Raw genomic sequence first — 144179 nt, forward strand, 5'->3', positions numbered from 1 at the left:
AGAAAAGACCCTGGTGCTGTGAAAGATTAAGAGCAGGAGAGGATTGGGGCAACAGAAGATAAGATGTTTAGACAGCATCACTGACTCAATGGATATGAATTTGAGCAGACTCTGGGAGAGAGTGGAGGACAGATAAACCTGGCATGCTGCAGTCCACGGGGTCGCAAAGAGTCAGACATGACTTAGCGACTGAACAATGACAACAACAAGGCTTGCTCTGGATCAGTTGCTCTCAGAAATAGGATTAAATTAAGTCCCTTTGAAATATTGTATGGTTGTTTTTTCTAGGCGTCTACCTAGATGGGATAAGTCTATAAATGTTCTGAAAGACCTAGAAGCTGACAATTATATTAAAACTTTGCACATTATACTAAACATTCCTCATGAATTTGCCTCCAACAGGTCTGCCTACACAACTGAAATGGTAATTTCATTATGGCTGGAGAGGAGTCAATGTATTTTATTTTATAGCATAGGCATTTAGTATATATGTATTGAGAACTAGAACCCAAGTCCATCCCTATGCCCAATCCTATGTTCAATTACAAATTAGAAACAAAGAGCTAAGAGTTTCCATCAGGTCTAATAGTTGTAGATAATAAAGGAAAGATGATTTTACTACTAAAAATTTCTCAAGAATATAGATTGCCCCTTTTTAGCAGGAGAGAGCCATAACTGTCTTTGTCCCTTTTCTCACGGGAATGGACACTGACTGTAGGGAATTTTAATGGGTAAGAAACTTTGTTTTCTGTTATAAGTTAATCACTAAAGGGATGCTGCCTATAAGGTTAAATTATACATAATGGCCCATCTCTGGGAACCCTGCCTCACAGGTAATGAGCATTAAGCTAAAATACCTCTGTTTAGCTCAGAGGAAACACCCTGACCAGGCCCACCTGTGAATGACTGCAGGAAGGAAGAAATTAAAACATCCTCTCAAGAGTCTGATCAGAACTAGGGGGGTGTTTGACTTTACTCCCTACCCTTTTAGTATAAAAGAAACTTGAATTCTAATTTAGGCAACATTGCTTTTTGGGGACATGAGTCCACCATCTTCTTGGTCTGCTGGCTTTCCTTGCCCCAACAACTCATCTCCTGGTTTGCTGGATTGGACTGGGTAACACAGACTCTGGTGACAGATGATGATGGGTCTGGGGCAGGTTCTCTGGTGTAGAGGATTTCCTGCCTTCTTCAAAAGGCCACATATCCTGCCCTTCTTCTGTCATCTGGCTACTTTCAGATGATATGATTCGTCTCCTGCACTGCATAAAGCATCCTTCCTGAGTAATGATTTCCCCCATCAGTGGCTTCTGGGAAATTAAACAGTTTTTCATTCAGAAGAGGTTGGGGGACTCCTGATACAAATCTCAGCAAATACCTTATTCAGAAACAAGATTTTATGTTCTCCAGCAATAACTGTTCATCTGTCTTGTACATTAACAACTACTTCCCATCATTTCATTAGCAACCTTGACACATCTATAATTTACTAAAATCTTTTGGTCAAATGCAGGTAATTAAAGGAGTGAATTGATGTACACAATATTTTGAATTTCAAAATTAAATAGGTATAAATAATCCCTAAACAAACAATGGGGCAAACCCAATGAATGGGTACCATTTTAAGTTTTGGTTATTCTTAAATTTATGCATTCATTCCATTTTTACAATCAGCTTGAACAGTTCTATGGTAAGTCATTTTGAGATTTTAAAAATAGAATTAGGCTAAATTCTTTACAATATTACATCTTCCCATTCATAACTTAAATAATAGAAAGGACCATCATGGTTTTCTTTCATGTTCTTCAATTACATTTTTAGTTCTCCAGTAAGACCTCAGAATATGTTAGGCTTCTTTCCTCAGTAACTTTTTAAAAAATTGCTGCTGTGGATGGTATTCACTTCCATATCGCAGAATTTCCTAATATTGCTATTATATGTTTGTATAAAGTGTGTTAGTCACTCAGTCATGTCTGACTCTTTGCAACCCATGGACTGTACCCCACTAGGCTCCTCTGTCCATGTTTGTATACTGATGTTGTATTTAGTCATCAGAACTGTCTTCATTTGTTCTGACAGCTTATCAGTTGACTGTCTTAAATCTTCTAGGTAGATCATATTTCTTACAAATGAGATTTATTCTTATATCCCTGCATCTGTATCACTACTCTTTCTTGTTTTACTGCACTGGCTAAGATCTCCCAAACCACTGTTGTCTAGAAGTAGTAAAGGATAGCCTTGACTTGGTCTCTGACAACAATGTGTCTAATATTTTACCCTTGAATATGTTTATTTTTAACAAGTTCAGAAATTTCTAGTTTGATAAATTCTTTTTAATAAAAAATAATGTGCTAAACAAGATTTACTGCAGTTTAAAATTACTCCTCTTAAGGACCTTGTAATTAAAGAGAAACATGAAACAAATCAATGTTATTTGTTTTACTTTGCTATCCAGGAAGCTCAGAGCCACACCAAATATAACACCCCTGCTCAACTCAGGCCACAGCCTGCTCAATTGTACTATATTGGCACCATTTCTTCCCAACCCCCACTTATACTAATTGATATCATCCTACATGTTTTTTCCTTTCTTTACTATTTTAAGACATGGATCTGTCAACTACCATAAATCTTTAATAAAAAGAGATGAAGTATAAATGAAAACTTTAAGAGAGATGTGGCTTTAGCTGGATTTAAAATTAAGAATGAGAAATGCAATGTGGACCCAAAAATACTGGTAGGTCTTTGTGTGATTTCCTGGTAACTAATGAATTTGTTATTAAAAGGTGTAACACTGTGGCTAGTAAGTCTCTTGGGTGGCTATGTGAATCAAGTCATAGAAGACACCTGAAGTTTAAAAAGTTAAAATTCTGTGTATCCTTAGGAATCTAATCCAGAGGAAATCCAGTAGTTAAGTAAGGCCTGCTTATACTTACACTGGCCTAGAGCATGGCTCAGAGGTAAAGAATCTGCTTGCCGGAGATTCAAGAGACTCGGGTTTGATCTCTGGGTTGGGAATATCCTCTGGAACAGGAAATGGTAACCCATTCCAGTATCCTTGCCTGGAAAATTCCATAGACAGAGGAGCCTGGCAGGCTACAGTCCATGAAATTGCAAAGAGTCTGACATGACTGAACAACTGAACATGAGCATGATACTAACACTGTTAGGCTTAATTATCTGTCACAAGTAGCCATTAGTAAATATTTTCATTTCATACAATGAAGAGAAACCCAGGAGCTATTATCAACATTTTGAGTAATAGGTGGTTAATAAGTTTGTTGAATGCACACCCAGGTTGTTTCAAATCTCTTTTGGAAGGCATCAAGGAAAAATGATTACAAGACTTCCCTGGTGATTCAGTGCAGAGCCTTAACCACTGTATGCTGTGAGACACAGCCAAAAAAAAAAAAAGTTATAGTTGAATCATCAAGCTAAAAAATAACTATACCTCCCAACACAAGTATAATATATAAGACCCATAATTTGTGATTTTATTATGTGTCAGGCCTTTAACTATAACATAAACATTTCTATAATTTAGATAAAGATCTGAATTCCTCTGTTTTTGAGGCTCAAGAAATGGTTTTCTTTTTTCTTTAATCTAGATAAGTTATCTAGTCTCCATGACTTGACACCATTCCACAACCACCCTTTCACAAAGACAGACAAATCTTTAGTAGAAGTTAAATTTATAAACATTTAAGATAATTTGAGAAATACACAGTAAAAGAGAACCATGTGGTTATGTGGTATGTTTTAACTAAGGAAAAAACCGCATAATTCCTGGTTATATTACTCTTCTGGCTCATCAGAATTCACAGCATATGTGGGATTCTCTCATGTCCAATGAAATCAAGCAAATGTAATAGAAGGTGCTCCAGGCTGACACACTTCTTCATCATACAAATCTTCTGGTAGCTCCTTTTCATCCTCATCAGGGAAATATGTTGGAAATGGTAGATTTTTACAGAAATCCTTATATGCAGGCAGTATAGAATCTTTGATCTGGGGGGTGGGGGAAGCAAAGATCTTATTAATAAGTTATTTAAAGATAGTCTGGTTTACTTATTCATAATCCTAGAATATCTGTTTTCACATTTTGTTTATTTTTTCTGTTTTTAGTTTCTACATTTTCTAATGTGAATAATATAGCTGTTATACACTGAGTTCCTCTTACTTTATATATATGTATATATATATTTATTCCAATAAACTTAACTAATCCAATGACAGAAACATAGACTTCCTCAAGTTAATCTTTGGATAGAGGAGCCTGGTGGGCTACAGTCCATAGGATTGCACAGTCGGACACAACTGAAGTGACTGAGCACAAACCCACACAAATGCTATTAGAACCATCTTACGGAAAAAAACTGAACTGAACCAATTTTTTTGCCAACCCAATGTTATTATTATTCTATATTTTACCATAGAATTTTTTGAGCTCAGATTAAAGAAAATAAAATTTATCTAGTACTTTTGTTAGGCTTAATTCTAACAAATAACCTCAAATTCTAACATATAACCCCAAATAACAAGTTTTATTAAGGAAATTAGCATATATTTAACAAGTAGTGTTCTCTTTGAGTAGCTAAGGATAGAGTAGTATTTAACAAAAAACAATAATAATGCTAGAGTCTCTGAATTAGCTCTATTAACTAATCTTTATATTCTAAAAATATTTTAATTACATTTGTGAATTCATAAACTGAGGAATAACATACATATTGATATGATCTAAAATGTTATATTTTTGGAAAATATTATTGGATTCTTTAAAGCTTCTGACTCATTCCATAACCCCCATTCAGAGATAAATTAAAAAAAATTACATGTTAATTATACACACAGATTAAAATAAGACATTTTGGCAATAAGAAATGAGTAATTTGGTTGATGTTAGTACACAGCTGCTAGGAATAGCAAAGTACAGAAAAACATCTATATTCATATCTCTCATTAAAACTGTTAGAAATTATCAGTCAGCTGCCTAAAAGGAAACACTTGTTTTAACTTTTTTTCCAATTCTCTAATCCTGGGTTCAACTTCTACTTGGAAAAAAAAGATATTCTTACCAATTAAACTGTCTCAGAATTTAGAAAAGAAAACCCAAGCAAATACACAATAAAGAGAACAACAAAACTTTCTGTGGTAATTTACTACAAGATACTGAGTATACTTCCCTTTGCCATACAGTAGGTCCTTGTTGGTTATCTATTTTGATATTTAGTATTCTGCATCTGCTAATTCCAAACTACTAATTTATCCCTCACCTATTCTTTTCCCCTTTGGTAACCACAAGTTTGTGTTCTTTGTTTGTGAGTCTATTTCTGTTTTTGTAAATAAGTTCATTTATATCATTTTTTTTAGATGCCACATATAAATGACATATGATATTTCTCTTTGTTTGACTTAGTATGGTAACCTCTAGGTTCATCCACGTTGCTGCAAATGGCATTTTCTTTTTTTTATAGCTGAGTAATATTCCACTGTGGGCTTCCCAGGTGATGCAGTGGTAAAGAATCCTGTCAATGCAGGAGACACAGACTTCATCCCAGGATTGGGAAGATCCCCTGGAGTAGGAAATGGCAACCCACTCCAGTATTCTTGCCAGGAAAACTCCATGGACAGAGGAGCCTGGTGGATTATAGTCCATGGGGTTGCAAAGAGTTGGACATGACTGAGTTGAGTGCATGCACACACACACAATTTTCCACTGTATAAATGTACCATGGATTCTTTATATCTCTTTTGATGTACATTTAGGTTGTTTCCATGTCTTGGCTACTGTAAATAGTGTTGTGATGAACAATGGCAAGCATGTAACCCTTTGAATTATCATTTTCTCTGGTTATACATCCAGGAGTCAGACTGCTGGGCTATATGGTAACTCAGATTTTTAGTTTAAGGAATTTCCATACTGTTTCCTATAGTAGCTGCACCAATTTACATTCCCACCAACAGTGTAGGAGGGTTCCCTTATCTCCATATCAACTCCAGCGTTTATTACTGATAGACATTTTAATGATGGTCATTCTGACTGGTATGAAGTGACTTCCTCACTGTAGTTTTGATTTGGATTTCCCTACTAATTAGCAGGGTGGTTTTTTTTTTTTTTTTTTCATATGCCTTTTAGCTATCTGTATGTCTTCTTTGGAGAAATGCCTGCTTAGATCTTTTGCCTGTTATTTGATTGGGTTGTTTGTTTTTTTTGAAGTTGAGCTGTATGAGCTGTTTATATATTTTGGAAATTATTCTCTGTTGGTAGCATCATTTGCAAATATTTTCTCCCATTCTCCAGGTTGTTTTTTCACTTTGTTTATGGTTTCCTTTGTTGTGAAAAACTTTTAAATTTCATTAGGTTTAATTTGTTAATTTTTGTATTTACATTACTCTATGAGATGGATCAAAAAAGATATTGCTGTGATTTATGTCAGAGTGTCCTGCCTGTTTTCCTGTGGAAGTTTACAGCATCCCATATTATTTTTAGATTTTTAATCCAATTCATTTCTGTAAATGGTGTTAGAGAATGTTCTAGTCTTGTACATGCAGTTGTCCAATTTTACTGCACTACTTATTGAAAAGACTATCTTTCTCCATTGTATATTATTGACTTTTTTATGTAGGTTAGCTGATCATAGGTTGTGGCTTTATTTTGGGGTTTTCTATTCTATTTCATTGATCTATATGTCTGTCTTTGTGCCAGTACCAAACTGTTTGGATTACTGTAACTTTGCAGTATAAAGTCAGGGAACCTGATTCCTTCAGCTCTGTACTTCTTTCTCAAGATTTAATTTGCCTATTCTGGATTTTGTATTTCCATACAAAATTTAAAATTTCTTTCCTAGTTCTATGAAAAATGTCATTGTAAATTTTGTAGGGAATACATTGAGTCTATAGATTGCCTTGGATAGTATGATCATTTTAATAATGTTGATACCTCCAATCCAAGAACATGGTATATCTTTTCATCTGTTTGTGTCTTCTTCAGTTTTCTTCATCAGCATCTCAGTTTTCTGAGCATAGGTATTTTGCCTCCTTTAGTGGGTTTGTTCCTAAGTAGTTTATTCTTTTTGATGTGATGGTAAATGGGATTATTTTCATGATTTTATCATCTGATTTTTATTGTTAGTGTAAAGAAGTACAATAGACTTGTGTATTAATTTTGCATCCTGCAATTTTACTAAATTCATTGATGAGATCTAGTAGTTTTCTGATAGCATCTTCAGGATTTTCTATGTACAGTCTCATTTCATCTGCAAACAGTGATAATTTTATTACTTCTTTTGCAATCTGGATTCTTTTTCCTCTGATTGCTGTGGCCAGAAATTCCAAAACTATGTTGAATAGAAGTGGCAAGAGTGGGTACTTGTCTTCTGCCTGATCTTGGAGGAAACGCTTTCAGCTTTTTGCTGTTGATTATGATGCTAGCTGTGGGTTTGTCATATATGGCCTTTATTATATTGAGGCAGGTTCCCTCAATGGCTGCTTTCTGGAGAGTTTTACCATAAATGGATGTTGAATTTTATCAAAAGCTTTTTCTGCATGTATTGAGATGACCATATTGTTTTTATTCTTCAACTTGTTAATGTGCTGTATGATATTAATTGATTTGCAGATACTGAAAAATCATTACATCCTTGGGATAAATCCCAATTGATTGTGATGTATGATCCTTTTAATGTATTTTTGGATTCAGCTGGCTAGATTTTTTTTTTTTTTAAATTGGGGAGTTTTGCATCTATGATCATCAGTGATACTGGCCTGTAATTTTCTTTTTTTGTAATTATCTTTGATTTTGGTATCAGGGCAATGGTGAATGTGTGCTAAGTTGCTTCACTCGTGTCTGACTCTCTGTGACCCTATGAACTTGTAGCCTGCCAGGCTCCTTTGTCTATGGAATTCTCCAGTCAAGAATACTGGAGTGGGTTGCCATGCCCTTCTCCAGTGGATCTTCCCAACCCAGGGACTGAACCTGCGTCTCCTATCTCCTGCATTGGCAGGTAGGTTCTTTACTGCTAGCACCACCTGGGAAGCCCAGGGTGATGGTAGCTTCATAGAATGAGTTCAGAAGTGCTTGTTCCTCTGTAATTTTCTGAAACTGCTTCAGAAGGATAGGTGTTAACTCTTCTTTAAATGTTTGATACAATTTTTCTGTGTAGTTATCTGGTCCTGGACTTTTGTCTGTTCAGTTTTAAAATTACTGCTTCAGTTTCAGTACTGATAATTGGTCTGTTCATATTTTCTGTTTCTTCCTTGCTTAGTCTTGGGAGACTGCTTCTTCTTAAGAATTTGTCCATTTCTTCCAGGCTGTCCGTTTTATGGTTATATACTTGCTTGTGGTGGTGGTTTAGTCGCTAAGTAGTGTCCAACTCTTGCGACCCCATGGACGCACACCAGGCTCCCCGTCCATGGGATTCTCCAGGCCAGAATACTTGAGCGGGTTGCCATTTCCTTCTGTAATGCTTGTAGCAGCCTCTTATGATCTTTTGTGTTTCTGTGGTATAGGCTTTAACTTCTGCTTTATCATTTCTGATTTGGGTCCTCTCCTTTTTTTCCCCATAATGAATCTAGATAAAAGTTTATCAACTTTGTTTATCTTTTTAAAGAATCAGCTTTTAGTTTTACTGATCTTTTCTACATTTTTTTTTGTTTTAGTGTCTATTTATTTCTGCTCTGATCTTCATGATTTCTTATTTTCTACTAACTTTGGATTTCAGTTGTTTTTCTTTCTCTAGTTGCTTTAGGTATAAGGCTATGTTGATATTTTTCTTATTTCCTAAGGCAAGTTTGTACTGCTATAGACTTCCTTCTTAGAACTGCTTTTGTTCAATAGGTTTTCAATCATCATGATTTCATTTTCATTTTTCTCTAGGTATTTTTTTAGTTCTTCAGTGATCCATTGGTTGTTTAGTAGCATATTATTTAGCTTTCACATGTTTATGTTTTTGATTTTTTTTCTTGTGGTTGTTTTCTTTTTCATTGTCTGCACCAAACAGCTTGTGGTATATCAGTTTCACGGCTGAAGAATGAATCCACATCCTCAGCAGAGAAAGTGCTGAGTCCTAATCACTGGATCACTAGGGAATTCCCTGGTTGCTTTCTAATCTCATAGCATTGTGGTCAGAAAAGATGCCTGATGCAATTTCAGTTTTCTTAAATTTACCAAGGCTTGCTTTGTGACCCAAAACATGACCAAACCTGAAGAATGGTACATGTGCCCTTGAAACGTATATTTCCATCTGGTCTAATGTGTCATTTAAGGCCTATGTTTCCTTAGTGATTTTTCTGTCTGGATGATCTGTCCATTGATGTAAGTGGGGCATTAAAATTCCCCACTAGTATTACTGTCAATTTCCAATTTTATGTCTATTAATATCTGTCTTACTTGTTGCAGTGCTCCTATGTTGGGTGTGTATATACTCACAATTGTTACATCTTCTTTCCTTGATCATTATGTAATTTCCTTCTTTGTCTCTTTCAACATTTCTTTATTTTTAAAAGTGGTCTGATATGAATATTGCTACTCCAGCTTTCTTTTAATTTCCATTTGCATGGAATGTCTTTTTCCATCCTACTGCTTTCAGTTTGTATGTCTCTAGAACTGAAGTGGGTCTCCTCTAGACAACACATATACAGGTCTAGTTTCTGTATCCATTTAGCCAGTCTATGCCTTCTGATTAGAGCAATTAATCCTCTTCAGTTCAATTCAGTCACTCAGTTGTGTCCAACTCTTTGTGACCCCATGGACTACAGCACGCCAGGCATCCCTGTCCATCACCAACTCCCGGGGCTTACTCAAACTCATGTCCATTGAGTCGGTGATGTCATCCAACCATTTCATCCTCTGTCATCCTCTTCTCCTCCCACCTTCAATCTTTCCCAGCATAAGGATCTCTTCGCATCAGGTGGCCCAAGTATTGGAGTTTCAGCTTCAACATCAGTCTTTCCAATGAATATTCAGGACTGATTTTCTTTAGGATGGACTGGTTAGATCTCCTTGCAGTCCAAGAAACTCTCAAGAGTCTTCTCCAACACCACAGTTCAAAAGCATCAGTTCTTCAGCACTCAATTTTCTTTATGGTCCAGCTCTCACATCCATACATGACCACTGGAAAAACCATTGCTTTGACTAGACAGACCTTTGTTGGCAAAGTAATGTCTCTGCTTTTTAATATGCTCTCTAGGTTGGTCATAGCTTTTCTTCCAAGGAGCAAGTGTCTTTTAATTTCATGGCTGCAGTCACCACATGTAGTGATTTTGAAGCCCCCCAAAATAAAGTCTGTCACTGTTTCCCTTGGTTCCCATCTATTTGCCATGAAGTGATGGGACCAGATGCCATGATCTTAGTTTTCTGAATGTTGAGTTTTAAGCCAACTTTTTCACTCTCCTCTTTCACTTTCATCAAGAGGCTCTTTAGTTCTTCACTTTTTGCTATAAGTGTGGTGTCATCTGAGGTTATTGGTATTTCTCCCAGCAATCCTGATACCAGCTTGTGCTTCATCCAGTCCAGCATTTCTCATGATGTACTCTTGCATTTAAGGTAATTATCAATATATGTTCTTATTGTCATTTTGTTAACTGTTGTGGACTTCTGTAGGTCTCCCTCCACCCCCACCATTTTCTTTTGTTCTCTGTTCTTGTGATTTGATGATTACCTTTAGTGTTGTTTGGGTTCCTTTTACTTTTGTGTATGTGTTAGTCACTTAGTTGTGTCCAACTCTTTTGCAACTCCACGTACTGTAGCCTGCCAGGCTCCTCTGTCCATGGAATTGTCCAGGCAAGAATACTGGAGTGGGTTGCCATTTCCTTCTCCAGGGGATTTTCCTGACCCAGAGATTGAACCCAGGTCTCCTGCATTGCAGGCAGATTCTTACCATCTGAGCTATGGAGAAGTCCTACAGCTCAGATGGTAAAGCTATTTGTGTATATATATATAGATTATATATTTTTGGTTTGTGATTGCTATGAGGTTTTGGTGCATCAGCTATATACATATGATTAAGTTGCTGATTTTGTAATTTCAATTGCATTTTATATACCCCACATTAGTACTCTTCTCCCGTCATGACTACTGTTTTTTTGATATCATATTTTACATCTAATTGTTTTATGTATCCCTTAACTGTATATTGTGGATACAGATGATTTTACTACTTTTGTCTTTTAACCTCCCTACTAATTTGTGTGGATGATTTCCTACCTTTATTGTATGTCTGCTCACTGTTTATCAGTTAGCTTTTCCATTTCATAATTTTGTTGTTTCTAGTTATGGCCTTTCCTTTTCTGCTTAGAGAACTTCCTTTCAGTTCAGTTCAGTTGCTCAGTCGTGTCTGACTCTCTGTGACCCCATGAATTGCAGCAGGCCAGGCCTCCCTGTCCATCACCATCTCCCGGAGTTCACTCAGACTCACGTCCATCGAGTCAGTGATGCCATCCAGCCATCTCATCCTCTGTCGTCCCCTTCTCCTCCTGCCCCCAATCCCTCCCAGTATCAGAATCTTTTCCAATGAGTCAACTCTTTGCATGAGGTGGCTAAAGTACTGGAGTTTCAGCTTTAGCATCATTCCTTCCAAAGAACACCCAGGGCTGATCTCCTTTAGAATGAACTGGTTGGGTCTCCTTGCAGTCCAAGGGACTCTCAAAGTCTTTAGTATCTGCTATAAAGCTGGTTTGGTGATGCTGAAATCTTTATCTTTTGCTTGTCTGTAAAGCTTCTGAGTTCTCCATCAAATCTGAATGAGAGTCTTGCTGGGTATCCTTGTTTGTAGATTTTTTCATCACTTTAAATGTATCATGCCATTCTTTTCTGGCCTGCAGAATTTCTGTTCAAAAATCAGCAGACAGTCTTATGGGAGTTCACTTGTATGTTATAGTTTTTCCCTTGTAGCTGTTAATATTTTCTCTATTTATTGTCAATTTGATTCTTATGTGTACTGGTGTGTCCCTCTTTGGGTTAGTCCTATATGAGACTTTCTTCACTTCCTGGACTTGGGTAATTGTTTCCTTTCCCAGGTTATGGAAACTTTCAGGTATCTGAGGCTACCTCTTCAAATATTTTCTCATGCCCTCTCTTCTATGATCCCTATAATAAGAATGTTAGTGTGCTTGACGTTGGCCCAAAGGTCTCTTCAACTGTCCTCATTATTCATCTCTGTTTGCTTGTTTTCTGACTGTTAAAAACTTCTAACTACTTGCTCTGCATATCCATTCTTTTTCTAAGTTCTTGGATAATCTTTTAATCATTACTTTGAACTCCTTGAATACAATGCCTAAACTTCACTTCATTTAGTTGTTCTTCTGGGGTTTTATCTTTTTCCTCCATCTGAAACATACTCTTCTGTTGCCTCATTCTGTTTAAATTTCTACTTGTATTTCTTTGTGTGTGGTAGGTTAGTTAGGTTTCTCAGTCTTGGAGAAGTGGCCCTCTATATGAGATGTCCTGTGTATCCCAGCAGTATACCCCTAGCTCATCATCAAAGGCTCAGGGATCAGTTGGTCCCAGTGGACGGTCTGATCAGTTTGCAGGCTCAGTTCCATAGGCTGTGTGATTTAGTTTTCTTGTTTCTGGTATCTGTCCCCTGCTGGATGGGGCTGCTCCATAAGCTTGTGCAGGCTTCTTGGAAGGAAAGGGGTTGGTGACTGCTCACTGATGGGTAGAACTGGTTCTTGGCCCTCTGGTGCGTAGGCCTGTGTCAAGAGGTGTGTCAAAGGTGGCTATGGGCTCAGGAAGTCTTTAGGCAGCCTGTCTGTTGATGGATGCAGCTGTGTCTTTGCCCACTTGGTTGCTTGGCCTCCAGGTGTCCTAGCACTGGAGCCTACAGGCTGTTGGGTAGGGCCAGGTCTTTGTACTAATGACCTAAGCAAGACGTCAGCCTCCAATGAGAGTTCATGATGAATACTCCCTAATATATCTGCCACTGGTTTTTACATCCCCAGGTTGAACTACAGCTGCTTGACAACTTCTAGGAAATCCTCCAAGACCACCAGGTAGGTCTGACCCAGGCTCCTATGAAATTACTGCTTTTGCCATGGTTCCAGGTACACATGAGATTTTGCATGTTCCCTTCAAGAGTAAGGTCTCTGCTTCCCCCAGTCCTGTGGAGCTCCTGCTATCAAGCTCTGCTGGCCTTCAAAGCCAAATGCTCTGGGAGCTCCTCTTTCTGATGTTAGGCCTGAGGAAGTTCAGAACTCACTCCTGTGGGAGAACTTCTGTGATATGCTCATTCTCCAGTTTGTGGGTAGCCAGGTGCTAAAGGATTTGATTATATCACAAGTGCACTCTCTACCATCTCATTGTGGTTTCTTCTTTATATCATTGGATGTAGAGTATCTTTTCTGGGGAGGTTCCAGTCTTTTTTTTTAAACTGATGGTTGGTCAGCAGTTAATTGTGATTTTGGTATGCTCATAAGAGGTGAACTCAAGGTCCCTCTACTCCACTATCTTTTGCCAAAGTTGCTGGTACATATTTTTGTGTAGTGAATCTTACCACTGGCTTTATTATTTCCCTGCCTTCAGGACTCTCTCTTTCATTCTTTTATATTTACGTATATTGGCAAACCAGTTCAATTCCTTTTTAGGAAAGCTGGAGGTAGAACATACACACGAAACAGACAAAACTGAAAATAAACTCATTATAAATCAGGATATAGGGACAAGCACACATGCATAGTAAGTATATGACGTTGTAGAAAACAGTTCTTTAGGCTCTCTTAATACATTTAGTGAATTTCAATAACAAAAAGCTTACATTGATTAAACAGATTTTATTATCCCTAAGACACTTACTAACTTTAGAATGCAAAACAAAGAAGTTATTGGCAGCCTAGTACTCTGTATTCTGATGGAGCCAAAAGCTCCTGTGGAGTGAGTGAATTAATGAGGCTGCCCATCCAGCAAGAAGAGCCTAGACCCCCGAGGACAAGAGGCTTATTCACCTGCTATGGAATCATTGGGAAGAATGGACAAAGTGGGGTGAATATTTTCAGAAGATTTACCAAACTTTTGACATTTAAAGCACAAGCTCACAAAACACTCCCCTAAACCCACACTTTATATTTGGGATGGACATTTAAGGTTATAAAAGACAGTTAAAGGATACTATATTTCAAAGACTTTTTTCAAGATGAGTTCTTTTATCAAAATCTGTTTGTTGGAAATATATTCACTAGTGTGTTAACACTTCAAAGTGGCCAGACATTTCTCTGATGGTACAGTTTCTCAAAATATATTTGGATTCCTCTTTTGGAATTGCCTTCAGTGTACTTTCTGAACATCTTCAGTGATAGCAAGCCATCAGTCATTAAGTAGACTGAGTTTTTGGAGGCAATCTTTGTTGAAGTGGATGGAAAATCTAAATAGTAAGTGTTGTTGATTGTAAATTATTTATAACAACCAGATCTGAACCCTGTACATGTGGTATTTCAAGGTAGTTGACCTATTCATCCCTGCTGGTGTCAAGGACAATAGTGAGGTAAACCTGAGCAGTTCTTAGCTGGAAGCTAGCCTAGAACTGTATACAGCGAATGGAGAGAAAAGGAGGATTTGGCAATGTTTAAAATTTCATCTGCTATCCAGTATAATTTATTATGAAAAATGGTCATTTTCCTTTTTTCTCTTTTATTAGGTTGTGATTTAAAATGACATAACAAAATCTGGAGATAGGAATGCATTGAATTCTGAGGCCAAAATGTTAGGAGAAGCAGAGTGACAATCTGCTGGCTTCCAGTACCAGTATGACTTGGGTGACCTGGAGCTTGGAAACACCTAAACCTAAAAACCTGAAAACCAAAACCAAAACAAAACATAAACAAAAACCTGCCCAAATCTTGCAATAATTTATCAAATGCATTTTTTTTCTTAAAAAAAAAAAAAGAGAATTCAATTAAAGAAGTGAAGAGTTCCGGAAAAGTGAAAGTGTTAGTCACTTAGTCGTGCCCAACTCTTTGTGACCGTATGGACTGCAGCCTGCCAGGCTCCTCTCTCCATGGGATTTTCTAGGCAAGAATACTGGAGTGGGTTGCCATGCCCTCCTCCAGGGATCTTTCCAACCCAGGGATCGAACCCAGGGCGCCTGCATTGCAGGTGGATTCTTAATCTGAGCCACCAGGGAAGCCAGAAAGTGAATTTTAATTACTGTGAGACTGAAACAAATTCGGTACCTTATGCTAGTAATGCAACCTACTTGACCTGACTGGAAAAATCTAGGATTTAAGTTTCAGCCTATTTTGATGTTCTTGTTAGAAAATTAATGAAGAACCTATTTCTGGGAACTGCTGATACACTTCTAATACAAGTTCATTTTTCAGAATGGACAATTCAAAATTCAAAAGTGATCTCTCATTTTGTATTATGTTGACTTAAATCCCAGGTTGAATATTTATTTTGTTTTTATTTGATGGGAAAAAAAGTCTCTAAGAGCTTAAGAATTTTTTTCAAGTCTATCTTGTACAACATGTTTTCTTCTCTTCATGTCTGAACACAAAAATACATTTTCAAGGAAAAGACAGAGCAATGCTAGTAATAATAATAAATCTCTCAAAATGTCTACTTCAAACCACCTTTCTTGTTGACTCTCATTTAACTTTCACCTCACATAATTCCAGTTCCCATGTCAAAGTACTCTTTAAAAATGAAAAAGTTTTTGGAAGGACGGAGATATATTGGTATTTTTAATAAGTAGTTTTGCTAATAACCTTTTTGTATTTCTAAAGAGCCTCTTACTAGACCTACCCTTTGTGTAGGCTTATGGTTTTAGAGGCATAACCTATAGGTTATTTTATGCAATTTTCTCACTCAGGTGCTACTACATAAGTAGAAAAATTAGCAAAGAACACGTGGGGAAACAGCTACTTATTTTCAAGTCACATATGGGTGAAAAGAGAACTCATGGCAAACATCCACATCTCTGAACAAGAGAAAATAAAGACCATTACACATACCTTTACTAAGCAATTTCTGTGTCCAGGTACAGAACCATTGACATAGATTATATTGTGCTTTGTGTTTATTCGCCACACCTAAAGTAGAAATAAAATCAAACTTTAAGAGTTGAAAGTATGAGAATACACTTACATTAATACAAACAAAAGCTGAGGCTATAAGTAGCCTGGAGTCATAATCATGTTAGCAACTCAAAATATTGAATGAGAATAAAAAATTCAAATCCTATGGATGACTTGTGTTGTAATACTACAACACATGTCTCATGTTAAGTGGTAGAAAACTCTCATTTTAAGTATAAATGTGACTGAACAATCAAGACTACTAGGATATCTCAATATTCTGCTGGCACCATTAAGAGTAACAAGTGGAAATCCAAGTTTATTTTTAGTTAATATGAGCTTGCAACTAGAAACTGGGAAGCCATCATCTCTCTGGGTCTAATCTTTTTAAAAAGTGTGCTAAGCAGATGGCCTTCAAACAGATATTTACGTGAGGAAAACATTTACACAAGTGAGAATAGTCAAGAAAGTACTGAGAAAGGGTTTGGGGGAAAATCAAGTTTGATCCATACCTCATGGGTAAATGTTAAATACTAGGGAAACTGAAATCTCTCCTGTCACACATATGCATACATGAAAAGAAAATACACACAGTAGATACAAATAGATGTCTGTGTAAAGAGGAGAGTGAAAAAGTTGACTTAAAACTCAACATTCAGAAAACGAAGATCATGGCATCCGGTCCCATCACTTCATGGCAAACAGATGTGGAAACAATAGAAATAGTGAGAGTATTTCCCTGGGCTCCAAAATCACTGTAGATGGTGACTGCAGCCATGAAATTAAAAGATGCTTGCTCCTTGGAAGAAAAGCTATGACCAACCTAGACAGCATATTAAAAAGCAGATTTGTCAACAAAGGTCCATCTAGTCAAAGCTATGGTTTTTCTAGTAGTCATGTGGGTGTGAGAGCTGGACTATAAAGAAAGCTGAGTGCCGAAGAAATGATGCTTTTGAACTGTGGTGTTGAAGAAAACCCCTGAGAGTCCCCTGGACTGCAAGGAGATCAAATCAGACAATCTTACAGGAAATCAGTCCTGAATATTCATTTGAAGGACTGATGCTGAAAGCTGAAACTCCAATATTTTGGCCACCTGATGTGAAGAACTGACTCATTGGAAAAGACCTTGCAGCTGGGAAAGATTGAAGGGGAAGAGAAGGGGATGACAGAGGATGAGATGGTTGGATGGCATCACCAACTTGATAGACATAAGTTTGAGTAAGCTCTGGGATTTGGTGATGGACAGGGAAGCCTGGCATGCTGCAGTTCATGGGGTCACAAAGAGTTGGACATGACTGAGTGACTGAACTGAACTGGCACATATAAAAGTAATAGAAGAGGAAAAATAATCTTAGATTTAATTATATAAAATTTAAAAAACTTCTGCTGTTTAAAATTTATAAATAACATATATCTAGAATAAGAATGAAAGAATATGCACCAAAATGTTACTAATGATTATCTTTGGAGGTGGTTCTTTTGAATGGCTTATTTTCTTCTTTGTACTTTCTATGTGTTTCATACATATACACAGATTAGTTGTTTTAATAAAAATACAATTATATGGCACCTATTATCTACAATTCATTTTCACTTAGATATTACATATATTCTTCAAGTTCAAAGAGAGTGAATTTAACTCCCCCCTTTTAAATATATAATTATTTTACAACAATGGATGTATAGCACAATGCTTTTTGAGTACTTTTTTTCCCTATTTTCATTGTCTCTATTGTCTCCCTCTCTTCTTTTCCTCACCCACATCAACCCACACATTTGACATTTAATAAAAAATAATCTGGTATATAACCATCTACTCTGTGTTCACATGGTGTGGCAACATGTATGTAGGGAGCTTATGTTTATTATAAGAGTATTACACATAATGTTCTGAATATTTATTTTTTCACATAACACCTTGTGGAAATCTTCCAGGTCAAATAATAATTAACTTTTTCTTTTTAATGAGTACATTTTCCAAGGCTTGGATATTAATGAATACATATGATAGCAACTCCAATGCATGCACACACACACGCACACACACACACAGCTCATATAGCCCCAACCCTCAATAACTGTAAAACCACACACTGACACATGTTCAATACATATACTGTTGCATTTGCATTTAGGCATTAATTTATTTCTAAAAAGAGTCACTCCAGAAACTTACTTTTAGTCCAAATGCTGTCCTATCCACATTCCCCAACTGTCCAGGCATTTTAGTTCCAGGCCAGACTCTGGCAACATCCTAAAGAAGAGAACCCAAATTAGCACTTTTCAAGTAGTGCCTCTCAATTTCCAATAGTACCAATCAAACCAAAATGCAAAAAAGAAACAAGTCATAAAAATATTCCACACCCTCCCATTTTGCTAGGCCCCAGTAAAAAACTAAACATGGATTTAGTCACATTTACCCCTAGAAAATTCCCTTTCTAAATTAGATTAGAACAATAAAAAACACAGACTGAGTATATCTTCAGGAGAAAACTTCAGTAACAAGACAGAGCAGCAAACGAGGTGTTAAGAAGGACATACAAACACATCTCACTATCATTTAAAGAAAAAATGTGGACTGCCTGGCCTGTTTTCACGAATCTTCTGTAATAACTGACTTGCATTCCATCTATCCACTGCACCAGGAATGGTCCTATTCTCCCACCCCTGCTTTTGATGTTACTATCTTTCTGCAAAGTGACTGAAGGACAGACTCAGTTATCTCCAAACCGTGAGAAACTTGGCTTCCATTATCAATATATTTATTCATCTGGTCAATCCTACAGTTCACAGAAAATTATCTCAGAATGGCTAATTAACACTACTTAAGTTACTTGAGTTAGTCCACTCCAGTCCTCCACTTTAGTGAAGGTCTGTTACTCATCTGAAATAGGTTCATTTTCTAATTATGTTCCATTTTGGATCCCTCCACCCATGTTTTTATTTTACTTTGAATATATAAAACATTAACATGGTTCCAAAGTAAAAAGTGTAATAAAAAAGAATATCTTCAGTGTCACTCCTGCCACTACTGAGCTCTTCAAGTCTAATCTAACTCATCCTTAGTAGGCAATCAGTCTTATTAGTTTCTGGTTTATCTTTTTCATCCTTCTTTTTGCAAAAATAAGCAGGTAATGTGTGCATTTGTTATATCCTGGAAATCATGTCATTGTTTCACAATGACCTTGCTGTTTGTTTTTCAGCTGCATAGTATTCCACTATACCTAGGAGTTTGGATGAGTTCATCCCAACTCCCAGGTATGGACATTTATGCTTATAAATTACAAATAATGTTACAATGACTAATTTTGTACAAATGCATCTTTATATTTTGGGGAGAATATCTTTCAAGTAAATTCTGAGAAGCAGGATTGCTGTGTCAAAAGCAAAATACATGGGTAGTTTGTTAGATATCACATTTCTGCCCATAAAGAATATACTCTTTTATATTTCCATCAGCAGTGGATGAGAGAACATCCTTGCCAAAAGAGTGGAAAAAATTAAACAGCTCGGCAGCACAATCTGCTAGGTGAGAAATTAACTCGAGTGTTTTTAAACTGTATCTCTCTTATAAGAAGTAGAATACATTATCAAGCTTTAGAATTGACCTTGCATCCTCTGATGCTCCAAAGAGTAACATTCCCCCAGGTTCTTCAGGCTATACCTTAGGGAGAGGTGTTCACTAGGCCTGAATTAGCAGTAGAAAACTCCTTCTCTCCTTCCTATGCCCCTATTGTCTATTTCTCATTTCTTTCTCTACTACTTTCCCCTTTATCGTTATACTGTCCTTGACAACTTTTACCAATGGTCTCTTTTAAGGCAGAAACAAATCTGTTAAGGAACCAGTGAGGCCAGATAGAAGGGCACTCTGATCCCTGATGGGAGGCAGAGATGGGAAAGAAAGTAGGCAGACAATACTGAGAACATTGGCTGTAAGTACATAGGATATAACCAGATAATTCATGTCTGGCTTTGAAAAGTAAAAAAGGCCAGAACCCTTAGAAGTGTTGACTTTACTAAGAGCCATCTGAAATAAGATTCAAATTATGTGACTTGATCCCAAAGACTGACCAAAGCACCATATGCACAAAATCTGAATCTTCACCACTAAAAAGAGGATCACTAACTTATACTTACACCAGTTGAAATAGCTCCAGGCCTCCTGTGGGTTTTTGTTTGACCATGAGTAGCCGGCTGGCCTTTAAATCCCCATCGTTTCATGACACCTTGAAAACCTTTACCAATACTGAGCAAGATAAATTGGTTATAATTTACATAATGAAGAGAGGTAAAATATCCCCAACTGCATACTTTGATAGTATTTTAGAGTTTCAGCAAAGTTCCTCATCTAAATAACTAGAAAAGGCCATATAAGCAAAATTACAAATGAACATGCCTTTATCTTTCTCCTGATTGCACCATTTCCTGGAGTCTCATTCTATATAAAGATCGTAAGACAACAGCAAGTTCAGCAGAAGTTCTATCATACTAATCCTATGTAACAACACAGTAAAAGTGGGACATTTTAGAAGTTCAAGGTACTTGCAAGAGATACAGCAGGCAACCATTAAGATCTTCACCTCCTATAAAGCAACTGTACTCCAATAAAAATTCAAAAAGCAAAACAAACAAAAAACATCCCCTACCTCCCAGTATGCATGCCCCTGTATGATCAATCACCTCCCTTTGAGTCTGAGTAGACCAGCAACTCAACTCTAAGCAATAAACTATGGCAGAAGTGATAAACATCACCTCTGACTCTACATTACAAAGAGACTGGCTTCATCTCTGTGCTCTCAGCTCTGAAAGAAGCCAGGTGCCATAACATAAGCTATCCTATTGAGAATCATGCAGCAAAGACCTCTGTAGCCAAAAACTGTGGGCCTGACGCTCACCAGTAGCCACATTAATGAGCTTGGTAGGCAATTATCCCCAAGTTGAACTTGGAGATGACTGCAGTCTTGAGTGATGCGTCAGCTGCAGCTTTGTGAGAGACCCTGAGCCAGAGGCACAGCTAAGCTATACTAGGAGTCATGATCACAGAAACTGTGAGGTAATAAATACTTATTGTTTCAGGCTATTGTGTTTTAAAATTCTAGGCAGGAATATACAATAGAACATGAAATAAAATATTAATAATGCCCTAAATGCACAGCAAGATGAGAAGTTGGATCTTAGTTTCAAAGTCTGAATCAGAAGCCAATGGAGAAATAAAATCTGACATTAACAATTTCTTAAAAGTCTAATATTTCAGTTTTTAAACAAAACTATTCTATTTTCAAATTCTGCTAACTAGAGAAACATCATGCAATGTAGACAGAAACTGATACTAAGGTTCAAACAGTATTAAACTTTGTCTCTGATTGTCAAATATATGAGGACGATTGGTACGAATAAATGCCTAGAATGAGTTTTAAGACTCTATCATGCATATTTTGTAGATCCTTAAGATAAAAACAATTTCTCTACCTTTCATTAGATATTAATATGTCAACATTTTTTAATGTTATGTTCCCTTAATTTAACAAATCTATCACTAAATAAATAATCGTCCGAGAGTAATGGATTGAAGTAAATAAGCCCACCTGACTAAGATGACTTGTTTTAGACAAATCAAGATGTTATCAACATAAAAACAATATGAATATGTATAGGATATAACAGCTGAATATTATCAAATCGCAGGTCAAAGCTATTTGTATATGAATAATTTAAATGTAGCTTTTTTTCACATTAACCAACTAACACATCACTCATGGTATAGGCTGACCAGCATACCTTGCTTTATTGTGCTCCACAAATGCTGTGGATTTTACAGTTTGAAAGGTTTGTGGCAACCTTGTGTGATCAGATGACGGTTTCTTTTTAAGCCAGAAGTATGTTTAAATTAAGGGACATAAATTGTTTTTTTAGACATAATGCTATTGCACACTTAACAGACTATACTACAGTGTAAACATAAGTTCTACATGCACTAGGAAACGAAAAATGTGTTTGACTTGCTTTACCACAGTGGTCTGGAACTGAACTGTAACATATCTAGGGCGTGCCTGTACATAATTCTTTTTGGCCTCAAGAATTCAAAATAACGCTTATCCTTGATCAAAGAGGTAAAGTAGAAATTTAACGAATTTCAATATTCACTGAAAAGTCACCATAAACTTTGCAAGATTAGCATCTAGGAAGTAAGTAATAAAATATTTCACTGCAGTTTTGCTTCAGAACTGAATTTGCTTTAACACTGAATTTTAGAATGTGTTTGAAAAATAAATGCTTTGCAATTTAAAAATAGAAAAGTACCTAAAAAGTCATTTGAACTTATGATACTGTTCAGCAAATAACACTTTAAAGAAAAAAAGGGAAGGGAGTGGCAATGCCAAATCTAAAGTGAGCATGGTTTCAAAATACTAACAGTGGTCCTTCTTGGTAGAAAGTTTGTTGGTACCTTCTGAGTTCTCAAACTGATTCAGCTCCCGCTTACAGAGAGAGCATGCGAGTGTGCACTGGTAAAAAAAACATTCTGGGTAAATTTCAGAAGATAATTTAGCTCATTTTACCAGCAGATGATTACAAAATCAAAGTGGTATCCTGAAAGTGGTAATTACTGTCAGCTAATTACAGACTGTTTTTCAATCTAGTTCTAGAACACATCATGTTGTTATACTGTGTACAATGGGAGCCTCTTCAATAAGTAACCTTTAAACAAAAGGATAAGATACACATGATGTGACAAATCACTGGCTGAATTGAGACCATAGAGAACAAAAGGCACCTGTTGCTCCGGGGTGGGGGGTGGGGGTGCAGAACAGGTGTCTACTCCTTTGTTTCTCTCAGTTGTCACCCAACTGGAGAACAAAAAAAAAAAGACAAAAGCAGGAAATGAAGGAATATACACTTAGTATACCCACGCACAGTTCCAACATAGGATTTTCACAGGTTGCATAAAATAAAACCTTCATCTCACTAAAAGGGATATGAAATACATAATATGTTTTAATCTCACCCACCCCTTTTTTGCTGCCATTTTTAGTTAATGACAGCAGAATAAATGAAATAAAGGAAAATTCAAATCAGCTAGAACACAATGTTAAGGTCCAAATCTAGTGAAACATATGTGAAAATTAGGAAAACATAAAAAGTGTACTTTATTTACAGCATTCATACTTGCTAAAACAAAATTACAAAAAATCTCAGAGATACAATTTAAATTTAGACTTTATTGTCCTTGTTTCTCAGTGTTTTTCCTCACTGTACTTTAAGTTCATGAAGCATGGGGATTGTGCAGCATCTAAAAGTAGCACCCTATCTTGAGAACTCAGAGTAACCCTGTTACTTTAACTGTGAAAAAATAATTATTTCCTTGATTTGGTCCTATAGTTTCCAAATGATATATATAATGGGCTTTTTAATAAAAGTTTAAGAAGATTGTATTCAGAAAAGGGGAGGAAGGGCATGAAGGTCTGACTGTTAAGAACCTTGCAGAAGATAATGCATAGTTTAGTGTTTCTAACTGTATTCCATAAATCTCCAGAGATTATTACTATGAATTTCATTTCCCTGTCACACTCTGACAAACACCTAAATGTCCACCAGCAGATATAAAGATTTAATACACACCCATCAAATATTTCCCTATTTAGTGGGTAACTGCCTTTGATTGCATGGTTCTGGATACACTTGTATATGAGGATAAAGTAAGGTCTATAGGTGAGGAGTACTTTCAAATCCATCCATTCTGAGTCCTCTGAGGAATTTTGAAGGAATTTCACCAAGTCTTGCCCTGGCCACTGAAGACCCCTGTAAATGTCTGAAGTCAGTTTCTACCCAATGCAGTGTTCTGTCTAACCCTACTCAATCAGAGATGTACAACAGCTCCTGAGCAGACAGGCAAGTCATCGTGGAACGTTTCAGGTACTCTGCATTTCATCACACACAAGGTAAAAGCTAGCATGGAAGATCTGTTTGGCTGTTACTCTCCATGATGAACTCGTGACAGCATGACCTGAACAGGAGGTATTCTGTCTCTGTCGAAAAACTATAAAGCTATAAACTATCAATAGAAACTATAAACTATCAATGTCTGGGAATATTTTTATCAACAACTGACTGCTAAGTGTGCACTGCTTACAGCTTTCTGACATTAAATCTAGATCATTCAATAGTTGTTTAAGTTCCTAAGCTGTGTCCGACTCTTTTGGGACCCTATGGACTGTATCCTGCCAGGCTCCCCTGTCCGTGGGATTCTCCAGGCAAGAATACTGGAGTGGGCTGCCGCTCCTTCTCCAGGGGGTCTTCCTGACACAGGGACTGAACCTGCGTCTCCTGCATTGCAGGCGGATCCTTTACCACCTGAGCCACCAGGGAAGCCCCTCATTCAGTAGGACAAAGAGCCAAATGTGCAGTGATTCTTTTGGGCCCTTTTATAGAAGGGGGCGTTTTCTAGCTGTCCTAACTAAACCCAGACACCATGTTTGCTGTCCTAAGTTCAGTCTGCTCTTCTCAAAACAAAAAACTGAAATAATTCTGTAACATCATGAAGAGACAAAACAGTTTTCTGAGTATTACTTCTTCATTAATATAGAAAACAGTGAATTATGCCATTTGGGAAACTGAGGGATTATTTTTTGGAAACAGATTTATATAACTGAAAGGAACTTAGAAATATGTACAATCTAAAAAAAAATGATACAAATGAACTTATTTAAAAAACAGAAATAGACTCACAGATACAGAACATAAACTTACAGTTACCAAAGGGGAAAAGGGTAGGAGAGGGATAAATTAGGAGTTTGGGATTAGCACATACAAACTACTATATATACAACAGATAATCAACAAAGTCCCACCATATAGTACAGGGAACTATATTTAGTATCCTGTGACAAACCATAAGGAAAAAGAATATGAAAAAGGATGTATATATATAAAACAATCACTCTGCTGTATACCTGAAACTAACATAATATTGTCAATCAACTGTACTTAAAAAAAAAAAACTAAATAAAAAATTAAAAAAAACCCAAAACCCACATTTAAAAAAAAAAGAAGAAACTTAGAAACCATTTAATCCTAAACCTTTATGTTAAAGATAATGAAATGTATCCAGAGAAGTTAAGCCACTTGCCCAAGGTTAAATCCCTAGTAAATGAAAGCATCTAGTTATGCTTTCAACCCAGGTCACACTGCCTCCTGATAAACAGAGTAAAGCAGAAATGAAGTAGCATATCAGAGAAGCATGGAGCTATTTCAAGGGCATCCTCATTACACTGTAAATTCTGGATGTGGCAGGTATTATGTATTCTTAAAATTACCTAGAGTGCTCTGTAAGGTTACTACTTGGCTATAAAAAACAGTTTAAGAGGCAATAACTTGATGTATTAGAAAATACCACAATTGAATTCTAAATAGCTTAATGTAGTTAATTCATTTAAAAACATATTTCCTATTGAGGAAAACATAGATTTTTCCTTTAAAATTTTGAAACCAAAACAAACCAAAAAATTTGAAACAAATGAAAAAACAGTAATAGTGACAGCAGCCAATACTTTCAAGCATTTACTACATCCCAGATCTTGGGCTAAGAGCCTCACGTGCATTATTTCCTTCAATCTTAACATTAGGAGGCTACAAGGCAGGTGGTATGATTAGCATCATGTTAAAGATGAGGCTCTTGAACAAAGTGAAAGAGGTTGAGTGAAAAAGCTGGCTTAAAACTCAACATTCAAAAAACAAAGATCATGGCATTCAGTCCCATCACTTCACGGCAAACACAATGGGGAAAAAATGGAAACAGACACTTTATTTTCTTGGGCTCCAAAATCACTGCGAGCGGTGACTGCAGTCGTGAAATTAAAAGATGCTTGCTGCTTGGAAGGAAAGCTATGAGTAATCTAGACAACTTATGAAAACAGGAGAGTTATCACTTTGCCAATAAAGGTCCATATAGTCAAAGCTATGGTTTTTCCAGTAGTCATGTATGGATGTGAGAGTTGGACCATAAAGAAGGCTGAGCACTGAAGAATTGATGCTTTCTAACTGTGATGCCAGGCTTCAGCAATACATGAACTGTGAACTCCCTGATGTTCAAGCTGGTTTTAGAAAGGCAGAGGAACCAGAGATCAAATTGCCAACATCTGCTAGATCATGGAAATAGCAAGAGAGTTCCAGAAAATCATCTATTTATGCTTTATTGACTATGCCAAAGCCTTTGACTGTGGATCACAATAAACTGTGGAAAATTCTGAAAGAGATGGGAATATCAGACCACCTAACCTGCCTCTTGAGAAATCTGTATGCAGGTCAGGAAGCAACGGTTAGAACTGGACATGGAACAACAGACTGGTTCCAAATAGGAAAAGGAGTACGTCAAGGCTGTATATTGTCACCCTGCTTATTTAACTTCTATGCAGAGTACATCATGAGAAACGCTGGGCTGGAAGAAACACAAATTGGAATCAAGATTGTCGGGAGAAATATCAATAACCTCAGATATGCAGATGACACCACCCTTATGGCAGAAAGTGAAGAGGAGCTAAAAAGCCTCCTGATGAAAGTGAAAGAGGAGAGCAAAAAAGTTGGCTTAAAGCTCAACATTCAGAAAACGAAGATCATGGCATCCGGTCCCATCACTTCATGGGAAATAGAGGGGGAAACAGTAGAAACACTGTCAGAATTTATTTTGGGGGGGCTCCAAAATCATTGCAGATGGTGACTGCAGCCATGAAATTAAAACACACTTACTCCTTGGAAGAAAAGTTATGACCAACTTAGATAGTATATTCAAAGGCAGAGACATTACTTTGCCGACTAAGGTCCGTCTAATCAAGGCTATGGTTTTTCCTGTGGTCATGTGTGGATGTGAGAGTTGGACTGTGAAGAAGGCTGAGCACCGAAGAATAGATGCTTTTGATCTGTGGTGTTGGAGAAGACTCTTGAGAGTCCCTTGAACTGCAAGGAGATCCAACCAGTCCATTCTGAAGGAGATCATCCCTGGGATTTCTTTGGAAGGAATGATGCTAAAGCTGAAACTCCAGTACCTTGGCCACCTCATGCGAAGAGTTGACTCATTGGAAAAGACTCTGATGCTGGGAGGGATTGGGGGCAGGAGGAGAAGGGGACGACAGAGGATGAGATGGCTGGATGGCATCATGGACTCGATGGACGTGAGTCTGAGTGAACTCCGGGAGATGGTGATGGACAGGGAGGCCTGATGTGCTGCGATTCATGGGGTCGCAAAGAGTCAGACACGACTGAGTGACTGAACTGAACTGAACTGAACTGAACTGTGATGTTAGAGAAGACTCTTAAGAGTCCTGTGGGCAGCAAGGAGATCAAACCAGTCTATCCTAAAGGAAATCAACCCCGAATATTCATTGGAAGGACTGATGCTGAAGCTCCAATACTTTGGCCACCTGATGCGAAGAGCCAACTCATTGGAAGGACCGTGATGCTGGGAAAGATTGAAGGCAGGAGAAGGGGGAGACAGGATGAGATGGATGGATGGCATCACTGATTCAATGAACATGAGTTTGAGCAAACTCCAGGAGACAATGAAGGACAGGGAAGCCTGGTGTGCGGCAGTCCGTGGGGTGGCAAAGAGCTGGACATAACTAAGCAACTGAACAACAAAGATGAGGTGACAGAGAGGCTAAGAAAGCTGTATAGGTCACAGTGCTGCTGAGAAGCAGAGCTATGCTTTGACCACGCTCCCTAGACCACCTCACTTTGACTGCTGCAAACATTGTTTTTTCACAGAGACTATTTCCCTCTATAGTTTACTCATTTAGAAAATTTTTCACTAATATGCCTAAAATTTTACTACTTTGAATAACCAGTAAGTAAAGTAACTTATTAAAATGTGCACGGCTGAAGGCAGCATGTATCTTGTTTTCCCTCGAGCTTCTGACCGTGTGGAAGCACCCTTCTCTGAACAGTATGCAGGACTGAGCACACAGCTCAAAAGAGTCTCTGCTTTGTTAAGAACCTACCTAGCTTTTAAATCACCTGACAGCTCTGATGGACAATATTTCTGTACATATTTTGATGTTTTAATGAAAGAACCCAAATTAACTCTTCCCTACTCCTTTCATTTTTACTACCAGTAATAACATTATCAAAGTAAGTACCCTGTCTGTCTCTCCTGGCAGCTGCTTCTCTTTGGGCTTCCCAGGTGGCTCAGTGGTAAAGAATGCAGGAGACACAAGAGATGTGGGTTCGATCCTTGGGTCAGGAAGATCCCCTGGAGAAGGAAATGGCAACCCATTCCAGTATTCTTCCCTGGGAAATCCCATGGACAGATGAACTTGGTGGGCTACAGTCCACTGGGTCACAAAGAGTCGAGCATGACTGAGCATACATACATATTTTTCCTATTGTGAGCCAAAGGGTAATGAGAATTTAAAGGACACTGATAACTTCAAAAAGAGTAAGATTATGACAGAAATTGCTATTTAAGTAATAAGATTATGCCTGAAAATATATGGGTTGTTTTCATTAGCCCAGACTCACAGACAGATTTTTTAGATGATCTTACATACAGAAAGAAAAACATCTTTTAAGTAACTGAATGACCTGTTTTCTGATTCCAGTCTGAGATTTGAGAAAGTACTTCAGGCATGCCACCGTCATGAATTCAAAGTTCGGTAAGACGCCTGGCAGGAAAGTGTCCTACGCCCACCACTACGGGCTCAGCACCATCACCAGTGTCTTCCAAGTTCTTTAAGAGAGACCTAACATTTTTCTCCTAAACAATGAAGAATGTGTATTTACAGTTTTCTTTTTGTTTATCTTACTTTCTTCATTCTTTCCTGAGTTTTCTCCTTTAAAAAAAAAAGAAAAGAAAAACTCAAAAGTTAAAATAAGCACTGCTAGAATTCAACAGAAAACAATGGACTAAACATCTTATGTTAAGGGTAGAATCAACAGTCATACTTTATCTTAGTGACTCTTTCTACATTATCTAGAGATGTTTCCTCCTCAAAATTGAGAGAGAAAGAAAGGGAAAAACGTTGAACCTCCACACCCATCATCTGTTAGAAATTACAGTGGAATATAACTGCCATTGTAGAACAAGAATACAGTCTTTAAAAGGGTCTTAGTACACTAGGCAATACCACTGCCTAGAGGCAGTCGTGGTGGTGTGGGGAATGCATCATTACATATGCTAGACTTTAATTAGAATAAATTACTTAAAACTGATACATTTCAAAGACTGAGACTTATTGTCTATTTATAGAATAATGAAAACTGAAAAATTATTCTGATAGAGAAGTTTTATATATTAGATGTTAAGGATCTTTCCCACATAATATAAATAGAATTTGTATTCTCAGACTCTTTAGATAAAAAACTATTTCTGGTTTAAAAATACAGCACAGGTAAATATTTTGTTTTCAATGTAAGCAGATTTTCCAATGTAATCATTAAAAGAGGAATATTTTATAAATGTAGGGAAGCCTGCTGTGGACTGTGGGCCCCGGGTCAATAAAGGTCCTCAAGATGGCTGGATGGAAACTTGCTCTAAAAGTCACTGATGGGGTAGCTTTCATGGAGATTATCTCCCAAAGGCCACTGCTAATTCCTTGAAATTCTGGAATGAGACCCTCACCTCCAGGTTGGCTAACCTGCCTGAGAAACCACCTGCCATTGACTGGGCTTACAAGGCCAATGTGGCAAAGGCTGGCTTGAAAGATGACTTTGAGAAGGAGTTAATGCCCTGAAGGTTCCTAAGCCAGAGGATAAACACACTGCCCAGGTAGACACTGAAGAAAAAGAAGATGTGAAAAGCTATGCTGAGTTTCTGTCTCTCTCAAAGACCAGAATTGAGGAATATGAGAAAGAGCTGGAGAAGATGAGGAACATAATAACACTTGATCAGATGACCACTGAGGACTTGAATGAAGTTTTCCCAGAAACCATATTAGACAAGAAAAAGCACTCCTACTAGCCTCACAAGCCAATTGAGAATTTATAAACTTCAGTCTGGGAGAAGGCTCTGGCCCCTGAATTATAAACTCTGGACATTAAAGATAATTACATAGTGAAAAGACAATTTAAGGAAGTCTTTAAGAAGAGGCTCCCAGCCATAAAAAGGAACACATTTGAGTCAGTTCTAATGAGGCAGATGAACCTAGAGCCTATTATGCAGAATGAAGTAAGTCAGAAAGAGAAAAATATCATATATTAATGCATATATATGGAATGTAGAAAGATGGTACTGATGAATCTATTTACAGAACAGCAATGGAGATGCAAACATAGGGAACAGACTTGGAGACGCAGTGGGCGAAGGAGAGGGTGGGACAAATGGAGACAACAGTGTGAAAACACATACATTTACCATACGTAAAACAGAGAGCCAGTGGGAATTTGCTGCATGACCCAGGGAACTTGAGCTGGGGCTTTGTGACAACCTACAGGGATGGGACAGAGGTTCAAGAGGGAAGGGACGTATGTGTTATCTATGGCTGATTCACGCTGAGGCATGGCAGAAACCAAAGCAATACTGTAAAGCAATTATCCTCCAATTAAAAATAAATAAAATGTTTTACAAATGTAAAAAGAAAGAGGGTTGCTAGTGTTGGTTACTGGTCACTTAAAAGAAAATGTCTGTAGACAATTTCATTCTTCAAGTAGATAGATTCTATTAACACTATATTTTCTTAAATTAGTATTTTTCCATTTTAAATTTTTCCTAAGTTATTTCTAACATATATTTAATCCAGTAATTAAAACTGAAAGTATATGGTAAAAAATTTGAAATACTCAAAATATAAGTGTAGACTTAACAATTAAATAGAATTATTACAACATGAGAAAAATAAATTTCAATTAGAAACAAGTCTCAAATTGATCTCTAATGGAAAGATGATGAAGCCAGTTACTAAGGAAACCAGTTTTCAGTTTCATGCTAACGAAAATGTGGGTAATACACAGGCTTACTTTTACTGCAATGCTATTTGAAATCAGATTGACTAGATTTGCATACTTTAAAACAGATGTCCATATGTTATCATTTGAGTTCAGTTCATTTCAGTTGCTCAGTTGTGTCCGACCCCATGGACTGCAGCACACCAGGCTTCCCTGTCCATCACCAACCCCTGGAGCTTGCTCAAATACATGTCCACAGAGTTGGTGATACCATGCAACCATCTCATCCTCTGTCATCCCCATCTCCTGCCTTCAATCTTTCCCAATGGGTCAGCTCTTCACATCAGGTGGCCAAAGTATTGGAACTTCAGCTTTAGCATCAGTCTTTCCAATGAATATTCAGGACTGATTTCCTTTAGGACGGACTGGTTGGATCTCCTTGCAGTCCAAGGGACTCTCAAGAATCTTCTCCAACACCACATTTCAAAAGCATCAATTTTTGGTGCTCAGCTTTCTTTATGATCCAACTCTCACATCCATATATGACTACTGGAAAAACCACAGCTTTGACTAGATGGACCTTTGTTGGCAAAGTAATGTCTCTGCTTTTTAATATGTTGTCTAGGTTGGTCATAGCTTTTCTTCCAATGAGCAAGCATCTTTTAATTTCACAGCTGCAGTCACCATCTGCAGTGATTTTGGAGCACAAAAAAATAAAGTCAGCCACTGTTTCCATTGTTTCCTCGTCTAATCACCATGGAGTGATGGGACCGGATGCCATGTTCTTTGTTTTTTGAACGCTGAGTTTTAAGCCAACTTTTTCACTCTCCTCTTTCACTTTTATCAAGAGGCTCTTTAGTTCTTCACTTTCTGCCATGAGGGTGGTGTCATCTGCATATCTGAGGTTATTGATATTTCTCCTGGCAATCTTGATTCCAGCTTGTGCTTCATCCAGCTCAGCATTTCACATGATTTACTCTGCATATAAGTTAAATAAGCAAGGTGACAATATTCAGCCTTGACATATTCCTATCCCAATTTGGAACCAGTCTATTGTTCCATGTCTGGTTCTAACTGTTGCTTCTTGACCTGCATACAGATTTCGCAGGACTAATTGAGTAGAGCTGAGAAAGGCAGGCACTGGGACTCTGTGCTGGGTAAAGGAGCACAGAAAAGCAAGTTCACTGATGAGCTCCTGACTGTTTTTCAGTCCAGTGGTTCTCAGTGTGGTCCCTGGACTAGCAGCATCCACACAACCTGAGAACTCATTGGAAATGCAAATTCTCAGGTACTTCCCCAGACCTAATGAATCTGAAGATTGGTAGTAGATAGAAGATTGTTTAACAAGCCTTCTTGGAGATGCTGAAGTCCACTCAAGTGTGGGAACTGATGCTCCAGGCTATGAACCCTTGTCCCTCATCTGACCTAACTATGTCAGTGCAACACTTTTTCTCCAGTGTGTACATCTATATCATTAATAATGAAGATGATGGAATCCAGAAGTTTCAAAATTTTAAAACAGGGGCTGCAAAAGGAGGACAAAGTACAAAAAAGGAGGACAAAGTTGACTGCCACAACTTGGAGCCTATGTCTAAAAGATAATGGTTCCATTATCAACCAAGAAAAAACATTCTCACTGGCTGTAAAGGACTAAAACTCCAAGCTGGGAGTCCTGTTCAAAAAGTGAGAAGCATCATGGAAAGGAGATAGAAGAATTTAAAGAGGAGAAAGAAAAGCAAGCAGACTCATGTGTCCATGCATGTACACAGGTACACACACATATGGGGAACGTCAACGGCAGTGACAGCTACCACCAAGACTGTGTGTAGCTTAGATGCAAGCCTGCTCAGGAGAGATCCAAAACGTCTCCACATGAGGAGGACAGAGTTCTGTAAATTTGAAAGCACTTACAAGCACCCTGAGGCCCTAATAACACGCCAGCTATGAAAACTATAGTTATCAGCAACATTTAGCAAAAGATCAGTCGGTTTCATTTTGATCTCAGGTAATTCCCCCAAAAAGTACATACACTAGAGTACTGTGCACATATTATACAGTCAAACAGAAGGTGGTACAGCAGCCACACAACAAACGTAGGTCCCCCTTCTCCACAGGTGCGTGTCAACTAATCTAAAGCCTAAGGCTAGTTCCTCTCTCAGTTCTCATCAGCCTTTAGTCCTGAGGCTGAAGTGCACATGGCTATACACACTCTTGTCTTCTAGATATATGCTCTTAAAACACAAAACCAACACACTCTCACAAAAGGCTGAAGTTTTAAAAACAGCCTCTAAGAAGTTAAGGAGTGGGGGGAGGGGAGGGAGGCTCAAGAGGGAAGTAATATATGTATAATTTTGGCTGATTTGCATTGCTGTATGGCAGAAACCAACACAACATGGTAAAGCAATTTTCCTTCAATTAAAAAATTAAAAAAAAAAGAAGTCAAAGAAACCCAACAACAGCATATGAAATAAAAGCATCTACTGAATAAAGACACTAAAAAGGCTAGGCACCAATCCAAGCTAGTCACAAACACTGCCACAAGGCATCTGTTAACAAAGGAAACTGATTTTGTGGGGCTTCCTGAATATCTCATTTACCCTACAAAATATGTAGTGGAAAGCACACATTATTAACTGTAAGTTAACAAATTACCATGAAGTATTTTATTATGTGTAATAATTTAGGAATTTAAAAAGTAAAACCATCTGATTCATAACACATATCTCCCTATCTACCCAAACCAAAGCTTTATAGCTCCAATATTTTGACTTCTTCACAAGGGCACGCAGGACAAACGTTACCATGAGACCAGTAATTTCAGAGGCCCCAGCAAGTAGGAAGGAGTTCACAACAATCAGGAAGGAGGCGGAAGAGGAGGACGGTTCAGAGTCTCTTTTAAGCCTTACTCTCCTCTCCAGGCCAACCCCCCTCCATTTCTAAATAACTAAGCAAAACCTAAGGTCCCTAGGACCTGTGTGCCATGGCCCATATTAGAAAGTAGGCAATAATAATAAGGAAGCGAAGAAGTATCTGACTGCATTTAGGAGACTGACACTAGATTTATCTGGTTTCCGTGGATACAAGCAGCAGCTCTGGCTCAGTCACTGTGATCTAAGGTTATCCCAAAGCACCTCTAGGCTGTTTTTATTTTCAAACGGTTCTCAGTCAGAATATTCCTGGAACATAGGCTGCATACCGTGTCAAATGACAAAAGGAAAACTGAGACACATAAAGCAGTGAAACTGTCTTCAATGTTAATAGAACAAGAAATAAGATTGAATGAGAACTCGGGAATTCCCTGGCAGTCCAGTGGTTAGGACTAGGCGCTTTCACTACCATAGATTGAGGGTTCAGTCCCTACAGGGGAACTTAAGATAGCCAAGCCAAACAAAAGAACGGATGGGAGCTGATATCTGGAGTTAAGCTTAGCCTAGATCATATGGATTATAAGAAATGATACTGAAAAGGGCTTGGTGGCTTTATTCCATAGTGAGATAACATCAACTGATTTTTAAAAATGTTTAACTGGAGGATAACTGCTTTACAATGTTGTGTTGGTTTCTGCCACACAATGTGAATTAGCCGAAGTATACATATACCCACTTCCACTTGAGCCTCCCCTGCCCTTCCCATTCCACTCCTCTAGTTTGTCACAACTGATTTTTAAAAACCTACTTCTACAAGTTCTAAAGTTTCCTGCAAATTATCTAGCCAGTGCTGAACTTAAAGTATGATTCAAAGCCAGCATTTCTGTTAGTGACAATTAAGTGTTCATTTCTACCAAATCTGAACTCTTCTTTACATATGACAAAATATTTTGTCCCTTCTAGTGCCAAGAGATGATGTCATGCTACTGAAGAGGCCTAAGGTGTGATTCTGTTTTCTTCTTCCAGTTTCTGATAGGATTTTAACACAGCTCCAAAAATGCTCTACAGTACAAGATGTTTGTAATTTAACTGCTTCCTGTATCTTTTACCAACATAATATTAGTAATTTAACTGCTTCCTGTATCTTTTACCAACATAATATACGTAGCCTTTTGTCTTCAAATAGATGTGGGCCCAGCCCACAAGGAACTTGAGTAATGTAACCTTTCTCTTAGTCCCATCTCAAGAAGCACATATCTCATTCTAAAATGTAAACTCTTCATGCACAACTAATTCAGTACAATTTAAAAACTGGTACCATCAGTTACATTAAAGATTAGAATAATGAATGAGAATAATGATTACTTATCTTTTATTCACTGACTTTGAAAGACTGCACTTCTTTCACTCACTCTGCTGTTTTTTAATATACAAGGAAAACAAAAGGAAAAAATCTGTTATGTGGACCTACGTTTTGGCTGTGACATCCACATATTGTCCTGGGCGAAAGTGAGCAGCATAAAGAGGAGTGCCTTTATGAAAAGAAAACAAAAAATCAATATGAAATTTGTCAGCTCAGAAACAACTTCATTAAACAAACTAGATAGGAAGCTTTCTAGCTATCAGATTTCAAAATGTCAGGATAGTCTCTTCTGCAATTTTAATGATTAGAAACATTAACAATAAAATAGCTCAATAAATGCATTATAATGGACAGTACAGAGGCTGAAGTATGAGGCACATGGTGCTAGGGTGGTCAGCGGCCCACAGCCACTGATGTGCTTGTGCCTTCACAGGCCACCGTAATACTGGGTGAAACAGGCAACTCCTGTGACAATATTGTTCCTGCTGTAAATACATGAGATCTTTGTTTTTTTCTTGTGAATAACAATATATTAAGATATATTTCCCATTTCTAATAAGAAAAATAAAAATAAGAGAATGACTCAAAAAACATAGGATATCAAGGCTTTTCTTTTTTCCCTATTGGAAATAAGTTATCCAAAAACAGGAATCAACATTAATATCACTCAGTAAGACTTCAAGAAAAAAAAACTGGAACCAGGGTAGTAGACAATATAATCAAAAGCTAATTTGTATTTGTTTTAAAACAAGGAGTAAAGTGCTGCAGGGTTTCAGTAGGGTCCTTTAAGTAGGACCCAAAGTGGATTTATATGGGCAGAGAAAAACCTTGAATTAAGAAAAAATAGAGAGATTGAAAATGATCAAATTTCTACAAGGCTGAATCACCTGAATTGATATTTGGCCATTTTTCATCCACAAAAAAACCCCAAAATATAGCTCAAAATACAGTTTGAGCTATAGCAAAAGTTAACACAGACTTCATGTTTATACCAGTTAACTCCATTTACTTTACCTCAAAGATGAAAAATTTGCTCTTAAAAAAATTCCTTCAATTCTAGCTTTTATCAAAGTTGACTCTATCACCCCAATTAACAAGGCCTACTGAAATTGTATTCTACCTCAAGAAGTTCAGTTCAGGTATTAAAATATCAAATCTTAAAACATCCTTCTACAGTCCACTTCTAGAACTCAAGTTCAAGACATTAGGAAGCTTTTCTACAGTTTAAAGACATCAAAATGCCATTAACTATGTGAACCAATATAATCATATTGCCAAATCTGACTTTTTGATATTCCATGGAGTAGGTAAAATACTTTGGAATTTTAAAGTAAGAATCTTTACATTGAGGTGCCATGGTCAGTCACTTTTCTCTTTCTGGCTATATTTTCTTATTCTATCACAGTGAGAATCTATTCCTCACTTAATAAAATACCAGCCTACACACAGCGAACTTCACATTTTAAAAGTTCACTTACTTATTTGGAGAGGCTTTTCCAAATGTGAAACATTTGGAACATTAAAAACAAAAGCGTTCCTCCTTCTTTCATGGAAAACAAAGAGTTCTCTACAGTTCCTTCCACTTAAAAAAGAAAAACACCTGTTTGTCCCTAGTGATTAAATCAGACATGGTTTTATATTTAAAAATAAATGTTTGGGACTTTGCATTGTGAAATCAGCTTTACTGAAAGGGCTGACATTAAACAAATCCCATATTTGGGTATTTTTACCTCCCTCCTCTCCCCAGTCTCAGATTACCTGGTTTAATAACAGCATTATCTGTTACGTTAAACATTTTAACTTTCTGCTTTGGTGGCAGTCCAAGTTCTTGGTAAAATTCCAATATAGATGTAGATTTCTAGAGGAAAAGCAGCACATATAAACAATACATTAAATATGTGGAATTTAATGAATAGAAAACTTAATAAAAAGGTGGAACTTAATGTACAGAAATCTAAATTAAGTTCCTAACAGCCCAGAAAACAAATCAGAGTGTACTCTGCTTCCCTAATGAACAAAGAGTACCCCATTCCCCTTATTTAAGGGAGGTGAGAGTTTCATCCATCACACTCTTCCCTTCTCCTCCCTGCTTTGAGCTGATAATGTTGCTTCTCACTTCACTGAAAAAATAAAACTGAGAGACCTTCCCCAAGCTTTTTTCACCAAGCTGATCAAACTGCCTGCACCAGCCTTATACACTGTCATCCTCCCACCCCTCTCCAGGTGCCAAGAGGCACAGAGGGAGTTCTCAGAGAACACCAGTGCCAGGGCCTCAGCTTGGAGCCTGTAACTTCACTGGTCTAGGGGGCAGCCAGGCAGCAGTGTGTTTTCAGCATTCCATATGTTTCTGATGTGAATCTGGGGCTGGGAACCACAATGACAGATGAACTGTTGATGCTCTCATTAAAGCCAAATCCTCCACTGTGTACTAATTCTTAAGCCCTCTCACCAGTTCAGTGGCTTTACTTTTGAAATCATCCCCACCACCTCTTGAATCAATAATTTCCCCCTTTCCACTGGAAATTTCCTATCAGCATACAAAGAATCACAATAACTCATATTAAAACAAAAGCTTTTCTTCAGCCACAAACACTCCTCCCTTTCTCAAACCCACTTTCACCAGGGGGTTCTAGCCCCTGTGAAACATACTGGTTAAAATCACCAAACACACTGGTGCTGCTGCTAAGTCGCTTCAATCGTGTCCAACTCTGTGCAACCTCATAGATAGCAGCCCACCAGGCTCCATCCCTGGGATTCTCCAGGCAAGAACACTGGAGTGGGTTGCCATTTCCTTCTCCAATGCATGAAAGTGAAAAGTGAAAGTGAAGTCGCTCAGTTGTGCCCGACTCTTAGCGACCCCATGGACTACAGCCTACCAGGCTCCTCTGTCCATGGGATTTTCCCAGCAAGTGCATGAGCAAAAATGGGCACAGGTAGTTACTCTCTCCCTGGAAGGCCTCCACTTGACTTCTAGCTACTACCCTCTGGTTTTTGCACAAGTTAATGACCCACTTCTCCAATATCCATCCCAAATTCTACTCTGAACTACAGATTCTTCTGCCCTACTGCCAAGTCAACACTTCACTTTGATATCATAGAACAGCTCAAGTTCAACATGTCTTAAATTTGAGCTCAGCATGCCTCCATACTCTATGAGGTCTGCTCGCCTCTTCTTCTGAGTCTCAACAGCAGCTCTGTACTTATGTTTAGACCAAAAATCCTGTGGTCACCTACAACTCTCTTTTGCACATCTCATGTCCATCCAACAGCCACTCCTGTAGCCTCTATTTAAACACACAGGCCACATCAGCCACTTTTCACCCCCATCCCAGCCAGTTGTCTATTGTCTGGATTATTTCAGTAGCCTCCTATTAGTTTTTCAGCTTCCATAATCCTGACTGACTCCCTGGTCTATTTTCCATTCACAGGCTGGCACGATCCTTCTAAACTCAAGCTACATCAAACTCCACAAAGGTGGGCATCTTATGCAGAATCAAGTCCTAAGTCCTCACCATGGTTTACAAGGTTCTAACACCACCTACTCTCCCAACTTTCCCTGCCTCAGGGACAATGTGCTTCTTACCAGTCTAAGAACTCACCTAACAACAACCTCAGGTCCTCCACACCTACTGGCCCTCTGCCTAGAAGGCCATTCTGCCAGATTTGTTTTCCCTTTCCCTCTTCAAAGTCTTAAACTGCCTATCCTATTTACAGCTGTGGAAAATGTCGGCCTCACTATTTTAAAAAAGGGCAAGAAGGAAACATTTTCTATGCAATCTTCTCCCCCAGCAGGTTATGGATTTTATATGAATTCTATATGTTATGCAAATTTAACATGTCTGTTCTTTTTAAGTTTGTACCACTTCTATCCACTGTAGACGGGAGATCTACTTTACTTAAATTTAGGAGTATGCTTTTGTTTAGGAAAATTTCAAACATATGCATGAATGCTGACATTCTGAGTCAATAATTATCAAAATTTGGCCCATTTGTTTCTATTTCCGACATACCATACTGTGTAAGTTTAAGGTGTACAGAATAATGATTTGACTTACATACATCACAGAATGATTATAAGTTTAGTGAACATTCATTATCTCATGTTGATAAAAAATTAAAGGAAAACAACTTTTTTCTTTTTGATGAAAACCCTTAGAAGATTAGCTTTCACATGTAATGCATAGTAGTGTTAATTATAATTTATCATATTGTACATTTTAACCCTAGTATTTATTTACCTTATAACTGAAAGCTTGTACCTTTTGACTGACTTCATCCAATTCCCCTTCCCCCTATCATCTGCCTCTGGTAGGCACAAATCTGAAAACTTTTTCTATGAATTTGTTTAAGTATAATTGACCTATAACACTGTTAGTTCCTGGTATAAAACCAAGTGATACAATATTCCTATACATTACATAAGATACAATATGATAAGCCTAGTTACCATCTGTCACATACAAAGATATTACATAATTACTGACTGTCTTCCCCAAACTGTACATTTCATACCCATGACTCATTTATTTTGCAACTGGAAGTCTGTACCTCTTAACCTCCCTCACTTATGTCTCTCCTCATGCCTCTGCCAGATTTTGGTATGATATGCTCCCCCATTTTATTCAGATCTCCACCCAAATATCAACCTACCTTTCCTAATTATTCTACCTAAAATAGATAGCACCATTTTCTGTCTCTTGCAATGCCCTGAGTTCACTTTATTAATCTTCAAAGCACTTCCTTCCATCTGTCATAATATAATATTTTTTGAGTTGTTTATTTTCTGTATAAGAGCTTCTGACTCATACTCAACTGCACCAAAATATTCGCTTCCAGAGAGCAGACACTTTAATGGCACTTTAATGGCTGTTCCATCCCCAGCTCCTGGTAGGTCCTGCTGTCTGCTCTTCCCTTCACTCTCACTTTTTTGTGTGTGCTATTGTGAATATTCTTGAATAGAAGATTTTATGGACAACTTATTTCCTTAACATACTGTCCTAGTATCTTTTTAAATTAATACTCTTGACCTAGATTGCTGTAAGACTTACCCAAAAAGTTGTACCACTTTACATTTCCTGATGTGAAGAGCCTCTTTCGTGAGAATATAATCAACCGTATTTCTCTTCCTGCTGTTCCCTCTCCCTCAGCTTCCTCTCTGATCCTACACAAAGCACTTGCAGGGCCCTGATGAGCCACAGTACTCTATATATGCTTACCTGTGCCTGCCTATCCCAGTCTCTTGGTCCATAATCTCCTCCCACTATATACCACTTTCTGTTAAATACATGCCCAGTCTCAGCTCCAGTGATAAGCTGCTCTTATCTAAAGAACATATATTTGAATATCCAGCAAACTTAAGGTACTTGCTAATTTCAGTTGGAAATATGAACTGTGCCCCTTTATAATTTACTGAGTAGGCTGCCCTTAGGTGACATGAAATTGGGTGGCACTGGCCTGAGGGTAGAGAACTTTAGTTTTGGATCAGTCCACATGCCACCCACTTTCCCCACCTGAGAATCTCCCTGGAGTCCCACAGTGAGACCATGTAACAAATACTGGGAAGTCATGCTCTGGATGTCCACAGAAGACTGTTTTCTACCTCAAAGGCCCCTCAGAGGCTGTCCTTTCTTCCAAGAGTGATAATATACATTCATCCCTGTCACTCTCTATGGTTTCACTTCCCATATGCTGACATCTAAGACTGATATTCAACATCACCAAGGACCCTGCTTTTCATCTTTCACTTCAGTTCAGTTCAGTCGCTCAGTCATGTCCGACTCTTTGCGATCCCATGAATCGCAGCACGCCAGGCCTCCCTGTCCATCACTATCTCCCGGAGTTCACTCAGACTCACGTCCATCAAGTCAGTCATGCCATCTAGCCATCTCATCCTGTCATCCCCTTCTCCTCTTGCCCCCAGTCCCTCCCAGCATCAAAGTCTTTTCCAATGAGTCAACTCTTCGCATGAGGTGGCCAAAGTACTGGAGTTTCAGCTTTAGCATCATTCCTTCCAAAGAAATCCCAGAGTCGATCTCCTTCAGAATGGACTGGTTGGATCTCCTTGCAGTCCAAGGGACTCTCAAGAGTCTTCTCCAACACCACAGTTCAAAAGCATCAATTCTTCGGCGCTCAGCTGTCTTCGCAGTCCAACTCTCACATCCATACATGACCGCAGGAAAAACCACAGCCTTGACTAGACAGACCTTAGTCAGCAAAGTAATGTCTCTGCTTTTGAATATGCTATCTAGATTGGCCATAACTTTTCTTCCAAGGAGTAAGTGTCTTTTAATTTCATGGCTACTTTTCATCTTTAATCATACTCAATTCTTTTAGGAAAGCAAACACAGAAGTTTTCATTTAAAAATATAGTTTCTTTAAAGGGAAATAAAAGGAATCCAGATAGGAAAGGAACAATAAAACTATCACTGTTTGCAGATAACATGATAGTATATATGGAAAAATTTTTTACTTTTAGGAAAAAAGGAATTCAGAAAAGTGGCAGCAAATAAAATTAATATACAGAAATCTGTTATTTTTCTACATATTAACAATGAACAGAGAGAAAAAATTAAGAAAAAAAAATTCCATATGCAATTGTACCCAAAAAACCCCAAAAAGCTAGGAATAAATCTATATTGGACAACTAAAAGACACTGATGAAAGAAACTGAAGATGACACAAAGAAATGGAAAGATACATTGTGCTAATGGACTGAAAGAATACCGTGAAGATAATCATACTACCCCAGGAGTGGTGGTGTGCTGCGCGGAGAGCAGCCAAGAAGCTATCGCCACGTCCAAGGTCAGGAGGGGCAGCTGGGAGGAGACACCCCACATCCAAGGTAAGGTGCAATGGTGGCACTTTGCTGGGGCAGCCATGAAGAGATACCCCACGTCCAAGGGAAGAGAAACCCCAGTAAGACAGTAAGGAATCAGAGGAAAGACAGACTGAAATCACAATCACAAAAACTAGCCAATCTGATCACATGGACCACAGCCTTGTCTAACTCAATGAAACTAAGCCATGCTGTGTAGGGCCACCCAAGATGATGGGTAATGGTGGAGAGTTCTGACAAAATGTGGTCCACTGGAGAAGGGAATGGCAAACCACTTCAGTATTCTTGCCTTGAGAACTCCATGAGCAGTATGAAAAGGCAAAAAGATAGGACACTGAAAGATGAACTCCCCAGGTTGGTAGGTGCCCAATATGCTACTGGAGATCAGTGGAGATGGAACTCCAGAAAGAATGAAGGGATGGAGCCAAAGCAAAAACAACCAGTTGTGGATGTGACTGGTGATAGAAGCAAGGTCCGATGCTGTAAAGAGCACTATTGCATAGGAACCTGGAATGTTAGGTCCATGAATTAAGGCAAATTGGAAGTGGTCAAACAGGAGATGGCAAGAGTGAACGTTGACATTCTAGGAATCAGCGAACTAAGATGGACTGGAATGGGTGAATTTAACTCAGATGACCATTATATCTACTACTATGGGCAGGAATCCCTTAGAAAAAATGGAGTAGCCATCATAGTCAACAAAAGAGTCTGATGTGCAGTACTTGGATGCAATCTCAAAAACGACAGAATTATCACTGTTCATTTCCAAGGCAAATCATTCATTATCATGGTAATCCAAGTCTATGCCCCAACCAGTAATGCTGAAGAAGCTGAAGCTGAATGGTTCTATGAAGATCTAAAAGACCTTTTAGAACTAACACCCTAAAAAGAGTCCTTTTCATTATAGGAGACTGGAATGCAAAAGTAGGAAGTCAAGAAACACCTGAAGTAACAGGCAAATTTGGCCTTAAATACAGAATGAAGCAGGGCAAAGGCTAATAGAGTTTTGCCAAGAAAATGCACTGGTCATAGCAAACACTCTCTTCCAACAACATAAGAGAAGATTCTACACATGGACATCACCAGATGGCCAACACCGAAATCAGATTGATTATATTCTTTGCAGCCAAAGATGGAGAAGCTCTATACAGTCAGCAAAAACAAGATTGGGAGCTAATTGTGGCTCAGATCATAAACCCCTTATTGCCAAATTCAGACTTAAATTGAAGGAAGTGGGGAAAAGCACTAGACCATTCAGGTATGACCTCAATCAAATCCCATATGAGTATACAGCGGAAGTGAGAAATAGATTTAAGGGACTAGATCTGATAGACAGAGTGCGTGATGAATTATGGACGGAGGTTCATGACATTGTACAGGAGACAGGAAGCAAGACCATCTCCAAGAAAAAGAACTGAAAAAAAGCAAAATGGCAGTCTAAGGAGGCCTTACAAATAGCTGTGAAAAGAAGGGAAGCCAAAAGCAAAGGAGAAAAAGAAACATATAAGCAACTAAATGCAGAGTTCCAAAGAATAGCAAGAAGAGATAAGAAAGCCTTCTTTAGCGATCAGTGCAAAGAAATAGAGGAAAACAACAGAATGGGAAAGACTAGAGATCTCTTGAAGAAAATTAGAGATACCAAGGGAACATTTCATGCAAAAATGGGCTCGATAAAGGACAGAAATGGTATGGACCTGACAGAAGCAGAAGATATTAAGAAGAGGTGGCAAGAATTCACAGAAACTGTACAAAAAAGATCTTCACGACCCAGATAATCATGATGGTGTGATCACTCATCTAGAGCCAGATAACCTGGAATGTGAAGTCAAGTGGGCCTTAGAAAACATCACTACAAACAAAGGTAGTGGAGGTGATGGAATTCCAGTTGAGCCATTTCAAATCCTAAAAGATGATGTTGTGAAAGTGCCGCACTCAATATGCCAGCAAATTTGACAACTCAGCATTGGCCACAGGACTGAAAAAGGTCAGTTTTCATTCTAATCCCAAAGAAAGGCAATGCCCAAGAATGCTCAAACTACTGCACAACTGCACTCACCTCACATGCTAGCAAAGTAATGCTCAAAATTCTCCAAGCCAGGCTTCAGGAATAGGTGAACCGTGAACTTCCAGATGTTCAAGCTGGTTTTAGAAAAGGCAGAGGAACCAGAGATCAAATTGCCAACATCTGCTGGATCATGAAAAAGCAAGAGAATTCCAGAAAAACATCTATTTCTGCTTTATTGACTATGCCAAAGCTTTTGACTGGATCACAATAAACTGTGGAAAAATCTGAAAGAGATGGGAACACCAGATAACATGACTCGCCTCTTGAGAAATCTGCATGGAGGTCAGGAAGAAATAGAACTGGACATGGAACAACAGACTGGTTCCAAATAGAAAAAGGAGTACATCAAGACTGTATATTCCCATCATGCTTATCTAACTTATATGCAGAGTACATCATGAGAAACGCTGGTTGGATAAAGCACAAGCTGGAATAAACATTGCTGGGCGAAATATCAATAACGTCAGATATGCAGATGATGCTACCCTTATGGTAGAAAGTGAAGAACTAAAGAGCTTCTTGATGAAAGTGAAAGAGGAGAGCGAAAAAGTTGGCTTAAAGCTCAACATTCAGAAAATGAAGATCATGGCATCTGGTCCCATCATTTCATGGCAAATAGATGGCGAAACAGTGGTTGACTTCGGGCTCCAAAATCACTGCAGATGGTGACTGCAGCCATGAAATTAAAAGACACTTACTCCTTGGAAGGAAAGTTATGATCAACTTAGAGAGCATGTGAAAGTGCAGACATTACTTTGCCAACAAATGTCTGTTTCATCAAGGTTATGGTTTTTCCAGTAGTCATGTATGGATGTGAGTTGGACTGTGAAGAAAGCTGAGCACCAAAGAATTGATGCTTCTAACTGCAGTATTGCAGAAGACTCTTGCGATTCCCTTGGACTGCAAGGAGATCCAACCAGTCCATTCTAAAGGAGATCAGTCCTGGGTGTTCACTGGAAAGACTGTTGTTGAAGCTGAAACTCCAATACTTTGGCCACCTGATGTGAAGAACTGACTCATCTGAAAATCCCCTGATGCTGGGGAAGATTGAGGGTGGGAGGAGAAGGGGATGACAGAGGATGAGATGGTTGGATGGCATCACTGACTCAATGGACATGAGTTTGGGTAAACTCCAGGAGTTGGTGATGGAAAGGAGGCCTGGTGTGCTGCAGTCCATGGGGTCACAAAGAGTCTGACACAACCGAGCGACTGAACTGAAGTGAACCTGATGCAATGGAAATATTCAATGTAATCTCAATCAAAATACCTATGGCTTTGTTCACAGACCCAAGAGAGAAATTCTAAAATTTATATGGAAATACAAAAGACCCAGAATAGACAAAACAATTTTTATAAAGAACAACAAAGCTGGAGGTATCATGCTCCCTGATTTTAAACTCTATACAAAGCTATGGTAAACAAAACAATGAAGTACTGGCAAAAACAGACACATAGATCAACAGAACAGGATAGAGACCCCAGAAATAAACCCATAGTTAAATGGTCAATTGATGCTTTTGAACTGTGGTGTTGGAAAAGACTCTTGAGAGTCCCTTGGACTGCAAGGAGATCCAACCAGTCCATTCTGAAGGAGATCGACCCTGGGATTTCTTTGGAAGGAATGATGCTAAAGCTGAAACTCCAGTACTTTGGCCACCTCATGCGAAGAGTTGACTCATTGGAAAAGACTTTGATGCTGGGAGGGACTGGGGGCAAGAGGAGAAGGGGATGACAGGATGAGATGGCTAGATGGCATGACTGACTTGATGGACGTGAGTCTGAGTGAACTCCGGGAGATAGTGATGGACAGGGAGGCCTGGCGTGCTGCGATTCATGGGATCGCAAAGAGTCGGACACGACTGAGCGACTGAACTGAACTGAATCTATGACAAAAGCAGAAAGAAAATATAAAGCGGAAAAGACAGCCTCTTCAACAAATGGTTTGGGAAAAATGGACAGCTACATGCAAAAGAATCAAACTGGATCACTTCCTCATATCATATCCAAAAATAAACTCAAAATGAATTAAAGACTTAAACGTAAGAGCTGAAACCAGAAAACTACAGAAAAAGCATAGATAGCATGATCTTTAACATAGATCTTAGCAAAGCTATTTTGGATCTGTCTCCTCAGGCAAGGGAAACAAAAGCAAAAATAATACATGGGACTACATCAAACTAAAAAGTTTTTGTACAGTGAAGAAAAATATTAATAAGACAAAAAGACCACCCTCTGAATGGGAGAAGATATTTGTAAAAGATAAATCTGATAAGGGGTCAACATTCAAAATTTCAAAGAATTTATACAACTCAATAGCAAAAGAAACCCAACAACCTGATTTACAAATGAACAGTAGACACGAACAGTCATTTTTTCAAAGACATACAGATGACCAAAAGACACATGAAAAAAGATGTACACATTACTCATCAGTTCAGTTCAGTTCAGTTGCTCAGTCATGTCCGACTCTTCGTGACCCCATGAATCGAAGCACACCAGGCCTTCCTGTCCGTCACTAACTCACAGAGTTTACCCAAATTCATGTCCATCGAGTTGGTGATGCCATCCAGCCATCTCATCCTCTGTCGTCCCCTTCTCCTCCTACCTTCAATCTTTCCCAGCATCAGGGTCTTTTCCAATGAGTCAACTCTTCGCATGAGGTGGCCAAAGTATTGGAGTTTCAGCTTCAGCATCAGTCCTTCCAATGAACACCCAGGACTGATCTCCTTTAGAACGGACTGGTTGGATCTCCTTGCAATCCAAGGGACTCTCAAGAATCTTCTCCAACATCACAGTCCAAAAGTATCAATTCTTCGGTGCTCAGCTTTCTTCACGGTCCAACTCTCATATCCATACACAACCACTGGAAAAACCATAACCTTGACTAGACGGACCTTTGTTGGCAAGTAATGTCTCTGCTTTTTAATATACTGTCTAGGTTGATCATAACTTTCCTTCCACGGAGTAAGCGTCTTTTAATTTCATGGCTGCAGTCACCATCTGCAGTGATTTTGGAGCCCCCCAAAATAAAGTCAGCCACTGTTTCACTGTTTCCCCATCTATTTCCCATGAAGTGATGGGACCAGATGCCATGATCTTAGTTTTCTGAATGTTGAGCTTTAAGCCAACTTTTCCACTCTCCTCTTCAGGGAAATGCAAATAAAACTACAAGAAGATATTGTCTCCCCCTGTCAGAATGGCTAGTATCAAAAAGACAAAAAACAACAAGTTCTGTAGAGGATGTGGAGAAAAGGGAACTGTCACGCACTGTTGACGGGAACATAAACTGGTGCAGCCGCTATGGAAAACAACATGGAGGTTCCCCCAAAATTAAAAATAGAAACACCATATGATTTAAGTTACTCTATTTCTGGGTATTCTTCTAAAGAAAACAAAAACACTCATAGGAAAAGATATATGCACATCTATTTTCACCACAGCATTATTTACAATAGCTAAGATATGAAAGCAACCTAAGTGTCTGTCAACAGATGAATGGATAAGGAAGATGTGTATTTATGTACACATGCACACATGTACACACACACACACACACATATACAAAATGGAATATTACTCAGCCATGAAAAAAAAATCTTGCCACTTGCAACAACATGGATGGGTCTAGAGGATATTATGCAAAGTGAAGAAAGTCAGATGGAGACAGACAAACACCATATGATTTCACTTATATGCAGAATCTAAAAAACAAATGAATGGAAGGTAACAAAACAGAAACAGACTCATAGATACAGAGAACAAACAGGTGGTTGCCAGATGGGAGGGGCTGGGGGGATGAATGAAATAGTGAGGGCAGTTAAGAGGTAAACTTCCAGTTACAAAATAAATGAGTCTTGAGGATGAAATGTATAGCACGGAGAATATAGTCAACAATATTGTAATAAGTTTGAATGGCAGTGGATGGTAACTATACTGATCATGGGAATCATTTTGTAATGATTGAAATACTGAATCACTATGTTGCACATCTGTAACTAACAGTGTTTTAGATCAATTTAACTTCAATAAAACATCTAAAAATGTGGATACTTAAAATTATTTCCCTGATGTATCAGATTCAAATTTATTGAATTTTAGACCAGAATTTCAATTTTATATATGACCTTCACATATTCTACTTGGCAATTTAAAAAACATATTTTATTTATATCAGTTTTTAAGTATTCCAGGAGGCTTATGAGAAAAATCTTGTACATTTTTTAGTAATATAAAATGGAAAAGATAAACATCTTGACTAAATAACTCTAGACTGAGACATAAGGAGGACAAAGGTAATACATACTTCCTGATTATCTTCCAATTTCACTAAAGTTGAATAATTTTTTCTTTTAAATAAAAATATCATAAAACTAATCAGGCATCTGTCCTGAGAAAAACCAAATGTTCAAGCTGAGCTGAAGTCAACAGTAGTGTTACAGAGGGTTTTTTTTTCTAACTTCCAAATAAATGATTTCAAAAGGCAATTTAAAAGACTGACAGCAGTGTCACACTTGGATAATCCCATCTACAAGGTTGCATTTTTTTTTCCCCTCTTCAAAGTTCTCTTCAATTATCCTTCTCACAATGAAAATGCTTCTCTGCTCCAAATATGAATTGATTTAATCAACTTGTAAGGCCACTTAAACTTCCTTATTCAAAAATATTATGTACCACATCAGTTTTTATTTATAATATGGTACACAAACAGCAAAAGCCAAGTAGTCTAATTTCTCAGAGGCATAAATTCTTTACAGATTAAGAAAAATAACATTTCAGCCTTAGTATAAATAAAACTGATTCAATCAACTCATTGTAAAATGCTACATTATTTAATATTCATAGATCTCTCTCTCTCTGACTCTCTAAAATCAACCTACTTGCAGTTTCACTGAGGGTTACAATGTGCAAATGAAAGTTTGAAGTTTGTATACATTGAATTTCAAAAATCTTTCTTTCTGAACCAAAATGCTTTACTTCTAAAGAATTCTAGAACTTCATTTTCATATCCTATTCTGACAAAAGGTCATTCAAAGACAAACTTGTTTCTTAATATTGCAATACATGACCTCTGGACCTAGAAAATTAATATCTTGAAGAATAAATGAGCCTCTGAAGCACTTCCTATACCACAGTAGTGAATAGTTTTAAAAATTCATGTCATTTATGGGGTTAAAATTCACCACAGTATAAGAATCAGCATCCAAATCAGCATCCTGCTGTGCTATACATTCACTGGTGAGAGAAAATTTAAGGTATGAAGACCAGTCTCAAGTACAAAAGTAGAAATAAAAGTACTAACATTTCTCTATTAGTTTAGCTATTAAGATTTTATCAACAAGACTGTCTTCATCATTAAGGAAAATAAATAAATTGAGCTAGCAATTAGGAGGGGAACTTTTGTTTTTTGTTAAAAACTAAAGTATTTGAGAATCAGTGTGAAACTTCTAGAACTGGGAGGGAATTCAGAGACCATCAAGTCCAATTGCTTGTTTTGGTGGGTAAGAAAATGGATGTTCTGAAAGGTGAAGTGAAGGAGCTAATGGCAGTCACAGAAACAGAACTCAGCTCTTCTGATGCCATGCCCACTCATTCTCACAGTCTTGAGGAGGTAATGTTCACAAATCTGCTACAGGAGAATGGATTACCCCAACATGACACCTGATTTACAAATATGCAGGCTACAGAGCCAGAAATTTACAAAATTGGTAATGAAATAAAGATGACAGTGCTAGTCCTAACAAAAACACAGAAATATAATCAATTAGAAAACAGTGGTATCTAGCAAACCAAAGAATTGTTCATATGATTCACAGGAGGTCTGGCAAATGTTTACACTTAAAAATTCAAACATTTGACATTTAAAAAAAAAAGTTTCCAAAAATATCACATGTACTTTTAACTACCTTATCTGAACCCCATAATTATTAGTCAATAAACTGTCAAGAGTAGCAGATATTACTATGAAGTCTTAATGAAAAATAAGCTAAACATACCACCATAATATGCAAAAATAAGTCTTGTAATACTTATGGGACAGGCCTATTAAACCATAGGACTTCAACCATTACCAATTTACTTATCAGTATATCCCATGTGGTGCTAGTGGTAAAGAATCCGCCTGCCAATGCAAGAGACATAAGAGATTCTATCCCTGGGTCTGGGAGATTTCCTGGAGGAGTCATGACAACCCACTCCCAGTATTCTTGCTTGAGAATCCCCATGGACAGAGGATCCTGAGGGGCTGTAGTCCATGGGGTCACAAAGAGTCAAACACGACTGAAGTGACTTAGCACACATACCCCACTACCTATAGGACAGTTCCACCTGCCTTTTCTGTAAACTCTTTACATCTTTCCTCCAAAGCAATTCGTTCCTTGTCTCTGTCCCAGGTCACAGCATCAGCACTGACCTGCTGGGGCCTGTCCCACCAGCTCATCCTCACCTGGTCTTTTATAATGCTTGCCTCTCCCAAGCCCAAAGCAACTGCTCCAGTGCAAAAGACTTTTATCAACTCTCCCAGAGGGCTCACCCCTTAAATGTCCTCCCAGCATGGGGGATTTTCTAATTTTGTTAATCATAACAATATGACTACAGTTCAGTTCAGTCGCTCAGTCATGTCCCACCCTTTGCAACCCCATGGACTGCAGCACACCAGGCCTCCCTGTTCGTCACCAACTCCTACTCAAACTCATGTCCATTGAGTTGGTGATGCCATCCAATCATCTCATCCTCTGTCATCCCCTTCTCCTCCCGCCTTCAATCTTTCCCAGCATGAGGGTCTTTTCAAATGAGTCAGTTCTTCACATCAGGTGGCTAAAGTATTGGAGTTTCAGCTTCAGCATCAGTCCTTCCAATGAATATTCAGGACTGATTTCCTTTAGGATGGACTGGTTGGATCTCCTTGCAGTCCAAGGGACTCTCGACAGTCTTCTCCAATACCACAGTTCAAAAGTATCAATTCTTCAGCACTCAGCTCTCTTTATAGTTCAACTCTCACATCCATACATGACTACTGGGAAAACCATAGCTTTGACTAATCTGACTACTGCCCTGGTTAAAGTAGTGAGTAGTAATGGCTCAGACAGTAAAGAATCTGCCTGCAATGAAAGAAACTCAGGTTCTGTCCCTGAGTTGGGAAGATCCCCTGGAAAAGGGAATTGCCACCCACGCCAGTATTCTTGCCTGAAGAATTACATGGATAGAGGAGCCTGGCAGGCTATAGTCCATGAAATTACAGAGTCAACAAGCTTGAGCAACTAACACTTTCTTTCACTTTCTGGTTAAAGAATTCAGAAAGTCTAAACTCAATCCTGACAGCCCTACCTTTCACACCTTTATCACACTCTCCCACCAGCCCCACCACACATTAAGATCCAGACACACTGCCCTTCTCCCAGGCAGCAATCCTCCTCCACAGGTCTGCTTCTGTAAAGCCCACTCCCCCTGGCATACCTTTAACACCCGCCCTTCTTCTAGTCTCCTCCCTGTGAAACCTCCTAAGATTTCCACAAGCAGAACTGGCCAGTGTGCTTGCTGCATTTATAGTTCCGTATTGAGATGGCTGATTTATTAGTTCACCTTCCCTGTATGTTTCCAAAGGGTGGATATCAAGAGACAATTAAGAAAGTAAGGCTTTTGGAGTCTGACTGTCTACCTCTTATCAGTGGGTGTCCCTGAGGGAGTTACTTATCCTTCTTAGAGTCTGAAAAAGTTCATTGGTTAATAAATGTAAAAGACTTATGCCTATATACTCAGCATGTAACATCTGCTGAAAAGTTAATTATGGGGCTTCCCTGGTAGCTCAGTGGTAAAGAATCCTCCTGCCAATGCAGGAGACAAGGGTTTGATCTCTGATCCAGGAAGATCCCACATGCCAAGGAGCAACTAAACCCATGGGCCACAGCTATTGAGCCTGCAATCCAGAGCCCGGGAGCCACAACTACTAAAGACCGAGCGCCCCAGGGCCCATGCTCTGCAACAAGAGAAACCACTGCAATGAGAAGCCTGCGCACTGCAACTAGAGAAAAGCCTGCACAGCTGCGAAGACTGAGCACAGCCAGAAATAAATAAATGAAGTAATTTTAAAAAAAGAAAGAAAATTAAAACTTTTAAATAAAAAATTAACTATGACAAGGAAATAAAAGGTAAATGATAAACACCTGCTAGTTTTGACAGCTGCATAGCACAGGTTATCTCCTAATTTCCATTCATGTTCACTTCATAAACAATTTATAATAAAAATATTAATCTAGAGACAAGCAATGTTTTAGTAAACGTAAAGACATTTCAGCAGCCATTAGTGAAAATTATCACCATTTCTTAAAAGGTATTCTCTGCTTTTAGTTATCCAAAAAAACTCCAAAATAATAATTGTGCAGATGTTTCCACATTTAAACTATAAACTCAGCATTCTATTTATTTCTGGCTGTGCTCGGTCTTCGCAGCTGTGCAGGCTTTTCTCTAGTTGCAGTGCGCAGGCTTCTCATTGCAGTGGTTTTTCTTGTTGCAGAGCATGGGCCCTGGGGCGCTCGGTCTTTAGTAGTTGTGGCTCCCGGGCTCTGGATTGCAGGCTCAATAGCTGTGGCCCATGGGTTTAGTTGCTCCTTGGCATGTGGGATCTTCCTGGATCAGGGAATTGTTGTTGCTCAGTCACTCAGTCGTGTCTGACTCTTTTGTGATCCCACGGATTGCAGCACACCAAGTTTCCCTGTCTTCACCATCTCGCAAAGCTTGCTCAAACTCATGTCCACTGAATTGGTGATGCCATCCAACCATCATATCCCGTTGTCCCTTTCCCCTCCTGTCTTCAATCTTTCCCAGCACCAGAGTCTTTTCCAATGAGTCAGCTCTTTGCATCAGGTGGCCAAATACTGTTACTTCATCTTTAGTATCGGTCCTTCCAATGAGTACTCAGGGTTGATTTCCCTTAAGATTAGTCTTCCCTGGTGGCTCAGATGGTAAAGCGTCTGCCTGCAATGCGGGAGACCTGGGTTCGATCCCTGGGTTGGGAAGATCTCCTGGAGAAGGAAATGGCAATCCACTCCAGTACTCTTGCCTGGAAAATCCCACGGACGGAGGAGCCTGGGAGGCTACAGTCCATGGGGTCGCAAAGAGTAGGACACGACTGAGCGACTTCACTTCACTTCCCTTCCCTTCCCTTAAGATTGACTGGTTTGATCTTCTTGCTGTCCAAGGGACTTTCAGGAGTCTTCTCCAGACCACAGTTTGAAGGCATCAATTCTCTGGTGCTGTCTTCTTTACGGTCCAGCTCTCACAACCACATGTGACCACTGGAAAGATTAAAGCTTTGATATACTAATCTTTGTCAGCACAGTAATGTTTTGGCTTTTCAGCACATTGCTTAGATTTGTCATAGTTTTCCTGCCAAGAAGCAAACATCTGATTTCATGGCTGCAGTCACCATCCACAGTGATTTTAGAGCCCAAGAAGAGGAAATCTGCCACTACTTCCACTTTTTCCCCTTCTATTTACCATGAAGTAATGGGGCTGATGCCAAGATCTTAGTGTTTTTTTCCTAATATTTAGTTTAAGCCTGCTCTTTCATTCTCCTCCTTCACCCTCATCAAGAGGCTCTTTAGTTCCTCTTCACCTTCTGCCATTAGAGTGGTATCATCTGCATATCTGAGTTTGTTGATGTTTCTCCTGCCTATCTTGATTCCAGCTTGTAACTCATCCAGCTTGGCATTTCTCATGGTGTGCTCAATGTATAAGTTAAATAAACAGGGTGACAGCAGACAGCACCGTGATACTCCTTTCTCAATCCTGAGCCAATCAGTTATTCCATACAGGATTCTAACTGCTGCTCCTGATCTGCATACAGATTTCTCAGGAGACAGGTAAGATGATCTAGTATTCCTATCTCTTTAAGAGCTTTCCACAGTTTATTATGATCCACACAGTCAAAGGCTTTAGCGAAGTTAATGAAACAGAGTAGATGTTTTTCGGGGATTCCCTTGCTTTCTCTATGATTAAGCAAACGTTGGCAATTTGATTTCTGGTTCCCTTGTCTTTTCTAAACCCAGCCTGGACGTCTGGAAGTTGTTGGTTTGCATAATGCTAAAGCCTAGCAAGCAAGATTTTAAGCATGACCATACTAGCATGGGAGATGAGTGAAATTGTCGGATGGTTAGAATATTCTTTAGTACTAAACATGTTAAGTATGAAACATGCTTTAGTCCCATCTCTTCTTGGGAACTGGGGTAAGGACTGACCTTTCCCAGTCCTGTGGCCACTGCTAGGTCTTCCAGATTTGCTGACATATTCAGGGCAACACTTTGATGGCATCATCTTTTAGGGTTTTGAATAGTTCTATTGGAATTCCATTGCATCCACCAGCTTTATTCACAGCAGTGCTTCCTAAGGCCCACTTGACTTCACACTCCAGAATGCCTAGCTCTGGGTAACATGAATTAGTTATTCAGTTCATTAAGATCTTTTTTGTACACTCCTTCTGTGTGTTCTTTCCATCTCTTCTTGATCTCTTCAGTATCTACTAGATCTCTACCACTTCTGTCCTTCATTGTGCCCATCTTTGCGTGAAATGTTCCCTTGGTATTTCCAATTTTCCAGAAGAGATCTCTAGGCTTTCTCCTTCTGTTGTTTTCCTCTATTTTTATAGACTGTTCATTAAAGAAGGCCTTCTTGTCTCTCCTTGGCTTCTCTGTCTATGGAATTCTCCAGGCAAGAATACTGGAGTGGGTTGCCATTCCCTTCTCCAGGGGATCTTCCCAACCCAGGGACTGAATCCAGGTCTCCCACATCACAGGCAGATTCTTTACCTTCAGGGAAGCCCCTCTATCAGACTGTCTTCCCTCAAATCCATAGTTTACCTCCAGGACAAGTTTATGACTATGTGATAGCCTCAAAACTTAATTCAGAATTTCAAATAAATCAGATCTAAAGCTAATGAAATGCAGTATTCTAGGAATGAAAATGCATCCTTACATGGAAACGTGACACAGTTTTTCCTCCTACAGTCAGGGCTGCCATTTTTCCATTATGATTTTCCTTTGGAGTATATTTTAGGACATGACAGTCTTGTACCTAAAAAACAAAAAACACACACACAAAAATCAATGTGCTGGAATACCTGTTAATTTTACATACCAACCACACTGAGTCCCTAGGACAGTTAGGAATTCTCTTAAGTTTCTGATCTCATCATCCCTCTAAAACCAATCACAATCTAAAAAACCCATTAACCACAATACATAATATGCATAAAACACAAATATACAACAAAATGGAGTATTTACAAAGAAAATATGCATATAACCACTACCCATATCAAAAATCCCCCAAACCTCTGTGTCTCTTCCTAATCCCCACCTCACACCCATTCCTCCCTATCCTTTTTACCCCTTGAGCAGTGGTTCTCAAAGTGTGGTCCCTAGACAAGCTGTATCAGCATCACTTGGGAACTGTGTGAAAATGCAGCCCCTGCCAGAACCTACTAAAACAGAACCTATGTTTTCTGAACCCCCTATGTGATCCTGAGGTACAGAAAAGTTTGGCAAGCACTGCCCTTCAAATAAATCCCTCTTGACACTGTGGTAATCATTTATTTAACTTTTCATTATAATTACTACCTTTGAAAGCACTGCTTAATCCTGTAGTTAGTGCTATCTGTTGAAACTTCATGTAAGTGGAGTCAGACCACAGACTCCTCCAGATTTTCCTGCTTTTGCTCAAGATTCTATTGCTAAGGTTCACCCACACTGCTTTCTGCAGCTCCATTCTGTGCATTTTCACTGCCACCCAGCTCTTTATCATGTAAATATACCATGATTTCTTTATGCATTCTACCATGATGGAAACATGAGTTATTTCTAGTTTTGGAGTATTAAGAGTAATGCTGCTATAACTGATCTGCTTGAGTTTTCTAGTAACACTCAGGAGTGAAACTGGAAGACCACAGGTTCACCTACCTCAACTTTCCCTAATGCTAAACTATTTCCTGAAGTAGTTGTTCCAATTTACAATCCCAGCCGTCATTCCTGAAAGTTCCCAAAGTTCTGTAGACTTCTAGGAATTATTGATATAATTCTTTCCTTGATCATTCAGAGTCAGGAAAAACTTACTAAGGGCTTGCAGGCCACCTGTGCCTGACAGTACTGGAAGCACTTCCATGTATGGGTTCTCACTTTAATCTCCATTGCTTGCCTAATCACTTGTCCAAGGCTTAACTCCAAAGATGAAGTGAGCTGTTCAAAGTGATCTGGAGAATGATGGTCTCAACGTACCAGTGATTTTTATAATAATGATAAAGACAGCAACAGCTAATGCTGGACATTGAACATTGTTTTAAATTTTAAGTGCCTGACATTTATCATCTTGTGCAAGCCTCACAGTAACCCTTTGAGGGAGGTCACAGTGATTTCTCCTGAAGAATAAAAGCCTATCTTTTACAGATGAGGCAGTGCTTCAAAGAACACAGCTAGGAAATGGTATAACTCAGATATGAGATATCCAGGTTCCAGGGCCTACATTCTTAACCATTAACCTTATTTCAGACAACAAAATGCTGCTTCTGCAGGTAAGTGTTACACTCTGAGTTAGTAAAGAGATCAAAATTATAACTTGGAGTTGAAAGAACCGCATAAATGAAAATAAGATGGGACTGAGACTTTTTTCTGACTGAGTTAAACTAGTAGATCTGTAAGAAGTTAGGTTACAATTTTTTTTTTTTTTAATTTATTGCTCCAGTTATCCCAACACCAGTATCAAGAAAGCCACCATGCAGGCATGAGTAAGAACATTCACTGACATCCTCAGAAATAAACCTCTTTCACAGAATTTATGCTCCATTCTACCTCTTCTTCACATTTCAGGATACAAATATTGTCTATTGCACAACAGGTTTGCACAAATAGATCTCAGCACACACAACAGATTTGCTATTATTTTTTATTTCTTTCTTACCTGAAGTAATGTGACCACATGCTTCTTACCATCTTTGGTCCATAAAGGCATCATGCCTAGCTTCAGTGCAATAAGGCCCACTCTAGAGGAACCTGGCAATTAAAGACAAATCAGTATTCACACAGTTTTTTCCAACATTTGTCAACTTGATACTACAGGATTTCCTAAATTTTGGTTTCATATAAGGAGTAGGCAGATAACAAACATGCTGATATACCCATAGAGTAAAATACAACTGTTCCTTTCAGATATAAGTGCCTTCAACCATGCCTGACATAGTATTACTCAATAAATCTCTGTAAAATAAAAAATATAAGAGAACTATATAAAATAAAGAAAACAGTTAAAGTGATATATTCTAGTATTTAGAATAGTGGTAATTAATAGAGGGCATGATGTATCTACCTTTATGCCTTGCTTTCTTAGTATCAATTCATATCCAACCTCATTAATCAGGAAATATCTACTACTTAAATTCTAAGAAGTTAGCTGGGGTTACAGAGATGACATAAGTGGTTATGTGGCTAAAAAATGTTAGCATCTACCATGACACTCAGTTTGTTGTATAAACTGATGAAGTTGCTCCACTAAGATGTCTAGTCATTAAACAATTTGACAGCCACAATAACCCCCAATCAAAGACAACAGCCTCAACAGGAAAGGTCTTATGCTTTTTGGTCTGGCCATAGATGGATGCAGCACTCTGGTACTAAGAGCTGATTCTGGGGTTATGCTTGGTAGGTACTGAGTGCTAGAACACCTCAAATGCAAATCTTTGAGTGATACATTTTAGTTCACCGCACTCTTCCAGCTTTTCTTTTCTATTTTATTATCTGAAGAAAATTTAAAAAAAAATTTGCAGAATGATTCTCTTTTCACCTACTATGCAGTTTCTTGAGTAAGTTTTGATGATCATCAGAAATTCACTAACAGTAGACTAGGATGCTGGAAATATACTTGCAAACCAAACCACAATGAAACAGACAGTTATGTCATGAAAAACAGAGATGACAAATTTATCCAGAAGTCATTATGACTTTAAATGTGCCAGTCAGACAGAAATCAGGCAATGAGAACACAACATATACAAAATAACCACCTGGTTCCCAAGGATGTATAGGCCACGGCTCATCTTTCAGAGGACAGAGTTTACTTGCTAACTGGGCTTTATTTTCATCAGAGACCAGTTGCTTAACAAAGGAAACATTCTCTTCAGAAAGATGTTCATCCCACCAAGTACCACTCTTGCCATGGAGACTTCTAACCAAAACCCAGATGTCTGTTCTGCAAAAATAAAATTAGAGAACAAAGCACAACTCAAAAGGTTCCCCATTTATTGTACAGGAGGTTACATCAGCTGGAAAGTATAGTCAGGGCCTTAGGGAAAGGTGTGCATCCTGTTCCAGTTTTTTTCACTGACATTCCTCATGAAAACGGGGCTCATATTTTAACCGTTAATAAATATCCTGGAGGAAAAGTTCTCCCTTTCTCCTCTGGGATAAACAGATTTCCAATAGTGTAGTCCTTTGTAGACAAGAGAAGTCACAGGCCCATTTGAACATGTACCATAACAGTTTACATGCAGTAGAGGTGACAGAATGTGGGCTTACTGATATTTTTCTGATAAACTCACCTCTTATCTGTAATGACATGGCCTAGGCTCATAATGGTGAAAAAATGGAGTGTGCAAATTCTAAAAATCCATAAAAGACCTGACCTGTACTAGCTGAACACACAAGAAAGACTTTAGGGGACAGAGGTCAGGAAACAGGTGTGTAATTCTTGAGAGGAGGGTCAGAAAGAAGTAAAGCTTTCTGAGGTCTATCTCTTTTGTAGACAGGAAGATATAGCCAGGCTAGAGTCTCAATTCTGCAGTTATTAGTTAAGTGACCTTGGGCAAATCGCTTGTCTCTAAGACTCTTTTATCTGTAAAACTGAATAATGATAGGACGGAATAATGGTGGTATCTGTAAAACGGATGATAACAGCTCTCATGAGGCTACATGAGCCAAGGCGCCTAATGTTTCTAACAGAACATTTATTATAAACACTCACTAATTGGAAGATAATATTATTGCTGTTGGTACTTCTTGCTGCCAGTCGCTGGCTCATCAGCATTGAAAATAAAAAACCTATCCCTTCAACCCTTCAAAGGGCACGTCCTTTGAGTAGTGATTCTTAACTCTTCAGGCCTGGACGGAGCTCCCTCCTACCCTGGGCCGGGCCAAGCCACAGCCCGTGGCCGCGAGTGCAAGCATCACCCCCCACGCTCGTCTCTCCGCAGCACCCACCTGTTTCCCGAGCCCAGGGCAGTGCCCAGGCCACCTGTGCCGCGGTCCAGCACCCGGGCGCCGGTCCAAGCCAGCAGCCTCCAACTGGGCATGGTGAGGCCGGGAGAGCGCAACCCCTTCACCCTCGGGCGCCCTGCCGCTCGGCTCGGCTTTCAGGGCGCCGCAGCGACCGTGTCCCAGTCCTGTGAACCGTCCGAAGCTGTCCCGCAGCCTCCCACACTGCCTTCCCGGACGAAAAAGAACTGCCAGAGCCATTTCCGGTCCGCTCGCAAAGCGCGCCGGTGCCGGGATCGGCTCCAAGAACTAGAGTTCCGCCTCCGGAATAGTCCTAACTTGGCTCTGAGTTAGGGTGGGGTGGGTAGGATCTGGCTCTCTATGGGGTGGAAAAAAAGAACTAGACTCTTGGAATTTAAACTTAAGAGAATGAGGCAAACTAGGGACAGGCTTCTTAAGGAAGCGAAGTCACTTCTAAGTAGTGCCCGTTGTGGGGCAGCTCATTGTACTAAGCAGCTCTTCATATTCTTATATTGGGTTATGTTCAAAACAAGAAGGTCGTTACTTTTATATTACAAATGAAGAAATACAGACAGTGCTGGTCCAAAACAGATGGAAGAATTGGTACTAAAACAGGACTGACATGTAGACTCTGGCCAAGTTGATGTGGTGTGACTTCCGGGGTGGATCATAAAAGGTATTGCTAGTGTGTCTTGGGCTCTTGGACGGCTCTGTATGAGGAAAGCCAGCAGTCTTGTCCTGCAGGACTTGTCCCTGTGGAGGGGCCCATGTGAGGAGGAACCATCTTTCCAACTAGGAATTAACCACTTAGGAATGGATTCCTCTGGTTCCAGGCAACATTTCAAATGACTGCAATCATGAAAGACTGAGCCTAAACCACCCAGCTAAGAAACTCATGAGTTCCTGACCAGGAGAAACTCCTGGAGAGAGTAAATGATTACTAAATTATTTTGTACAATCATTTATTCCTAATATACTTTAGGTACAAATAAACCTTTGTCCTGGGTTCCAGAGTCAGCCTAATCACCATGTGTGATTTTGGGTATTCATTCTATTACTTTGTTTCCTTCTTTGCCAGATGAGTGCGTGTAGAAATTCAGAAATAAAAAGACTTAAGCTATTTTAAGACCTTCTTTTATCTGAGATATGGCTATGCTCATTTAAAAAGTCCAGGCCATGGTCAATTCCTGATAACTACTTGGACTGTTCTATAAAGATAAAATTAGAAAACAAAGAATGTTCTCAAAATCTTTGTTTGCTCATGCTAGCCTGGCTTCCCAGTTATTTGAGAATAGCCCTTTACTGAATAAGCATGTCTTGAGATATGCTGTATGAAAGAAGCTGGGAATAAAAAGACTTGACTACAACTGCAAATGGCTAGCATTTCTTGAGCATATAATATGGGATGAGTATTGTGGAAGCCCTGGAAGTCTCAGTCAGAGACTACCAGGAGCACACTTGAATTCATAAATTTAAGTTTCATTAGCTTCCTGCAGCAAGAGAGAGCATACACCTACAAATGAGTCATAATATTTGGACTTACACTGGGTGGCATGAAGGAAACAGACTTCTTTTGAAATGGATACTATTCAGCAAAAGTTCAGCATTTGGGCATCACAGTAATTTTGTTGGAAGTAAGAAGGACAATGTGAAACTAGGGATAATGATGGTGAGGGAGCAGATCTGTTTTGAGGATAAGATTTTTTGAGGAAAGAACTGTTTTGTAACTGGAGTGTGGCCTTGGGTGTGGTCTGTTAGAATTATTGTGTTGACATTCCATTATAAATTAAATACTGAAATCTGATTCCTAACAGAATTCATGTTCACTCTTTGGTGTATTTCCTCATTTGATCTTTATAATAACCCCATAGGATAATACTATAATTATCTCCATTTTACAGTTTAGAAAATAAATACAGAGAGACTACATGACTTAAGTTCTTTTGACTAGTTAGGGCCAAGATTTAAATCTCAGCAGAGCCATTCTGTTTCTTTGATTCTCTAAGACAAGTATGTTATTACCCTTGCATTGGAATTCCTATATCGCTGAGAGGAAAATTGGTAAGTGATCATATCACACATGGCAGTCTGTGAGGTCTGAGGAGGCAGCCAGTCAGTTTAACCTTTGCCCCTAGTGCCAGAACTCTCCTAGTCCATGATGGCAACCTTCAGCGAAGGTTGTCCTTAGCAGACACCATCATTAAACCAAATCAAAACAAAACATGCTCTGTCTGCTGTCAGGTATTTCCTGATTGACAGCTGGGATTGGGAAGTATTGTCTTAATTTCATCACTACAGTGTGCTGCTAATTGACAAGAACCAATCCAGTTCTTGAGGGACCTAGCCAGGGCTTCTCTAGGGCACTGATCTCCAGCTTCCCAGCATTTCTGACGTCATCCTTCAGACAGTACCATGGCCTTGGGACCCTGATACCATTTTGCCTCTCTGGGACTTCAGTTTCTCACTGGAAAAAAGATAACCCTGTTATCTTCTTTTAGTGTTTTGTTGTTGTTGTTCAGTCACTAAGCCATGTCTGACTCCTCATGACCTAATGCCAGCCTCCTCTGTCCTCCACTATCTCCCAGAGTTTGCTTCATGTCTATTGAGTTGGTGGTGCTATCTAACAATCTTATCCTCTGCCACCCCTTCTCCTGTTGCCTTCGATCTTCCCAGGCATCAGGCTCTTTTCCAATGAGTCAGCTCTACCATTAGGTGGCCAAAGTATTGGAGCTTCAGCTTCAGCATCAGTCCTTCAGTCGATATACAGGGTTGCTTTCCTTTAGGATTAACTGGTTTAATACCCTTGCATTCCAAGGGACTCTCAAGAGTCTTCTCCAGCACCACAATTCAGAAGCATCAGTTCTTCAGTGCTTATTCTTCTTTATGGTCCAACTCTCACATCTGTACATGACTACTGGAAAAACCATAGCTTTGACTATCCCAACCTTTGTCAGCAAAGTGATGTCTCTGCTTTTTAATACACTGTTTAGGTTTGTTAAGCTTTCTTTCCAAGGAATAAGAATCTTTTAATTTCATGGCTACAGTCACTGTCTACAGTTATTTTGGAGCCCAAGAAAAGAAAATCTGTCACTGCTTCCACTTTTTCCCCTTCTATTTGCCGTGAAGTGATGGGACCATGTGCCATAAACTTAGTTTTTAAAAATTTGAGTTTTAAACCAGCTTTTTCACTCTCCTCTTTCACCCTCAAGAGGCTGTTTAGTTCCTCTTCCCTTTCTGTATTAGAGTGGTACCATCTGTGTATCTGAGGTTGTTGATGTTTTTCCTGGCAATCTTAATTCCAGCTTGTGATTCATCCAGCCCAGCATTTCACATAGAAGTGAGATAATCAGGGTGACAATATTCATCCTTGTCATATATCTTTCCCAATTTTGAACCAGTCTGTTGTTCCACATCCAGTTCTAACCATTGTTTCCTGACCTGCATACAGTTTTCTCAGGAGACAAGTAAGGGATCTGGTACTCCCATCTCTTTAAGAATTTTCCACAGTTTGTTGTGATCATAGTCAGTGAAGTAGGTGTTTTTCTGAAATTCCCTTGCTTTCTCTGTGATCTAAACGGATTTTGGCAATTTGACCCCTGGTTCCTCTACTGCTTCGAAACTCAGCTTGTACATCTGGAAGTTCTTGATTCATGTAATGCTGAAGGCTAGCTTGAAGGATTTTGAGCATAACTTGCTAGCATGTGAATTCAGTGCAATTGTGCGATAGTTTGAACATTCTTTGGCATTACCCTTCTTTGAGGTTGGAATGAAAACTGACTTTTTCCAGTCCTGTGGCCACTGCTGAGTTTTCCAAATTTGCTGGCATATTGAGTGAAGCACTTCCACAGCATGATTTTTCAGGATTTTATTTATTTATTTATTTTTATGTTTTAAAATTAATTTATTTTATTTCTTAATATAAATTTATTTATTTTAACTGGAGTCTAATTACTTTACAATATTGTATTGGTTTTGCCATACATCAACATGAATCCACCATGGGTGTACACGTGTTCCCCATCTGAACCCCCTCCCACCTCCCTCTCCATACCATCCCTCTGGGTCATCCCAGTGCACCAGCCCTGAGCATTGAATCTGGACTGGCAATTCATTTCATATATGATATTATACATGTTTCAATGCTATTCTCCCAAACCATCACACCCTCACCCTCTCCCACAGAGTCCAAAAGTCTGTTCTATACATCTATGTCTCTTTTGCTGTCTCACATACAGGGTTATCATTACCATCTTTCTAAATTCCATGTATATGTGTTAGTGTACTGTATTGGTGTTTTTCTTTCTGGCTTACTTTACTCTGTATAATAGGCTCCAGTTTCATCCACCTCATTAGAACTGATTCAAATGTGTTCTTTTCAATGGCTGAGTAATATTCCATTGTGCAAATGTACTATAGCTTTCTTATCCATTCATCTGCTGGTGGACATCTAGGTTGCTTCCATGTCCTGGCTATTATAAACAGTGCTGCGATGAACATTGGGGTACACGTGTCTCTTTCAATTCTAGTTTGTTCAGTGTGTACACCCAGCAGTGGGATTGCTGGGTCATGTGGCAGTTCTATTTCCAGTTTTTCAAGGACTCTCCACACTGTTCTCCATAGTGGCTATACTAGTTTGCATCCTCATTAACAGTGCAGGAGGGTTCCCTTTTCTCCACACCCTCTCCAGCATTTATTGTTTGTAGACTTTTGGATAGCAGCCATTCTGACTGTTGTGAAATGATACCTCATTGTGGTTTTGATTTGCATTTCTCTGGTAATGAGTGATGTTGAGCATCTTTTCATGTGTTTGTTAGCCATCTGTATGTCTTCTTTGGAGAAATGTCTGTTTAGGTCTTTGGCCCACTTTTTGATTGGGTCGTTTATTTTTCTGGAATTGAGCTGCAGGAGTTGCTTGTATATTTTTGAGATTAGTTGTTTGTCAGTTTCTTCATTTGCCATTGTTTTCTCCCATTCTGAAGGCTGTCTTTTCACCTTGCTGATAGTTTCCTTTGTTGTGCAGAAGCTTTAATTTTAATTAGGTCCCATTTATTTACTTTTGCTTTTATTTCCAATATTCTGGGAGGTGGATCATAAAGGATCCTGCTGTGATTTATGTCAGAGAGTGTTTTGCCTATGTTCTCCTCTAAGAGTTTTATAGTTTCTGGTCTTACGTTTAGATCTTTAATCCATTTTGAGTTTATTTTTGTGTGTGGTGTTAGAAAGTGTTCTAGTTTCATTCTTTTACAAGTGGTTGACCAGTTTTCCCTGGAGAAGGCAATGGCACCCCACTCCAGTACTCTTGCCTGGAGAATCCTATGGATGGAAGAGCCTGGTAGGCTGCAGTCCATGGGGTCATAAAGAGTCGGGCATGACTGAGCAACTTCACTTTCACTTTTCATTTTCATGCATTGGAGAAGGAAATGGCAACCCACTCCAGCGTTCTTGCCTGGAGAATCCCAGGGATGGTGGAGCCTGGTGGGCTGCTGTCTATGGGGTCACACAGAATCAGACATGACTGAAGTGACTTAGCAGAAGCAGACCAGTTTTCCCAGCACCACTTGTTAAAGAGATTGTCTTTGTTCCATTGTATATTCTTGCCTCCTTTGTCAAAGATAAGGTGTCCATAGGTGCATGGATTTATCTGTGGGCTTTCTATTTTGTTCCATTGATCTATATTTCTGTCTTTGTGCCAGTACCATATTGTCTTGATGACTGTGGCTTTGTAGTAGAGCCTGAAGTCAGGCAGGTTGATTCCTCCAGTTCCATTCTTCTTTCTCAAGACTGCTTTGGCTATTCGAGGTTTTTTGTATTTCCATACAAATGGTGAAATTATTTGTTCTAGCTCTGAAAAATACTGTTGGTAGCTTGACAGGGATGACATTGAATCTATAGATTGCTTTGGGTAGTATACTCATTTTCACTATATTGATTCTTCCAATCCATGAACACTGTATATTTCTCCATTAGTGTCCTCTTTGATTTCTTTCACCAGTGTTTTATAGTCTTTCAGGATTTTAAATAGCTCAGCTAGGATTCTGTTACTTCCACTGGCTTTGAGTACAATAATGATTCCTAAGGTTCACTTAACTTCACACTCCAGGATGTCTGGCTCTAGGTAAATGAGCACACCATCATGGTTATCCAGATTATAAAGACTTTTTTGGTATTCTGTGTATTCTTGCCACTTCTTCTTAATCTCTTCTTCTGGTTTAGGTCTTTACTATTTCTGTCCTTTATCATGCCCATCTTTGTAGGAAATGTTGAAGAGATCTCTAGTCTTTCCCATTCTATTGTTTTCCTCTATTTCTTTGCATTGTTCATTGAAAAAGGCCTTCTCATCTCTCCTTACTATTCTCTGGAACTCTGAATTCAGTTCAGTTATGTCTTTCCCTTTCTCTAAATCATCACAAAGTTTTTGGCACAGAACAATTACTCTTATTTTTTGCATGCTTTCTGTTGGTCAAGAATTGAGAAAGGGCATAGTGAGGACAACTTGTTTTTGCTTCACTATGTTTGGGAGCTCTGCTGAGATGATGGAAGACTGGGTGATGTCAGCTATTGTACTGAAGTATTTTGAAGGTTTCTTCACCTCATGTCTGGTGTTTGATGCTACCTGTCAGTCAGGACGTCTACTAGGCTGTTCTCTGGAACCTCTGTAGGTGGTCCTGTCACGTGGTTGCTTGGGGTTCCTCATAACTTGAGCATTGGATCCCAAGAGCAAGCATCCAAAGAATACCAGATGTAAGCTGTGTTACCTTTTATGACCTAACCTTAGAAATCATGTTACTACTTCACTTCAGACACATACTGGTCCAGATTTGAAGAATATAGATCCATGCCTCAATGTGAGCATTGAGTCGCATTGTTGAAGAGCACAAGAGATGGAGGACGTGGTTACTGCCATCTTTAGAAAGCACTGTTGCTCACAAACACTATGTGCATACACATGAAAGGATAGAATGGCATCTAGGCAACTGCAGGGATTGATCAATTGCTGGTCAATTGTTGGCTGACCAGTTCCATGATAGGTGTTCTCTGTGAAAAAGCTTCAGATTATGTCTGGCTACACATAATCTGGTTGGAGAGAGAATAAGATTCATTCAAGATTTTCTCCTGCTTCCTAGTGCAACTTCTTGGTAAGTATCTAGTGTTTCCTCTATTTGGGGAGAAGGCAATGGCACCCCACTCCAGTACTCTTGCCTGGAAAATCCCATGGAAGGAGGAGTCTGGTAGGCTGCAGTCCATGGGGTCGCAAAGAGTCGGACACAACTGAGCGACTTCACTTTCACTTTTCACTGTCATGCATTGGAGAAGGAAATGGCAACCCACTCCAGTGTTCTTGCCTGGAGAATCCCAGGGACGGGGGAGCCTGCTGGGCTGCCATCTATGGGGTCGCACAGAGTTGGACACGACTGAAGCAACTTAGCAGCAGCAGCAGGAGCAGCCTCTATTTGGAGAGACAAAGGCAAGGCTTGAGGGACTATGAGCATTCAGGAAGACTTGAATATGACTCAACATGAACAGCACATTCTGGGACACAAGAGGAGACTGACCATCAAACAGGTTGAGCTACTAACCCTTGAATGCCCACAGCCAGGCCTGTGCCTCCTAGTGGCAAGGACTGTGCTGCAGAGGTGGGTCCAGGAGAAGTGACTGGCTGCAGGGGTAGGAGGACACTGCCAAGCTGCTCAGGGGTCAGACAGTGACAGCATTTCCTACCTCTGTGGTATTTAGACTCCATCCAGGCCTAGCAGGATTGTCATGGCAACTTGCCTGTGTGCACCACTGAGCTGAGACAGGATTCTCTTAGTAACTGAGAAGCCCAGGAGATGATGCTTAAAATAATCTTTTATGCCCAGGCAGAAATGCCTTTGCAGTTTTGTTAACCATGAAGCATCATGGGGCATGACTTTCACTCCCACTTTATTTCAAAATGGAACAAAATGCCTTTTTAAAGCAGGAATTTCCACTAAGAGCCAGATGCTGTCTTTGTTCTGCAAAACATACATCTTGCTGAAACCAATGAGCATCACACCCTAGTTTCTGAGAGGAGCTGCTGGTCACTATTATATAAATTACCTTCAAATAGGCCAGGCCATCTCTGATATCTCTGGTCTCATCTCCGCTCTTTTCTATTTCCTATTGCAGTCCCAGGTAGTCTCTCAGTAGGGCAAATAGTTAGCTTGGCAACAGTTTAACACTTTGGCTGTTTAGTCTGACAGTTTCTTGCATCTGATGCCCTCCTGCTCACACCACTTCTCCAATTTTTCCTCATCTCCAAGGCCTGCCTCCCCACAGAAGACTCCCTTATCATCACTAGCCCTGCTTGTTAATTCTTCTTTCTAAGTATTTTATCTCTTACATTCTTATACAATATTGTTCTCTTTTATTATAAGTAGTGAGGAGCCTTAAGTTTACAAGCCATTACAAATTCTTTCAAGGCAGGGTAATATATTTCCTCAGTTCTCCCAGAAATCTTACATTTATAATAAGAGCTCCAGGGAAGTTCCCTGGCAGTTCAGTTATCAAGACTCCATACTTTCACTGCCAAGGGTGAAGGTTCCATTCCTGATTGCTGAACTAAGATCCTGCAAGCCATGTGGCACCACACCATACCATAAAAAAAGAAAAATATATATATAAGAACTCTAGAAACACTTGAAAATTTTAGTGATGATGGTGGCACAACTTTGTGAATATACTAAAAACCACTGAGGTATACACTTTTAAATGGAGGATTTGAGAAATCTATATGCAGGTCAGGAAGCAACAGTTAGAACTGGACATGGAACAACAGACTGGTTCCAAATAAGAAAAGGAGTATGTCAAGGCTGTATATTGTCACCCTGCTTATTTAACTTATATGCAGAGTACATCATGAGAAACACTGGACCGGAAGAAACACAAGCTGGAATCAAGATTGCCAAGAGAAATATCAATAACCTCAGATATGCAGATGACACCACCCTTATGGCAGAAAGTGAAGAGGAACTAAAGAGTTTCTTGATACAAGTGAAAGAGGAGAGTGAAACAGTTGGCTTAAAGCTCAACATTCAGAAAACGAAGATCATGGCATCTGGTCCCATCACTTCATGGGAAATAGATGGGGAAACAGTGGAAACAGTGTCAGACGTTATTTTTCTGGGCTCCAAAATCACTGCAGATGGTGACTGCAGCCATGAAATTAAAAGACGGTTATTCCTTGGAAGAAAAGTTATGACCAACCTAGATAGCATATTCAAAAGCAGAGACATTACTTTGCTGACTAAGGTCTGCATAGTCAAGGCTATGGTTTTTCCTGTGGTCATGTATGGATGTGAGAGTTGGACTGTGAAGAACGCTGAGCGCTGAAGAATTGACGCGTTTGAACTGTGGTGTTGGAGAAGACTCTTGAGAGTCCCTTGGACTGCAAGGAGATCCAACCAGTCCATTCTGAAGGAGATCATTCCTGGGATTTCTTTGGAAGGAATGATGCTAAAGGTGAAACTCCAGTACTTTGGCCACCTCATGCAAAGAGCTGACTCATTGGAAAAGACTCTGATGCTGGGAGGGATTGGGGGCAGGAGGAGAAGGGGACGACCGAGGATGAGATGGCTGGATGGCATCACGGATTCGATGGATGTGGGTCTGAGTGAACTCCAGGAGTTGGTGATGGACAGGGAGGCCTGGCGTGCTGCGATTCATGGGGTCGCAAATAGTCGGACACGACTGAGGGACTGAACTGAACTGAACTGAACTGAAATGAACTGAACTGAGAGATGCTGTTGTTGCACACGTTGTAGGAAACATGGAAGATGAAGGCCTGAATATCTAGAGGGATTGGATATTATGCAGTATTTCCCTCCCAAGGGCCAGCTATTAACTGGTTGTCCCTCCAAAAGGTTGTAAAGGCAAAGTTGTGAGCCCCGAAGGGGCTCAGGAAAAAAGCATGAAACAGGAACAAAGGTGACCGGGCACAACATTTGAAAGAAGGAGATAGCCCAAGGGTATAACATAAACTGATTACAATCAAATGGGTCCAAAATGACAGACAAGTCAAATTTAAGTAAACTTTGCTTCTCAATCTGCAAACTAAAATGACACACCCAGAAGTACCATGATAGTTCCAGTTTCAGTTTCAGTTTAGTCACTCAGTCATGTCTGACTCTTTGTGACCCCATGAATCGTAGCACACCAGGCCTCCCTCTCCATCACCAACTCCTGGAGTTCACTCAGACCCACATCCATCTAATCCGTGATGCCATCCAGCCATCTCATCCTCGGTCGTCCCCTTCTCCTCCTGCCCCCAATCCCTCCCAGCATCAGATTCTTTTCCAATGAGTCAACTCTTCGCATGAGGTGGCCAAAGTACTGGAGTTTTAGCTTTGCATCATTCCTTCCAAAGAAATCCCAGGAATGATCTCCTTCAGAATGGACTGGTTGGATCTCCTTGCACTCCAAGGGACTCTCAAGAGCCTTCTCCAACACCACAGTTCAAAAGCATCAATTCTTCGGTGCTCAGCCTTCTTCACAGTCCAACTCTCACATCCATACATGACCACAGGAAGAACCATAGCCTTGACTAGACGGACCTTAGTCGGCAAGGTAATGTCTCTGCTTTTGAATATACTATCTAGGTTGCTCATAATTTTTCTTCCAAGGAGAAGCGTCTTTTAATTTCATGGCTGCAGTCACCATCTGCAGTGATTTTGGAGACCCCCAAAATAAAGTCTGACACTGTTTCCACTGTTTCCCCATCTATCTCCCACGAAGTGATGGGACTGGATGCCATGATCTTCGTTTTCTGAATGTTGAGCTTTCAGCCAACTTTTTCACTCTCCTCTTTCACATTCATCAAGAAACTTTTTAGTTCCTCTTCACTTTATGCCATATGGGTGGTGTCATCTTCATATCTGAGGTTATTGATATTTCTCCCAGCAATCTTGATTCCAGCTTGTGTTTCTTCCAGTCCAGCGTTTCTCATGATGTACTCTGCATAGAAGTTAAATAAGCAGGGTGACAATATACAGCCTTGACGTACTCCTTTTCCTATTTGGAACCAGTCTGTTGTTCCATGTCCAGTTCTAACTGTTGCTGCCTGACCCGCATATAGATTTCTCAAGAGGCAAGTCAGGTGGTCTGATATTCCCATCTCTTTCAGAATTTCCCACAGTTTATTGTGATCCACAGTCAAAGGCTTTGGCATAGTCAATAAAGCAGAAATAGATTTTTTCTGGAACTCTCTTGCTTTTTCCATGATCCAGCATATGTTGGCAATTTGATCTCTGGTTCTTCTGCCTTTTCTAAAACCAGCTTGAACATCTGGAAGTTCACAGTTCATGTATTGCTGAAGCCTGCCTTGAAGAATTTTGAGCATTACTTTGCTAGCGTGTGAGATGAGTGCAATTGTGCAGTAGTTTGAGCATTCTTTGGCATTGCCTTTCTTTGGCATTGGAATGAAAACTGACCTTTTCCAGTCCTGTGGCCACTGCTGAGTTGTCCAAATTTGCTGGCATATTGAGTACAGCACTTTCACAGCAACATCTTTCAGGATTTGAAATAGCTCTACTGGAATTCCATCACCTCCACTAGCTTTGTTCGTAGTGATACTTTCTAAGGCCCACTTGACTTCACATTCCAGGATGTCTGGCTCTAGATGAGTTATCACACCATCGTGATTATCTGGGTTGTGAAGATCTTTTTTGTATAGTTCTTCTGTGTATTCTTGGCACCTCTTCTTAACATCTTTGGCTTCTGTTAGGTCCATACCATTTCTGTCCTTTATTGAGCCCATCTTTGCATGAAATGTTCCCTTGGCATCTCTAATTTTGTTGAAGAGATCTCTAGTCTTTCCCATTCTGTTGTTTTCCTCTATTTCTTTGCATTGATCGCTGAAGAAGGCTTTCTTATCTCTTCTTGCTATTCTTTGGAACTCTGCATTCAGATGCTTATATCTTTCCTTTTCTCCTTTGCTTTTCACCTCTCTTCTTTTCACAGCTATTATTAAGGCCTTCACAGACAGCCATTTTGCTTTTTTTGCATTTCTTTTCCATGGGGATGGTCTTGATCCTTGTCTCCTGTACAATGTCATGAATCTCATTCCATAAAAAGGCACTATCAAAAGACCAAGGAGTGGGTGGTTCCTCAATTGTTGGAACGATCCTCCCACTCATTAGCATATGAAATCACCCAGCTCAGGAAAACACCACATTTCATGGCCTTGGGATACACCCTCTCTAATGGCATATACTCTGTGGACTGTGCTTCTCTCTGAATCTGAACAAATCTACCTCTTAGCTATTACTGTGTCTCTCATTGAATTATTTGCAGTGAGACATCAAAAACCTGAACTTCATTAGGTCTGAAACCAGGCACTGTGGGTTTAGGCCGTGCTCAAGTTCCAGTTGAATACGACTAAGTGACTAAGCATAGCAGAGTCCCTGCCACGTAGATTTGAGTGCCAATCTTAGGTAAACAATTTCAAATGCAACTTTCAGAAATGGGAAAATTATAAGCTGCCCAATACTTTGTAAGCAGTGGACTAGATGGAGAGAGGAGCTGAAGGATGAGAGGAAAAAGCAGTGGGAAAAACATGTTGAGGAATCCCCTTCATAACTTGGAAAATCTGCTTAATGCCTGACCTGTGCCCACAATATTTATTGGCCTGATCCTTGGCACAAGGAGGTTAAGGACAGAAGAACCCTCACCCACTTGGGCAACAGCTACTAGGTCATAGCAGATAGTGGAGCCTTCAGGACAAACTGGGGAGTAGCCCCTGCCAGAGTCCTTCAGTTGCACTCACTGCTGCTCACCTGTTCACAGGGTGTTCAAGGAAACGAGAAACAAGAGATTGTAAAGGAATTAAGATTTAGTTAGCCATATGTTCTTCCAGCCATAGGAGCAAGGACCGCCTACCTTAACCGGAGGTCTTCTGAAATCTGAGACTGAGTTGCATGAGCCCTCTGCTGAGTTTGTGTTTGCTGTCCCCATTTCCAGCATGCTGGGCTTCTTGTCACTTCCACTGCACTGCGTTTTCTTTGAATTCAGCTTCCACTGCATCAGCTTTTACCGACTTGGGCTTCTGCTGTGCTTGGCCTCCGCCTTACAGGGGCCAAGCCAAGGTTGTTTCAGTCAGGTGAAATCTGAGAAATGGCACCAGATATGTTGGGGGAGTGTGTAATTTTCTTGGTTCTGTCTTACCGCAATAAAAATTTGAAACGGTGGACCAGTGTTATAGCTCTGTTACAGCTCAGTTTTATTTGGCAAGCAAAGGAAAATACATCCTTGAGGCATGAGGGTGGGCCAATCCAAAAGAAGAGAGAGGCTCAGTTTTGGCTCCTCTTTTTATATGTTTTTTATCCTCTCCCTGAACCTGCCCTGTGTAATTTGGGCCAGCTAGCATGGCTGTTTTTTTTCACCTGAGGTTCTCACTCTGGTCCTCAGACCTTCCTTTGTTCCACTTTTTGTGTGCTTCTCCATTCTTTGTCTTTTATCCACCGCCATTTTGGACTCCTTTTTTCCTATTCTAACTACCCAACAAAAGAGACTTAAACTGAACATGATGTTAATTTTTGGACTGTGGCTATATTTGATGATATTTTTAATCACTTCCAATTCATTTGATTTGTATTCAACTCTAAATGAATTAGTTTCAATTATGAAATTATTTTCTCAGACTAATTCAGTCCCTGTGGGTGTACATATTTTTCATATCCTGCACTCCAGTCCACTTGAGTTTGACTTTGGTGGTTTTCTGTAATGCGAGGATTGCAGTCTCAGTGGGTCCCAGTTGCCAAAGATTTACCTGTGGATTGTTAATGTATGCAGAAAGTCCTCTTTAGCATTTTATGTCACTTAGAAAAATCATTCAGTATGCAAGAGGGAAGAAAACATTTTTCTTTTGAATTATGCCATGCCTTTTAATCACCCGTGAAAGAAATTTCTTTCTTAGAAATCTCATCTGGCCATCAGGATGGAGTGATAATGGGGGAAGTCCTGTCTGTTCATATTAGAGGGAACTCAGCCAACCTTCAGCTCTGCTTTCAGTTTTACAAAGTGAAAGCTAATGAATACATGTGCATATGTGTATATAGATGTATAAAAGAAAAAAGCACTCCATATACTGTAAGAAAACAATGTATGCTTGAATCTGTTTTATTTTCCTTTTAGAAATTTTTGGGCAAGACTAGAGAAATTATTCATGCCGTCCGAACTTGAAGCTGTGTTTACAGTCCGGGGAAATGTTTTACATTTCATCAACATGACTGCAACTTTAGGGCCCTTTTGTGTTCTCAGGAATCACAGAAACAGTCAGGAATGAAATGGCAGACTGGTATTCCTTTGTGAATCCACTCTGGGCTTTTAAAATTAGAAATCACTATACTGCTGCTGCTGCTGCTGCTTCTAAGTCGCTTCAGTCGTGTCTGACTCTGTGCAGTCCTATAGATGGCAGCCCACCAGGCTCCCCCGTCCCTGGGATTCTCCAGGCAAGAACACTGGAGTGGGTATCTATAAGTTTTACCAAATTGGAACCACGTTTGAAATCTCAGTGTTCTTGGGTAAACTTCAGAATTATATTATCTGCCCTCAAGACCCCAAAAGGTCAAGGTCCCAAGCAGTTACAAATCCCAATATTTATTCCTGACGTTCTGCTTACATGTAGGGCTTCCCAGGTGGTACTAGTGGTAAAGAATCTGCCTGCCAATGCAGGAGACTCAAGAAATGTGGGTTCAATCTCTGTGTTGGGAGGAGACCCAGGAGTAGGAAATAGCAACCCACTTCAGTATTCTTGCCTGGAAAATTTCAGGCACAGAAGAGACTGGCGAACTACAGTCCATGGGGCCAAAGAGAATCGGACAAGACTAAGCGATTAAGCGGTAGTTTACTTGTAAGTAGCAGAAGCACATCACAATGTGAAGAAGGCTTAGATGCATTTTGACTATGAAGAAGAAAGAAGAATGGGATTGTGGGAATGAATGCGTGCTATTATTAGCAAATGTGAAATTCTTGTAAATATTTTATGTTGTTTCTTTTTCTCGTCAGAGTTATTAGATGAATGATACATCATGTAACCCATGAGTTCTTAGAGCAAACAGTGCATTCACGTTTAAAATGTATCTCCATCATATTAAAAATGTTCTTTGTTCAGTTCAAACATTTAGGAAAGCTTTGCTGAGTGCTGTTCTCTTCTTGGCTATATTTTGGAAAACTAAGCATGGAATCAGTGTCCATGGTGGTGATGGTGGTGGTTATTACACCAAAATCTGATTTGTGCTTGGCAGCTGCATTTCTCAAAAGACTGTGGGGAGGTCTGTCACTGACCAGAGGGGCACCTCCTCTTACTGGTTTAGCCCTGCACACTCTGATATTGTATCTGTGCTGACATTAGGACCCAAAGGCTCTGCTCTCTGGGAGAAACTCGGGTCCTAGTTGGAAAGAGTTCTGACAGAGGTATGCCCAGACGAAAAGGGAACTGGTATGAAGAATACTTAGCCACGACTTGGTTTGGGAGGGCTTCTGAGAGGAGTTGTCACCTGAGCTGAGAACTCAAAGATAAGCAGAAGCCAGCTGAGTGAAGAGAAGGGTGGGGGAAGCTTCAACAAATGGAGTGTGAAGACGTGGTTAGGTGGCAGCGGGATGGCTGAGGTAGGTGGGGAAAGTGGGCAAAGATCAGATGAAAATGTCAGGTACGTGTTATGTTCAAAATCACTTTAAAGTGAGCTATTCTATTCTGAAGTTGGTGGGGAGCCACTGGAGGTTTTAAACAGGGTGGTGAGAGGCTTAGATTACAATCATCACTCTGGAAGGGTATGGAGGACAGATCTGAGGGAGACAATGTAAATAAGAAAAAGCAGTTAGGAAGTTCTTTTATATTCCAGACAAGAGATGATGAAAACTTAAACTAAGTCAGGGCAGTGACTATGAAAAGAAGGATAAAAATGATGTTGACAATTATAATAGCAAGTGTTACAATGTGTTATATACTTGCCATAGGCCAGGTGTCATGGGTGCTGTGCTGTGCAACCCAGACCTCCCCTTTAGGGTTGAAGGACTTGACTCCAAACCACCCTTCATCTTGAGGAAGCTCACGTCACTGGCTGGTGATGTGAGTAAGGGAGTATAAAGACCTGGCTGTCTTGCCCCAACTCAAGGTAACTTGGAAGGACTATCCCAGCTTCAAATCCACCTTTTGCAACCCAACATTTCCTCTGCCCAGGGTCACTTCCTTCTCTTTCCTTCCACAGGTCTTACTTCCAAGAATTTTCTCTTAAGAGCTCTTAATAACCTACCTGCACACTAATATCTGTCTTTGAGTTCACTTCTTGGGAAACATGCAATAGGATTCTAAGTGCTTACACACATCACCTCACACCCTACGAAAAGCTGTCAAGGTAGAAATTATTCTCCCCATTCCACAGATAGGAAAGTTGAGGCTCAGAGATACCAACCAACTCTCCAGTAGTATGGAACAAAGGACTGTATCCAAATTGGGGAAGGAGTACGTCAAGGGTGTATATTGTCACCCTACTATTTAACTTATATGCAGAGTATATCATGAGAAATACTGGGCTGGATGATGCACAAGCTGGAATCAAGATTTCTAGGAGAAATATTAAAATAACTTCAAATACCCAGATGACACCACCCTTATGGCAGACAAGGAAGAGGAACTAAAGAGCCTCTTGATGAGGGTGAAAGAGGATAATGAAAAAGCTGGCTTAAAACTCAACATTCAGAAAATGAAGATCATGGCATACAGTCCCATCAATTCATGGCAAATAGATGGCAAAACAATGGAAACAGTGACAGACTTTATTTTCTTGTGCTCCAAAATCACCGTGGATGGTGACTGCAGCCATGAAATTAAAAGACACTTGCTCCTTGGAAGAAAAGCTATGGCAAACCTAGACAGTATATTAAAAAGCAGAGAGATTACTTTGTAGACAAAGGTCCATATAATCAAAGCTATGATTCTTCCAGTAGTTATGTACAGTTGGACCATAAAAAGGCTGAGTGCCAAAGAATTGATGCTTTTGAACTGTGGTGTTGGAGAAGACTCTTGAGAGTCCCTTGGACTGCAAGGAAATAAAACCAGTCAGTTCTAAAGGAAATCAACCCTGATATTCATAGGAAGGACTGATGCTAAAGATGAAGCTTCAATATTTTGGCCACCTGATACAAAGATTGCATCACAAGCACAGCAGCTGCGACGGCACAGAAGCACTGCTGAGAGGAGCCACCCCATGTCCAAGGTCAGGGGTGGTGGCCAAGAGGGGCTACCCCACATCCAAGGTAGGGAGCAGTGGCTGCAATTTGCTGGAGCAGCCATGAAGAGATACCCTACGTACAAGGTAAGAGAAACCCAAGTAAGACAGTAGGCACTGAGAGAGGGCATCAGAGGGCAGACAGACTGAAACCACAATCACAGACAACTAGCCAATCTGATCATATGGACCACAGCCTTGTCTAACTCAATGAAACTAAGCCATGCCGTGTAGGGCCGCACAAGATGGTGGGTAATGGTGGAGAGTTCTGACAAAATGTGGTCCACTGGAGAAGGGAATGGCAAACCACTTCAGTATTCTTGCCTTGAGAACTCCATGAGTAGCATGAAAAGGCAAAAAGATAGGACACTGAAAGATGAACTCTCCAGCTCGGTAGGTGCCCACTATGCTACTGGAGTTCAGTGGAGAAACAAATCCAGAAAGAATGAAGGGATAGAGCCAAAGCAAAAACAACAACTAGTTGTGGATATGACTGGTGATAGAAGTGAGGTCTGATGCTATAAGAACAGTATTGCATAGGAACCTGGAATGTTAGGTCCGTGAATCAAGGCAAATTGAAAGTGGTCAAACAGGAGATGGCAAGAGTGAACGTCGACATTCTAGGAATCAGCTAACTAAGATGGACTGGAATGGGTGAATTTAACTCAGATGACCATTATATTTACTACTATGGGCAAGAATCCCTTAGAAGAAATGAAGTAGCCATAATAGTTAACAAAAGAGTCTGAAATGCAGCCACTTCAGTTCAGTCGCTCACACGTGTCCAACTCTTTGTGACCCCATGAATCGCAGCACGCCAGGCCTCCCTGTCCATCACCAACTCCCGGAGTTTACTCAAACTCATGTCCATCGAGTCAGTGATGCCATCCAGCCATCTCATCCTCTGTCATCCCCTCCTCCTCCTGCCCCCAATCCCTCCCAGCATCAAAGTCTTTTCCAATGAGTCAACTCTTTGCATGAGGTGGCCAAAGTACTGGAGTTTCAGCTTTAGCATCATTCCTTCCAAAGAAATTCCAGGGCTGATCTCCTTCAGAATGGACTGGTTGGATCTCCTTGCACTCCAAGGGACTCTCAAGAGTCTTCTCCAACACCACAGTTCAAAAGCATCAATTGTTCGGTGCTCAGCTGTCTTCGCAGTCCAACTCTCACATCCATACATGACCACAGGAAAAACCATAGCCTTGACTAGACGGACCTTAGTTGGCAAAGTAATGTCTCTGCTTTTGAATATGCTATCTAGGTTGGTCATAGCTTTTCTTCCAAGGAATAAGCATCTTTTAATTTCATGGCTGCAGTCACCATCTGCAGTGATTTTGGAGCCCCCCCAAATAAAGTCTGACACTGTTTCCACTGTTCCCCCATCTATTTCCCATGAAGTGATGGGACCGGATGCCAGTACTAGGATGCAACCTCAAAAACGACAGAATGATCTCTGTTCGTTTCCAAGGCAATACATTCAATATCACGGTAATCCAAGTCCATGCCCTGACCACTAACGCTGAAGAAGCTGAAGTTGAACAGTTCTATGAAGACCTACAGATGTACTTTTCATTATAGGGGACTGGAATGCAAAAATAGTAAGTGAAGAAACACCTGGAGTAACAAGCAAATTTGGCCTTGGAGTACAGAATGAAGCAGGGCAAAGGTTAATAGAGTTCTGCCAAGAGATGCACTGGTCATAGCAGACATCCTCTTCCAACAACACAAGAGAAGACTCTACACATGGACATCACCAGATGGTCGACTCTGAAATCAGATTCATTACATTCAGTTCAGTTCAGTTCAGTCACTCAGTCGTGTCTGACTTTGTGCGACCCCATCAATTGCAGTGCACCAGGCCTCCTTGCCCATCACCAACTCCGGGAGTTTACCCAAACTCATGTCCCTTGGTTGGTGATGCCATCCAGCCATCTCATCCTCTGTCGTCCCCTTCTCCTGCCCCCAAACCCTCCCAGAACAGGGTCTTTTCCAATGAGTCAACACTTTGCATGAGGTGGCCAAAGTATTGGAGTTTCAGCTTCGGCATCAGCCCTTCCAAGGAACACCCAGGACTGATCTCCTTTAGAATGGACTGGTTAGATCTCCTTGCAGTCCATGGGACTCTCAAGAGTCTTTTCCAACACCACAGTCCAAAAGCATCAATTCTTCAACGTTCAGCTTTCTTCACAGTCCAACTCTCACATACACACATGACCACTGGAAAAACCATAGCCTTGACTAGACGGACCTTTGTTGGCAAAGTAATGTCTCTGCTTTTTAATATGCTATCTAGGTTGGTCATAACTTTCCTTCCAAGGAGTAAGTGTCTTTTAATTTCATGACTGCAATCACCATCTGCAGTGATTTTGGAGCCCCCCCAAATAAAGTCTTATTCACAACCAAAGCTGGAGAAGCTGTATACAGTGAGCAAATACAAGACCGGGAGCTGACTGTGGCTCAGATCATGAACTCCTTATTTCCAAATACAGACCAAAATTGAAGAAAGTGGAGAAAACCACTAGACCATTCAGGTATGACCTAAATCAAATCTCTTATGAGTCTACAGTGGAAGTGAGAAATAGATTTAAGGGACTAGATCTAATAGATAGAGTGCATGATGAACTATGGATGGAGGTTCCTGACACTGTACAGGAGACAGGAATCAAGACCATCTCCAAGAAAAAGAAATGCAAAAAAGCAAAGTGGCTGTCTGGGGAGGCCTTACAAATAGCTGTGAAAAGAAGAAAGTGAAAGCAAAGGAGAAAAGGAAAGATATACCCATTTGAATGTAGAGTACCAAAGAATAGCAAGGAGAGATAAGAAAGCCTTCCTCAGTGATCAATGCAAAGATATAGAGGAAAACAACAGAATGGGAAAGACTAGAGATCTCTTCAAGAAAATTAGAGATACCAAGGTAACATCTCATGCAAAGATGGGCTCAATAAAGGATAGAAATGGTATGGACCTGACAGAAGCAGAAGATATTAGGAAGAAGTGGCAAGAATACACAGAACTGTACAAAAAAGGTCTTCACAACCCAGATGATCATGATGGTGTGATCACTCATCTAGAGCCAGATAACCTGGAGTGTGAAGTCAAGTGGCCCTTGGAAGCATCACTATGAAGAAAGCTAGTGGAGGTGATGGAATTCCAATTGAACTATATCAAACCCTGAAAGATGATGCTGTGAATGTGCTGCACTCAATATGCCAGCAAATTTGGACGACTCAGCAGTGGCCACAGGACTGGAAAAGGTCAGTTCATTCCAATCCCAAAGAAAGGCAATGTGAAAGAATGCTCAAACTACGGTGCAATTGCACTCATCTCACATGCTAGTAAAGTAATGCTCAAAATTCTCCAAGCCAGGCTTCAGCAATATGTGAACTGTGCAATTCCAGATGTTCAAGCTGGTTTCAGAAAAGGCAGAGGAACCAGAGATCAACTTGCCAACGTCCGCTGGATCATCAGAAAAGCAAGAGAGTTCCTGAAAAACATCTATTTCTGCCTTATTGACTGTGCCAAAGCCTTTGACTGTGTGGATCACAATAAACTGGGAAATTCTGAAAGAGATGGGAATACCAGACCACCTGACCTGCCTCTTGAGAAACCTATATGCAGGTCAGGCAGCAACAGTTAGAACTGGACATGGAACAACAGACTGGTTCCAAATAGGAAAAGGAGTACGTCAAGGCTGTATAGTGTCACCCTGCTTATTTAACTTCTATGCAGAGTACATCATGAGAAACGCTGGGCTGGATGAAGCACAAGTTGGAATCAAGATTGCCGGGAGAAATATCAATAATCTCAGATATGCAGATGACACCACCCTTATGGCAGAATGTGAAGAAAAACTAAACAGCCTCTTGATGAGAGTGAAAGAGGAAAGTGAAAAAGTTGGCTTAAAGCTCAACATTCAGAAAACTAAGACCATAGCATCCAGTCCCATAACTTCATGGCAAATAGATGGGGAAACAGTGGAAAAGTGGCTGACTTTATTTTTTGGGCTCCAAAATCACTGCAAATGGTGATTGCAGTCATGAAATTAAAAGACGCTTACTCCTTGGAAGAAAAGTTATGACCAACCTAGACAGCATATTCAAAAGCAGAGACATTACTTTGCCAACAAAGATCTGTCATCAAGGCTATGATTTTTCCAGTGGTCTTGTATGGATGTGAGAGTTGGACTAGAAAGAAATCTGAGTGCTGAAGAATTGATGCTTTTGAACTGTGGTGTTGGAGAACACTCTTGAGAGTCCCTTGCACTGCAAGGAGATCTATCCAGTCCATCCTAAAGGAGATCAGTCCTGGGTGTTCATTGGTAGGACTGATGTTGAAGATGAAACTCCAATACTTTGGCCACCTGATGTGAAGAGCTGACTCATTGGAAAAGACCCAGATTCTGTGAAAGATTGAGGGCAGAAGGAGAAGGAGATGACAGAGGGTGAGATGGCTGGATAGCATCACCAACTGGATGGAAATGGGTTTGGGTGGACCCCAGGAGTTGGTGATGGACAGGGAGGCCTGGTGTGCCACAGTTCATGGAGTCACAAAGAATCAAACATGACTGAGCGACTGACTGAACTGAACTTAACTGATGCAAAGGGCCAACTCATTGGAAATGACCCTGATGCTTGGAAAGATTGAAGGCAGGAGGAGAAAGAGACAACAGAGGATGAGATGGTTGGATAGCATCACTGACTCAATGGATATGAATTTGAACAAGTTTGGGGAGATGGTAAAGGAGAGGGAAGCCTGGTGTGCTGCAGTCCATGGGGTCACAAAGAGTTGGACACTACTGAGCATTAGCTGTAGAAAAGATTGGATTTGGATCCAGGTTGTTCTGAATGGAAAACAGTAGGTATTTCCATAGACCATGGTCAGTAGGAGAGCACAGGCATTTAGAAAGTTGTTTACTCACTAAGTCATGTCATTCTCTTCATAACCCCATGGATTGCAGGATGCCAGGGTCTTTGTCCTCCGCTATCTCACAGAGTTTGCTTAAATTCACGTCTATTGAGTTGGTGATGTTGTCTAACCATCTCATCCTTTGCCGCCCCTTTTCCTTTTGCCTTCAATCTTTCTCAGTGTCAGGTCTTTTCCAATGAGTTGGTTCTTGCATTGCAGTGTTAGAGCTTCAGTTTCGGCATCAGTCCTTCCAATGAATATATGGGGTTGATTTCCTATAAGATTAACTTGTTTGATCTTGCAGTCCAAAGGACCTCAAGAATCTTCTCCAGCACCATAACTCAAAAGCATCAATTCTTTGGCACTCAGCCTTCAAATGGTCCAACTCTCACATTCGTACCCAACCCCTGGAAAAGCCGTAGCTTTGACAATGTGATGTCGCTGCTCTTTAATACGTTGTTTAGGTTTGTTACAAATTTTCTTCTAAGGAGCAAGCAATTTTGTTTTTCATTGATGGTGTTACAGTCCACAGTGATGTTGGAGTCGAGAAAAGAAAATCTGTCACTGCTTCCACTTTTCCATCCTTCTATTTGCTGTAAAGTGATCAGACCGAATGCCATGATCTTTTTGTTTGTTTGTTTGTTTGTTTAATGTTAAGTTTCGAGAGAGCGCTTTCACTCTCCTCTTTAACCCTCATCAAGAGGCTCTTTAGTTTTTCTTCAGTTTCTACCTTTAGAGTAGTATTATATGCATATCTGAGGTTGTTGATAGTTCTCCTTGCAGTCTTAATTCCAGCTGGTGATTCATTCAGACTGGCATTTCACATGATGTACTCTGAATATACCAGAACAAGGCTAGTGGAGGTGATGGAATTCCAGCTGAGCTATTTCAAATCCTAAAATATAATGCTGTTTAAGTGCCACACTCAATATACCAGCAACTTTGGCCACAGGAATGGAAAAGTCATTCTAATTCTAAAGGAGGGCAAAGCCAAAGAAAGTTCAACTACCGTGCAATTGCACTCATTTCACATGTTAGCAAAGCAATGCTCAAAATCCTTCAAGCTAGGCTTCAACAGTATGTGAACTGAGAGCTTTCAGATGTTACAAGCTGGATTTAGAAAAGGTAGGGGAACCGGAGATCAAATTGCCAACATCCATTGGATCATAGAAAAAGCAAGAAAAATTTTATTTCTGCTTCATTGATTCAGTTCAGTTCAGTCACTCAGTTGTGTCCAACTATTTGCAACCCCATGAATGGCTGCACACCAGGCTTCCCTGTCCATCACCAACTCATGGAGCTTGCACAAACTTATGTCCATCGAGTTGGTGATGCCATCCAACCACCTCATCCTCTGTTATCCCCTTCTCCTCCTGCCCTCAATCTTTCCCAGGATCAGGGTCTTTTCCAATGAGTCAGCTCTTCACATCAGGTGGCCAAAGTATTGGAGTTTCATCTTCAACATCAGTCCTACCAATGAACACCCAGGACTGATCTCCTTTAGGATGGACTGGTGGGATCTCTTTGCAGTGCAAGGGACTCTCAAGAGTGTTCTCCAACACCATAGTTCAAAAGCATTGATTCTTTGGTGCTCACTTTCTTTCTAGTCCAACTCTCACATCCATACATGACCACTGGAAAAACCATAGCCTTGATGACAGATCTTTGTTGGCAAAGTAATGTCTCTGCTTTTGAATATGCTGTCTAGGTTGGTCATAACTTTTCTTCCAAGGAGTAAGCGTCTTTTAATTTCATGGCTGCAGTCACCATCTGCAGTGATTTTGCAGCCCAGAAAAATGAAGTCAGCCACTGTTTCCACTGTTTCCCCATCTATTTGCCATGAAGTTATGGGACCGGATGCCATGATCTTTGTTTTCTGAATGTTGAGCTTTAAGCCAACTTTTTCACTTTCCTCTTTCACTTTCATCAAGAGGCTCTTTAGTTCTTATTCATTTTCTGCCATAAGGGTGGTATCATCTGCATATCTGAGATTATTGATATTTCTCCCAGCAATCTTGATTCCAACTTGTGCTTCATCCAGCCCAGCGTTCCTCATGATGTAATTTGCATATAAATTAAATAAGCAGGGTGACAATATACAGCCTTGATGTACTCCTTTTCCTATTTGGAACCATGTCTAGTTCTAACTGTTGCTGCCTGACCTGCATACAGGTTTCTCAAGAGGCATATCTTTCTTTTTCTCCTTTGCCTTTAGGTTCTCTTCTTTTCTCATCTATTTAAAGTCTTCTCACACAACCATTTTGCCTTTTTGCATTTCTTTTTCTTGAGGATAGTCTTGATCACTACCTGTTGTACAACATCATGTACGTTCATCCATATTTCTTCAGGCACTCTGTCTATCTGATCTCATCCCTTGTATCTATTTGTCACTTCCACAGTATAATCATAAGGGATTTGATATAGGTCATACCTGAATGGTCTAGTGGTTTCCCCTACTTTCTTCAATTTAAGTCTGAATTTAGCAAAAGACGTTCATGATCTGAACCACAGTCAGTAAAGCATTTGACACTGTGGATCACAACAAACTGTGAAAAATCCCTAAAGAGATGGGAATACTAGATCACCTTACCTGCCTCTTGAAAAACCTGTATGCATGTCAAGAGTCAATGGTTAGTATCAGACATGGAACAATTGACTGATTCAAAATTGGGAAAGGAGTACATCAGGATTTGTATTGTTATGCTGCTTATTCAACTTATATACAGAGTACATCATGCCAGGCTAGATGAAGGTCAAGCTTCAGCATAAGGGAAATTAACCCTGAATGTTCATTGGAAGGACTCATGGTGAAACTCCAATATTTTGGCCACATCATGTGAAGATCTGAGTCATTGGAAAAGACCCTGATGCTGGGAAAGATTGAAGGCAGGAGGAGAAAAGGGATGACAGCAGGTGGGATGGTTGGATGGCATCAATGATTCAGTGGACATGAGTTTGATCAATTTTGCGAGAGAGTGAAGGACAGGGAAGCCTGGTGTGCTGCAGTCCATGGAGTCACAAAGAGTCGGACATGACTGAGCAACTGAACAAGAATAAGACACTCTGAATATATGTGATATAAGCAAGGTGGCAATATACAGCCTTGTCGTACTCCTTTCCTACTTTTGAAACAGTTACCTGTTCCATGTCTGGTTCTAACTGTTGCTTCTTGACCTGCATATAGGTTTCTCAGGAGACAAGTATGGTGATCTGGTATTCTCATCTCTTTAGGAATATTCCAGTTTGTTTTGATCCACACAGTCAAAGGGTTTATTGTAGTCAATGAGGCAGAAGTAGGTGTTTTTCTGGAATTTCTTTGTTTTCTTTATGATCCAATGAACATTAACAATTTGATCTCTGGTTCCTCTCCCTCTTCGACACCCAGCTTGTACATCTGGAAGTTCCCTGGTTCACATGTTGCTGAAGCCTAGAAGGATTTTGAGCATAACCTTTCTAGCATGTTGTATGGTAGTTTGAACATTCTTTAGTATTACCCTTCTTTGGGACTGGGATGAAAACTGGCCTTTTCCAGTCCTGTGGCCACTGTTGAGTTTTCCAAATTTGCTGGCATATTGAGTGCAGCACTTTCACAGCATCATCTTTTAGGTCTGTAAATAGCTCAGCTGGAATCCCATCATCTCCATTAGCTTTGTTCCTAGTAGTGCTTCCTAAGACTTACTTGACATCACATTCCAGGATGTCTGGCTCTAGGTAAGTGACCACACCATCGTGGTTATCCAAGCCATTAAGACCTGTTTTGTATAATTCTGTGTATTCTTGCCACCTCTTCTTAACCTCTTCTGCTTCCATTAGGTCTTTACTATATCTGTCCTTTATTGTGCCCATCTTTGTATGAAAAGTAGAATTTTATTTTCAGAACTGATTTGAAGGTCTGTCTCATGCTGAGGGCAGGGAGGAGGAGGATCATGAGAATGGTTGGTCAGCCTCATGTTTCCTCTCACATGTGTCCCCACCTGTCTCCTTCCACTACTCTTCTCCTTTTAATATTTAAGAGGATCTTCATGAGAAAGTCCTTAAATCTGTATGTCTTCATGTTAAATCATGTACGGTATGTCTAGCAGGATCCAAAGCCCTAGAATCAGCAGTTCTGGGTTGGGAGCTCCTCTGGACTCAGAGATCATGTATTTCCTCTGCTTCCTTTACTCTTAACTGCTCCCTTCTGTATACCCATCCCCACCCCAAAACAGTACAGATTGGTATTTAACAAGTGATGGAAAGCCTGAAGCAAGATGTTTAAATGGACTCAGAGAAAGCTCTCCTGGGCAGCAATGTGGAATCAGTGATATTTTTACCATCACTCCTTGTCCTGGTCTGGATTCTCTTTCTTTTTCCTGGGAGCCTTTTCAGTTCTTGAACACTTGATGTTTCCTTATAGAATCATCTGGCAATATCCTGTGTTCTCTCTGGGATAAGCAGAATGGCCCCCTGAAGATGCCCAGGCCTTACTCTTTAGAAGCTTTAAACATGTTATATTCATGACATCAGGGACTTTGCAGATGTTATTAAGCTTATAGATTTTCAGATAGTGAATCCTGGATTATCTGGTGGTTCAATGTGATCACATGAACCTTGAAGGCAGAGAACTTTCTTTTGATGGAGTCAGAGGGATGCTGCAGAAGAAGTGAGGGAGTGGTAATGTTTTAGAGGAGTTTAGCACACCAACGCAATGCTGGAGGGGCCATGTGGGAACGGATAAGGATCCGAGGCCTCTAGGAGTAAAGACCACTCCCCACCCACCCCAAGCTCCCAGCTGACAGCTAGTGAGGAAATGAGACTTTAACCTGAATGAGCCAGGAAGCATAATTTTTCTCTGGGCATTCAGTGACGAATGCAGTCCTGCTGACATCTTGATTTCAGCCTTATGAGGCTGAGAGAACCCAGCTAATTTTGCCTGGACTATTTTTTTTCTTTTTTTAGTTTTTATTTTATATGAGAATATAACTGATTAACAATGTTGTTTCATATGGACAGCAAAGGGACTCAGCCATACATAGACATGTATTCATTCTCCTTCAAACTCCCTTCCCATCCAGACTGCCATATAATATTGAACAGTTTCCTGGCTACACTGTATAGCCAAGTCCTGTTGGTTCTGTTGGTTATCCATTTAAAATATAACAGTGTACACATGTCCATCCCCGACTCTCTAACTGTCCCTTTCCCTATCATTCCCCCTGGCAACCATATAGTTATTCTCTAAGTCTGTGAATCTGTTTCTATTTTGTAAATAAGTTCACTTTTTAGATTCTGCATATAACGGATGTCCTATTTTTCCCTCTCTGAGTTACTTTACTCAGTAAGGCAATCTCTAGGTCCATCCGTGTAGCTGCAAATGACATGATTTCTTTCTCTCTAATGGCTGAGTAGTAGTATTCTAGTGTGCATATGTACCACATCTTTATTCATTCCTCTAGAGCAAGCACTTCTTAAACTGTGATTCCTGAAGGTCCCTTAGACTCTCTCAGAAAGTCTGTGAAGGGAAGATGATTTTCACAGTAACACTAAGATGATATTTGCCTTTTTCATGTTGTTGATATTTGCACCAAAAGTGTAAAAGCATTGATGGGGGAAACCACTGGTGTCTTGGCTCATGTCAAGGTAGCATCACTTTACCGGTGGTCATTCTAGTTTCTCCAGCACAACCTTGAAGGAAAGAACATGCAGTTTCACTTAAGGATGATCTTAAGGAGCAGACAAATTCTTAATGTTATTAAATGGACATAAGTTTGAGCAAACTCCAAGAGACAGTGAAGGATAGGAAAGCCTGGCATGCTGCAGTCAATGGGGGTGCAGAGTCAGACATGACTGAGCTATTGAACAAAACAAAACAAATTAAATCTTGACCTTTAAATCCATGTCTTCTCCATATGCTGGATGATAAAAGCATCAGAAAGCCCCTCTGCCTCAAAGAAAGGTATGTGTGCCTTTTCTCTCATGAAACATCATTTTTATTTAACAAAAGACTGATACAGAAATGAGGGTTACTCAGACATGGGTATTCAGGAGATATTTTCTTGAAAATGAATGAAGTGAGCCTGCCACTTCAAGAAAAACAACTGACAGTATTTTTTTCCAATGACAGTATTTGAGCTTTCAAGCAAAGAATAGAATTTTGGAAAATCTGTATCTGCTGCTGGAATTTGACTGATACTCAATACTCAGACTGTCTGGTGAGATCAACTGTGATATTACAGAGTAGAAGAATGTGATTTTTTTTAGACTGTAAAATAACGTGTGGAAGTATTTGCAGCATGTGAATAACAGTAGGTCATTATTTTCCAAATGATCAATGTTACCGAATCATGCATGAGTAAAGGAACCATGGAAAATGCCAGAAGTGTTTATTGATATGCTTCCATATTCCAAATTGCAACTAACCTTTAAGAAACTTGTTGAGTTTTGTTGTGGTAAAAAGAAGAATTAGCACAATTATCGTAAAAATATTACCTCTGTTACCAACTAAAAAACCATATGAGGCTAGATTTGCTTCATTGTACGTTAGTCAAGACCTCATTTCACAACAGGTTGAATGCAGAGACAGAAATAAGAATCCAGCAGTCTTTTGTTAAGCAAGAGACACGATGCATCTTGTCTCACTGACCATTTTTTGGTTTTGAAAATACAGATTTTTCTAAACATATTTTATGTTAATATATAATGGTTTCATTATTGATATAAATGAATTAATAAATTAATTATAATTTTTGTTTCAACTTCAAATAGTGCAAATATTAATAGTAAACCACAGAAATAAAATCTTTTTGGAGTCCTCAGAAATTTTAGAGTGGATGGTATCTACTGAGGCTTGTTGGAGGGCAGGCCACACATAGGTGCAACTCAGTAGTTCCAAATTTGCTCTCCAGAGCCAATGTAAAACCAGAGTAGTTTTCATTTGACTTTAGCCCTTTTACTATGTAAGACAATTGTTGAATTTTGAGTGAGCTTTCTCTATTTAAAAATTGGCAGTTTTTATGTGAAATATCACATTTTTCAGTTGTCTTGAAAAACTGAATGGCCTGGCTTTACTGGGTCCACGTCCTGCCTGGCCCCTGCAGCTGGGTGGAGTAGCCTTCCTCTGTATGCATGCCTTCCAGTGTTCCTCCACTTTTGCCACATCCCATTCTTTACATTCCTCCCTTTAAACCTGCTCCTTCTCAGTTTTCCACATGGTTTCTCAGCTCCTGGAAACATCTGTGTTTTAAATATCTCATTTACATGGTCTCCTCAGTGTCAAGAAGCTGGGAAGACCTGGGTGTGTCTCGAGACTCTTCCACTGCTCCTTGGGGGATGTTATATATCACAAGATGCCAAGGGCCCATGAAAAGAAGATAAGATCACCAGATGAGACAGGGATTTTTGAAATGGAGGCAAAAATTATATTTTAAGACTCATTTTCTCAGACATTGTAATAATCTGCTGCTGAATATGGCAAGTAGATGGGTAAGGTGTCAGGAGAGTAGCTGAAATAGGGGTTAAAAAATGAGTTTGTGCTCAAGAGCCAGAGTGTTTGTGTTCAAATCTTGGTTATAAACTTTTTGATAGTTGTGTGACCTAGGATGAGTTATCCAAACTCTGTGGGTTTTAGTTTCAATAAATAAATAAATGAATAAATGAAAAGTGAGACTCATATTATCTATCTCATTGGGTTGTTGGAAGAATTAAATGAGGCAGTATGTGACAAGCACTTAGAATAGTGGCTGGCACAAAAGAGGCCTTCAGTGATTGTTAGCTGTTATTTTTACTTTTCTTTTGAGCTGGGCTCGAGCCTGGCTATGAAAAGGGAAGTCAGCTGCCTTAGGTTCTGCCAGAAAACCTGGACTCTGTCCTTACCACCCTATCTCCCAGATGCCAGCCATCCTGACATGAATGCAGTGGATTCCAACAGATATCTGAGAATGACCTGGTGCCTCATTTTGATTGACAGGCACAGTTACTCAATTCATACCTGTTAAATCTACAGTGGATTTGGCAGAAGTACCTAAATAGACATTTCTCCAAAGAAGACATACAGATGGCCAACAGATACGTGAAAAGACATTCAGCACCACTAATTATTAGAGAAATGCAAATCAGAATTACAATGAGCTATCACTTCAACCATTCAGAATGGACATCAGCAAAATAATCCACAAACAGTAAGTGCTGGAGAGGGTAAGCACTCCTGCACTGTTGGTGGGAATGTAAATTCGTGCAGCCACTACGGAGAACAGTATGGAGGTTCCTCAAAAAACTAAAAATAGAGCTACCATTTATCATTTGCATTGTGCTTAGTTGCTCAGTCATGTCTGACTGTGTGCAACCCATTGGATTGTAGCCCTTCAGGGTCCTCTGTTCATGAAATTCTCCAGGCAAGAATACTGGAGTTGTCACTTCCTTCTCCAGGGGATCTTCCTGACCCAGAGACTGAACCTGCGTCTCCTGTGTCTCCTGCATTGCAAGCATATTCTTTACCTGCTGAATATGATTCAGCAATCCAATCCCTGGGCATGTATCCAGAGAAACCATAAATCAAAAAGATACATACACCACAATTTCATTGCAAGACTATTTATAATAGCCAAGTCATGGAAATAACCTACCTGTCCATCAACAGTTGAATGGATAAAGAAGAGGTGGCACATACATATGCAATGAAATAATGCCATTTGCAGCAACATGGATGAACCTAGAGACTATCTTACTAAGTGAAGTAAGCCAGACAAAGAGAACTATCATTTAACCACATATAAACCACATAAAGAAAACCACATATAAATACTGCTTATATGTGGAATCTAAAAAATGATACAAATGAACTTATTTACAAGACAGATAAACAGACTCACAGACATGGAAAGCAAACTTATGATTACCAAAGGAGAAACGGTGGAATGGAGAGATAAATTAGGAGTTTGGGACTAGAACACGCACACTCCTATATAAAAAATAGATGATGAGCAAGGACCTACTCTATAGCACAGAGGAACTATACTCAATATCTTGTAATACTCTATAATGGGAAAGAATCTAAAAAGCTTACTTTGCTGTATACCTGAAGCTAACAGAATATTGTCAATCAACTATACTTCAATAAAATTTAAAAAAAAACCTATAGTGGATTTGATGTTACTCATGAGGCATATTAATGAGTCCATTCATTTGTTCTTTCATGCATTTACCCAGTTGATTAGTATTCTATTTATTCTTTAAGCATCAGTCTAATGAATAGTTTTTTATTCATTAAATATATTGCTTACTATGTTCCTGGCACATAGACATGGAAGCTCATGTCCTTGTTTTGGGTTAGAAACAACCATCAGGTATTTCTGGTGAACAGGGTCTAAGTATTTTAATTCCCTGTCTGTTATAAACAAAGATACACATGTTTCTATGGGACTGTTGAAAGATTTATTCCTAACCTGAGACCAAGTAACCTACATGAAATGAATCACTGTTCAAAAATGGCCTTAAAAAGAGAAACAAGACTATAACTCTTGGAAAAAATTCTGTAAGTACCCAATTTGTTCATAATCAATATTAATGATTTTTTTTCAGTCATATATTTACCATCATTCCCAAATATGCTTTTGGCCAACATATATTTGTAAGGTTAAGATCTATATTTATAATACTGGAAATTATACAAGGCACTTGATTTGCACATGAAATACTTCCCCCCTTACCAAACAACAAACAGATCTATTGTGCCTTGTCATTTACCTTCTTGTATCTCTGAATAAAAGTAGGCTCCACCTAGGGCATTTTATACTTGCAAAAAGCTTGCCCATTTCTCTGTAAGAAGATTATACAAGTGAAACATTCATTCTTTAGGTTCAAAAGTGGAGAGTTTATATATAAAAAAAACACCTCTACCCAAAACAGTCCCAAGCCTTTGTTTTGATGAATTTGCTCTCAGGAGTGATAAGAAGCACAAAGAAGCCCAAGCTAAGCGTAAAGATCAGTCTGGTGGGCCACCTTTCTGAGGAGCAACACCACATGGCCATTTTCTGTGGACAAGTCTCCACTGTCATGGGTCTACTGAAGACTCTTTGAGGTCACACCTAAGGATTGACATAAACATGGGGCCTGAATTGGCATCGCCTGGGATTCTGTGATAGCTGCTTAGATCTTGGGCTCACACAGACCGATTGCATTAGTCTCAATTTTAACAAGATCCTCTGGTGAACTGTATACACAAAGAAGTCTAAGAAGTGCTGGACTCGGTGCCCCAGCCCCATTTTAAGAAGATCACCTCTAGCTGGATAAACCTCTTCTTCAGGGGAGACACCATTCCCAGCAGGGAGGAGTTATAGATGACAACTGCAAAAAACAGTATTTTTTTTTTTTATTTTAAACATGCAAAATACAGTCCATGCATCTGCCATTTTAAAAAGTCTCTCATCCTGTAGCAGATAAAACCAAATATGTTTTGGCTATCAACATTCAAGAAATGTTTCAAAATGCTTTACAGTGTAAAGATAATAAGAAATTTAGCAAAATTTCAACAAACCTGTATAAAAAACAGATACAGATAACTTTTTATTTCAAGGCAACATGCTGTAATGTAAAGAGTAAGTTATAATTATCTGTGTTTCTTTGTAAAAAGTCTTTAACAATACAAGGGATTAATGGATCCAGGCCTCAGGGCTACACATGCAAAAAAAATTGTCAGTTAGTTAAAAATCACCAAACGTGCTATTTTTAAATGTGTATTTGTGTGTCTTTTTAAGTACAGGAGTAATAGAAGTATTAAATATTAGCAGGAATAGTATCTGAGAACTCAGTAAAAGTGTGTACAGTTCATGGAGCCAGTGTCCGGGAAGATTCATACATTTCTGATGAACATTTTGGCTTAATCCCTTTGCCATTGTAATAGTCCACGACTTGATTTGGGACTTCAGCCAACACGCTTTTTGCCAGGGCAGCTGGAGATGCCTGCAGGAAAGAAGAAATCAGCATGACTCTGGCACCTGGTTGAACTAATCTGACCCAAATCAGCCTAAACACTTGAAACCCGCTCTGAACAGCAGGTTTCATTCACTTATTCATTTATTCATCATTCATTCTATACTTGTCAGCATCTACTCCAAGCAAGAGTTATCAGATCGTTGGAAAGTGAGCTTTTAATTTCATGGTAGGATGGTAGGAAGAACTGCCTTGCAGTTTTGTGTTTGAATTACATTCAAATCCAGACACCTATTTATGTTCCAGGCACTCTGGGAGTGTTGACAGTGTCTGTGATTCTTGCCATTAGGGAAGTTACAGTCATGTGAAAGGCTTCCTTGGTGGCTTGCTGCTGCTGCTAAGTCGAGGCAGTCGTGTCCAACTCTTCGTGACCCCACGGACTGTAGCCCACCAGGCTCCTCCATCCATGGGATTCTCCAGGCAAGAGTACTAGAGTGGGTTGCCATTGCCTTCTCTCTCTTTGGTGGCTTAGATGTTAAAGAATCTGATAGCAATGTAGGAGATGCAGGTTTGATCCCTGGGTTCGGGAAGATCCTCTGGAGGAGGAAATAGCAACCCACTCCAGTATTCTTGCTTGGAGAATTCCATAGACAGAGGAGTCTGGTAGGTTACAGTCCAGGGGGTAACAAAGAGTCAGACACAACTGAGCGACTAACACACACACACATACACACACACACACACACACAGTCATGTGAGGGGAGCCTGGTGGGGCCGAAATGAACCCTCCCATGAGGCAGAACATGATCCATACCACAGAGCAGCAGATCACATCACAAGTGAACTTATTAGAAACTAAGATCCTTAAACCCATCCCAGAGCTAATGAATCAGAATCTGTGTTTTAAGTCAATGCCTAGGTGACTCCTATGCATGTGGAAATTTGAGAAGTACTGTCCTAGGGAGTCACAAACACTTGTGTGACCAGAGCACAGAAAATCAAGAGCGTAAGTCATCTAGGAGATCACAGCAGGCTTCCAAGAAGAGATAGCGTTTACATTGGGTATGTTTTGAAACAGGGAGAAGGAAAGGACTGGCGTTTGATCGTTCTAGGGATAGTGAGTCATCTGATGGGGCTCTGAAGGAAGTGTGTATTAGGGATGCAGGATTGGTTGTGCATTTAGCTGGAAAATGAACTTGTGGCTGAGCAATGGAATGTACTAGCTAGTTTATATAGCCTTTCTTCTATCAGCATTATAGACTCTAAGCCTTGGGGCAGAGGAAGGTGGAGGCTGACATTTTGCATGGACTCTGGATTCTAGCAGAGCTGGGCTTGACCTTAGACCCTGGCACTCACTATTAACTGCCCAGCCCCTGGGCAAGTAAGATTGCCTGAATCTCATTGTTAGCAGTTACTGCAGAGGTTGAGAACTTGAGGCAGAGTGTGATGCTTGAGGTCCCTCAGGAAAAATCCTGAAGGAAAGAGGGATGGCCTGAACGCCAGGTGACGAGGTTTCTAGCTCTTGCCTTCCTTGTCACTCAGCCATTCAACTTTGCTGAGCCCTGATGTTTTGAGACAGGAAAGGAAAGAATAGGAATTCATTCTATCTCAAATATTCTGGGTGGTTAAAAATGCAAGAGAGCTTAAAAATTTCAAAAACAATCCGAAAATATCGTGCTTCTAAAGTGACTGCTCACATTTTGAAGATGTCAGTATGTTGGCCATTGGCATCCATTAATACTCTTTTATTTTATAAATAACTGCTCAAGTGTGTTAGATCATGGCCAACTTGTACACTGGGGAAAACACAAGAGTCATTTTCTCCCTTTTCTCTCTGGTTGTTGCTCACACAAATGTTAGAAATATAAAGACTTGATTTCCCAGTCTTCCTGGCATGTAGGGATGCCATGTGACCCAATTTAATTATTTGAGACCCAAGTGAAGTTTCCTGGGGGCTGTTTCTTGGAAAGCTCTTCAACAGACATCATCAGTTCTATATCTCTTTCCTCTTCCTTTTTACCTTGAACTAGAATGTAATTTCTAGAGCTTTGGCAACCATTTTATCATTATGAGGGAATAGCAAAAAGAATCTCTATGTGGTACTGACACTATTGAATCACTGAAAAAACTAGCCAGTAGCCACTAGCCCCTAACATTTAGCTACATGAGAAAAGAAAAGTATATTTGTACTTACATAATCAATTTTGGCACAGTTTCAATTTTGCTATACTAGATATGTTTGATTATTCTTCATGTGGGGACTATTCCTCTGTATCATAGAATGCTTACAAGCCTCTCTGGCCTCTACCTACTGGATGTAAGTAGCCATCAAAAATGTTTCTAGCCATTGCCAATTTTTTCTGGGAAGAAAAATCATCCTTGGTTAAGAATAGCTCATGTGATCCACTGTGATATTGGTTTGCTGTTATGTTAAGACAAAAATATTCCTGACCAGTGTGTCAAATAGAACTTGCTTGGGTGATAAAAGTATTCTGTATCTATGCTGTCCAATGTAGTAGTCACCAGACACATGGTGTCTCTGAGCCCCTGTAATATGGCTAGTCTGACTGAAAAACCAACTTTTTAATTTTAATGAATTTAAATTTAAATAACCGCATGTGGCCCTTTGCTACTGTGTTGGATGGCACAGCTCCCAGTGATTCTCCTGCCATTTGCACACCTGTACTGGTGGTTCTGGTGAGCAAAGACTGCTTGGAGGTCCTTAGGTTGGGAAAAGGAAAAAAATATGAAAGTAGCTGGCAACAATAGTAATAACAGCTGCATTTATTAACCACCTACATTCTCCAGGCACTGTGCTGAGCTTTATATAGGCCCTTCCTCTAATCTTCCAAAGTGTGTGTCCTTTACCCCATTTTACAAATGAAAGTCTGTGACACAGAGAGGTTAAGTAAATTGCCTTGAGTCACACAGCCCACAGCCTCTGCCTGTCTGAAGGTCTGAGTTACTTTGCAGAGCAGAAAACGGGAGGCAATTCACAGGTTCCTGGCTGTATGAAATGATATCAGCACCTCATCTTGTGCTTTATTTATGGTTTATTGAATTCAGAGTAGATTAGTTTGGATAATGAAATGGTTCTCAGAATCTAATTTGAAATTCAGGAAGATAAGGCGGGTGTTGAGCTCCTGTTGCTCTGCTCTGTGGTCCACAGGAAGCTTGAACCCTGGGACAGAGGGACAGGCAGCCCACCCCCTTCCTGGCCCCATTAGGCACTTCCTTATTACAGGTGTCCCTTGTCCCCTCCCGCCACCCCACCAAGGTCTGCCTTCTTCATGTCACAACTCTGGCCACGTCTCTGAAGTTTTGTAGTGATGGGGTAGCCCTCCTCAACCACCCACAGATCACTTAGGTGGACACCTGTGTTCCAACTGGGCAATTCTCCAGTAAATTCCTGGAGGAGGTTGGGCCCATGGCTCCTCATCTCACTGTGGTACCAGTGCAAGCACGCAGCCAGCAGTCTGTAAGTATGTGAGGGAGAGCAGGGGCTAGAGCGAAGGCTGCAGCCCTACATGGCAAAGAGGCATATGTGTGTATGTATGTTTGCAGCGGGTAGGGAGAGGGTGGTTTGGGGAAACTCTTGAACCCCTCATCACTCAGGCAATATGGGTGGTGGTCACTCCTGGGGTACTTGTGTCAGCTGACAAGATGGGGCAGGACATTACAGTCTGGAAGAACACCCTCTCCCACCTTGGGCATCACCCTATAAACTAGCTTCATTGATGGACGCAACTGTAGGGGCTTCAGCTCCAGCACACCCCAACTTGACAAAGATGCCCCTCCTTGCTGTCCTGGGTAGACACCTTGGGGGCTTGAAACCTCCCCTTGGGCAAGTTGAAGATAGGCTACAGTAGCAGAGGTACTCTTCCCTCAGGCTTACTGCCCACACTTGTGGCAGCTTTCACAAGGGGCATAGAATGAAAGAACACAGGGGACTATATAATACAGCAGGGCTCTTTAGGGCCACCACCAACCCAGAGGGAAACTTCGTGTAATTCAGAGAAAAAAATTTCTTTTTTAACTCGTTGGTCATAAATCAGTTTTGAGTCTACCTTGGCAAATTGATTCCAGCATTTTCCCCTACTGATCACAATCAACTATTTAATATTATCCTTTAAACTAACTTTGTCATCTTGCTGGTTCTTTCATTACTGAACTAAATAAATCTTTGATGATGCTTACTATATATTTATAGAGGATTTAGGATTCTATCATTTTGTAAACGTACTTTGCCAAGGCAAACACAGGCCTCTGCCAGGGCACATGGCCCGACAAGGAGAACTGAGGTTGCATTTCAGCTCCTCTTTCTACTTCAGCCAGGCAGGAAACTACAGCTCCTCTTTTCTACTTCTCTTGAGCAGGAAACAATCTGTCCAACTGTATATATGCCAGCCTTGGGTACACTGAAGACGCTAAATTATGTAGATGAGGCCAAGTTCCAACGAAAGGTTGGCTACATAGTTAGCATGACTCCTCATCCATAACTCAGGGCATACTTCTTTCTCCAATGAGTCAAGCTTTCATGTCCTAACTGGGAGGTGGCCTGGCCCAGGCAGGTATGGCTGGCATTGCTTCACTACCAGCACTGGTGGAAAAATGGGGGGTTTCTGCTTTCCCAACGTAAGCCCCCCAAATATGCGTACGTGTTTGAAGTTCCTGAAGGGTACGAACTGGACGATGTCACGGAGGACAGGCTCTCCCTTGGGTGATCTCAGAATCCCATCATCACCGTCCAGCATCTGCATGTCGCTGAAGTCTGCGTTGCCTACTCCCACGATGATGACTGACATGGGGAGGTGGGAGGCATGGACGATGGCCTCCCGTGTGTCGGCCATGTCTGTGATGACCCCGTCAGTCAGGATCAGCAGGATGAAGTATTGCTGCCATAGGTCGGACATCAGGAGACAATGGGGACAGAGAGGTGGGGGAGACAAGGACAAAGCCAGTTACACACTCAGGTGGCTCCAGTGCACACTGACCACAGCAAAAGTGATGACAAACTTTTCCTGAACGCCTGAGTTTACAGCCCTAAACACCAAAGACTTAGGATGAATGGAACTTAAAGGCCGGCTCAGTAATTGCAAGTAATCCAAATAATCCAAATCCAAATAACCACCTTAGTGATGTTTATAAAGCACAGGGTATAGACAGAATAGTAGAGGAGACAGGGGCTGGTTTCAAAGCCTCGTTCTCTGAAATGGTGGGAATTTTCCCCTGAATCCTCTGGGTCTCACCCTTTTCATCTCTCACGTGAGACGTGGAGCTGGATCATTCATAGCGTCCTCTTCAGCTTGGAGATTTGCAAATCTAAAGTGGAGCTGCCTAATTTAGCCACCAGCTCCATGTGACTACTGAGGCCTTGAAATGCCGTGAAAGCAATGGAGAAACAGAATTTTAAATTTTATCTCATTCATTCAAATAAATTTAAATTTAACTTAAAAAGTGGATACCTGATTGATTTACTGGAAATCTTTTAAGTATATTTGCACAACTATAAATATGTGAATCTAGGAGACATATGTATACCTATGGCTGATTCTTGTTGATGTTTGACAGAAAACAACAAAATTCTGTAAAGCAATTATCCTTCAATTAAAAAATAAATTTAAAAATATGTGAATCTACTTTCTCAATTATCAATTTATTGAATCTATATAAGGATCAAGTATTTTTGATGATATTTAGCATCCAAATTGAGATGATATAAGGATAAAGTACACACTAGATTTTGAAGACTTAGTACAAACAATAACTTAAAATACTTTATTAATAATTTTTATATGGAGTACCTCTTAAGATGATGGTTTTAGTTATGCTGGGTTAAATAAAATGTTATTAAAATGAATTTTCCTATTTCTCTTCAGCTTTAAACTGTGACTACTGGAGAATTAAAAATTTCTGCACACCTCCCACTCTATTTCTAGAGGATGAACATGAACATGAAGTCAGTCAGTCGTGTCTGACTCTTTGCGACCCCGTGGACTGTAGCCTACCTGGCTCCTCAGTCCATGGAATTTTCCAGGCAAGAATACTGGAGTGGGTTGCCATGTCATGCTCCAGGGGATCTTCCCAACCCAGGGATCAAACCCAGGTCTCCCACACTATAGGCAGACGCTTTACCGTCTGAGCCACCAGGGAAGCCCCAAACAAGAATACTGAAGTGGGTTGCCATTCCCTTCTCCAGGGGACTTTCCCGACCCAGGGATTGAACTTGGATCTCCCGCACTGTAGGCAGACACTTTACCATCTGAGCCACCAGGAAAGTCAGAGGATGACACTGCACTAAAGCCCTAGGAGAGGTGAGGATTGTGGGCTCTCCTTTAGATCGTGTGCTCTGGACTGGTGAGTGGCCTGCAGGTGGCTGCCCTTCTCCAAGGATGGGGGCAGAAGGCTCTTCCTACTCTAAATTATGGCTGAACAGGCTTGTGGGAGTCTCATCTGAGACGGAGACTGGACAGGAGGCTCCATACTCATCAGCACAAGGAGGGCTAGGGAAGGGCTATGGGGTCTGAAGAGGGAAAGTTCAGGGAGGACCTCACTGTCCTTAGTTATTAGAGGCATCATGACAGCATCTTGGATGAGAAGGGATTTGGGAATGAGGTTACTGAGATGCTGCTCACACCAAACTCTAAAGAACTTTTAATGTAAACTTTGCAATATGCTCATCTACAGGGAATAAATGTGGGATGGTGAAACCACTCCAAGTTGCCACATTCAAAGGAGAAAGGCTAGATAGAAAATCACATGTTGAACACATCTGGTTTTGAGAATCATACTTAAAAGGTTGCATATAGGGCTGGTAGTGCCAAAGAGTTCTCATTTTTCTCTGTGAGTCTGAAAAAAATATTTTTAAACAAAACAACCCAGTCAAAATACAATTGGAGAGAAGAGAAATTCATACTATGATGAAGACAGACACGTGTCCTTAATGCTTTTCATACAGTTTAATATAGAGGCAAATTCTGTTCCATGTCTGCTAATTACCCACCCCTAGTTCTAACTGAACAATTTTAAAACTCATTTGAATTATCAATTTTCATCCATACCTATGCTTTTGGAGTCTGATACATTCACAGAGAAAGTGGCCTGGGAGTTTGGAGGAAGGTTTTAATCAGAGAAAGTGATGGAGGAGCTATGGAGGTGCAGGGAGAAGAAGCCAAAGGAGGCAACTTGGTGGCTTAGGGATGGATGGATGTGATGCAGGAAATACCAGAGTTCTAAATGACTCTTTGCAGGGTGTGCCTTGGAGGCTATAACAGGTACCAAATCTGGTTGGAGCCTCCTCCTGATTCCTGAGCAGGTGGCCTTGTGAGTGAATCACACTTCTGCACCTCCACCATTCACTCCTCACCCTCCCCTAACTCCTGTCTGGTCTGATCTTCATGATTTAGGGCATGGATCTCCCCTACCTGTCCCCTATAATACCTCCAGGAGCAAACAACCTGACAATCACACCACCATATCAAGGAATTTATAGCTGTCATTGTCTAGATAGGGTATTGGGAAAGTATTTTCTGTAAAGGGGCTATGATAAATACTTTAGGCTATGTGGGCCATAATGATGTCTGCAGCAATGACCTAACTGCCTGTTAGAATGAAAATAGCCATAGATATTAACAGGAATGTGCATGGCTGTGTTCCAATAAAACTTTATTGAGGGACACAAGTTTGAATGTCACATTACTTTTGTGTGCCATGAAATATGATTCTCCTTTTGATTTTTTTTCAACCATTTAAAACTGTAGAAGCCATTCTTAGCTAACTGAAAAACAGGTTGCAGAATGTTGCTGGCTTTCATTTAGAGCAGGGATTCGTTTTTTCTTTCCAGTAATTTTTATTCATTCTTTTTTTAAGATATACATTTATTTAATTGGAGGTTAATTACTTTACAATATTGTAGTGGTTTTGCCATACATCAACATGAATCCACCACAGGTATACACGTGTTCCCCATCCTCAACCCTCCTCCCTTCTCCCTCCCCCTACCATCCCTCTGGGTCGTCTCAGTGCACCAGCCCCAAGCATCCAGTATCATGCATCAAACCTGGACTGGCGATTTGTTTCATATATGATATTATACATGTTTTAATGCCATTCTCCCAAATCATCCCACCCTCTCCCTCTCCCACAGAGGCCAAAAGACTGTGGAAACTGGAGCCTATTCATTCTTTACTTCTCTCTCATTTGCCTTGATTTCATTTTTTTAAATTTATTTTTTTAATTGAAGGATAATTGCTTTACAGATTTTTGTTTGTTTGTTTGTTTCTGCCAAACATCAGGATGAAGCAACCATAGGTATACATATGTAACAACCTAGAGAGGTGGGATGGTGAGGGAGATGGGAGGGAGGTAGAGCAGGGATTCTTAGCCTGGGCTTGCAGACTGTTGAATTAATAATTTCAGGCCATCTGCACAGTTGGGGTAAATTAAAGTTCTGTTTTCACTTACCTTTAACTAAAAATGTATCATTTTTCAATTCGGAGTATAATCAACAAATAAAATTGGTTTTTAAATGTACTTGTACTGAGTCACCAATAGAAATCACAGAATATGTTCCTGTTATAAAAGAGTGTATCATTTACATTCAACATTACTTAGAAATAACAGAATTATTAGGCCAGGCACTAATTCTCACAATTTAAATTTATTGCTATGTTTATGATGCTTCTGTGTCACATTTAAAAATATTTAGCTAACTGCATTTCAACGTAATTGGTTTACTTTATAACATATGTTTTATTCTGTGCATTTAAAGGCCCTTCTGAGGAGGGGGTTCATGGGCTTTACCAGCTGCTAATGGTGTTCATGGATCAAAAAGGGTTAAGAAGTTCTGGTCTGAAGAGACTGTCAAGATTCTAGACCTGATCCTTCCAGGTTTAATCTAGCTAAAGGTAATAGGCTGCAGACTGCTGGATCGAAACCCTGATGGAAATTTCCGATAAAGCTGGCAGAAACACTTGCTTCCAAAGTCAGGCTAGGAAAATGCTCATGGGTGAAACATTATAGTCTGAATGTACTTGAGGTCCTGTTTAAATAATGAGGGAATTTTTTCTTTCTAGAAGAGTTTCATAAAACTGGGGAAAAAATCCTATAGCCACAGACTTCCTGACACCACTTGCCTACAAAGTTCAAGGTTAGGACACTTAACAATCAGTGATAACAAGAGGGCCCTGGACCACCAACAGAAACTCTGGGGGAAAGCATCAGTGTTCCTGGCATACAAGAATGAGATATGGATTAAATCCTTTCAGTACTGTTTTCTGATCTGTCCTTTCAGAGCAGACCCACCTGACCCTGGAGGAGTAAGTGATGCCCAAAACCTCATTCTGGTTTCTATTAATCCAGAATGCACACCTATGTCAGATTCTCTTTACTCCTGTGAGTGTTGGTAACCTAGAGAGGCTGAGATAACTCAGTTCTCAAACTGGGCTCCATGGAGCCCTAGGGATGCCTTGGATCCTCTTAAGGATAAAGCAGCTTAAGTGTGGGCCCCACCCCTTAGCCCAGATTCAGTCAGAACAGTCTGTTTTCTTAAAATCTATATGTTTGGTTTCTAAGCAAGATACTATTCGAGGAATTTGAGGTTTTGGTAATTTAAAAGGGGTTAAAATAAATGAAATACTGATCTTGTCCAACCCTATCTCTAAACCTTGCATCTGTGAGGATTCAGAATTTCTCCAAGGCCTCTTGAGTTTGGTAAGATGGAGCTGCTATTGACTTTGACAAATGTGGTCTTCAGAGTGGTGTCAGGAGCAAAGTTTGGATGATATGGGTAGAGGCACCAGTGGAAAGAGAGATGGAGATGGTGAGTATGGGCAGTTCTTTCAGTGAATTTTGCTCAAAAAGAGTAAAATAAGGGACAGTAGCTAAAGGGTAGAGTGGTGTCAAGGGAGAGCTTTGAACTTAAGCAAGAGAAATTACAACATGTTTTATTTGCTAATAGGAATGAGTCTTCAGTAGAAAGAGAAATAGATGATAAGGAAAAAAAGGGAATGCAAGTATGAGGTCACTGTTCCTGGATAGTTGGGAGGTGTGTGCTGCAGTGCACAGAGCAGACACCACTGTGAGATGGGAATATGTCCAGCCCATCGTAACATGAGGGATGCTGAGAACACAGGCAGAGAGCATGGGGGAAAGATGGGCTCACATAAGAAGGTGAGGCAGCAGTATATCATGCTCTTTATGCAAATCTAGTGTTGTGGAATCCAGGATAAAATCATAAAGAAAATTTCAGACATCATTAATATTCTGCTGAATCTGAAAAACATTTCAGTTCAGTTGCTCAGTTGTGTCCGACTCTTTGCGACCCCATGAACCGCAGCACGCCAGGCCTCCCTGTCCATCACCAAATCCCAGGGTCCACCCAAACCCATGTCCATCGAGTTGGTGATGCTATCCTCTGCTGTCCCCCTTTCCTCCTGTCCTCAATCTTTCCCAGCATCAGGGTCATTTCAAATGAGTCAGCTCTCTGCATCAGGTGGCCAAAGTACTGGAGTTTCAGCTTCAACATCAGTCCCACAAATGAACACCCAGGACTGATCTCCTTTAGGATGGACTGGTTGTATCTCTTTGCAGTGCAAGGGACTCTCAAGAGTCTTCTCCAACACCACAGTTCAAAAGCATCAATTCTTCGGCAGTCAGCATTCTTTCTAGTCCAACTCTCACATCCATACATGACGACAGAAAAAACCATAGCCTTGACTAGACAGAACTTTGTTGGCAAAGTAATGTCTCTTTTTTTTAATATGCTATCTAGGTTGGTCATAACTTTCCTTTCAAGGAGTAAGCGTCTTTTAATTTCATGGCTTCAGTCACCATCTGCAGTGACTTTGGAGTTCAGAAAAATAAAGTCTGACACTCTTTCCATTGTTTCCCCAACTATTTGCCATGAAGTGATGGGACCGGATGCCATGATCTTAGTTTTCTGAATGCTGAGCTTTAAGCCAACTTTTTCACTCTCCTCTTTCACTTTCATCAAGAAGCTCTTTAGTTCTTCTTCACTTTCTGCCATAAGGGTGGTGTCATCTGCATATCTGATATTTCTCCCAGCAATCTTGATTCCAGCTTGTGCTTCTTCCAGCCCAGCGTTTCTCATGATATACTCTGCATATAAGTTAAATAAGCAGGGTGACAATATACAGCCTTGATGTACTCCTTTTCCTATTTGGAACCAGTCTGTTGTTCCATGTCCAGTTCTAACTGTTGCTTCCTGATCTGCATACAGGTTTCTCAAGAGGCACATAATGATGGTATTGAAAAATGATACATAGAAAAATTATCATATTATGGTAATATATGTAACTCTAATGTAATTGGGTGGCACTTCCCAGGTGGTGCTAGTGTTAAAGAACCCACCTGCCTGTGCAGGAGATGTAAGAGACATAAATTTGATCCCTGGGTTGGGAAGATCCCTTGGAGAAGGGCATGGCAACCCATTCCAATATTCTTGCCTGGAGAATCCCATGGACACACAGAGTCTGGCAGGGTATAGTTCATGAGGTCACAAAGAGTCAGACACAACTGAAGTGACTTAGCATGCACACCACATAGTAGGAAAAAAACCAAACTCTGGCCTTTCAGCTTTGGTTTGCATTTTTCTTAAGAAAACCACCAATAGGACCTCAAACAAATCTTCCCCAAGATGTTGTGTATTACTTCACTTGACTACTAGGTAGAAGAATAACCCATCATTTTATTTCACTTCCATCTGTAGTCTGGATACCCTGGAAGTTAAGCTTAGTTTTTTCTTTTTTTTTTCCTTCCCAGGAACTGAAGGTAAGTTGAGCATTGTGACATGGACTTACACTCCAGAGAGTATAGAGGCTTCCCTTGTTCAGTGCCTCCTGTGTTCAGGTAATGTTGAAGACATTTGAGTTGTGTCATCCCTAAACCTCATGTTAATCCAGCAGAGATGGGCATGATTATCCCCATTTTTCAGATGAGGAGACTGAGGACTGGGGAGGGAATGTTAAATCATTTATTCAAACTTATGCAGGTAAAATGCAAATTCATTGTCAGAATGGGGCGGGTGCTATGGCCAGTATCCAGAGGAGGAAGGGTAGGTACGCACTAGCAGGCAGACCACCCCTCTCCTTACCGACGCCTCCTTGGTGTTGGTCTCCTCTGATGCTGACTTGGCCACCTTCTGGATGATGGGAGCGATGTTGGTGGGGCCGTAGAGCTGGAGTTTGGGAAGGCAGCTCTGATAGGCTTCCACAACTCCTTGAATCCCTGAGGTAAAATTGGCAAAGATCAATAGCTAAATAGTCTTCTAAATATATTTAAGAATACACATATATACACACAAAGCATTAACTTCCCTCAAAGAGTCCTTATCAATAGCACATTTATGTTCTTAAGATAAAAAAGAAAACATCACATCTGGGCTGGTGTTTCTGCCTCCATTCCACTAAAATCATTCTCTGTATGCATTTTAGTTATTTTTTGAAATTGGCTTGGGAAGAATTTATTAATGAATGATTATGTTTCCTACAGAATACAAACAAGCCCTTTTATGACAAAGAGAATACTCTAGACCCAGTTAAAAAAATAGCAGTTACAAACCTATGTATTCCCAAAACTTTTGTACACTTTCAAATATAAGGGATTCATGCTGGGGATATTTTGCAACCCTACAGCTTAAAACTCAGAGAGAAATCTTTTAGCCAGAACTCATCCTCTTAAAAGGTTCACGTTAAAAGTGATCATTTTTACAGGTGAAGAAACTGAGGCTCAGAGAGGCTTGTTGCAGACTCAGGATTCACACAAGTGTGTGCTCAAGGCTTTAACACTTCTCTAGTTTTTGCCCCACCATGTTGACTAGTACACCAGTCCCAGGCCAACCTATGTGAATAATGTGTACATACAGTCTCTCCAGAGGCTAAAGTCTTTGTGGGCAGGAATTGTACCTTCCTCTCTCATAAGCTCAAGGCATGTCAGGCACATAGTAGCTGCTCCCCAAACGTGTGATGGATGAGGAAAATGACTGCTACTGTTGTCTGTTGGGGACTATAATACAGACAAATGATGCTCATCACCATGGGCACCCCTCATTTAAGGGGGCTTCCATCCAGACATCGTGACAGGTGGGCTTTGTGGAGCTTCTCCCAGCCTGAGTCTTGACTGCACACTGAAGGTTCTAATCATGATCCCACAGTGATACAGTCCCATTACCAGTGATTTTTGTTCAAAGGGTCCTCTCCATGCCTGTGCTTGTGTTCCCGCTCTCGTCCCTGTTTCATCTCATCCTCCTAAAGCCCTCTCTACCCTAAAACAGCACACTGGTCCTTCAGGCCAGAGAGACTCACAAAGTCCCTCCTGTGATTGTTTTCTGTCCATATCTTTCTAACCAGCTTTCGGGCCTCTTGGATGTAGCTGTATTCTGTTTTACCTTCATACAGATGCATGTAACAAAATGTGTATGAAAATGACTGAAAGTGTTCCATTCTCTTTAGTCTGCCATTCTAAAGACAGATACCAAATCAATATACATAGCCTGGTTTTGAAGTTAAGTGATACTGAATAGAAGTTCTTTATCTTTTTTGGCCCTTGAGTTTTTGCTTAAGATAAGCAAGTTTGAATTCTCTTTCAAAGGTACCAGGCAGATACATTCTAAGATGTGAAACAGATTAACATGGGATATGTCCTTCACTCTGCTTTGATGAAAAATCACTCTTACAGTTGAAGAGTAGGGATGGTTCCAGATGAAGGAAGCCTAAATTTTAATAAACTTGGCCTGAAGGATGGTGAAAGGGAATAAGAGCTGAGTGGAGATCTGGTCTTAGAGGTTATTCTGTGCAGACCTGGGGATACTGATGTCATGTTCTTGGACAGTTAGTGCCAGATTTGTGAAAGAAACTGTAGAAAGCTCGACATCCCCCACAGGATCTGAATTAACTCTGTTCTGGGTTCCTCCTTGACAGGAAGGAGGAGAGACACGAACATTTCCACCAGCCCACTGTAAAAATGTCTTACCATTTTCATAGCAACAGATGTGCTTGGCTCTATTTATCATTTAGAAACTAGGAAAAATGACTCTAGGATACAATTTATCATCATAGTCATCATCATTATTTTGTGGAATGTGTTGGAGAATCTCCAGTTGGAAATAACAGAATAAGGATCAAAGTCTTTGAGGAGCTCTTTCTGGCACAAAACCATGGAAACGACTCCATTATCAATATGGTAAGATTGTCATTTGATGTCCGTACTCCCCCCCTCTTCTTATTACTACACAGGAAGTTGTGAAAAATAAATACTTGACAACTTGGAAAGCAGAAAGGGGGTTACCTCATCACTCCCCATCAGATGACCCTTCCCTCAAGGTTTTTTTTTTTTTTTTGGCCAGAGGAATCCAGAATTGGGATTTATATTCTTGCTCTAAGCTCAAGACCTCTTCTGCATTCTGTCTTTTCCAGCTCTTCTACCTCTGCTCTCTTGTTATTTGGGTTCAGGGAGCCTAATTCTCTGCTGTGGACAATCATCACTGACATACTGCATCAGGAGAGAGAAACTAAGATGGGAAAAAGGGGAAGGGAAGGGCTGTGGGACACTGGCTCCCTTTCACATCGTGATTTACCTGCACATTCCGGGTTGTCTTCATTAAAGTTGATGGCGAAGTCATGAGAGACCTGGACACCAATTAAAATTTACAAAAGGAAGACAGGAGAATGACAACATTAATCCAGTCAGGAGGCACTGGGGTTAGAGTCTGCAAACAGACGCTCATTACATTCATTTTGTGTCAAGCAGCAGGAACCATTTTAAGCCTCTACAGAATCTCTCTGAGATGGAGGGTGGATTCTAAGCTCCCTGTGGAGTTGAGGTCACAGGGAGATTTTCTAGAATCAGATAAATGCTGGCAGGGGAGGGAGAATAAGGTATATGAAAAAAAATACAAGGAAAGATTTCAGAAAAATGTTAACTCCAAATAGCTTCAAGAGAGAAGTGGCCTCAGAACAGAGGCTAGATTTGGCTGAGCTCTATTTGGACCAAGTGATTAAAAAATGATAACTCAATAACCCAAGCTGTCTGCTCGAGATGGCTATGCTTACAAAGGCTCCAGCTAAGCTGTTGACATTTACGACTCATTCTAACATAATATATAGAACTGCTGGGCAGGAGGATTTTCACATACATAAAGGTAAAAATAGACTCTAGCTTTTGGAAAAGTAATAAAGTAACGTAATTTGGAAACTTCCAATACAGATTCCTCTACCTGGTGGGACCTATGTACAATACGAGGTTAAATAATATGTGGCTTATTTTTCCTGGCATCCAGATATTTTTATTGGGTCACATAGAATTTCAAAGGCTGAGGTTTCCATTTCAAAGGCTATTTCCCAAAGCACTGACTCTCTGGGGCCTAGAAAATAAGTCATTGTGGTAAAAATCCCTTTTTTCCCAGTGGGGGTCAGAGCTGATACTGTTGGTGCCTTACCCACATTTCCTTGCCCTTGGCTCTTCAAGGCAACTCAGTCAACTGTCAGTTATCTTACCTGGTTTATTTACCTTAAATTTTCCTTGGGCTTCCAGAGCTGGCGTGGCTTACCCAAGTGACAGGCAAAAAGTGTTGGGGAATTAATGTCCCCTGAGAGTAATGTCCCTGGAGAGTAGCTCTTCATCATGGGCTGACAGGAGGCTGTGAATCAGTATCCGAGCCCTCTAATCCCTTGGGGTCTGTGTGTACTCTGCCCTGTCTCCCAGGATCTGGCTTTGGCTGTCCATGCTGGTAATGACTTGTTAGAAAACCCTATGATGACTTCTTCCCATTTCCCCTCTGTCTACTGAGGCTTTCTCTACTTCTCAAATAAACTGCTTGGTTCCTAATCCTTGCTGCAAGGTCCCTGGAGAGTACAAACTAAGACAGAGGTGATTGTGACTCAGTTTCAATGCAAACTGAGATTTTATCCTGAAGAAATAAGTCATGGTAACCTTATAAATTCTCCGGGGGCACTGAGTTGCTGAGACCATCAGGGCCTGTCTGGAGCAGAGGGGAGATGAGGCATGGAGATGAGGCATGGAAAAGGGGTATCTGAATGGCTTTGGGGGAATGGAGTGAGGATGCATAAGGGATGCCTGGTAGGGTAGCAGGAAGAAGTTAGCTGTCAGGCAGAGTGGATCAGGATGGGGATAAGAACTTTAGCTAACAGCTAGAAGAAGTTGCTTTAGGAGGGGGACCAGGCAGATGTCTGGGATGAGGACAGGAAGGCCTGGAGCCAGGTAAGCCACACACCTCTATCCTCAGCCCCACTGGGCCAAGGCTACCTAGAGGGATTGGGGAGTATGCTTACACATCTCAGGGCAGCTGAACTGGTGGTTATCCAGGTTCAATTCCAGGCTAGAGGCTTAGCAGTTCGGTGAGGAAGGTGGACACCCACCTGCCCACATCCTGGAACTGATACCCCATCTGAAGGGGACTGCATCTCCTGAGCTCTGGTTAATTCTTTTATGTATGATCTTTTAATTTTAGTATTGCCAGGTCTTTCAGTTTTTCCAGAGAAGCCAGAAATCTGACATTTTCATGAAATTGTCTAATTCTTAAAAAAAAAAGTCTCAGAATATATTTGTGGACTGAGTAACACCTATAAGCCAACAGTTGACAACACTTGATCTATATTCTTCCCCTACCATGTGCTCCATTTCCAACAAATGCTTCCAGAATTCTATAGCATGGCCAGCAGGGAGAACAGTGTGGGCCATAGGCAAACAAGAAGGAGGACAGGTCATGGAGACAGGCTACTCCATCACTGCTCACTCCAGCAGGAAAAAGAAGGTGGACTCCTTTTTTCATGAAAGGCCTTCAGTCTGACTGCTGTGGGGTGGAAGCAAAAGTTGGCGTCTGCCTCCTGATGTGCAGCTCAGATTAGGTCAGTAAAAGAGACACTGATGACTGGGCAGCATTGCTTGCATTTATTTGGGACCACAGAGGCCTCCTGAGGAACAGGGGTCCCTGCTCCTCCCCAAGATTCTCCCACCCGGACCATCTGGTATACCATGGGAGAGTGCCTCAGCCCCACTGCAGCACAAATCTCTCCATATACAGTCTTGCCCTTCTTTGTGTCATGGGAAATCGGCATCAAGGTCAAATAGGATTCCAGTGTTTTTACAGCAGCCTTTCAGCTCCAAATTCTCTGAACCCAAGTAGCTATTTCCTCAGGATTTCTCTGCATCTCCCACACAAGACTGGCGCTTAGCAACTTGGGATGAGGGAGTCTGTAGACTTCACTGTCATGGATTTTCACTGTCAGAATGGTCAATAGGGTCTTTCTCCAGGAAAGATCTGAATAGATGGGCTCTGAGCCACTGAAGATCAATTTCAAGGTGTTTCCACAGTCTCTGACTTGTCTAAATGAAGCTAAACAATGGAAGTTTTCATTTGGAATTAACTCTGAGACAGCCCATCGAGAATCCCAGGAGAATGGGTGACATCTATACACCAGCTGGAGGAGCTAACCTCACTGGTTGTGAAGATCACTTCTGACTATGGGCCTTTACATGATTATATTAAAGGTTGAAAGTGTGGGACTTCTGTGAGGGAAACCCACGCCATCCTTTGTTTATAGTAAAACACCCACTCACCGTGTACTCTGGGGGTATCCTGGCACCGAACCCAAAGGCTGGGAACATTTTGTCACTGAAATTAAAAAAGAAGTTGCTGTATTTTTTCATCTAATGAGAAAGAAAAACATAAACCTGCATTGCCTCCCTAGAACAGGTCATTATGCCAAATGCTAACTCATGCTTTTTGATTACCTGTGGTAACAGGGGACAGAAATAGAGTGGAAAACTGAAATAAAGAAATAATCCCCAAAGCTCATCACTTTACTGCTTTCCTATACTATAGGTGAGAAGTGAGTAGGAGAAGAGTGAACATTGATTGGCACTACAACACCAGATATGATGCTAGGCCATGTCTATACTTGGTTAATTTTCATACAACATTTGAAGGTCCACCTATTTTTTATTCCTGTTTTACTGATGAATAAACTGAGCCTCAAAAAGTCTAAGAAAGTGAACTAAGGTGTTTACCAGCAAGCACTGTTTAATTCCAAAGCCTATGAATTTTCTATTATACCATCAAATCTTAGTGATTACGTACAGTATTAAATGTGGTTTCCTCTTGTGCTTTCTGTAACTGGGAACCTGATCAGACCACAAACAAGATACTTCTTAAGTGAATTTTGTGCTGTCAGGGGATTGTTACAGTGGAGCTCAGGAATATTGCTCTTTGAAGAGGGCACGTCCTTCTCAGGACACCTACTTTGTATTTGCTTTCCCATTAAAGACTCAACTGAGATTTGTTCTTGGAACAATTCCTCCATTTCTCAATTCTTACAGAGTCAGTCAAGGAGAAGAGGAAATTCAGATAAGGGCTCACTGTCCCTGGAATGTCTCTGAAAGCAAAAGGGGAGCCCCAGGCTGAGAAGTCAAAGGATCAAAGCCAGACTGTCACCCATCACCATCTACTGATTTAGATAGAGGTCACTGGTAGCCAAAGACGGCTTTGATAGACCTTCACCAAAATACATCCAATTTGACCAAATTTGGGGCAGGGGTTGGGAGATTCAGGGAAATCAGAATTCTTTGAAATCAGAGGCTAAATTTGTCAGAAAAATGACTTATTCCCCCTTTCCCTCTCTGTTATGTAGATATGGACTTTGCATATATCTAGCATGTATTAGCATATTAATGATGATAAACAGAAAATCATAAAAGCTTATAAAGGATTAGACACAGGTCTGAAATACTTCTGGGCCTTGGAAATATTGAAATGCTTTGTCTCAGAGATTCCTTCTTAGCTAGGATAAGGGTGAGGAATGTGAGGGAGTTTTTAGAGGTACTTTCTAGTTAAGTCTGGAAGAAAGCTGTTCTGGGTGGAGGATGGGTCCACCTTCTTCCAATTCAGATGGCTCAGAAGTCAAAGCAGAGAAAATTAGGAAGCTCCACACCTTTTATTTTCTTTGATGAGTTTAAGAGAGGTGAGATCTAGTGTTCTGTTTCTAATCAGCAAACCAGTGTTTCAGATTTTATACCTTCAAGCCACCCTTGGGGATTTGAAGTTTACTGACCATGAGGCACTGTTACACAATTGAGTTTCAACAGCAGGAAGGTAGGGAAAATGTCTCACCTACAGGGGGAATAATTAATGAGTCATGAGGGTGTCAATTCTCTGAAGTTAACCACCACACAGGCTCTAATAAGCATACTAAAGAAAAAAAAATCAAGCCTAAGAACAATAGATTTAAGTATTCACTTTCCTTGATTAAAAATAAAACTAAACAGAGAAAGGGAAGGCAAGTTGAGTGCACAAGCAAGTGAAAGCTTACCAACACATCAGAGAACTTAAAATGAGACCTACCAGCACTTATAAAGGGGCCATTTAGAAACTACTGAGATGACTGATGGAATCTCCCAACCTGGAAAATTCAAGGCAGATTGAATTTTCTGAAGGCAGTATTTCTTACTATTGGAATAAAATAGTATAAAATATGATCAAAGAGCCCAGGGTTTTCAGTGGCAATGAGCTTGCTGTCTTGAACTTAGGGAAAGACCTTGGTCAGATGATCTTCCAATGGGAGATGCATTTTTGTCTTCCCAGGTAAGGAAGAAGGGGCTACAGCAAGAGAACAATTAAAGGAAAGACTGTGTGCATAAGGAAATGGAGATGAACTCAGTAAAATCGCATTTTAGAACAGCTACACATTAAATAAAGACTGTTCTCTAAAGCGGTGGTCTTAAAGTTGGGGTATGTGGAGGTACGAAGCCCTTCTATAGATGTAAGAGCATGGCTTCTTTGCTTTTAAAGGAAATCAATATTCAGCTCCTTTACCTCCCCATGTATTCTTTGCTGAAACTGATTTGGGAACGTCTGTGATTGAAGTACCTGCTTCTCATTCACACCTCCCGTCTCCCAGTTACCCTCTGCTCACCCACGCAGAATCTCAGCCACCGTGTGCACTGCTCCCCTTTGTAGAAGCTCCAAGCAGAATACAAAGGGACATTTCCTGATGAGAATGACTGCTAGCAAACAAATCCTTTCATGAGTCAGGTAGTTGCCAGTTTTTGCTTAAAAAAACTGTTGGAAGGGCTGATGTCAGATGGTAGACCATTAAAAACCATCTTTTGATGATAGATATGTAGTTTTTTAGATAAAACTTTGAATTGAAAGAACTGCATAACACTGCTAGGCAAACTCTTTCCATTACCATGGACTTATAAAAACAAGCTTTCTTAGTATTTACATTGATAAAACAAAAAATTGAGTTAGAACTGATGCTGGACTTTTCCATTCTGGTCAGAGGGGGCAGTTACCCACAGATATGTAAACTAACTGGGGAGTATCTGTTTCATTAAGATTAAAAAAAATTTATAGGCAATAATCATTACTGAAATTTCCCAAATATTTATGATCAGTTAGGCAACAATAATGATTATAATAAAAACTAAACCAGAAGATATTTTTAAATGCTTCAAATCTTTTCATTATAGTAAATTTTAGAAATTGGAAATTTAAAAATTTATATTCATATTTTAATTAAAGTTATAATATAGTGATCAATTAAGGAATTTCAAAGCAAATTTTAAAGATACATTGGGATGAAATTCTATGAGAGAAGGGAATGAAAATATGACTTCATGAAAAATAAGAAACAGAATTCTCAACTCAAACTGATGAACTTGTTCACACAGTTTTTAAATGGATGATGGTGGGTATCAAGTGGCGTTTAGTTCTGCTGGATGCATTCAGTAGAGTTATGTAGCAGTTTTATTTTTAAATGTCCATATTTACATGACATTAGAATTTTCATTCTTTGTCACTATTTAAACTTATGATGGGAAATGTTAGATTCCAGTATAATAGGGTATCAAGGTTATATGTTTAAACATTCTTTTTAGGGGTATGTGAGCCAAAAATTTTACATGTCATTGGTCCAAAATGATTTTTAGTTCTGACACTATAGTTCTTTTCCCTTTTGTGTCAGTTGATGTTTTAAATATAAGTAAAGAGTATAAGCCTCTATCACTTCAGTTCAGTTCAGTCACTCAGTCGTGTCCGACTCTTTGCGACCCCATGAATCGCAGCACACCAGGCCTCCCTGTCCATCACCAACTCCCGGAGTTCACTCAGACTCACGTCCATCGAGTCCGTGATGCCATCCAGCCATCTCATCCTCTGTTGTCCACTTCTCCTCCTGCCTCCTGCCTCCAATCCCTCCCAGCATCAGGGTCTTTTCTAATGAGTCAACTCTTCACATGAGGTGGCCAAAGTACTGGAGTTTCAGCTTTAGCATCATTCTCTCCAAAGAAATCCCAATGCTGATCTCCTTAGAAAGCCTCTATTATTTATTAAGAATGTACAAAAGGCAGAACTTCTATATCTAATTCTTACAACTACTCTGCAGGGGAAGTTAGCTGAATCTTTCATTTGCTGTCAAGGAAACAAGGCCCAAGGAGTTTAACCTCAGGATGTGCACCAGACTAATTAAATCTGGGGACCGGGCCCAGGCACCAGTCTGTTTTTAAGGCTTCCCTAGTGGTTCCAAAGTGGAGCCAAGAGAACAATGGATTGGTGTCTGCAGAGTGAAAAAGACAGCACTGTAATGTGACTTCTGACTTCTAACCCAATCTTCTGCATTCCAGCCTGTTTCAGTTCTAACTGTACCTCGCAGCGCCCTACCCAGCACTCTTCGAAAGAGACGCTCGTCAGAGACTCACATCTCTGCTGAGCCCTAGGAGTGGATGCCACCCTGGCCTTGAGCAGCCTAAAGAGACCACGTTGTTTGTAGGAGCTGGGGCAGGGCTACAACCGACTGGGAACAGATGAGCTCGTTTGGGAGGCACACACTTGGGGAGCTGGAGGAGACAGAAGGCAGGGGTCTCCCTCTCAGAAACACAGAGAAAACAGGCTAGCAGACTGCCTGCCAGGCTTAGGACCTGAGCCTCCCCTCAAGGCCACCCAGAGAGCTCTGAGCTTCACGCATCTCTCAAGCTGTTCAGCTTCATGGATCAGCTCATCAAGACCCGTGAGCAGTGAATGTACAAGGCAGGAAGAAAACTCTTGGCTGTCAGAGGCTGAGAGGAATTTCAAGGTTCCTGGGGATTAAATGCCTCTGCGTTGTTGCAGGTGGGCAAATGGAGCCTTCTGTCAGTTTTTACTCAACTGTTTCTTTTTGAGCAGCAACTTCACTGACTTTGATGCAAGAATAAATTAATTCCAAAGCCCCTACTTGCAATGTCCTGCCTGTCTGTCTATTGTCTTTCCACCCACACAGAGAAGTGAGGGAAACTTGTCAGTTTTCATGAAGTGATTAGTGTGCCGATTTCAATGCTGAGGTGCTTTCTTCACATGAAAAATAAAAATGCTCCACTGAGTTGAAGAAATCTGATTTTCTTGGCCAGTTGGGACCAACAACTTTGGTATTTTCCTTTAAAAATTTTTTTAAAAATTAATTTATTTGAATTGGAGGACAATTACAACATTTTGATGTTTTTTGCCACATATAACATGAATCAGTTTTTTAAAAGAATCATCTGAGATGATTCTTTATGTAACCTGAAGGTGATCTCTCTTACTTTTATCTGTACTTTTGAGGAAATACAAAAATCCTCCCTAGGCTTTGTCTGGCTCATATTATAAAGGGATAATATCTCCAAAAGATGTGTGGGTCCCTCTGACTGTCTTATCTGCATTTTGAGTTTGAGGTAATCAGGAAACAGAAGTTCTGTAGCCTGTCCAATAAATCTGCTGCAGAAACACAGCAAGGGCTCTGGGTGTTGGCATCTTAATTTCTGGCCAAGCCATCAATTTGCTCTCCGGAATTCATTACTAGGCTGCCTTGTGCCTGCAGAGTCAGTCAAGGCCAACTTTACTGACTCAACTAAGTGTCTATTGTGTTGTATTAAGTGCCTTTACCTACTTTATTTTATGAGCATTTCAATATTTAAAAGTTGTTAAGAATCCTGAAGAAGTTCTCATTCTTCTTCTCTTAAATGGACACATTATGACACAAGGTAACATTGTGTGTGTGTTGAGGGGTAGCAGAGAGAGAGAAAGAAAGGAGGGAATTACTGTGGTGGTATCTTGGGGGATATTTGGAGGAGTTTCTAACAGTGGGAATTGCAATCTGTCTGGTTTTTTCCTCTCGGTAGAAATCTCCATTATGACTTGAGCCTCTCTACGAATCCTTCCTGAATTGGGGCCTGAAGAAATCAAGAGCTGAGATTAAAGTTGCCTTCACAGACAATATTTCAAGGTTAGGTACAAGTATCAGTTCAACAAGGTAATTTAAAATGCTATTACTGCTCTCTGTTCCAAACATGGAGGGGAAGTGTTGGCAAGGGCAAGGGGAAGTGTTTAGCACTATCTGATTTGACTGCGTCTGTTCGTTCATCCCCAACTAGCATCATATACATCTGAGTTATTGGTGATGACCATCCAAATCCAGAGACTCACCAGTGGGAAGGACACTCATGCACCTTCTGGTCACTAGGTTGTGTCACTCCCTAAGTGCCTGAGTTTTTAATATAGTTATCACCAATTATGAGACTAGAAAGAACAGAAATCAGGCTATTTCATGAAATCTCTCTGAAATTGGAGGACAGAGTCACTTTATTTTCCTGGTCAATTACTTACTGCTTGGGCTTCCCTGGTGGCTCAGCTGGTAAAGAATCTGCCTGTAATGCGGGAGACCTGGGTTCAGTTCCTGGGTTGGGAAGATCCCCTGGAAAAGGGAAAGGCTACCCACTGCAGTATTCTGGCCTGGAGAATTCCATGGACTGTATAGTCCATAGGGTTGCAAATAGTCAGACATGACTGAGCAACTTTCACGTCACTTAGTTACTGCTTATTACTAACTAGTCCTGTTTTACAGTCACATCAGGCTGTCAAATGAGATTTGCCCACAATATATTTACACTGGTTCTATTTCAAAGAACCTTCTTAATCAAACATGTGAACAATTTCACCTCAATCTAGAAATACTGGAAAGGCAACATAAATTCTGTTCAATGTAGTTTATGTAAATCACTTCTTACAAGGAATTCTCTTGGTGGGCAAGGTCAGTGTTTGCCGAGAAGTAAAAATAGATATAATACTGATCTGATCTCAAAATTGTGTTTTCTACACAGACTTACAAACACATGTAAACACTGTCAGGGGCACACACACACACCCTCTGCTTAAGTTACCAATAGCTCTTGAGATCAGTGAAATCCCATGATTATGAGCTTATGCTGTGGAAGGAGCTGGCTCTGGGTTTAAATCCTGCCCTTGTCTGTAGGTCAGGGCACACACCACTTCACCTCCCTGCACAGTTTTCCTCTTCTGTTAAACAACACCCATGACAGAAGGGTTAGTATGAGGATCAGAAAGAATAGCACCCAATAAACCGGTGCTTCTCAAATCTCAAATTGCATACAGATCATCTGGGAATCATGTTACAGTGCAGATGCTGATTTAGATGTTCAAGTGGAGCTTGATGTTCTGCGACATTATGCTGCTAGTCAATGCACCCGACTGTGCAAGTTTCTGTATGTAGTAAGGCACATAATGAAACTTCACAAAAGAGAACCAAAATCTCTGTCCAGTGGTCCTGCCAGCCAAGTAAGAGAAGAAAGGATTTTTTGGTGGCCAATGTGAGCTTGGCATGAATTCAGTTCCTCTCGAGGTGAAGAGGATAACACATTTAGAGCTAGGCTTTATTTTGTCCCTTCATGAGGCTCAGCATAACTTCATTTCCATTATTCTGCCCAGGATCAGCCAGGGGCCACAAGAACCCCCAGAGATGGGAAGTCTCATACCTGTCATAGTCTTGGCAAATCTCTCCCACTGCCACCAAGGCCTTCAGGTACTCATTGGGCTGGTAGGGGTGGATGTAGTGCAGGGAACAGCTGTTCCTGGGGTCCCCGTTTGAGGCCGTGAAATCTATAGCTACCTGGAAGAGAAGATAGCAGAGTGGGTGGATTTAAAGTGAACATATTTCATTTAACCTTGACAGTGATGCAGCCTGAGGGAGGGGGAAAGTGGTATGTTACACATCCTGCTGACAAGCAGAGTTAGAGAAGAAATTCATTAGCTTTAAAAACTAGTTGTTCAAATGTTGGAGAAGATGTGGCGAAAAGGGCACCCTCATATACTCTTGGTGGGAATGTAAATTGGTGAGGCCACTATGGAAAACAGTATGGAGGTTCTTATGGAGGTTCCTCAGAACACTAAAAATAGAGTTACCATATGATCTAGCAATCCCACTCCTGAGCATATATCCAGACAAAACTATTTCAAAACGATACATGTACCCTCCATGTTCATAACAGTTGTATTCACAATAGCCAAGACAGGGAAACAACCTAACTCCATCCACAGATAAAAGGATAAAGAAGATGTGGTGCACATATACAGTGGAATACTAAGGGCCATAAAAAGAATGAAATAATGCATCGGCAGCAACATGGATGCAACTAGAGATGATCACACTAAGCAAAAAGTAAGTCAGAAAGAGAAAGACAAATATATCACTTACAGGTGGAATCTAAACTATGACACAGATGAGCTTATGTGCAAACAGAAACATACTCAGAGACACGGAGAGCAGACTTGTGGTTACCAAGGGGGAGGGGGTGTGGGGGAAGGACGGAGTGGGAGTTTGGGGCGAGCAGCTGTAAACTAAAGGTAGTCAACCCTGAATGTTCCCTGGAAGGACTGATGCTGAAGCTCCAATACTGATGTGAAGAGCTGACTCATTGGAAAAGACACTGATGATGGGAAAGATTGAGGGCAGGAGAAGGGGGCTACAGAGAATGAGACGGTTGGATGGCATCACTGACTCAAAAGACATGAGTTTGAGGAACCTCCAGGAGATAGTGAAGTGTTGGGGGCCAGTGTGAGGAACTCCGCCCATGGCAAAGGTCATGAGGAAAGAGGCTTGGCATACGCAAAGGCGTGATCAAGCCTCAGGAAACCCCCTGTTCCCGAGCATCTACCCCAAAACCAGAGTCTGTTTTATGCTCTCGCCTACACCTCTGACTTTACGGGGGGCTCTCCCCCATAACCATTTTTCTTGGAGAAGGAGTAAACGTGCAGCTCCAAGGCAATAAAAATTCCTGGGTGTGACAAGAGTGTTTCAGCTTACAAACTCCTCTGAAGGTCATCTAGCCCGCCTGTATAGGTTCTTCCGGCCACATGTGATTGTTTACAGCCTCCAAATCTGAGAGGCACGAGATGTTTTAGACTTACTAAAGGCAAATTCTTTTGGGGAGTTAGAAATTACCAGTATAGTGAGTTGGTTAGGAATTATATTGGTGAAGGGTTTTTCATTTGTTGTGTCAATGATTGCTGCTAATTCCCTGCTCTGGGTGGGACAAGGATGTCTCAGGTCAAACCTCTCTGCTGACAGACTAGCTTGTGTGACAGGATTATCCATACTCCTGCCACTACCCACATGATTGTTTACTACGTGTTAACCTTAAACAGCACAGAGAGTTTTGGAGTATTTTGAGAATCTTAATTAGCATAGGGCTTTTCTCATTGTTGAGTCAATGATTGCCGCCAGGCCTCCATATCCTTAGGCACCTGGGAACATATTAATCAATGTATTTGGAATATAGAAAAGGAAATACAGTAGTTTTTGATGTTAGCAATACTAGACTTTTTGAGTTAATGAATTTTCTCTTTTGTAATAGATCACTGTGCTTTGTTATGAATCACTGTGTCTTTGTTATGTAAAAATGTAACTTTATCGCTATCTTAAGACTAAATAAATCTTAAGTGGAGCATTGGTGAAAGGATTTTCATTTGTCAGGCTGATGTTTGCTGCTAAATCTCCATATTCCCTGTCCTTATAATGAATATAACTAACAATATAGGAGAAATAAGTATTAACCTTTAAGCATATAGGAGAAATAAGTATTAACCTTTAAGATTAATCCTGTTAACCTTGGGTTAAATAAATTCCTTTCTTGATTGTAACTCACTACACCCTTACCCTATAGGAATGCAACTTTATCTGGAGGGTGGTGCCTGGTTTAAGAAAAAACACCCTTGGAAGAAATAAGGTTTTTGGTTATCAGAAAGAAAGGACCATAGAATGTCAGCAGGTCTTACTCATGGCCAGAAGATGATGTAATATCCCTAAGATCCCCGCGTGACTCTGTATTCATCCCTATGTGTAACAAAAGGTATATAAGCAAACCCCAAAATAAAGAAATCGGATCAGTTTCCGGAAAGACTGATTCCACCATGTCGCTTCTTTCTCCCGTTTCTCTGGCTGAATTCAGCCTCTTTTCTCCACTAATTCTCCTACTACACTATCCGTTTCTAATCTCTCTCTATATTTGTAATTAAATATGTATTTTTCCAAAGATGCCAACGCCGTCCCCCCCCCCCTTCAAATCACCCTGGATCCACCAGGGCTGGACCCCGGCAGTGAAGGACAGGGAAGTCTGGTGGGCTAGAGTCCGTGGGGTCGTAAAGAGTCGGACACAACTTGATGACTCAATAACAACAAGCTGTAAACTATTATATATAGACTGGATAAGCAGCAAGGTCCTACTGTATATTGCAGATGACTGTATTCAGTATCCTATGATAAACTGTAATGGAAAATAATATTTTAAAAAGAATGTATCTATATGTATAACTGAATTACTTTACTGTAGAGCAGAAATTAAAACAACATTGTAAATAAAATATACTTCAATAAAAACATTAAAATAAAATAATTTTTAAAAAGAAAAATAGTGGGATAATGGGTGACTGAGGATGATTGGGGGTGACCTAAAAGGACCAGTGAAATCCAATATCTTCTGAGAAAGATTTCATCCTGAAGGTGAAAGCCAAGCCAGTGAAAAAAGAGAGGAAGATAACATGAACTGTGGTGAAAAGTTAGTTGAGGGTGGCGAGTCTACATGCATTTTGCAATTAAAAAGCATTTTAGGTCACACCTATGGGGCACCAACCAGACAAAGGTCCAGATACATTCAGACAATCCCTGGAAAACTTCTCCAAGGAAGATACTCGAAAGGTACCCAAGAGGCAGTGTTTGGAGAAATCAAGCATCTCAGGCCCCCTGGATTTGCTAAGTTTCAACACACACCCACCACTCTTGACTTCTGTCCTGACAAGACACACTTAGGAGATCATGGCACCTCACAGGTGTACATAGTGTTTAAAAAGTAAACATAATGCTGGGAAGGCTAGAAGAAAAGCATCTTTTTCTCTCCTTCTGTGGAAAGCACTTTAGAACTGTAGAAAATTCTAGAGACTGCAAGGATGTTGCAGAGATAAACTTGATTCTCAGGTAGCACTAGTGGTAAAGAAGCCACCTGCCAGTGTAGGAGACATAAGAGATGTGGGTTCAATCCCTGGGTCAGGAAGATCCCCTGGAGAAGGAAATGGCAGCTCACTCCAGTATTCTTGCCTGGAATATCCCAAGGACAGAGGAGCCTGATGGGCTATAGTCCATAGGGTCACAGAGCCAGACATGACTGAAGCGACTTAACACACACACACAAACTTGATTCTGCTCTGATTTATCAGTGACATTGCAAATATTGCAAATCACTGACATTCCAATCTATCTGTGTTTTTTAATACTGCAGTTGTCCCATGTGTGTTGATTACCTGATTGTCAAGGGTGTCTTGTGATGACAAAAACATTCTGGTATCTTGATGTAAAACCAAAGAATGAAATCAGATAAATCAGATAATATAAAGAATAGAGGGGAAAGCCTCCATAAAGAAAAATGGCAACTCAAGAAACATTACTGAACATCTCTTAAGCACAGGTGAGATCCTCCAAGCATGTAGGCACCAAAAGGCAGCATCTGAGCCCAGATGTATTACCTGGATGAGTCCCTGTGGTGTGGGAAGAAGTGTATGTAACATCTAGATAAGCATTAAAAATTTTGGCAACAACTATATTAAATTTTGAAAAAAATCGTAGGGCTGAGATTAGGGTAAGACAAGAGAGGTGACTAGGCATAAACTCAGGAAGGCACTCATCTGAGCTGATCCTACACTTGCCCAATCCGAGTGATGTATCCTTAAATTTTGCACCCTAGGTGCCTTCCTCTCTTTCTTCACTCTGGTCCCAGTGCTCTACATCTTTTCATTTCTATCAACTCTTCATCCTTAGGCTTGGAATAATTCCCTCATGCTTAACAAACTAGGGAGAGGCAGAGACGGTGGTGAGAAGAGGATTGTGATGGAATATATTAAGCATGGAACAGAAATAGGATATTCGTTGACTGACTGTGAGGTTAGATGCCAGTTAGGGAAGGGAGTGGCCAGATCTCCTTGGGGATGGAGGAGATGATGAAGTGGGGTAACTTGAAGTTCAAGGTTAGTAGGCAGTATTGAGTTGCCTGTTCCTGGTGGTGCTGTAGAGAAAAACATGCCCAATGGAAATTGCTTTTTATTTTTCTGCAGGCCTCTGGGGTTTGCACTCTTTTGTGGGGGTGGCCCCCTTATTTACGACAACCACAAAGGCTATTCAAGCTCAGGAGATGCTGATGAAACTTTAGGGAAGGGTATTAAACGTAAAATTATGTGATGAAAAAAGGAAGTAAAATAATGATCCCTATCACGTACTGCTTTCTATAGTTCCCTCTGCTCATAAAAATATTTTATCATTTGTTGTTGTAGTTGTTCAGTCACTCAGTTGTGTCCAATTCATGGACTCCAGTATGGCAGGCTTCCCTGTCCTTTACCAACTCCTGGAGCTTGCTCAGACTCATGTCCCTTGAGTCAGTGACGCCATCCAACCATCTTATCCTCTGTTGTCCCCTTCTCTTCCTGCCTTCAATCTTTCCCAGCATCAGGGTCTTTTCTAATGAGTCAGCTCTTCACATCAGGTGGCCAAAATATTGGAGTTTCAGCTTCAGCATCAGTCCTCCCAATGAATATTTAGGGTTGATTTCCTTTAGGATTGACTGGTTTGATCTCCTTGCAGTCCAAGGGACTCTCAAGAGTTTTCTCCAGCATCACAGTTCAAAAGCATCAATCCTTCGGCACTCAGCTTTCTTTATAGTCCAACTCTCACATCCATACATGACTACTGGATAAACCATAGATTTGACTAGACAGACCTTTGTTGGCAAAGTAATGTCTCTGCTTTTTAACATGCTGTCTAGGTTGGTCATAGCTTTTCTTCCAAGGGGCAAGCATCTTTTAATTTCATGGCTGTAGTCAACACCTGCAGTGATTTTGAAGTCCAAGAAAATAAAGTCTGTCACTGTTTCCATTTTTTCCCCCATCTATTTGCCATGAAGTGATGGGGCCGGATGCCATGATCTTAGTTTTTTGAATGTTGAGTTTTAAGCCAGTTTTTTCACTCTCCTCTTTCACTTTCATCAAGAGGCTCTTTAGTTCCTCTTCACTTTCTGCCATAATGGTGATGTTATCTGCATATCTGAGGCTATTCATATTTCTCCCAGCAATCTTGATTCCAGCTTGTGCTTCATCCAGCCCAGCATTTCGCATGATGTACTCTGCATATAAGTTAAATAAGCAGGGTGACAATATACAGCCCTGATGTACTCCTTTCCCAATTTGGAACCAGTCTGTTGTTCCATATCTGGTTCTAACAGTTGCTTCTTGACCTGCATACAGGTTCCTCAGGAGGCAGGTAAGGTGGCCTGGTATTCCTGTCTCCCAAAGAATTTTCCACAGTTTGTTGTGATCCACACAATCAGAGGTTTTAGTGTAGTCAATGAAGCGGAAGTAGATATTTTCCCGGAATTCTCCTGATTTTTCAATGATCCAGTGGATGTTGGCAATTTGATCTCTGGTTCCTCTGCCTTTTCTAAACCCAGTTTGAACATCTGGAAGTTCTCGGTTCACATACTCTTGAAGCCTAGCTTGGAGAATTTTGAGCATTACTTTACTAGCGTGTGGGATGAGTACAATTGTACAGTAGTAGGATTCTTTGGCATTGGCTTCTTTGGGATTGGAATGAAAACTGACCTTTTCCAGTCCTGTGGCCACTGCTGAGTTTTCCAAATTTGCTGGCATAATGAGTGCAGCACTTTCACAGCATGATCTTTTAGGGTTTGAAATAGCTCAGCTGGAATTCCATCACCTCCACTAGCTTTGTTTGTAGTGATGCTTCCTAAGGCCCACTTGACTTCACACTTCCTCCAAGATGTCTAGCTCTAGATGAGTGATCACACCATCGTGGTTATCTGGGTCATTAAGATCTTTTTGTATAGTTCTCAGCTACCTCGTCTCACTTTATCATTTGACTTGACAGTAAACAGAGAGTCTCAGGTACAAGGCAGCTCAAAGATCCCCCCCCCACCCCTCCTCCTCCCCCCAGCAACTGATGGTTCCTAAAGTCTCCCTGATGGGGCTGGAGATAAGAATTTTGTCTTCAGGAGGTGGTCTTCTATCACGAATTCTCTGTGCTCTTTAAGTTAGCATGAGTGCAAGAGAACAGAGAGAAAGGCTAGGTTTATTTTAAAAAGCAACAGGGAGGCTGTGAAAGATGGGACTAAGTTGAGAAATAAAAGCATGAAAATGACTGAAAAATGCTAGTTTGTGGAGGAGGCTCTTGATTCCTGGCTTCCTGAATGTGGCAGGCTTGCAGAGCTACTGTTTTCCTCTTCTGCTATGAAGCATTTAGGAAAGCCTGCGGTTCTGGTGTGCACTCTCATCTTCCCAGTGGTCAGCCCCGGAGCAGGCCTCCTTTGTTTCCCCTTCTGCCCAGGAGGCCTCGCTGTTCATTAAGCAGAGCCATGGAGCAGTTTTGCAAAATCTTGTAAAGTATGAGAGCAAAGTGCTTACTTTCTCTACGCTGCCAAGTCCCCAGTGTGAGGAACTGCTTCCAAAAAAGGCTCGACGCTAACGATGTTATCCTTCCTTGGATATTTTTAACTTCTTACCTGAACTGAGCCCATGCCTCAGATCCCTTCCCTGCCTCTGACAATTGGGCCATTTAAGACCCACCTGGATGTTTTTTGGGGAAAGCTGCTGTGAATCCATCTCTGGTTAGTTGTCTGATCTCTCTGAAATCTTTGTGATATCATCTGCTATAGGGCAGCTGTTCATTTTTCTTTTTAAGTCTGTATACAGTTTGGGCCTATACAACGAGCCTTATAGGTGGTGATACTGTTCAGGCTGGACCATTTCTTAAATAACACATATAATTCTTGTGCTTTTCTGCCTCCTCAAAACTGCATAGCAGGAAAGAAATAGGAACCAAGACAAGATGAGAAAGAACCTGTCTGGTTCACTTCCTGGAACATGCAAAACATTCTCCTCTTCAACCCAGGACTCAGTCTCATGTCTCAGAGGTCTACACAAGAGCCCATCACTATTTAGTCTGACATTTAAAATCAGGATTTAAAACTAAACCGAGGCATAGTGTGGGCACAGGATGTTCTAAGTGTATTAAGGTCAGAAAAGATGACATGAGAGGACCTTTAATAGGTGATCTCTTCTTAGGCTTGAAGGCTAATCTTCAAGCTTAGCCACATTTAGCTTGTTATATCATATTATTAAAAATAGATAATAAAATCAGAGATAATGAAAAGTGATACTTGCCCTTTTAAAGATTTTTTTTTTGATGTGGGCCATTTATAAAGCCTTTATTGAATTTTTAACAATATTGTTTCTGTTTTATGCTTTGGTTCCCTGGCCACAAAGCATGTGGCATCTAAGCTCCCTGACCAGGGATTGAACCCCCACCCTGCGCATTGGAAGGCAAAGTCCCAACCACTGGACCACCAGGGAAGTCCCAGCAATACCCCTTTTAATAAAAAAAAAATTACAAATAATAAAAAGGGTCATCTGAATATAATAAAAGGAAAATGACCACTCAGGATTCTACTAGTTCAGTAAGTCATATTTTTCCTTTTTAGTTTTACATATATATAAATACAAAATATTTTAAAATTTTATATGTAAAATATATATATAATACATAAAGACATTTAACATAGTTGTAATCACAGGGAAGCTTTGTTTTATATTCTTTTTTTGTCCACTTAATGACATTAACATATCCTCATGTGATTACAAGTCATTATAATTATCACTTAAAATGGCTTTATCATAGTCCACTTAAATGAGCTACAATGATTTATATAGCCATTACCTTATTGTTGGACGTTTGTGTTGCTTACAACCTGATTCCGTGAAAATCCATTTTACAATGAACATTTTTTGCATCTGGAAAGGCAATAACTTTCGACAGAAACATTTAATTCTTTTACCATTGTCTTTCCAGATATCTTATGGAGTCTGGCCTCATCTATGCTGTCTATAGCTATTGATTTTGTAGGTGAAATTCTAGTACCTGGTTTTCTTTTGGCTGCTGCACCATGTGCCAAATGTATGGAACCCAATCTCTCTCCCTCAATGTCTGCTAACCTCTGCCCAGCTCTCCCAAGACCGTGACATGACTGTTGCTCCAGAGCCCTTATGACTCAAGAATTCACACGAGGAACAAAGGCTGGCCTCACGGGTGCCCAAGGGCATCCTGTAGTTGTGTGTGGGATGGAGTGTGTGCACTTTCCAGTGAGTGGATATAGATCTTGTGTCAGATTTCAAGCGGTCCATGGGACCGAAAAAGAGGAAGAATCACTGATGGGGGCTCTTTTTAGCATCCTTTATCTGCTTCCCTCCTTGGGATCTTTTCTGCTTATTTTATTACTTAAAATTCCCCTCTTCTCATCCTCAGGTTGGCACCTACTTTCCACGTCTTGTCTTTCCTTCACTGTCGGCTGTCTTGATCGAGTAGATATATACCCACTGCGTTCACGTCCTCACTGTTACATCCCAAAACCTGGGCCTACGGTCTCATTCTGCTGAAGCTGCTCTTCTGAAGATGACTTGTGCTTACTCATCACATGGCTCAGTCACTGGTTTTCATTCTTCACCTTATCTTTTCTTTAGCATATGAGATTATTGTCCTTGATCCTGTAAGACTTTCTCCTGATCATCTGAGTTACTGCCTCCTCTGGGACCTTTTTCTCTGACGCATCTTATCTTACTGTTGGCTCCTCTTTCCCCTGTTGCTGAATGCAGATTTTCCATAGCATTCTATTACCAGGCTCCCTATCTTTCTGTCTTCTTCTCTTTAGCTATCTCCTCCAGACCTATATATGTGCAGCTTCCACCTCTCTCCTGAAACCAAGGGCCATATTTATAAATGCCATCTCACTGGGATACCTGAAAACACCCCCACCACATCTTTGGGGAAGTTCATTCTGCTGTCTGGTGGCTAATCTTGATTTCCATATTTCTATGAATGGGGTCAACATGCTTTGTCTTCAGGCACAAAACATTTGAGTCATCCTGGACTCACTTCCTCTGTTCTGTTCATCTCCATACCAGGAAGCCCTGTTCTCATTTCTCATCCCTCTGCAAAGTTCCCTTCATTTTTCCAGATGGCTTCAATGAAATGACTGGACAGATAACAAATACTTATAGGCCAAATTAAGTAAGGCAGGTCAATTGTTAATAATAGTTTGCATTACAGCTTATCATTTACATTAGCTGGCAATGCTTGAGTAACAAGAAATTATTGACTTAATTTTACAATGAGGTGGTTGTTATGCTTTCTTTAACAGAAACCTCAAAATAGAACACCTATCACCTTCTCCTGCATCCCTGGCCTGGAGCCCTCCACGAGGAAGGATTTTGTTTTAGGCACTGCTTTTTTCGGGGGCTCCAAAATCACTGCAGATGGTGACTGCAGCCATGAAATTAAAAGACACTTGCTCCTTGGAAGAAAAGTTATGACCAACCTGGATAGCATATTCAAGAGCAGAGACATTACTTTGCCGACTAAGGTCCGTCTAGCCAAGGCTATGGTTTTTCCAGTAGTCATGTATGAATGTGAGAGTTGGACTGTGATGAAGCCTGAGCGCCGAAGAATTGATGCTTTTGAACTGTGGTGTTGGAGAAGACTCTTGAGAGTCCCTTGGACTGCAAGGACATCCAACCAGTCCATTCTAAAGGAGATCAGCCCTGGGATTTCTTTGGAAGGAATGATGCTAAAGCTGAAGCTCCAGTACTTTGGCCACCTCATGCGAAGAGTTGACTCATTGGAAAAGACTCTGATGCTGGGAGGGATTGGGGGCAGGAGGAGAAGGGGATGACAGAGGATGAGATGGCTGGATGGCATCACTGACTCGATGGACATGAATCTGAGTGAACTCCAGGAGTTGGTGATGGACAGGGAGGCCTGGCATGCTGCGATTCATGGGGTCACAAAGAGTCGGACATGACTGAGCTACCGAACTGAACTGAACTATGGTCTGGCCCCTTCTCCTTGGGATTTATCTGCACCTGCTCTCCCTCTTCAGAGGTCTTGCTCCTCACTCTCTGCAGACTTCCTGCAGGTCCCTCTGTGGATGTTGGAGGGCTGAGAAGTGGGGGCTGAGGAAGTGGTGGTGATAACCACTGACGTGGTCCCTCCAAGTTGGGGAGGGTCAGCAAAAGTGAGAAGGATGGGACATCTGGTGATCCAGTGGTTAGGATTCTGCCTGCCAAATCAGGGGACACAGGTTTGATCCCTGCTCCAGGAAGATTCCACATGCAGCTAAGCCCATGCTCTAGAGCCTGCTAGCCACAACTACTGAAGCCACCGCAATGAGAAACCTGTGCACTGCAATGAAGAGTAGCCTCCACTTGCTGCAACTAGAGAAAGCCCACACGTAGCAACAAAGACCCCGTGCAGCCAAAATAAATAAAGTTAAAACATAAAAAGTTAATTGGCAAGTGACTAGTTTTAAAAAATGGGTTTCTTGTTACTCAAGTAATTTCTTATTACTTAAGCAGTTTTTAAAAAAGTGAGGAGGAGGGGAGAGCAACGCCAGAAGAATAATCTCCTTGGGCCAGGGGGGCCACATGACCTCCCCTCTCCTCTGTGAGCCAGGGTGTAGAGCTGGAAACCCTCTGGGCTCAAACTTCCAGTTTTCACTGAGGTGGATTCTTTGCAGCCCAAGGGCAAAGCAAGCCCCTGAAGGTTGAGTAAAGAGTTGTCCAAAAGCATGGGATCTATAGAACCTAAAACAGATCCAAATCGATAGAGCTTTCACTTGAAAATCTATGAATAGTTTCCTGAAACCAGCCCTTTGCCTAAGATCAAGGGACATTGTCTCCTCTGTGACATTGCTGGCTCCTCCACCTCCAAGTGCGCAGGACAGACAGAGGTCGGGGTGTTTGCCCACAATGCACGTGCTTACTACTTTCTAAACATGCCAGTGTGTATATGGGGGTGGGGAGCTCTATGGGTGTGCCTTTAGAGAACCTTAGACTTTAAAGAAATGACCGTAATCTATAATTAACTCCCATAAGTATTCAGTGGCAAATGAACAATGGCCTGCGTTTAGGCAGGACATGGGTAGGTTATAGCAAAAGCCCAGCCTCTATCTAGGGAGAGGCCTTATCTCATCCCCTTGGGGAACCCCCCTCTAATCCTTTGGGTTCCACTACCTTATGTCTTAGGAACACATTGGTCCAGTCGACTCTCTTGGGCTCAAACCATTTTCTTTGCCTTCCTCACATGATTGAGCCCATCTAGGAAGCTAAATAGGGCTGAGTTTCACAAGTACACTTCTGTAAGATGGGGCACAGATGCTTCACAACTTGTTTACATCCATATGACTTTCCCACAGTTTTAATAGATCTATTTCTTATCATCTGGGTATTCTCTTTTTGCAGCTCATGTCTGCTGGAAACTAGGAGGATTTTGAGTATGAAGCCACTGAGAGCAAGTTTTTCCAGGGCAGGTGGACTTACAATTTTGGTCCACCCAGACACTTAAAAAAGACCCAGTCCACCACCAAATACATTATTAGGAGTGTACAAATCCCATGGGCTCACAGATTCCATGTAGGAGAAGATCCTTAGTCCACTCATTAATTCTGTTTCTCGACATTGACAGGCTGGTTCTCCAGTCTTTTGGAACTCACTTTTTCATTGCCCGATGAGTCATCTAGATGGCTTACTCTTAGCACTGACCATTGGGCTCGACACATAAGCTTGTGTTCTGTCCAAATGAACACAGCCAAGATGTCAGCCATGGTTCAGTGGGCCGTTTTAGCACGGTTCACTTCTTCCCCAACCCTTTTCACCCAGTGGTGGAATCTGGCAACCCACCCACTGCCTCCTGCCTCCTGCAGTTACTGAAAGAATGGAAAGCATAATAGACTGGTTCCCCAAACCCTCTGAGGTTGAATGGCATGCATTTCCTGATAGGATGCTGAAAAAATAGTCATGGGGAAAACAGAAGTGTGACCTCATTGTAAAGAGATGTTCAGTTCAGTTCAGTTCAGTTCAGTCACTCAGTCGTGTCCTACTCCTTGCGACCCCATGAATCACAGCACACCAGGCCTCCCTGTCCATCACCAACTCCCGGAGTTCACTCAAACTTGTGTCCATCGAGTCAGTGATGCCGTCCAGCCATCTCATCCTCTGTCGTCCCCTTCTCCTCCTTCCCCCAATCCCTCCCAGCATCAGGGTCTTTTCCAGTGAGTCAGCTCTTCACATGAGGTGGCCAAAGTATTGGAGTTTCACCTTTAGCATCATTCCTTCCAAAGAAAACCCAGGGCTGATCTCCTTTAGAATGGACTGGTTGGATCTTCTTGCAGTCCAAGGGACTCTCAAGAGTCTTCTCCAACATCACAGTTCAAAAGCATCAATTCTTTGGCACTCAGCTTTGTTCACAGTCCAACTTTCACATCCATACATGACCACTGGAAAAACCATAGCCTTGACCAGACGGAACTTTGTTGGCAAAGAAATGTGTCTGCTTTTTAATATGCTATCTAGGTTGGTCAGAGATGTTACTGTATGATATTTCAGCAGTGAAACCCGAGCAAAGCCAACCCAGGGTCTTAACAGACTGTGGGTCCTCGTGCCCCACACCCAGCACTGCCCTCCAACCTTGCTCCCTGAGTAGAAACAAACAAACAACTCACTGTAAACTGGATTTGGCAGCCACCCATGATGTAGTCCAAGAAAGAATGCATCTTGTGGATCTGCACGGGAGGAGAGGAAGCTGTATTAAAACAGTGTGATCCGAGTACTTACACATTAAAGGCCTAAACATAGGGTTTGCCGACCTAGAGGGGAGAGCAGATAAAGGCCTGCGGGAAAAAGATGAGTCAGCTGATTATCTTTCATGAGAAGAGAGAAAGAAAACAGATGGTCCTGTGAGGGCTGCAACCATCCCTCCTCTTTCTCACTCTTTTTGGGTTTACATATGATTTTAATCAGCCTCTGCCTCTGGGGTGAGATTGGTACTGTGTTTTCATGGGTCACCACTGGTTTGAAATACATGAAGTCTCACACTTAGCTTCAGTCTCGCTGCGCGTGTCTAAGTCCCAGTTCTGGTAAAGTTCCTAACACCACAGTGAAAAAGACGAGCAGCTTCAAGGTCACAATTATCCAAGAAGCTCTCCATTGTAAGCTGCCAGCTAGTGAGATTCCTCCCTTGCCATGAAGAACAAGGATTAATATTTACTGAGTGCTGCTGCAATTCATGGGGTCGCAAAGAGTTGGACACGACTGAGCGACTGAACTGAACTGAACTGTATGCCAAGCTCTTAACATACATGATCTCATTTAATTCTTAGAATGAGCCTGTGAAGGTGATGCTATGATTATTATTGTGTCCATTTTACCCACGAGGAAACTGAGGCTAAGATCATCTACCTAGATGGTGGAGGTGGGACCCAAATGCATCCTTTTGACCTCTAGGCTGGAAATCAACAGGCTTCCTGCTTCCTGCCCCACCCCTAGTTTCTGTGTTCTCACACTCTTTACTGATTTCTAGTCTTCATTTCTGCTTCATTATGATTCTGCTGCTTGAGTCTTGGTGACATTCATCTATGCAGTTATTTGACAAGGATTTATTGAGCCTCCACCATGCCCTGGATGCTAAGGATACAGGGAAAAAAGAAACAGGCATGGTACCTGCAGTTATAGAGCTCACAATCTGGATCATTTTACTGGTACAACCACCAGCTGATTTTTGACCCTCGCTTCTCATATTCCATCTGAGGCTCAGGGCAGCTTCCCAAAGACTGACCCACAAAACCCTGTGGCAGCATTTCCAGGCACCACCTCCAGGTGGCACACATCTATCAGCAGACTTGTCTCAGGGCTGATGTTTACTGGGCCCTCAGAATAGTGCCTGCTCCCGGCTTCCTTATGGGGATGCTTTGCCTGATAGTTGAGATGCTGTGTTGTACTTAGTCACTCAGTCGTGTCTGACTCTTTGCAACCCCATGGACTGTAGCCCGCCAGGCTCCTCTGTCCACGGGGATTCTCCAGGGAAGAACACTGGAGTGGGTTGCCATGCCCTCCTCCAGGGGAGATCTCCCCCAGTGCAGACAGGCAGGTCCTTTACTGTCTGAGCCACCATGGAAGCCCAAGAATGCTGGAGTGGGTGGACCTACTACTGTATCCCTATCAGTACCACGTCCTCTGAGTGCCAGACTCTTAGATCGAAACAGTTATATGCACAGTCACCTTACAGAGATGGATGGTTGAACCGACTCATCTGGATCATCTTTTCTCCTGCTTCTATGGGCACAGGACTGTTCTGAATGCACCAGGATTTGGTCTGTATAGGGAGGTAGGTAAGACGACCAGAGACAACTGCCTTTGAACAAAGAGTTTATTATTCACAGCTCCCCAAAGGACTGAACGCGTGTCCTGCCACACAAGGGGGCCACATGGGGGTAGCATTGGATTAGGCAGGAGGCAGGAGGCATGCAGGGAAAGCACAGACAAAAGTCACTATGGTGGTTTTTGTGGGGAGGAATAAGTGAGGCAAGGTAAGCAGTTAAGCAGGTTTAGGACTGAATAATGAGTGATTCTGGAGGCTCTGGGCAATAGGGATGGTCTCTAATTGTCTGAAGCTGGCTCGATACAGGGCAGGGGGAATATTGGCTTGGTGCGAGCTTGGTGAGAGCTCAGGAAAGGGGGTGGCTAGGGATACAGGCTCTGAATTGCTCTGTCTGCATGTCAAAGATCGGCTCATAGGCACGCTGATTGCTATCTTGAGGAATTAGCTAAACCTAAGAGAGGCAGTTCCTCCCAGTATGCAAGGCCCCAAGATATCGAAGCATCATAAAATACAGCAAACATTATCAAAACGGTGACCCCAGATGGCCAATCGTAAGCATTGTTATCATCTAGTTCCAGTAATTAGTTCACGAGATAGGCCTGTGACCTAAGCCAGACCCATCAGTCTTCAGCCTGACTCTTCCGTTAGGTGAGAATGGGCTCCTACAGCCTGTGGAAGCCGGGAATGCCAACTCTGAGAAAAGGAACCTGAGATATTTAGAGAGAAACTGGATGGCATGGAAGTCTCACATCATGGAGTCAGACAGACAGAGATTCAAATCTCAGCTCTTACCATGTGTGTGAGACAATGAACTAGTTATCATCACATCTGAAAGTAGAAATCGCAGAGTTGCGGTAAGAATAACAGAACGTATTACAGTTATTTTTACCATAGTAAGTACTCAGCCAGTGGCAAAATTATTCCCAGAGGAGATTTTCTGCAGAGTTAGAGCCCCTCTGGGAGAAAGTTTTAGGTGCTTTACTCATCCTCCGTGTCTTGTTTTCATGGCGTCTCTTCAGCATGGAGAGGTGCCACAGACAGAACACTGACTGGCAAGTACTAGGGATTATCACTTGGTGTCATAAGCACAGAGTAGGTGCTTTAGAAAGTGTCAGCAGGAAGGAAAGTGTCTTCCAGAGACAGAGGTGGCACGCAGAATATACACAAGAAAGATAAATCTTTAAGTTTGAGTGTGCCTGTGGTTACAGAAGAGGAAATGGAGAATGAAAGTTTTAGTGAAACAAAGTTCACAGAACAAAAAAGCCTGGTGTAGAGTACTTAATATTGAGATCTCTGACAAGAAAAGATTTATATTGGTGTGTATTGAACAGGAAGACTGCCAGTATTAAAACTAGTTCTGGGAAGCTGTAGATGTTTCTTTGAAATGGCAATACTTTAATGTAGTTATGGAATAAAAGTACAAAAACGTAAGAGTAAAAATTTCCTCTAAAACTTAATATTAGTGTTTTCTTTCATGAAATATGCATAAATGAAGATTAAAAATTGAATTTAGAATGTAATAGAAATAATCCTGTTATTGGCAGATTATTGCTATTTTCCATAACTTTTTGTGGTATTACATTGTCTTGGTACAGTTCTGATAATATAAACTATTCTATTTAAAATCTTTTTTATTAAAAAGTTAGTGCTTATTACATGTAAGTTGCGGCTTCCATTTAGCTGAGCTGGTAAAGAATCTGCCTGTAATGCAGGAGACCCTGATTTGATTCCTGGGTCAGGAAGATTCCCTGAAGAAGGGATAGACTACCCACTCCAGTATTCTTGGGCTTTCCTGGTGGCTCAGCTGGTGAAGAATTCGCCTGCAATGCAGGAGACCTGGGTTCAATTCCTGGGTTGGGAAGATCCTCTGAAGAAGGGAACGGCTACCCACTCCAGTATTCTGGCCTGGAGAATTCCATGGACTATAGAGTCCACGGGGTCGCAAAGAACTGGACTCAACTGAACGACATTCACTCACTCACTCAGGAGCTTTAGAAATGTAGGGTGCCCCCATCTGGGGACCTCCCTCTGGTGCTGTCCTTCTTATTTTAAAAAAGATCATATCTTCTTGACATTCTTTCTGTGCAGACCACCTGGGCCTTCCTTCCAGACAGCCTCAGTTTCATACTCCTGGAAGACAGGGGCTATGTTTATACCTTGCACTGATTCAAAATCACAATGCCCGAGTTCTTATAATTCTTCTTCTTGGCTTTGTACTTGGGGTTGATACACTCCCACTGCACCTGCAATAAAAAAGATTACACTATGATTGCCAGCTCAGAAAGAAGTGGAGTCATTCATGGGGAGGCCCCTGGGCACCATTGCAGGTGGTCCTGAGGGCTGACACCTGGTCTCTAGCTGATCCCCTTGCATCTGGAGGAAAAGGAAGGAGAAGTGGTGAGAGGAAGACTGTGACATCACCTGCCTGGTTTGAATCCCAGCTCCTCACTTTCCAGCTGTGTGACCTTTGACAAATGACTCAATTCCCTCATGCCTTGCATATTGCCTCTATAAAATGGAGCCCATAATTATAGCTATCTCATAGGGTTACCATGAGGATTGAATGAGTAACCCCTATAGTACATTTAGAACAGTACCTGACAGTTATAAATGCTTGCTATGAATGGGGTCAAATCAAAAAGCAGAGAGAAGGAGAGATCTTGGGCACATAGCTGAGTAATCCAAATGCTGAGTGTTAGTGTCTGGGAATTGACTGAAGGGCAGGAAAACTGAGGAACATTGAATACTGGTTATAGGAAGATGATGGGGATAATGAGTTTGCTTAACTTCACAGAGGACTAAAATGATGGATTGATACACATCACAATGGTGGCACTTTCTTCAGAGGGGCTTCTGTGAGGGATAGAGTCAGAAATGAGGAGGCAGATGGGAGTAGATGCATGAAGAGAGCTCAACCTTTCTATAAATTAAAAAAAAAAAAAAAGACTTCATGGGACAAAGCTAACTGCCTTTTGACCACTGACAAAGTCAAACATCCAAGAGTCACCTAATTGCTCCTGCCCACTGTCCTAGAGGAGTCATCCTTAGATTTCCACTCAGAAGACAAAATTTCACCCCCTGACAACTGAAAATGTCTGAAAACAAAGACATTTCTGAGGCAGATGTTAGTGGATAGGCTGATACAGCACTGTCCACAACGACCCATTCTTCCCAGTGCACAATGACTCTGAACTTCGTCAGGTGACTTGCTTTGACTGATGGGACATTAACAAAAGTGATATGAGCAGAAGTTTCACAAGTGCCTGTGCACTGGGACTTGCCCTGCTCTTGTGATTGGATGTTTTCACCACCATGTGAAATTAGCCTAGGCTGGTGTCCTAGAGGATAAAAGAGCACATTGAGAAACATCTCAGCTACTCCAGCTGCAGAGGCACAAATGAAGGAGTGAGTCCCCTTGGCATTGTTTGGAGCAGAGAGGAGTTTCGCAGAGGAGCTCATCCCAGATTGCTGACCTCTTGTCCTGTCTGTAGCTGTGGCTTCCTGAAAAATCTCCCTGCCTCACTCTTTTGTCTCTCTACAACTGATTCTCTATACAGTAGCCAGAGTAATCTTGAAAAAAATTAATGTCATTATCCAATCTTATCATTCTCCAGCCTAGACTTCTCATAGCATTGCCCAATAAAACTTTCTGCAATAATGAGAAGATTCCACATCTGTACCAACCAATGTGAAAGACACTAGCTACATGAGCACTTGATATGTGTGTGTATGTGTGTATGTAAGTGAGAGAGAGAGAGAGAATTGAAATTTAACTGAATTTAACTTAAAACTTATTAAAACTGAAATAGGTGTATATGGGTAGTGGCTACGAAATTGGAGAGTCTTCAGTGTGCTCTCAACACATTTATAGGAAAATACAAACTCTTCTCTCCAAGCTCTCAGAACCTTCTTTTCCTGGCCTCTGCCTCTGTCCTTGATCAGGCATGTCCATGCATGGCTCCCGCACCCTCTCTGCTACAGATAAACTAGTCTCTTTACAGATCCTTAAACACACCAAACTCTTTTCTGACTCAGTAATTTGCAAAGTTCCCTCTACCTGAAATGCTGTTTCTTTGCTTTTTACATGGTTGACATTTCATTTTTAAGGGCCCTCATGTTAAATTTCTTTTTTTTTTTCAGGTGATCTCTTTTATGTCACACCTTTATAACTAAAATGGCTCAGTTTTTTAATAGCATTTGTCACAATGTATAATTACAGTTTTTGTTTTGTTGTTGTTCAGTCATTAAGTCATGTTTGACACTTTACAACTCCACGGACTGTAGCACCCTGGGCTCCTCTGTCCTCCACTATGTCCTGGAGTTTGCATAGACTCACATCCATTGAGTTGGTGATGCTATCTAATCACCTCATCCTCTGTCACCCCTTCTCTTTTGCCTTCAATCTTTCCCAGCATCAGGGTATTTTCCAATATGTCTGCTCTTTGCATCAGGTGGCCAAAGTATTGGAGCTTCAGCTTCAGCATCAGTCTTTCCAATGAATATTCAGGGTTGATTTCCTTTTTCAGGATTGACTGGTTTGATCTCCTTGCAGTGCAAGAAACTCTCAAGGGTCTTCTCAGGACCCAAATTCCAAACTATCAATTCTTCCAGACTCAGACACTTCTTTACTGTCCAAGTCTCACAAGCACACATGACTACTGGAAAAACCAAAGCATTACCTTTGTCAGCAAAGTGATACCTCTGCCTTTTACTATGCTGTCTAAGTTTGTCACAGCTTTCCTTACAAGGAGCAAGGGTCTTTTAATTCCATGGTGGCAATAACCTCCACAGTGATTTTGGAACCCAAGGAAAGAAAATCTGTCACTGCTTCCACTTCCCCCCCTTCTATTTGCCATGAAGTGATGGGACTATATGCCATGATATTAGTTTTTGAAATGTTGCATTTCAAGCCAGCTTTTTCATTCTCCTCTTTCACCTTCATCAAGAGGCTCTTTAATTCCTCTTCACTTTCTGCCACTAGAATGGTATCATCTGCATACTGAGGTTGTTGATATTTCGGCAATCTTGATTACAGCTTGTGATTCATCTAGTCCAGCATTTCACATAAGGTACTCTGCATATATTAATAAGTGAAAGAAGTAGGGTAACAGTATACATCCTTAAAGTACTCCATTCCCATTTTTGAACCAGTCAGTTGTTCCATGGCCAGTTAAAACTGTTGCTTCTTGACCCACACATAGGTGTCTCAGGAGACAGGTAAGGTGGTCTGGCACTTCCATCTCTTTTAAGAATTTACCACATTTTGTTGTGATTCACACAGTCAAAAGATTTAGCGTAGTCAATGAAGCAGAAGTAGGTATTTTTCTGGAACACCCTTGCTTTCCCTATGATCTATTGAATGTTCTCAATTTGATCTCTGGTACCTCTGCCTCTTGGAAACCCAAATCATACATCTGGAAGATCTTGGTTCACATACTTCTGAAGCCTAGCTTGAAGGATTTTGAGCATAACCTTGTTAGCATGTGAAATGAAGCAATTATACAGTAGTCTGAACATTCTTTGGCACTGCCCTTTGGGACTGGAATGAAAACTGACCTTTTCCAGTCCTGTGGCCACTGCTGTGCTGTGTTGCTGTGCTTAGTCTCTCAGTCGTGTCTGCTCTTTACCACCCCATGCTCAGTAGCCTGCCAGGCTCCTTTGTCCATGGGGATTCTCCAGGCAAGAATACTGGAGTGGGTTGCCATGCCCTCCTCCAGGGGATCTTCCAACCCAGGGATCAAACCCAGGTATCCTGCATTGCAGGTGGATTCCTTACCAGCTGATCCACAAGGGAAGCCTGAGAATACTGGAGTGAGTAGCCTATCCCTTCTCCAGGGGAATTTTCTGACCCAGGAATCAAACTGGGGTCTCCTGCACTGCAGGCAGATTCTTTACCAGCTGGGTTTGCTGACATATTGAGTGCAGCACTTTAACATCATCATCTTTTAGGATTTTAAATAGCTCAGATGGAATTTCATCACCTCCACTAGCTTTGTTTGTAGTAATGTCTTCTTGACTTCATACTCTAGGATGTCCAGCTCAGAAAGAGGGAGCACAACATCATGGTTTTCTGGGTCATTAAGACCTTAATTGTACAGTTCTGTTTATTCTTGCCACCTCTTCTTAATATCTCCTGTTTCTTTAGGTCCTTGCCATTTCTGTCCTTTATTATACCGATCCCTGCATGAAAATTTCCCTTGATACCTCCAATTTTCTTTAAGAGATTTTTAGTCTTTCCCATTCTATTGTCTCCCTCTATTTCTGTTCTTGTTCATTTAAGAAGGCCTTCTTATCTTTCCTTGCTATTCTCTGCAACTCTGAATTCAGTTTGGTATATCTATCCCTCTCTCCCTTGCTTTTTGCTTTTCTTCTTTTCTCAGGTATTTGTAAAGCCTCCTCAGACAACCACTTTGCCCTTGTGCATTTCTTTTTCTTGGGGATGGTTTTGGTCACTGACTCCTGTACAGTGTTATGAACTTCTGTCCATAGTTCTTCAGGTACTCTGTCTACCAGATCTAATCCCTTGAATCTATTTGTCAACTCCATTGTAAAATCATAAGGGATTTTATTTGGGTCATATCTGAATGGCCTAGTGGTTTTCCCTACTTTTTTCTATTTAAGCCTGAATTTTGCAATAAGTAGTTTATGATCTGAGCCACAGTTAGCTCCAAGATCTTGTTTTCAATGCCTGCAAAGAGATTCTCCACCTTTGGCTGCAAAGAACATAGTCAATCTGATTTTGATATCGACCATCAGATGATGTCCATTTGTAGAGTCATCTCTAGTGTTGTTGGCAAAGTGTATATGCTATGATCGGCCTGTTCTCTTGACAAAAACTCTGTTAGCCTTTGTCCTGCTTTATTTTGTACCTCAAGGCCAAACTTGCATGTTAATCTGGGTATCTCTTGACTTCCTACTTTTGCATTCCAACCCCTTATGATGAAAAGGACACCTTTTTTTAGTGTTAGTTCTAGAAGGTGCTGTAGGTCTTCATAGAACTTGTCAACTTCAGCTTGGCATCAGTTGTTGGGGTATAGATTTGGATTACTGTGATGAAGGGTTTGCTTGAAAACAAAACCCAAGATCATTCTGTTGTTTTTGAGATTGCACCCAAGTACTGCATTTTAGACTCTTATTGGGCTTCCTTGGTGGCTCAGCTGGTAAAGAATCTGCCTGCGGTGCAGGAGACCCTGATTCGATTCCTGCGTTGGGAAGATCCCCTGGAGAAGGGATAGGCTACCCACTCCAGTATTCTTGGGCTTCCCTGGTGGCTCAGACTGTAAAGAATCCTCCTGCAATGTGGGAGATCTGGGTTCGATCCCTGGGTTGGGAAGATCCCCTGGAGGAGGTCATGACCACCCACTCCCGTATTTTTGCCTGGAGAGAATCCCCATGGACAGAGGAGCCTGGCAGGCTGCAGTCCATGGGGTCGCAAAAAGTCAGACATGACTGAGCAACTAAGCATACAGTACATTGACTGTGAGGGATACTCCATTTCTTCTAAAGGATTGTTGCCCACAGTAGGCAATATAATGGTCATGTGAATTAAACTCACCCATTCCCATCCATTTTAGTTCATTTAGTTCTAAGATGTCAGTGTTCAATCTTGCCATCTCCTGCTTGACCACATCCAGTTCATGGACCTAACATTCCAGGTGCCTATGCAGCGTTATTCTTTACTGCATTAGATTTTAATTTGACCTAGTGGTAACACATCCACAACTGAGTGTTGTTTCTGCTTTGGCCCAGCCTCTTCATTCCTTCTGGAGCTATTTCTCCACTCTTCCCCATAGCATACCTACAGACCTGGGCAGGGGCTCATCTTCAGGTGTCATATATTTTTGCCTTTTCATACTATTCATGGGTTTCTTGAGGCAAGAACACTGACGTGATTTGCCACTCCCTTCTCTAGTGAAACACATTTTGTCAGAATTCTCCACTATGACCTGTCCATCTTGGGTGGCCCTGGATGGCCTGGCTCATAGCTTCATCGAGTTACACAAGGCTGTGATCCATGTGATCATTTTGGTTAGCTTTCTGTGATTTTTGTGTTCATTCCAAAGGCAGTGATATTGTAGTTCTTGCTTATTCTGTCTGCCTTCTGATGGATGAGGATAAGAGGCAAGCTTCCTGATGGGAGACATTGACTGTGGGGAAAACTGGGTCTTACTCTGGTAGAGGAGACAGATAGATTCAAGGGATTAGATATGGGAGACAGAGTGCCTGAAGAACTATGGACAGCTTTTCATAATATTGTACAGGAGGTGGTGACCAAAACCATCTCAGAGAAAAAGAAATGCCAAGAAGGCAAAATGGTTGTCTGAGGAGGTTTTGTAAATAGCTGAGAAAAGAAGAGAAACAAAAGGCAAAGGAGATAGGGAAAGATATAGCCAACTGAATGCATAGTTCTAGAGAATAGCAAGGAGACATTAGAAAACTTCTTAAGTGAATAATGCAAAGTAACAGAGGAAAATTATAGAATGGGAAAGACTAGTGATCTCTTCAAGCAAATTGGAGATACCAAGGAAACATTTCTTGCAAGGATGGGGCACAATAAAGGAAAGAAATGGCAAGGAACTAACAGAAGCAGAAGAGATTAAAAGAGGTGGCAAGAATACACAGAAGAACTATACAAAAAAAGGCCTTAATGACCTGGATAACCACGATAGTGTGGAAACTCACCTGGACCAGGCATCCTGTAGTGTGAAGTCAAGTAGGCCTTAGGAAGCATTACTACAGACAAAGCTAGTGGAGGTGATGGAATTCCAGTTGTTTTATTTAAAATCTTAAAAAATGAATGCTGTTAAAGTACTGCACTTATTATGAAAGCAAATTTAGAAAACTCAGCAATGGCCACAGGTCTGGAAAAATTCAGTTTTCATTCCAATCTTAAAGAAAGCAATGCCAAAGAATGTTCAAACTACTGTATAATTGCGCTCATCTCACATCCTCAAGGTATTGCTCAAATTCCTTCAAGCTAGGCTTCAACACTACATAAACCGAGAACTTCCAGATATGCAAGCTGGATTTAGAAAAGGCAAAGGAACCAGAGATCAAATTGCCAAAATGCACTGGATCACAGAAAAAGGGAATTACAGAAAAAATCTACTTCTGCTTTATTGACTAGGTGAAAGCTTTTGTGTGAATCACAACAAGCTGTGGAAAATTCTTCAAGAAATGGAAATACTACTACACCACCTTTACCTGCCTCCCGAGAAACTGGAGGTCAAGAAGTTCAAGAAGTAACAATTCAAACTGGACATGGAACAATGTACTAGGGTCCAGATTGGGAAAGGAGTATGTCAAGGCTGTATATTTTCAGCCTGCTTATTTAACTTATATACAGAGTACATCATGCAAAAATGCTGGGCTAGATGAAGCACAAGCTGGAATCAAGATTCCCAGGAGAAATATCAACAACCTCAGATATGCAGATGATACCAGTTCAATGGCAGAAAGCAAAGAGGAATTAAAGGGCCTCTTGAGGGTGAAAGAGGAAAGTGAAAAGCTGGCTTAAAACTCAACATTGAAAAGATTAATTCATCACTTCATGGCTAATAGAAAGGGAAAAGTGTAGAACCATTGGCAGATTTCCTTTTCCTAGGCTCCAAAATCAGTGCACACCATGACTACAGCCATGAAATTAAATGATGCTTGCTCCTTGGAAGAAAAGATATGACAAACCTAGTTCAGATCAGTTCAGTCGCTCAGTCATATCCAGCTCTTTGCAACCCCATGGACTGCAGCATGCCAGGCTTCCCTGTCCATCACCAACTCCTGGAGCCTACTCAAATTCCTGTCCATTGAGTCGATGATGCCATCCAACTATCTCATCCTCTGTTGTCCCCTTCTCCTCCCGTCTCCAGTCTTTTCCAGCATCAGGGTCTTTTTCAATGAGTCAGTTCTTCACATCAGGTGGCCAAAGTATTGGACAGCTTCAGCATCAGTCCTTCCAATGAATATTAAGAACTGATTTCCTTTAAGATTGACTGATTGGATCTCATTGCAGTCCAAGGGACTCTCAAGAGTCTTCTCCAACACCACAGTTCAAACCTAGACAGTGTATTAAAAAAGGAGAGACATCACTTTGCCAACAGGGTCCACATAGTCAAAGTTGTGGTTTTTCCAGTAGTCACATACAGATGTGAGAGCTGGACCATAGAGAAGGGGCTGAGTGCTGAAGAATTGATGCTTTCAAATTGTGGTGTTGGAAAAGACTTCTCAGAGTCCCTTGGGCAGCAAGGAGATCAAACCAGTCAATCCTGAGGGAAATCAACCCTGAATATTCATTGGAAGGACTGATACTAAAGCTAAATCTCCAGCACTTTAGCCACCTGATGTGGAGAGTCAACTCATTGGAAAACACTCTGATACTGGGACAGATTGAGGTCAGGAGGAAAAGGGAATGACAGAAGATGAGACGATCTGATGGCATCACTGACTAAATGGACATGAACTGGAGCAAACTCAGGGAGATAGTGAAAGACTGGGAAGCCTAGCATGCTGCAGTCCATGGGGCTGCAGAGATCTGGACACATCTTAATGTCTGAACAAGAACATATGATCCATTTCCTCAGAGGCACTTAAAGACTCTTTCTTGTTTGTTTTAAAGCATCAGACTTCAGTATGCTTCAATTGTGATGTATGCTATAATCTTAATTTTAATATGTTCCCAGCATTCTAAAGATGTAATGTTTCCCATGTTTATTGGTTTGTTTATTTCTCTTTGTAAAGGAGAACAAGGCAAAACTTGGTAAAAACTCTAGATATTAACTCAACGGGGCCTTGTCTTGTGCATTCAAAGAACCAACAATATCTCTGGATAAGTTCCTAGTTATTTGGGGAGTCACTTTATTTATAGCTTACTGTTGGTTTTAATTATAGTCCTAAAACTCAGAAAGCCTGCTCATGGGTGAAGGCCTCTATCTGACAAATTTCTTGCAATGCTGGGTATACAACAGTATATATAGCAGGTTGTGGAAGCTATGTGGAGAACTGCGCTTGACTTTTCAGGCCAAAGAAAGGTATTCAACAAATGGTCTGATTCTGATTAAGCCTTTGATCCTAAAGGATATTAATTATGTCCATCCAGTCTGGTTAAATCTTGACTTATATATGAAAGGAGAGACTTGAAGAATGAGTTGGGACATTTTCCCTGAGTAGTAATTCTGAGCAGACCAGGCACAGAGTCTTATCCCTTACAGAGAAGGTCTTTCTTTGCTATCACTCTTTTCTGGTCTGTGAGTCTAGTGGTCCCAGAGTAAGGATGGCAGATATCTTGGTTTGAGTTCTTCCAGAAGCTAATGCTGAAGCAAAGATTTAAATTCAAGTAGCTGAGCTATTTAAAATCCTAAACGATGATGCTGTTAAAGTGTTGTACTCAATATGCCAGCAAATTTGGAAAAACTCAGCAGTGGCTATAGGATTAGAAAAGGTCAGCTTTCATTCCAATCCCAAAGAAGGGAAATACCAAAGAATATTCAAACTACCATAAAATTGTGCTGATTTCACATGCTAACAAAGTTGTGCTCAAAATTCTTCAAGCTAGGCTTCAGCAGTATGTGAACTGATAATTTCCAGATATACAATCTGGGTTTTGAAGAAGCAGAGGAACCAGAGATCAAATTGCCAACATTCATTGGATCATGGGGAAAGCAAGGGAGTTCTAGAAAAACAGCTACTTCTGTTTCATTGACTGTGCTAAAGCCTTTGACTGTGTGAATCACAACAAACTATGGAAGTTCTTAAAGAGATAGGAGAACCAAACCACCTTATCTGTCTCCTGAGAAACCTGTGTGTGGGTCAAGAAGCACAGTTCGAACAGGACATGGAACAATGGACTGGTTCAAAACTGGGAAGGGAGTATGACAAGGCTGTATATTGTCACCCTGCTTATTTCACTTAGATGCAGAGTACATCATGTGAAATGCTGGGCTAGATGAATTACAAGCTGTAATCAAGATTTCCAGGAGAAATATCAACAACCTAAGATATGCAGATGATACCACTCTAGTGACCAAAAGTGAAGAGAAACTAAAGAGCCTCTTGATGAAGGTGAAAGAGGAGAGTAAAAAAGCTGGTTTAGAACTCAACATTCAAAAAATGAAGATCATGGCATTTGGTCTCATCAGTTCATGGCAAATAGAAGGGGGAAAAGAAGAGACAGTGACAGATTTTATTTTCTTGGTCTCCAAAATCATTGTGGATGGTGACTGTACCCATGAAATTAAAAGATGCTTGCTCCTTGTAAGGACAGTTATGACAAACCTAGACTGT

General features: G+C 40.7%; 2 protein-coding genes and 1 pseudogene across 2 annotated transcripts in view; 1 reads left to right on the forward strand and 2 right to left on the reverse strand.

Moving 5' to 3' along the window:
• Nucleotides 1-3471: 3471 nt before the first annotated feature.
• On the reverse strand, nt 3472-59521 carry MRPL3 (mitochondrial ribosomal protein L3). The gene is made up of 10 exons (XM_040232667.1): nt 59240-59521; nt 58048-58232; nt 56949-57040; nt 54972-55070; nt 36865-36964; nt 35215-35275; nt 20146-20254; nt 18185-18262; nt 15946-16023; nt 3472-4008 (listed from the first exon to the last, which is right to left on the reverse strand). The coding sequence occupies exons 1-10, from the start codon at nt 59329-59331 to the stop codon at nt 3856-3858; spliced, it is 1047 nt and encodes a 348-aa protein (XP_040088601.1). The 5' UTR covers nt 59332-59521; the 3' UTR covers nt 3472-3855.
• Nucleotides 29506-29980, forward strand: LOC120857042 (annotated as a pseudogene).
• A 32213-nt stretch (nt 59522-91734) lies between the features above and the next one.
• Nucleotides 91735-144179, reverse strand: part of CPNE4 (copine 4) — a 493909-nt gene continuing 441464 nt past the window's right edge. The window contains exons 8-15 of the mRNA XM_040232688.1: nt 134060-134146; nt 130249-130308; nt 117124-117257; nt 109903-109957; nt 106901-106952; nt 104420-104553; nt 96966-97202; nt 91735-92337 (exon numbers count right to left, since the gene is read on the reverse strand). Coding sequence (XP_040088622.1) covers nt 92203-92337; nt 96966-97202; nt 104420-104553; nt 106901-106952; nt 109903-109957; nt 117124-117257; nt 130249-130308; nt 134060-134146 — 894 coding nt within the window. The 3' untranslated portion in view covers nt 91735-92202. The remainder of the gene's footprint in view (nt 92338-96965; nt 97203-104419; nt 104554-106900; nt 106953-109902; nt 109958-117123; nt 117258-130248; nt 130309-134059; nt 134147-144179) is intronic.

The sequence above is a fragment of the Oryx dammah genome, unplaced genomic scaffold, assembly GCF_014754425.2.
Source record: "Oryx dammah isolate SB20612 unplaced genomic scaffold, SCBI_Odam_1.1 HiC_scaffold_2, whole genome shotgun sequence".
Lineage (NCBI taxonomy): Eukaryota > Metazoa > Chordata > Mammalia > Artiodactyla > Bovidae > Oryx > Oryx dammah.

Excerpts from the sequence above, each read along its gene's own strand:
- MRPL3 (XM_040232667.1), bottom strand. The coding sequence starts at position 59,331 with ATGCCCAGTTGGAGGCTGCTGGCTTGGACCGGCGCCCGGGTGCTGGAC. Across the intron at positions 55,071-56,948 it reads ATGTGGTCACATTACTTCAG|GTACAAGACTGTCATGTCCT; the intron begins GTAAGAAAGAAA and ends TTTGTTTTTTAG. Across the intron at positions 4,009-15,945 it reads ACAGAAATTGCTTAGTAAAG|ATCAAAGATTCTATACTGCC; the intron begins GTATGTGTAATG and ends CCCACCCCCCAG.